Below are 144179 nucleotides of genomic sequence, written 5' to 3' on the forward strand. Positions count from 1 at the left end.
AAATTTTTCTTTTCTGCCTAGCAAAACTGAAACTGTATTTTGAATGTTTTAAAAGTATCTTAAACATTTTAATTCAGAAGAAGCAACAAAATAAGTGATATGAGAAATTTCTGTTGGCAAGTCTACTAAGCTTTGAGTTCCAACAAAAACCAGCATTTTCAAATATTTTTTCTAAGAAGTTACAGTACATGTTTATTGCATGAAAACATCCATTTATTGGATTTATCTGATTCTTCCATTTGTGGTTAGTGGTTCCTATATTCTTGATGTAACTTGCACCAGATCCTACTAAAGTATTCCCATTATTACAAAACACACAGTAGATTGAATTAAGAAAACCTATACAATCTCAACAGAGATCCAAGCTGTGACAATGCATAAACCTAATTATGACTTTCCCTTTCTTTTTAGATAGCCTGTAGCTACATTAAATAATTTGATAGACTTTGATATTTATTATAAGTGTTGAACTACAATGATGAAATTAAATACACGAGGCAATATTAGAATTAGCACATCTTTTTATCAGTTATGATGACTTTTCATGCATTAGTATTGAGGATAAGCAAGAGGGTATGGAAAAGTAGAGCATAAGTGAGAGACAGAAGAACAAGTTATGAAAATAAATGACGACTATAAAATGGGATCATACTCAAATGAATGTTTATATATATTAACTGTAAATAGCAGCTCTACTTAGAGAAATAGTTTCCACACTTGGATGGCTTAAGTACTAAATATTAATTAATATGGGAAAAAGTAAAGTCTCCATTCTTCAGTAACATGAACACTGGCAATGTAAGTGAGGTTGCAAGTTTGTAAAATGTTGTTTAAAATATAGGCACATGATTTGGAATTAACAGGTCACCACAGTCTGTGACATGCAATAACATGTTTTGATGGGTTTGCAAACTATACCTTGCTTACTATCAACTCTTTGCATCAAGTTGCAATTTTCTTGAAAGCAGCTGAATTTAGCTTCTACACTAATTCTTCTTTTGTTGGTGTTTCATGTCATGACATCATATTAATACATTCAAATAGTCAAAATGTTCAGAATAAGGTAGCACAAACTTGGTGCAGGAGTACATAGATCAGTGTGGCCAGCATTGTCAAATAGGAGATACACAGCTTAAGTATTATATAAACTACCTTTTTCCCAAAAACATTAACATAGACACCAAAATTGTAACAAGACATATCAAAAATAAGGCACATTTATTTTGATATGGTAATCTTGAAATAGAAAACTCATTTCAGAGAACACTGGTATCTAAATGAGTTTTATAAAAAATCTTGTATTCATGATAATTATGGACATTTCTCATCATGGTAATGGAATAATTGCACATATCCCAGTGTGTCAAGTAACAAAATGGGAGTTTTATTAAACGTTTCCTTTGCAAAATTACTTTGTAGGTTCAGGTTTTTCTATTTACATAACTCAGGTGAATGGTAGAAGTATTAAAATCTACCATCACTTATCACAAGTACTGCAGGCTTTCATTTCACCACAATTAATAATCCCCTTTGTGTTGAATAAACTGAAATTAATTGCAGAATAAATTGAGATTATTGTCATTTATATAAATGATTGCAAATATTTGGACATTAGCTACTACACAGGAACATTTTATTCCATTTTATTTCCAAGCTGCATCAGGACTTTCTACACTGAGTTATTAACATATAAATTCATCAAGAATCAGGAAAAGAAGGCTGTTTATAATCTAATCCCCTGTTTATGAAAATTAAAACACCAGAAACATCATTAATTAGCATTTAACCTGAGATTTAATCTGTTGAGAGGTTAACATCCATAGAAATTTCTTGTTGTATTAACTGATAATGATGTTGCTATTTTATGGGGGAAAAATCTGAACAAAGAAAAAAGTTGCTTGCAACATGGCTTTTCATTGTGTTGGTCAAAAAAAAAAAAAACTATAGAATGCATCTTTTTCTCACAGTATCCAGAAGCTGGAATAACATTAATGTGCCTCTTATTGCACATGAAACTCAGAGGAGATACAATTGCAGATTCTTTATCTGAGTATTAAAGCGGGATTTCATCTCAGTCGAATCCGGAATGTATTTATTTCCATAGAACTCATGTTTATTTCACTTATATTTTGGACATCTGGAGGTGAATGCATCAAAGATAAAGATGTGGGTGTAAGACTTTCCACTCTGAATTTGCTAAAGAGTTTATGCACCTTTATCTGGAGAAAAAAACCAAAACAAAACAAAAAAAAAAAAACAACATTTAGAAAAAACAGTAAATACCTCAAAACTGTACATCTCCTTTCAGGAATCAGAAATTCTCATGCTAAAGATTTTGAACCTTTTTAAATGCCATAGATTAAATGCTGTACAATAATTTAGATCTTTTTTAGACAGATTCACTATGTTTCAATGTAATTTAATTAGTATACACAAAATTACTAGAAATATTTGGATTTGAACTCTTCTAGTTCCCAAACAAAATTACATTTACATTTACTTCCACCCAAAAGAAAATCCAAAACCTATTTTAAAATTTTATTTAAAAATTTCTACAGATTAACAGCCATACCTTTCCCTGAGTGGTAGAACAGAGCAGACCCGTGTCTCTGTTTGAAAATCTACAATCAAATCCCTTTCTGTGAAGGATCAGAGCAGCTTCATCAGATGGTTTGGTATCTACCTACAAACAAACACTATAGAAGATTACTAACAAACTATCAGTCAGGAAGACATTTTAGGGCACCAAAAATTATCCTTATCATATAGCGGATCAAGACATTTTCACCTTAAAAATTGTTCAGTCTAGATTGAACTGTCATGTCTCTTCAAAAAATTTTTATAAAGCTAAACATAAGAGTAAGTGGCAAAGAGAAGAAACATATAATGTACTACAGAATATAAATATAAGTCACTGAATTTAAAGGTCAACAGATGCACATGTACTCATGATTTAGGACTGAAGTGTAGCTATCATACCTGTATTAAATGTTTTCCCATAAAAATTATATGGTAAAACAGGAAAAAAAGAGAAATACGTTAACTGCAATACTCAGTTTTAAATATTCAATAGCAATGTATTGAACAATCTTTCATGTAGCAAAACTGCTGTCTAACTCAGCTTAAGGTGTATAGAAAAAGGTACACTGAAATACACGCCTGAAATAAATTTTATGTTTATTTCTAAGATATTCAATGCTTTTGGGCCTCAATAGACATTAAAGAGTAACCTGCTCCTCACTGGATTTGTGCTCCCAACCCTTCTCCAGCTCCATTTCCCTCCCCTGGACATGTTCCAGCCCCTCAATATCTTTCTTGTGACTGCACACCTACACTGGAGTCACTTGTTTAATATGATGCATTACTTTGTTTCTTTATTTATTGCTGCTTTACATTCTTCAGCTCTTAATCTTATTATATATACAATAAGAGCATAAAAAAGATGGTTCTATCTAAAGCCATCCCAGTTCTTCAGGCTATTTTTCTCTTATTTATTTCTGGTTTACTTGTTCTTATACTGATGCTTATATTATATTCACAGTATAAAGTATTCACTCATATAATAAAAAAAATTATAAGTTTTGTGGGCTTAGGTTCCTCACTTAAAATAATAAAAATTTACCCAATATTATTTGGAGTTGAAATTAGATACTTTTTTAGTAAAACACTAATAGTTGTTTTCAGTTGTAACAGAAATTTTGCATAGTTTACAAATCACAAAAAATCTCAGCTTGAAATGATTTTGTGAACTATAGCTTATAACCACCTAAAAAATCAACTTTTTATGAATAGCACCAGCATTCAGCATATGAAACCAAGTTTCTGGTATTTATTAACATTGTTGGCTAAAGAAGTTCTTATCCTGTTCACTGGGGTAGCAGTACCACTTTCTACATGTAAGTAAGGTAATAACTGTGATATTTTCCTCCTCCTACGATGAAACACCTGACTTGGTTTTCATTGTCACTGATCTGACAGTGTTGCACTTAAAAGTAGATATTTTTATGTGCACAAAATAATACTGCCTGCTTAAACATCAGATTAGTGAAACATTAAAATTCATACTGAAAAAGCCTGACTTCCTATGGGGTAAATTAATGTTAGAAATGACAAGCTAGTAATGGGTATCAACACTTCCTCTAATTCACTTAAATTATCTTCTACTAATCTGCATAAAAAATGCATGTATGCATTTCAAATGATGGCATGAATATTTTTTAGAATTAAATATTATCCTTATTAAGATTCAAAAGATTCAAAACAAAAAGGTAACACACAATTAAAGATACCCTTAGTAAAACTGTTTTGGTCAGTATAAATATCTATGATTTAGCAGTCCATCTTCTACCACACACATAATAACCCTGCATAAAAAAATAAAGCTGTTCTAACACATAATCAAAGCAGGTGAAATATTAAGTTGTCACAGCCTCCATATCTACTTTAATTTACCTGTTCTTATATCATCTCTAGGAAAATTAGATTAAATACATTTTAAGGTTAATGAATGTCTGAGCAAGGATGAACTTAATTTACACCAAATACACCTTCTAAACATGACCATGCTAACTGCATGAAAACCTGCAACAATCTCCTCAATTTCCAAAAGTTACAACATTCTTAACCTTGTAAAACTTCACAGCACTGTTATTCAACAAAAAAGTCCTAAACACTGTGTTATTAAATCTCTAAAAATCTTTCTTAGAAGAGCTGCCAAAGTTTGATTTGATTTTGAACTCTGGGAATTAAAATGTGACCTTATAAGAAATCTTTTTAAAAAAATTGTTAGGCTTTCTCATAACCAGTATCCCAGGGCAATGCTGCAAAATGCAAAAATTTTGATGAAAAAGAAAAAACATTTAAACTCTTTGTAAAATTCAATTACTGTAAGCTAATGGACACACACTGAAAAGTTTAGGCAATATGGCAAATGTATGTATTTACGCTTAGTATAAAGGGACGAGTCTACTGTGTTCTAGATCTTCATTTACATAAGATAAAATATGTGTCTTCTGAAAAGCTGGAGTTCTGTTAAGGAAAAAAATCTTTAAATGTTGTAATCATAATGGACTGGACTCATTCATGCCAAGATGAGACATCTTACAACAAAACCAATATTCTTTCTGATTTCTACCTTAAATCTTAACAATTATTTTAATTTGGTACTCTCTTATCTGTAATTGTAATGGATTATGGCAAATCAACATTTTAAGCAATGGAGAGGTGCAAGTTTCTGGAAAAAAAAATTAATTGTGTCAATCAGCCAGAATAATGTCACTTATTCAAATTCTTGGAAGCAAGAGAAAGGAAGCAGAAAATGAGGAGAGATTTACAGAATTATTTGCAAGGCATAGTGCCATTTTTGCTGTAGGGGTGAACATTCTGTATCTCTAATGACAGTGCTCCTATCCTAAAACTGCTGCAAGCTCTCACTTTGAAGTGGACACATTAATGCTGCAAGCTCAAGAGGTGTAGATCAGTAATCAATGGAACATACAGCTGCGGACAGGGAAGAGATCACAGCCTCTAACAGTCCTATATCACTTGGGACAGTGGGGCCTGAACAGCCCAGATAAAAACAGAGGATTCACTTAGAAGTAGTAACATTGAATTCAAAAAGCAGACACTAAGCAAGCCTGTCTTTTCACAGTTTTCATACACTGATCCTATAAACAAGGGGATGTATTTGCACCTCAAAAAGAGAGGGATAGATGTTCATGAAGCTCTGCCCCTGAACTTGATATGTTGAAGTAAACTTGTAATGCTGAGCTTGTTGAAGTAAACAAAATATACACAGTGAAGACTGAAAAATTCACATCACTTGAAGATTTAATTTAGTATCAGTGTCTTCCTAACTTTTCAAAGGCACAAGACCCACAAAATCAAGATATTTTCGACTTTGAAATTCAAAATAAGAATCAGTCACAGCTGAAGGGGCTTACACAAGATTGAACTATTTACAAAGAAAGCAAACATTGTTTAAATTTTAAAATACAGATTAAGACAGAATGAAGATCAGATTAAACAGAATATAATCTCATGTTAATACAGACAAGCCCAGGTATCATGGAGACTCTAGAGGAAAAGGGATAAATAGTTTGTAAGTTTCTAAGTATGGCAGAATTAAAGAGGGATTGCAGTGTGGTAGCAACACTGGTGAATAGCACTGCAAAACAACATAATGTTAACATAATCACATTTTAAAAGGAGCTGAAAAACTGAAAATAATTTATAGAACAGTTGGCAGGAAAAGAATGCAAAATGAGTTTCAGTCCTTCAATTAATCAAAGGGAAAATTAAATTCTGGTGGTTACATACCTTTCTTTCCTTTGAAGGAGAAAAACACTAAGTACAGAAAAGACTTTTTATGTTTAGTATTTTGTTTGTTGGTTTGTTGTGTTTTTTTTTTTTTTTTTGGTGTTGGCTAGATATTTGGGGTTTGTTTGTTTGGTTTGGTTTTGGTTTGCTTACCAGAGAATGCTTTCACAGGAACCAATCATGAGATGCTGTTAGAATAACTAAATTAGATCTTGTAACTAAGCTTAAAAAACAATAAAATTTGGGTTTAAAACTATATTCTTTATTAAAAAAATAATCAGAACAAACTCTAATGACCTTAAATTTAATTATTCTAGTACAGAAAAGACTGAGCTATATGAATGGTTCTCTCTTAAACTTTGGGAACTCATTGAAAGGTAACCCCTCCAGAGAGAGAATCTTGAATTATGCATACTAATATGTTGTGAAAAAACACAATCTCGTCATTTCTCATTACTCAGACACGTCTCCAGTTCTTGCAAAATTAAGAAAAGCTCATAATCACACTGCAGTTTATCATATCATATAAACCTGCGCACAAAGTACTTTACAAGAATAAATTATTTTACTATATCAGTAAGCTGTATCATATGTTTGCAAAACCCAGTGGTTTGACCTTACCTTTGCTTGGATTGTCCTCAAATTGACTATATGCATGTCACAAGGCATGGATGACATCAGTGGAGAAAATGTGTTTATCAACTCTGGGACACCTGAATCTGTATTCGTTGTCATTGGAATTACAGGATGATTTAAGAAGAGAGAAGTCATATGGCTAAGAAGTGATGGAAAACTGACTGGTGCCTTCTCTTCATTCTGCAAAATAAAAAAAGAATGATTCAAGTTAACATACTCTTACGTCTAAATTTTGAAACCCATTTATTTTATACATGATTTCAATAATTACATAAAAAAATTAAATTTCTAGACTGCCCATTCAATTACTTTTGGAAAATGTTGATCATCCATTCATTTTCTTCTATTGATAGGTATACTTCCTGGGTTTTAGAAACAATAATATTTCAAAATTATGATGACACCTAATTTTACAACATTCCTTGTGTTTCTGTGTTGGGCCTTAATGTTTGAACAACACAGGCTGGAAAAAAGAAATTAGTTACTACTTTAGCAAGTTGCTCCAATTTATTAGGTATCTCTTTTTATATGGAGAGGCAGACAGCTTGTTCCACATTAGGAAAGGCAGGCCTCCTTTACCACATTATTTTCTGACCTGTATTTCTTGCCTTCTCCAACCTGTATCCCAAATCCCTCTTTCTATTTTAAATCTATTTCTCTCAAACTATTCACTGGAAGAAATAGTAGCTACCATCTTTGCCTTCGTCTTCATTGCAAAAGATTTCTTCCAGAAATTTTATTTCAATGTCATAACAACAGGAACCAAAGCTATTTTATCCCAATATTTTACAAATTCTGTACTTTCCAAAGTTTCATGTTTGCAGGGTTTTTACTTGGCTAGAGGCTGTCTTACAAACCTGACACGACCAAATCTTACATATTCACAACAACTATTTAATGCCCCAGAGAAGCCAAAGAGTGAAAACAAAATAACTTTAAAAAGGCAATTTCTATTTTAGAATGTCAGTAAAGATAAGAGTAGAAATGGAAGTGAAAAGTTCTTTTGCTCTTATTTTTCCCTTGCATACTTTATCAGATAAATCCCTGCTTGTTGGTGATATTTAGTGAAAACTTTGCAGAAAATTTATTGAAAATATGCTATCTTAAGCACTGTTACATTACATTTGCATTTTATGGAAGGTTGAAAATACAGAAATAAAAAACAAATGGGAGACACTTAAAGCAAAGGGGAAGATTATTTTTCAGCTTATAACAGAAAACCATAACAGTAATTTCTATTTTGGGGTGTCTTTTCATGTATGCATATTTATTTATATTTCTGCAGTAGCACAAAATACAGCTGACAGTGAAGAAACTGAAAATATTCCAGGCCTGAAACAAGGAAAGATGGTAATTTCTGTTTTATTCTTAGTGCTTTTCTTAATAATAAATAACACTCTGGCTTTTTGGTATCTACTAAGCATTGAGGCTTAGTATTTTTAAGAATCTATTATGACCCCCAAATGATAACAGTGGATGATTGTAAAGGATTGTTCCTCCACGTGTCTCATTGCATTTATTTCTATTGAATTCCATCTGTCATCTTATGTCATCTTTAATCAGTATTGAGTCTTCTAATCCCTCAATTTAGCCTTGATTTTTTTTTCATTGAAAAGTTCAGTATCACTGGTAGACTTCTTTGCCATGATTTTCTTCTATTCTAATTACAGTATGAGCAAGCTTGCTCTATGCACAGTTTAATATAAAAGTTTTTAATTCAAGTGCCTGAATACATGCTCTATACACAGGGAAAATGTGCAGATCCATGTTCTTTCAAGGAAGAGCTTATTTTTTCACTCCAAAAAGAAACACTGTTCCCTCTGTTGCCATAGAAGTACCAAAGTCAGTCAAAACATTTAATTGCCATTTATTTTCTCATCTTTCACCTTTTTTCCCCATGCAAAGTAAGTTGATTGCTTGCATCTGAGAACTTAAAATGAGGTCTTTTAAAATATCTTATAAATCACACATCAATCAGAAAAATAATCTATTCATCCTTTTATACTCTTTTAAACAAAATATTGCAGATAAGTACAGCCTTGAAGGACTGGCAAATGTTAGATCCAGAACTGATTCAACTTGGTTAATTTTTGCTCTCATTGTGTCTAAACGTGATATCACAGGCAGGAACATTGTCCTTATGCATTATCTACTTTGGAACTAAGCCTTAGGTGGAGAATTTATATTGAATCTTGTATTCCCACATCTGGAATGGCAGTCAATTTTGAATGATTGCACCAGCAGAAAATGTGCAGGCATTCCCTGAATCCGTGCAACAGCAATGGAAACGAAGCATACAAAAGGTGTCAAAAACTGCCAGGAAACCAAGGGAAAAGGGTTTTGCAAGCATGGTGAAGATAATGCTTTCACAGAAGACTAAGAAAGGACTCTTCAAATCTCCCCTAGGTACATCACTATCATGCAGGGGTTGGAGTATGTCTTTTCCCTGAAGTTTAGTGATCCAGAATTTAAAGAGGACTGTCTGGACAGAGAGATGAGAAGGGTTTGCACACGAACAATGTAATGGGAAGAATATTGACTCTATGCACAACTTTACCATGAGGATGGCTTTCAGCAGTACCCTGCTGATGATGCATCAGAAGATGTAGTTCCACAGTCTCCATCTAATTAAAGTATTGCTCTCTCAAGAGTGACATAATTTCCTCAATTTCCATGGCAGCATTTATCACTCAAAGTGTTAGCAGAGCTCCTCTGGCTGCCTTACAAACATTAAGTACTGGCAAGAATCTGATGAATGCCAGATGATGATATGCTGGCTTAATGAGCTCAAATCAAAGCAAATCCTGCCTTTTTAACCATATTACAGTACATCTACACACAGTTATCCAATTGAAAACTGTGCTGAAACACAACCCCTTGAATGACTGTGCAGTAAACATAAATGGAGTTTCATTTAGGGTCTTCCCTTGTTATCAAAAGTATGGTGAATAATTCTAAATTTTCAGTTTTGAGGAGACACAAACCATAATCCAATATAATATTGGAGCACAATTTGCAACAAGTTTTCAGAATAGCTTAATCTATAAAAAGAGCCTTTATATCAGAAATGATGTATTTTATTGATACTCACAGAAATAATTGAAAGGCTTGGGTTGGAAAGGAACTTAAAGGTCAACTTGTTCCAACACCTCTGCCACAGGCAGGGATGCCACCCAGCACAACAGGTTACTCAGGGTTCCATCCAACCTGGCCTTGAACACTTTCAGGGATGGGGGACAGGGATGTATCTGATTTTTAATTATGCCTATATGTTTTATGAGTTGAAGGATTCCTATAGGGGCTGGCCCAGGGGAGCCTTTTCCTGGCAGCTGGTCAAGGGAGAGAAGCTTCCATGAGTGGGCTATGAGCGATCCCTCAACAATTGCCAGTGAGGCAGACTGGGAAAAAACACCAGGGAAATCGGGCTGTGGGAGAAAGTTCAGCACATAAAAGCTGGCAATGTGACATAAGGGGACACTGGACTTCTTGGAGGGATCGGGGTTTGCTCAGAGGGTTGGCTTGACCACCCCCACTCCCCCACCTTTTCCTCCCTGTCAATGGCTTCCCTGCCCGCACCTTCTCTGCCCTGACTTTGTTGGAACTCAAAATGTCCCTCAGACATTTTTGGATGTTCCAGGCCCTGGTCAGAAGCATTTGAGACCCTGGCAGGCAGTTGGAAACAGCTGTGATTTTGGATTTGAATGATGGAACAATTTACAAACCTTGCAGGAAGAGCAAGAAGTCATAAAAGCTTAGATATTATAGTAGAAGTAGTCACAAAGTAGAGGGAAGAATTTTTGAGTGCTGTACAGGGGGGTTTTAACACCTGGACAGGGGAGTTTTTAGGTCTTGTACATGGGGGTCAGAAGTTTTAAGATGGAGGGATTTGGGCCTGCCCTGTCCTCCCTCTTTCTTTCTTCCTTACCTCCATTTTCTTGGTGATGTTGGCACTCACAGATTGGTTTAGAGTAGAAAGGCATCATTTAATATAGGTAGTAGGTATTGGGGAAAAACTATAAATGTTTAACACATAATTTACCATATAAAAGATAGCAGCAGCAGGCTGGGGGAGAGAAAAAGAAGTGAGGGGACAGAGAGGATGTCAGGGTGTGTGTGTGCCTCTGCCTGAGCTGCTGAACAAACCACAGCAGCCAGAGAAGACAATCTTTTAGATAACTTGCAATAAACAACCATGAGACAGGACGACTGAAGACTATTGAGCCTTTCTTTGGAAGCACGGGCTGGAGGAGAAACTTTTCCACCACATGGAGCCACCCCTGACCTAGGGGTGAGCTCTGGCACTGCTTCCCATTCCTGTGAACCAGCTCGGTGCTGCGGCTGCTGGGTGTCCCTGACACCGCCACTCCACCTCCTGCACTGCCCACTGCCTCTGGAAAAAGTCACTCTGCCTCCAGGACCTGGAGACTTTCCTGATAAGAGTTTAAATTAAGTAACTAAGGTCCTTAATGAGAGGGAGGAAAATGCTAGTTAGACTCTTCAGAAACTTTTTTCTGTAGAGAAGAAAGTAAAGCTGAAGGAGTTGATAATTGAACACCAATTTAGCTAATGGAGAATGAATTAACTTTTCAACACAGACAAGTAATCTAAATTTTCCCATATAAAACTAAAGAAAGGAAACTGAGGCAGACAGTTTATCAAATCACATTATCTTGACTATTTTCTCCTTCTCCAGAGTCTTCTCTGCAGTGACAACATCACCAAAAAAACCTTAATCATAACAGTAAACTCTCACTGGCATGCACACTACCTAATCTAACATGCTGAAAGGCGAATGCTGACTCAGTGTGTAAGAACAATCAAATAAAATCGGAAACAGGTATAATTAATTCTGGACCCCATCCCTGCTAAATCAAGGGATGGAGAGTAAAATAGTCTGATACCAAACCACTTGGATTATTCCTGGAAATAAAAAGTTTCTCATTCTCTTTCATGTTGTGTCAGGAAACAGTTTTTATCAACTTTCTCTTTGACAGCCTCAGAAAATCAACGGGCACCACTCTTCAAAGGCGAATGTTTCTGGACTGAAAAATCTAATCTATGGAGCAAAACCACTTTCCAGAGCATCTTTATTACCAAAGCATATGGAGAAAATATTTTCAAATATCTTAACCATAAACTAGCAAAAGACAGCAATCAAGAATGTGAGTCAAAGAATTCCAAAGACAAATGCAGGGAAAAAGAATTGTTTCTTTCTGTATAATTCAAGGACTGACAATCCATCAGCAAGTTTGATGTGATGCTGCTTCTATATGAGAAATTGATTCTGTAATATGCTACTCATAGGTAAGAAACAAACAACAGAAAACATCACTGATGATGTGAATAACAGGTTTACAACATGTGACAAAAATATGTGACAGGTAAGGGCAGATGCCTAAGCTTTAAAATTACTTACATTTTTCACCAAATGCAAACAGCCTGAGTCCTTAACTACATTGGCTCCCCATTTGTGGAAGGTGGAGTCTCTAAGCAGGAAGGAGTGAGAAATATGCACAGTGCTCTATACACACATTGCCCTAAAACTCACAACTTACAAGAGAAATTCAGGTTTTGTTTCAGACTGACACTAATCTAGCTATTAAATTAACATCAAACAGTAAATGGCTTCAACTTAAGTTACAGGCTTTGCATGCAAGACTGCCTGGCTGTTATCTCACCAAGTGAAAATCAGATGTTCTTGCTTTAAATTCATTCAAAGTTGCACAGTAATAAAAAAAGAATAATCAAAGTCTGACAAGTTATGAAAGACTTCCAGATACGAATGATTCATTCCCTTTCCTCTGAGGTTGATACCTGGAGCTAGATTTTTGCATGCCTGTAACAACTCCTAGTGATTTTCAGAAGGAAAGAAGAAATATAATGGGTCTCTCTAATATAACAAATAGCAATTAACAACCAATATGAGTTGGGTTAATTCTTCTGAGCTGAATAATTCCTTTTCAGTTTCCAAGAGTGCAAGGTTAATGTAAGCATCTGTCAAAGAAAACAATGACCAAGACCTCAAGCAGCTTTGAAAATGGCAAAAGGTATTTGCAGAGGAAATTCTGTATGGAAATCAAATAAGGTGATAGGAAGATCTCTGTGCTGTGGGATTCAGAACATCTAAGACCTCAAAGCTGCACAAAAATCTTCAGCAGAACAATCTTCAGGTAATCTCTGAAGCTAAAAATCCAAGCTTATACCAATTAAGAGTTTTAGGAAAACCTGGGTAAGTTGCACCCAGAAATAACAATCACAAATGTGAGTACTGAAAAGGCAGATATCCTGTAATCTTAAAAAGACAATAAACAAGGATACTGATGCCAGATTATTTTCTGCTATACCAGAGAATCTGGCTTTCCTGGAGTGATGGGGGACAAAAATACAGAGTATTAGAGGATTAGAACTGTTTGTATATACATTTTTATCTACACTTAAAAATCCATCAATTATCTCACAGTTTTGCACATCAAAGTTTTTTGATTTTTTTTTTTTTGTGGTTTTGTTTGTTTGTATTTTGGTGGTTTTTTTTTTTTTTTTTTTTCCAATAGGTTTTATGTTCTTTAATTGAGAACCATGGTTTGGAGTGCTTAGGTGCTTAGGATCTTTTGATAGTTTTTCAAGTGACCAGAAAAAGATGACACATGAGAGCAGAGTAAATATGATTTAATCTCTTTACCTCAGGGAATGGAAAATTTTCTATCAATTCATGTGGTCATTGTTAATCAAAATGCATTGGAAATGCATGGCTGCTGCACTAGCTGAAAGGGGTTCCTGAAGGCTGATTATATAAGAAATGAAAATTCTGAGGCACCATAAAATATCCACAAAACTTGTTGTTGGCTCAGTGACTCTAAAATCACCACATGTTTTCTGTACCAATCCTTAGTTGGCACTAAAACTGCAGATGAGAATCCTGGGATTATTGCAGGTAACCAAATCCAGGGAAATATGTATCCACAGGAGGAATTTTTCCCAGTTTGATAGAGCCAAATTTGATAATCTCCAACAAAAGGTGATTCCTTTCGTTCCAGGCTGATAGATAGAACTTGCCATGGTTCTGCTCCTCCAAGACCATGCAGGAAAAAGGCAGAGCATTATTCCTGTTAGGCATGTATGGAAACACAGGGCCATCCCCACATGTGAGCAGAGACAGCACTTTTGCCAGAGCCCACATGAGCAGAGCACTTTGGTAAGTGTAGAACAGACAACCCAAACCTGACTGTGCCCTTCAGCTGACCAGGTCTGGAGTGCAAGACCTGGATGTTCTTGGTTCACAAGAACACTCAACAACCACTGATACCTCAGTGTGGACTTGAAGCCCTTCTGATATCCAGGTATGGACCTTAGGCTTCCCAATGATTCACCAGGTCAGACTTACCTTCTTCCAGGAGCTGGCCTGTGACCTGTCAGCTTGCAGTTTGCTGTTTACAGGCACAGAGAAAATACAGGTCCTGCCAGCAACTAGAAGCCAGTTGTACTGGTCCCTCAATCCAAGTTTATATCTCTCCAATAGCTGTCGCAAACAACTCTTACTCTGTTTCCTAGTCTTACCTGAAGATGGCTAATGGCTCACATGGATTCAGAAAAGGATGGGTTGAACAGAAATCAGACGTAATAATCTAGAATGAGCTATGGTAGCAAGCACTGGACTTCATCAGAGCCTTTCATGCCCTTTTTACCCTTGCTTTTCCCACTTGTTACTCCTCAATCCTTCTCCTTCCCCTCCTGTGTCAATTCTACCAAACATCCCATAACTAGCCTCTTGTTTTGCAAAAAAAAATAATTTAAAAATCCAGAATTTTCTTTGTCTAAGGCAAAATCTTGTTGGGCTTCACACCAGGAACAATCTAATTTTCTCCCTTTCATGATCTCAGGAGCAGCCTGTGCTCCACTGTTCCACCTATCACTGTTCTTTGGTGACTGCATTTAGTACAGTTAATGTTCAATCAGGTGCCATAACAGAAATCATGTTTTATAAAGAGATCATTTGGAGAACATCTGCTCACTGGTCTATGGAAGAGTGCAGATGGTAAAGAAAGTATCTACCCACCGTGATCATAAGCACATTACCACAATTACTGAGGCTGATAAATACACAGTCATCAATATAGCTGGATGAAAATTTTCAGAAAAGCAGATAGACAGCATGTTTCCCTGGCAATAAAAGTATTTTATACTTCAGTTATAGCCTTTTCTGCCAGTTTTATATCTATTGTTCTATTTTTTCTTAGAGTGTTTCTATTATTTGATAATGGCACAGGAGGAGGGACTTAATGCCTAAATAAATACTCCCTGATAGGTTTGGAAAAGGGACATGGTGCTGGATTTTCCCAGAAGATTGCCAAGATCTTATCCTGTTCCCAATGGTGGTAGAAAACAGTGATCAGAAATTTTCTGGAGTTCAGTTTTGATTGAGGAAGTAGCTAAAAATCTGCTGCTAAGGACAGAAAGTACATAGGGATATCTGCTAAATTCCAGGCATTGGAACTTTGCTCCTCATTCAAAGTTCTTGCTACTGGTGGAAACTTGCATCTGCAAAGAAATTATTCCCAGAGAGTCATTTCATTTGAGACTATAAGAAGAAGACGCTGGACTCGTACACTTTCTCCCTACTTTAGGATGGATTCTGCTCTACAGTCAGATCTTGCAGCAGGAATCAACCCTTCCTAGAAGAGGTGATACAGAAAGGTTTAAATTTCAGACCTCAAACAGCACTAGCTCAGAGAAGCTCACAAAAGACCATAAAGAGGCCTACCCTCATCCTTTGATGAATTATATGAGCTAGAAGTGGAGAGACCAAGGTTTTTATCTATGCATAATACTGAGGTAAAAATCTTTCTAACCAGAGCCAGCAGACAGGTACACGCAAATGAAGACAGAGAAAACCAAACCAAGGAAAGTAATTCACTGTTGAGACGTACATAATCACATGAAAAAGAACACAAAAGAGACATAGTTGTATGTGCAGAGCCCAGAGGAAGGCAGTCCTCTGTACCATTTGCTCAGCCCAGGTGTCGGCTACAAGTGGCTGCTGCCCTGTTACAGGATGAGAATGTTTTGTAACCAGAACATAGGGATGGATCTTGCAGACAAAGCAGTCTTTATTTAAAAGCTTTCTGCAACACATCTTTGTCACTGTATCATGAAAAAAAATTGAAGGAAATTAAGCTGTAAGGTGTCCTGACATAAAAACAATGACAGTGCTTGCCTGAAAACAGATGGTATTTGTAGATAAATAAGAGAGACATTATTCTTGATTAGCAAACACAAAGTTCCTCCATAAGAAATACAGTATAAACTATACAGTAGTAGGAGAAATAATGAATTAAAAGTAGTGTTTTAAACAAAACTGGAAGTAACATGTACCTGAATATCTCTTCAAATGAAATACAAAATTAGTGTTCACTTTTTCCTAAATATATGTGGTAAGGCTCTAAAGAAGATGCATTGTATTTATATTATGTGAAAACAAGAGGAAAAGGTCTTTATTTTCCTTCTGTGGCAACCATAAAGCCCCAAAACCCTAAGAATTTTATACATATTTGATGAGTTCACTGTGGCACTTACAATTAAAAATTATATTAGAGTATCTGAACTTGTCACACATGGGCTTGAAAAAGCTTCTAAATAGTAATAATTAAGCCAATGTTAAGTTTCTGCTTTTTTAAAAATCAAGTTAATTATGAGTTAATTATAAGTTTCTAAGGTATGGCTACATGTAGCATAGCAATGCACAGTATAATATATATATATAAAGTGAGAAACATGCCCATGCATTATAAATAAGCACATCAATAAGGAAAAAATGCAACACAATAATCAGACAAAAATGGTTGTATCACCAACCATAAATTTTCAGAGAAAGTGAGTACTTGTAGAGATTCAGTAAGAAAAAAGAGTAGTTGTACATGGTGGAAGAAAGGGAGTTTGATTATCTCTGACATATTTTTGACTTTATTAACTGTATCATTATTCTTCTAAACAACCTCACCCAGAAGTAGCAGGCATTTGAACCACTGAATCCTCTGCTCTCTGTTCAAGTCTAGTCTATAAATCCAGTTATAGAAATTAACTAAGTCAAGACAAGTTATGAAATAGCAATCTTAAGAAGGAAGTGTTTGCCTAGCATACTATCTTTTCTCTGCTACATCTCTGATGAAATAATATATTACTACTTCTTATAAACACTGTTTCTTTCACTTCTATACTGATATAATGTGCTGGGATTCAGAAAATAAAAGTTATTAATGCTTATTTTGCCAAAACTTACAATAAATATAAAGTAGTCTGTATTTTCAAAAAGACAGAAACATTTACTGTTTTGACAAGTATTAATAAAATGTATTCAGTTTCATCCTCAGCTAAAAATTAATCCCTTCAATTTAAAAATGACATAAATTTGGTTCTTGGTTAATCTGAAGAAAGAGAAGACACTCTTAGAAGACTATTCAAAGAGATAATCAAGCCAAAAATGTTTGCAAGGAGAAAATTAACATATAAGAAGGATTAGTTGTATCTAGTAGAATAAAAAGATGTACATAGAAATTATATCAAAAATACAGTAAAAAATCTGAAGTCTGAGGAACATAGCTATCAATAAATGAGATGAGTATAACAAAGTGAAATGAGATTTGCCCAGCTCTTACTACAAACAGCTCACTTAAACAATACTGTCATTGTGAATAAACATTTAGTATCCATCTTAGGGAAGAAAAAAAAACAATAACCAAACAAAAAATATAAACATGAACCTCCCCCTCCAAGTCTCTTCATTCCCCACAAACACTAAAAAAAGCTTCAGCAAAACACATCAACCTGAAGTCTTTTTCAGAGAATATCTGAATGACTATTTATGACTCACCAGATGAGCTAGAATTCAAGAGCCAAAACTCAGGTAGTTTTAGGATTAAGAACCTATTAGAATCCAGACTGAGTATACCAATGCTTATTAAGAATTAGTAATTCCACTCTATCCACCCACTGCACATATGCAGTACCCACTGCACACTTACACTTCTGGGCATTCTGTGATTTGACCCTGCCATTAAAATTTACTGTTCAGGGTGGGGTTGGGGAAAGAAAGAAGTATTTTAGAAATAGAAATGAGAAGAAACTTTTGGTAGATACTGTGTTAACAAAAACTCTCCACAGTAATTTCACCAGTGATGCACAATTATTTAAATTCTTTTTAAAGAACTGCACATTCTTTTATGGGGAAGTTTCACAAAGAACAGCAAGCATCCTGCTCTTCAGAATTGTTTTTGAGAAAAGATAGAATGAAATGTTTTGGAACATACATTAGGAAAAGCTTGTAATGCCAAAGATGTCAAATGGTCAAAACTTTCTCCTCCAGTGGCTCCTGAAGTAAATAATAAAATAGGATTTGACAACAAAATCAAGGTCAATGTATGAGTCACACTGTAGCTGATTACATATATAAACTGCATATAATTTCATCAAAATTTTTTCTGACATGGTTATTTTTAAACTATTATAACAACTACAGTCTGAGTAACTGGGATAAAAAAAAGCATGATTGCACATCTAAGAAACAGAAATACCCTTACTTTAAAACTGAAATAGTAACATGAATCAGAGAATGTTACAAATATTCAGATAAATTTTGAAAAATAAAATTCTAGAACATTCTAAATATATGGAAGGGGAATTACAGATACAACACAGAAAGAAAATGTTTCCTTACAACATCTCGCTTGGCTTCTGGGGCTTGTGTACATTCGATCAGCACCTCTTGGACTGTGCCTACTCTCCCACAGTTACGATTCCACTTTCTGTGAAGTCCCTTCAAGACTGTATAAGAATCAATTGCTAAAGTCCTCTGCAGACATTTAAAACCCCTATAAGCTCAGCATGAAGAGTTATAAGGAAAGAAAGATGCTGGAGCACAGATTTCCAAAAGACCTCAGAAATGTTTGATTGCAATAGGTAACTGCCCCTTCTTTGAAAGATTCTCAATAACTTGTACAGAAAATTTCAAATCTGTAGGAAAGATGATTTTAACAAACAAAGGGAATTACACTGTTATTCTGCTGAGATGATACCTGACTTGTATCACAAACAAGTTGGCAAACATATCAAAGACACATGTAAATACTGTACTAACTAGAAAATCCCAGGGCTGTTTAGGCTGCCTTTACTCTGAGGTAACTTCAAAATGTTTTCCAATAGAGTGGTTTGGTCTGAAGCAGCAGCTGTTCTGAAATTGAAGTTGTGGTACAGCCCCACTCAAGGGGGAACTGTGTTACTTTGCAGAGCAATCTCAGCGTGTATGGACCAGTTTCCTTTTAGAAGGAAGCAACCAGGGAGCTCCCCGGAGGTATGGCACCAAACACCCTAACCCATCACATCCTGATTATGGTCAGAATGGATGACTAAGCTTTTATGTCTGTTCTGACACAAAAATAGACTGCATTGAGCAGGAACTGGACTGGAAGTGTTCCAGAGGTGCCTTTTAGTGAGTTGTTTTATGGTTCTACAGAAAGCACCAAGACTGCACAAAGTGTCACTACAAGCACTATGGCACTAACTGATTTGACCTGCTTCTGTTGTTTCACATTATTTTCTAATGTAAACATGGATTTCCATGTCCAAAAATTCTTACTTACCAGGTCCACATTCTAATTTAATAAAACACAAATTACCCTGGGTACTAAGGAATTTTTGGGTGGCAGTATAGATCCCTATGTAGGTTTCCTCTTGCAAAGATGGATAAACCTGTGCAATGCTTCTTGTTGTCACAGCCAGACTGCTGCTGACCTCAGGTCAGCTTGGGTAGCTGCACATCACACTGATAAATGCAGTTATTATGCAGCCTGCATTATACGTGATGAGGAACTAGAAAATCATAATGACATGTACAACCTGAAAAAAACCCCACTGTCAATCATTAAATGGTGAAAATTAGCTTTAAGCTTGATATTATCATCCTCTCACAGTGGTTAATGATAGCCATTATAAACTAGAATTAATTCCAATTTATCTGCATATTCATTAGGAGCTTAGTATACAACCTCTCATCTTTAGCTATGCAATGGTTTTAAAATACACTCAGTGCTGTCATCATGATTCTACTGCCTCAGTATGAAGATGTACTTCTGATTTTGTCCTTCTCAAAATTGATTAAAAAAAAGAGAAAATAGAAAAAGCAGAAAGAAAATTGAGGTTATTCAAAAGACTAGGATACAAAAAGGCAAACTGAGATATGCGCAAATATAAAAAACCCACTTACAACAAAATGGGTCTCAACTTCCCTAGAATCATAATGAAATCAAAAGGTTTTTATGTTTGGCATCTAAATATTTCCACTTCAATTTATTCTCTAAGAAAATTATATTTATAAGAGGCTTTCTCTTTCTACCCATTCAACATAAATTATTTGTCAACCTTTGTTTAGATTCAGTTAACATCGTTAAGAAGCAGAACTCACACTAATTAGCAGCTTTTTAAAGCTTGTTCAGTAAAAATGTAATTAAAAAAGAAAAAAGAGACTTCCACAATGGTGTCCCACTTATTTGTTGAAGTGTGAGTGAGGAAGTAGGTACTGCAGGATTTATCTGAGGAATAGTGAGAGATGGAGTCTTTACAATCAATCAGAATTTGAAAGTAAGATAACAAAACTCCCTTGGAAGTTCTATTCAGTTAGTCACTTAGTTCTACAGCTCATGGAATAATTTCTTTACTCAGTTCTTCACTGCTGCAACAGAAATTAATATTTACATCTTAATTGGCATAAAAATTCCAGACAGTGAATCCTACCACATCTGCTCCATGTCTTCTTTCCAACAGCAGTCGGAAGACATTAGCTGTAATCTTGTTATCTTGAACACCTTGTCCAAGGCCACGGTTGTCATCCTGCATGAGCCGACGATCCATGATCACTTCCAGCTGACCTGAAAGAGCAACCTAAGATTATACTAGTGTCAAGAATAGGTAAGAGTTCTAGTAAACATAAATAACCTGACCTAAAATTTAACTTATTTAAAAAAAAAACATAATATTTCTCTTGATTTTGGAAGAGTTAGGGCTGATCAATGGTGTCAGGACTGATTATAAAAACAGCTAATACCAGTGGACTGTGGCTGTTTATAACCTTCAAAAAAAATTGTCACAAGCCTTTCTGCAGAATGTCCAGCAATTTTTACTTTCAGAGTTTATATAAAAGTTCAATATGAAAAATTATTACTATTAACTACTATTTGCAACAAGGATTCTTAGCAATCAATCAACCAAGAAAAGAATCACTCCCAAGCAGGAGAGACCTTCTGTAGAGGAATTACCTTCACCTTGTACTCTGTTCTTCTGCTTCACAATTGAAGCCAGGGGGGAAAAAAAGGTATCAAAAGGAGTACAAAAACACTCACAATCACTTCTTGAATGGAAAACTTCACTTGTGGAAATAGGAAAGAACTTTTCACTGGATAAGCACCGAGCATGAAATTCTGAGTTTTTACTGAACTGCAGCACAGCCACTCAAAATAGCTCTTTAAGCATAATGTTAAATTATATATAACCTGGACAATGAAGTTCATGTTTTTTTCAAGAGTCTTATCTCCAGAAGGAAACTAGATTGGGGTATGTAATTAAGGCTGTTATGTTTTTTGCACACTCAATCTTCAAACAAGTGTACATGTTTCCTAAGTAAAACTGAAGACTGAAGTGTTTGTATCCTGAACAAGAAATTCACAATTTAAGCTTCTAGGAAAGGTAGTGCTTACTAAGACAGTCTTTTTTTATAGTTCAGTGTTCTACAAACACCCAATTTTCTCAAATACTTATTCCTCCCTTCCCTTGAGTACAGATTTTGTTTAACCAGGACAGAAGTTGGCTGACAATGGTAAGAAAAAACCTTCTATTTTGATCTAAGATACTGTTCATGTAACTTTATGCCTTTAGACACACTTATGTCTCACACACAGGCACATAGCTACCGAGGTTAGCTTGCCTAAACTGTAAGATTTTTGAATTTTCTTCCATGATCCCTTTGAGCTAACTTCAGAAAAAATGTAACGAAGCATATGATACTCAACAACCACTGAACCTCCAGCTTATTTTTTTTCTGTTTTGAAAAAGCCAACATGCTTTTCAGGGCAAAGTAGCCAATTTAGTAATTTAATGAAATATTGCTTAATGATAAAAAATCAGATTAATTCATTCTCCTTTTTTTCCTAGTGGGCACAGAGTAAATCTTTGACATGGGTGAATCTTAAATAACATAATACAGTTTGTCAAAGAGTGAAAGAGTCAAGAAATCAATGTCATGTCACATACAGGACACATCTGTTGCTCTTTTATTTAACTGGAGTAGGTGAAAAGTCTAGAATGTCCTGTGACAGATTTGAAACAAGTGCTCACAGAAGGTCAGTTTCTCCCTCATGCTTAAATGCTGGGAGCCTACCCGTTCTGAGGAGGCTGCAATCTGATTTTAAGAGTTGTCCCATGGGACACCTGATAAAACCCCACAGCCCTGGGTCTGCTCTCAGCTCTGGGCTCTCTGGGCTTTGCTCAGGCTCCCAAGACTCTGCCCCATTGCTCCCAGAGGGGGAATAAATGGATTCCCCTGCTAAACAACAGAGATGTTGTGGCCTCCCTGTAGCTACGTGCTGCTACAAACTGCAAAATGTTGAACAGTGCTAGCCTTAAATTCCCCAATGTGATGGCAGAGAGTGGGAGTGTCTGTGGATTTAGATGGCGCATTATCTTGTGATGCAGAGACTAAGAATGTTAAAGACAAATACAGAAACTATTATCAGGTAACGGAGCCTCTGCAGACTAATTTAGTCTCCAATACCCATTTAATGAGTGCTTAACAACATCAGTGGTGTCAGAGCCATTCACAGGATCAGACCAATAGAAGTTGGGTTTCCTGCAAGGGGAGGCATTTAAAATGTGGTTTGAGTCTTGTATCTGCTAGGCTTGGAACAAAAGGCTGGTATTTTCCACTGTGGTTTTATTAAAGCATCACTGTAGAGGTCAGTGTTAATTCCTTACACTAAAGTGAATTAGGTTTGCTAATACTGCCACCAATCCAGCACGGTATTCACCTTTTGTAAGAACAGAGTATTTATGACATTCTTCTTAAACGATGAAGTAGATTTTGGTACAGTTTCTGATGAACTCTTTCTCTTCTGAATATTCATTCCATTATCATCCAAAACCATATAAATTTAAAATAACAACATATATAATAGCAAGAAATTATACATCTTAAGTTATAAATTATATAATTTATTTTGCCCACTACCTCTAGCTTTATTTGAATACCTTCCCCATTCTGATAGAATGAATAACTGCTCTCTGTTTCCAGTCCTTCAGGCCATTCATCACACCCTTTTCTGCTCCAAGGAGCAAGACTGTGTCTCTCTTGGAATTCTTAATATGAATTGATTTTTCTTGTCAACATATTCATCAGCTCTGTCAAAGTAGTCCATTAAATTTGTGAGGTATAATTTTGCCTCAGAAGTATATCCACTCTTACCCAGGGTCATATTTATCCTTCATTTCACTAACAGTAATCTTCAAAAAAGCTGCTGTTGTTTTTCCTTGACAGAGAAGTTAGGCTATGCTGTATATACCTTAAGACTAATGCTGTCTATACTAAAGCAAACAAACAGAACAAAAAACATGATCGCATCCTTCTTAAGACCTCTCCTACTAGGGCTGTATGTTCTGCTATTTCATTGCTGAGTTCCACCAGAGTTCTTGGGTGAAACTTTATTGGTTCTGAAAATTTATTGCTGCTTCTGCCTTTTTTGCAATCTTTTTCCTCTGCTTCTAGTTTGAGAGAGATCTGTCATTGAAGATAACAGGATCTCATTTGGGACCAACCTCTTCTTCCTCTGTTATAGACATACTCGAAAAGTTGTCAGAGTGGGAGAAACTTATTTCCTCTCTTCAAATGTTCGTAGGTAAGTACAGTAATCTCTGAATGAACTATTTCAGAATACCATGAAGGAGAGACCTTTGTCATATCTTTCATCTTATATTTACCATTTTTCAAGCTAGCAACACCTAAAGACTGAGCTGAATGAAGTGTCAAACGAACACCAACATCTTGGATATAAGCCATGGTAGTCATAGGATAGATATTTGCTTGAAGAGGCAACTTGCTCATCGTCAGTCTAGGCTGGATCTACAATATGAACACAAAATTAAAAAACATACATTTTTTTAAGCAATTAAATTTCAAAGACATTTTCAGACATTTATCCCATGTGCTTTGGAAGAACAATCATCACAAATGTATTCACTCAACTGTATATTATTATTTAGCTTTTTTGAGATTTGTGGCTAAAATTACCACTTTGGAAACTGTAGCTTCAGTGTACTTTTAGATCAAAGAATATTAAAAAAATGTGAAAGATTCATCAAGGGAATCTACAAAAAGGGAGACTATAAAAAGGAATAATCACAGTTATAAAATGAGAGAAAAAAAATTCTCCTCTAGAGAGCAAGCAGTGAATAGATTTAAGGTAGCAGAAAAGGAATTGTTGTTTTATAATGGGAACTTATTGAAGCACTGTTGAAGTTCTTGAATGGTACATGACAAAGGAGTAGTAGTATTAAATTATTTCCATATTTAAATATTCATTGTCTCCAGCAAAATGCAGTGGTACCAGTAACTGGAAAACCAGTAGTCTTTTACTCAGGGAGTCATGGACACTGTATTTGCAAAACTATTTTTAGCAAGAAAGGAAGGTCAGGAAAAACAATTTTTCTCTCTTTTGTGTGTGCTGCACAGTTCAAGTTACGGCATAGGCCCTTTCCTCAGAATTATTACCAATAGAAAAAGTATAATATATCCAAAAATACACCATTTATTTCCAACACAGCAGTAAGCAGCTGTTCACTAGGTGTGTCCTTATACACTGTGTTATCCAATGGGTTTTAACTAAACAAACAAAACAGAGGAAAAGAAGTCATGCATATATACAAGCAACTAACTACATAACTTGTTGTATTTATAATTCTTTTCTTAAAAAGAATTTAAAGGAATACTCAATAAATTCCTTAAAAGCACACAGTTACTTCTCAGTCTAGTCTATGTCAAATTTTATAATAGGTACATTTTTAAAAAGTATTTCTCCTTTTAAATGATTAGTGCAGTTTAACATGAGAGTTTGTTTAATATAAGCTCTTTACATTTAGACAGTCAAAACCTGACACCCTAAGCTTTTACAAATAAAAGATGGTAATTACCTGATATCCATTAAGATCAGTATAGAATCTATTTTGACTGTTTATGTCAGATGAAATTCTCATTGCAAGTTCACGATTATATTCTCCTCTTATGTCCACAATATTGGAAACTTCAAGAGACTGACCTTCCAAACCTACATGAAAAAGATGCATTTAAAATCTCTAAAAGAGACTGCCACATGTGTAAGAGTGACTGTGCTCCCAGGACACAGTGATCTAGATTTTATTTTCTCTTATACCTAAGCAGATATTGGAAGACAGATCAGTTATGCAACAGATGATAGAGCAATATTTCTAATTTGGTATCAATTGAACAGACAGTCTGAAAGAGAGCAACATGTGGTAAGAACCACTGTGGGTTCTAGTAAACCAGTAGGGAACAGCACACAACTGTTAAGTGCAGTCTTTAAATAAATATGCTAGAGCAAGACCTGGACAGTCACTTCTCCTCTTCACTCTTAAGCAGCTGTCCCTATTCCCAGATGAGAATGAAGTTATTGTATTCTTGATAAAACTGTTCAACTGAGCAGGAAACTTTGAGCAGCTCCTTTAATGAAATTAGTGACAGTCTTCCTTAAAGACAGTGAATTAAGAAGTTTTAACTGATACAACCACACGCAGGGCACAAAACATTGTTGACAGGAAAAAAGTTCATATTTATTAAGGGATGGATTAGGTGTCTGAAAATTCAGACAAGCTGTACAGTGAGGTTTGTTTTTTGTTTTTTTTTTTCCCCTACAGTGCCTTGTACTGAAAATTAAATACCTTTAATAATAACCTGACCTTTTCAAACAGTTCAAGTCACAGTCTGGAGTGGAATCATACCATCATTCAGCATCACCATTTCTACCCTTTCTGCAGTCTAATGGGACTAATGATTGCAAAAAGAATTGCACCAAGCAGAACACAGATATGTATTTGTTCCCCCATCTATTTTAGAATCTAAATGCCACCTGCAGAAGTATAGCAACTGTTAAAATGTTAACATTTACCAATGGCTATTAAACTTCAGCGCTAAGTGAAAAACACTTGATTCAGCTAATTACTTCTATTTTTCCCAAACTGAGTCTGGAAAATGTGGATTTCTATGCTCCACTTTTGATGCTCCCATTAATAGATTTTCCAAATAGTTCAAGTACTTTTTCCAAATATTTAAAAGCATGAGTACATTAAGGAAGTACATTAAGCATGAGTACATTAATACAGTAATTTAGTTTAGACTGTCATTATTTTTGTACTGCCTAATTTGAGATAATACAAAAATATAACTATGAAGAAAGTAAAGTATGACAAGCTTCTCATAAAAGGATTCACAGAATCATGCTAATATCAAAAACAGATGCCAACGGCAGCAGAAGTTAAAAATCACTCAGTGGTCAATTACTGAACAGAGTTGTCAACTCAGAGTATTAAACAGATTAAACAGAATTTTAAGCCAAAAGTGGCAAAAGCTATCTTCCCCAAAATTACTGAAAATGTAGGAGTTGGGAGTGCTATCCAATAGCTGGATTAGCCACACAATCAGTCTTGCTACCCCTTGGCAAGTAGGTAGGTTACAACAGGAGATGAGGTTCTGATTTGGAATCAAAATGCATTTATACACATAGTGATTTTTTTCCACATGCTTTGTTACTGTACATATCTACTAAGTCTTCAAAATATCTTATTTTAATTGAAGTAATGCTATATAAATACTTCCCCTTGCAAAGCCAAGGAAATAGACCTCAGCAAAAAAATGATGCAAAGCTATCAGATTTTAAACCTTGAAAAAGTTTACTTAAAGAAATTTAGATAAAAACACATAAAAGAGCAAAGAGACAATATATAAAATATATTTTGCATAATTTTTCCTTGTCAAAGCTGGAAGCATGGTATAGGATTTAACGATGTATACATTACATATGTAATGGTGTAAGTATTGAAACACAGTGATGAATTTAAAAATTGTCAGAAAAACCAAAGGAAAAAGGTACACTCACATGGAAAGATAAATTTGTTTGGAATTGGCAAGCAAGTGATTTTCACTAACAATTCACTTTCTGTGAACTGTGAACTGAAATAATTCCAGCAGGCATTTAGTAGCAAATTAAAGAAAAAGGAGTACTACAGAGCAATCTATTTTAAAATAACAACATCACCCCTACAAAGGGGAAAAAAAAAAAGGCTTTTCAGGCTTTTTCCCTTGCTGAGAATTTTAGTTTACTAGAACTCACACAGGAATGTAACTTTATTTCCACATTCTTGGCAACCTGGTACCTCCTGACCTCAAAGTATCTTTTTTCATATAAGATGATTTTAACTATCTGTCACATAAAATAAAGAAACCATAGTTGTAGATATATGTTGTGTTTCCTTAGGTTCTTCAGCAATGAATGCAAACTCTTGGCTTCTGTTCCTAAGGAGTGTGAGTTTAAGTTTGATCCAGAATTACTATATAAGTTGGGAACTGAATTCTGATTAGCTTTTGGCGTATGTATAAACTCCAGCAGTGTCAAACCTCAGTGTACAAATGTCACAAAAATGAAGCATCTGAATCAATTTTAGTTCTAGATCGAAATACACTAGAACGAAAACAAAACAAAAAAACAAACAAAAAAAATCAGATGATGTCATTACTATTTTTGAAACCTAAAAGAAAGAAGGAGATGAGCAAGCAAGACTTTCAAAGTACTTATAACTTTTTTCTAGAAGTTGTTTAGGAAAAATAATTAAACATGATAAATAGGACTTTAAAAACATAAAGACAATTTTGATTCCTACAGTAAACTTGGTAATACAAAACACGTAAATTCCTTCAACTGGAAATATTAATCAATGCTCTTTTATCCCAGAATAATTCCACTAGATATAAATAATGAATAACTAAAAATGTATATTTCTCAATTACAGAAAGATACACAGGAAGCATGTTAACTCTGGTTTCTATATGAAAATAATTATATACAATCACACCATGACTTTCACCTTCTTTTACATTTTTCAAAGGCCAATTCCAATCAAGTTTGGAAGGGTAGAGAGTTTCCAAAATTACTGTTTACTTAGAATTTTCTTGGAAATCAATAGCTGAACAATATATATCTGAACTTAAAAAGAAAAGCAACTTAGGAAGAAAGCTGAAGGCAGCAAAGGAAAACTGGTATGATGTTATGTCCTAAGAGCCAAAAAATGACATTTGGTGCTGGTGCCTCTCAACAGACACAGATAACTCTGTCATGAGCTCACTCAAGAAGAAAAAGGACATACAAAGGGAGGTCATAAAATAACTAAAGCCTAAAGTTGTGAAGTAAACCAGACTTCTCTATTAAGGTCACTGATATATATTGTACTTCCATCAGTAAATGTGAAACTATGAAGGAAACTATATTCTTACATTCTCTCCAAGGTATTTCAAGTCTTTTTTCTGATTGTCAAAATATGTAGTTAGTTACAGCATTCAGATGAGTCAGTAAAGTCTGGAGGGGTATTTCCAACAAACCTATTGAGTTTACCACCTTAATGACTAGCATGATAGAGAAAAATCACAGTGCAAAGTGTAATGGGGTCAATACAACTTCAGTCTCATGAACTCTGCACTATTGCAGAGGTGCATTTAAACATTAAAAAGGCAGGTAAGATCCAAGATCATTGTGACATGAAATAGCTGCCAAGAGAGACAGAATTCCACAGCTCTTACCCTGGACTTTATATAGCCGTATGGTATGCGTCACGTGGTGAAAAAAACAAACAATTTCTGAGAAAATCACTCCATGAGCAACTCGTATGGTAGGTGGGTCTGTAAAAATATAAGGCTATAAAAAGAAAACAAAGTCAGAGTGGATATTTCAGAAGTTTTTCATAAATGTAGTGTCAATAAATTAAAGTATTTCATAAATATTAAAAGAGTGGGGTTTTTTTTAAACCACTCTAGATCTAAAACATTGGAGATTGAAATTTATTCCTAATCTGAATTCAGCAACTTCTCTTCAGAGTCTTATATTCTCTTTAGCTAAAATTAGGTTAAGTCTCATAACACATCTCACAAGTATTTTATGAGGATTAAAGGATACAAGGTCTACAGACAAGCACATGAAAGTATTGATATTGCATCTGGATTGAGATCTTTTGTTAGAAAAATTATAACTGCTAACCAGTAATTCAATAGTGCTCTTTCAAACTCTGGGGCAGGTGGTTTGACTCCCTGCATCAGTAGTGCACACTGCACAAGGAAAGCCTCTCCCTACTCTGCTGTGTAGATCAGTTTGCATATCCTTTGAAAACGGAAGAAAAAGCTTCTCCTTCATCAGAAGCAGACATAGCTGTCAGTGGAGCTCTCTGGAATGCAGGGTAGGGCTGGGAATCATTACGAAATGTCAATAAGGACAGTGGCTTACTACTCATGGCTCCCACAGATTAGGACAAACATTGCATAGTCACAATCAAACCAAGGAGAAGAAAATTATTTTTCCATGTAGTCACAGTATTTAGAGTTCTGGCTAGGCAAACAGTGACATTTAAAAAAAAAAACTGTTGATCCCACACTAAACTGTGTGCACCAGATGGAAATAAATGGATGGCTGCAAAGGTAAAAATTAAATGTTGAGTGTACAAGTCAAAAATGAAAATACAACACATGCAACTACCTCAAATAAAGACTTCACTTGCAAAAAACTCATCCCAAATGCATGAAAAACACATTATTCAGAGAGATCTAGGCAGAAAGCACTCAGAAGGTGGCTGTCTAACTTCTGTATATAGCACGGCCATAAGGACAGAGCGTGGTCTTTCTTGAAGCAATGACACCAAACATACATACATACAAAACACACTAGAGAAGGGCAAGTACAGGCAAATATCCAATATTCTTTGAGCATTTACCTTAATGTATAACAGGGAAGATTTCAAGAAGTATTGTATAAAAGAAAAAAGTGAAAGAGACTTTCAAGGGCAAAAAGCCACCTTTTCGATTCACATACTTATTCTTAGAGCTTCAGAATACTCTTTACTAAAAGCTTTGCCAGAACTACAAGAGGCAACTCTGCAGTTATCAACTACAGAAATATTCTGTACAGCAGTTTGGAAGAGAAATCGCAGGTACTTACACTTTGATAAGATTGTTTGGTTTAGGGTGAAAGGGCGTTTTCCTACAAAAAAATCTTATCCAGTTAATAAATAAAAAAACCCTCAAAATAGTGTTTTAGACTTCTTGATAGTCTACATGAAAAACTTATGGAACACTTCCACAGGATCCCATCTTGTCAATAAGACAGACAAATGTTATCTGTTATGCAAAATCCATTTACTAGGTGAGAAATACAGAAGGAATATGGTATTCAGGGGGCATATTAGATAGATGAGCTAATATGCTGTGATAAAAGAAGATCTGAAGACCAGATCTTAAGTTAAAACCTCTTATTTCCATGAAAAACTGACAATATCCATAACTGTAGACTGAATTCTCCCCTTCTGGCAGAAGAGACTTATTTGCTTTTCTATTACATATAGGCAGAGAAGACAAACTAATTTAATCAGTGACTACCTGACTTTTAGAAGTTAAAAATCCCACAAAGGAAGGACTGGATGACCAAACAAATGGTGGAGTAATCAAACCCTTCAAATTCCTCCCTGCAGGGCAGAGCAACATGAAGATACTCAAGCTAGAAAAAACAGACTGAAACAGCACCTAAAGGAACTCTCAGAAAAGGAACTGAAAAACTTGAGGTCATCAGGACAAGCCAGTGAGCTGTGGTCTAGAAGAATGTCACTTAGACAGCGGACTGCCAAATGTATTCTGTTATCACAGTAACACAGATCTTAAGGCATTGTGTAGTTTGTAAGAGTAGTTTTTGCTCCACTCTCACTGGAGGTAGCCAGCAAAATGGAGAGATGCTGGGTGAGTGGCAGGAATATAAAAGGTTGTGTACTTACTAGAAAAAAATTACCTGAAGTAATTTCAAAAATTAAAAAATATACTAAACCCAAACATTTGGAGGAACTCTTTTCCATTGAGTTTTTTAGTACAAAACATGAGTGTGATATTGACAACAGCTATCAAAATACATAGAAAGCTGAAATGAAATGGATATATCAGCTCTCAGATTATAGGATGTTGCCACAAATGTTAAGTTCACACACCTGAGCCTCCAGGCTGCACATGTAGCCAAATCAGCTCCTCTTCTGAAGATAAATGCAACTTATTTATTAAGTTATAGACTGTTCTGAACTAAACAAAAAGATGAGTTGATCCTTTTCCTGGAAAAGGAACTGTTATTTTGCAGATATTGCCTGAAACTAATCAATTTTTAAAAAATAGTAATTCATTTTGCTAGGACATGCATTGAGTTTGCAAGCCTCTAATTCAGTCACAGTGCTAGAAAAGGCACAAAAGAGGAAGGTGGCTTACAAAGGCAGATGCTACCAGGCAGTTTTGGGGATAAGACAAGTTCTTTCTGATAGAAAGAGTGGTGATATGATATACACTCAAGTTCTCACGGATGACTGATCTTCCCTGATTATTGGGCAAGCAGGGAAAATGAAGTCAAAATATGGCAGCGACAGAACAGGGGAGCCTTCAAATTCATGTTTAGTGCCTAGAAAAGCACTAATCTTAGAACTTGATTTGTTGATAGGTGCCAGGAGAAATACCAGTTCAGATCCTATGGAGATATAATTGCCCAGGTTTGCCTCACCAAAAACATTTCAATCAACCAAGCTTTCACTTTTAAACAGGAAAACATCTTTATGCATTGAATACGCAGTTATTCTAGAATCATTGTAAAGATCCTTGGTGAGATGCACAGGTCTATGAAAGGCTCCTGGTCCCGGATCTGAAATACAAATGTACTTTTGATGTGAAAGTCTAGGGCAATGTGGAAAGAACAAACAATGATAGACATTTGCAAAACGGATTTGACAAAGCCCTTATCTCAATTCAGTGTTAAGTCTGCTTTGCAAACAAGCATGGACTAAAGGACCTTCCAGCATGAAGTAATCTGTTATTACTCACACTTTAAATTGGAATAAAAACATGTTGCTTTCATACCCAATGGCTAGCCTGAAGACTTTACTTTCTAAAGAGTTAAAATAAATAGCTGCTGTAATATCTGTTCCCCTCAGCTCCAGTGGAATGAATTCCATTGTATAAGATGCAGCAGCCTAGTGAGGCAGCTTTTGTTGAGGCTGGAAATCAGAATTTTTCAGAAACAGGACAACAGTACTATGGGTCAAAGGGTTCAGAAATCATCTTTCTGTATTCCTATTTGAGAGAAATAAGACAATCTCTTTTTTGGAAAGATAGTGGGAAGGAGGCCTGGGGAGAAGCTAGCTAGGAATTATAAGGGAGACTACCTGGAACCTCATGGATCCCTATAGTATATTAAAATACTTAAAATCAAAACAGGTGCCAAAGGGTGGAAATAATTGGGTATACACCTTCACCAAAACATTTACTGGCTTGTATAGAAAATGCAGCCTGGAGGCATGAAGTATGGGCAATTAACTTTTTCCCCTTGTAGAAAACTAAAGCATTCCTAACCGTTTTAGTGTGGCCAGGAAACTTCTGATAGTGAAGCACACTGTTGGTCTGAGTGCCAATAAAACTATGCCCAGGGAAAGGTTTTCAACAATACATGAAATGTTCTGCATTGGTCTAAAATTAAAAAAAAAAAAAAAAAATCACAAGACAAAGCCTGCAGGAAAAGGTGTTTCTCAATAGCAGATTGATCCTTATTTGCCAGGTTTGAGGTTAGACTGAGCTAATATCCTGTATTTCGGCTCTAGCACTAGAGATCCTGCAAGGGAAAAAAAAAAATAATCTGTTTTCTTATATATTCTGTTGGTACATAAGTACCTATGGAAACTAGTACATACACAGAATCACAGAACCAGCTCCCTGAGGGAGAATCAAAACTTCCTAGTCTGGGTGTACCAAAAACCATCACTTGGATACTGAAAAACTTATCTGTAAAACAAAAAAATCAACTATTCACATTGATCCCACGAACATTTAGCATCTGATGCTTTGGAAAAAACTGCTTTGCTCTATTCCCTATTGATACCAATTAGGGCTAGTAAGAAGTCATCACATATTGACTTGTCTTGAATACACAAAAGAAAATACAGACATTTAACTGTTTCAAAGTTTATTGAATACCGTGAGTTTTTTCCCCACAGATCTACAAAAAAAAACCAACCAACCAAAAAAAAAAAAAAAAAACCAAGTTAGATATTCTTCACAAAATCACAGGAGTTGAAAAACATGTTTTGTCTTTATGAACAGGACACTGCTTATACTTATTGTGAGGCCCAAGAAAATCCCTTCCTTTCAAACTTTGTTATCATTGTCAATCAGGTGCACTGCGCTGCCATTTAAAAAAATTAAGATGCTGCCTTTTTCCCTGGTGCCTTGCTTTCTCTTTTAATTTTGGAGGAAAAACAAAGGCATGGTAGGGGGACTGTCCTATCTCTCTAGACCTGCAGGACGGAGACCCCACTCTGTGCCACTCTTCTGGACTTTGCACGGTTCATATTGTTCATAATTATGGTTAGACAAATGATTAAACAAGATGAAGAAAAATAATTTCTGAGTATTGCAGAACTGAAAACAACGTAACCAAAAGATTTATCAGCCATAAAATTAATCAGTTAACAAAGGCAAAGAAAACATATAACCCTACTCATACTGGAGGAAAGCAGTCCAACATAAAAAGCAATTATTCTTTGCAAATTTTGCTGTAAAACATAGGGTAAAGGAGGTAACAAAAAAATCAAAATAACAACACCTAGCCAAAAATCAAGAAAATTACCTGCCATCTATCCTGCCAATTCACACAAGGACTTAGAAAGTTAGTCAATCCACATTACACTAAGAACCCTGAACAGATGGCATTTCTTTTAAGAAAGAAAGCATTAGCTCAAACTAGTTTAGAAATTACTATAGAATTACTCTGTTATTCCCATTGGGACAATTTAATTAGTGTTATTAAAATGCAAGCCAAATGAGCCTTATGGTGAAGCAAACTATTAATGAAGGAGAATTTTCAGAAGTATAAAAATTTCATTTTTATTGTATAAAATGTTCAGAAGTTGAACAGCACTCTTTTAATGTTAACTTAAAATGTAGTTTAATTTAATTTTTCTTTTCTAATTGTGCTTTCAGACATGTGACAGACATTTTCTGTTTAAACCATACAATTTTGCTATCCCAATTTGTCCAGACTTTTATAAAGCAAATTACTTAAATGTATAGTTAAAATTACGTAACTGCTAGATTTAGTGATTATTTTGAAAAGCAAAAGATGAAATAGAATATAACATGAAATTAGTTAAAGTATGGCCACGCAACTACTGAAAGGTAAAAATTAAAAAACCTAAGTGATATTATTCAACTATTCACAGATTAAAAAAAAAAAAAAAAACCACAATAAAATGAAGGAATATGAAATGGCATTTTAAATTAATGATAAGGAAACACTGATGAACATTTCTGAAGTAAATTATGGGACTAAATACACTAAATAGTTCAAACCTGTCAAATCACAGACCTCAAAAGGTGTGCTTCTAGGAAAGACTGCTAAAAGAGAAGGAAACTGTCTTGTTTCCTTCTAGACTGATTTACACAGAGGAAGAAATAGGAAAAGAAAAAAAGAAAACAGAAAGAAAGAAAGCCAAACACCTTTCCCTCCAGCCAAAAAGTAGAATGATTACTCTTGCATATTTCCTAAAATGGTAAGCATAGAGCTCATCGTTTGCCTTATGTATGAAACTTGAGTTTTCAAAAGATAAACTCAGAAGAAATATGCTGCCAACTAGCTAGCTTCATAAATGTACATTATTTTATCTTTTGCCTTCTGAAATATTACCCTTCCAGTCCCAAAAGGGAAGCAGTAGACTCCATATGGTAATGAAGTCACTGTAAGAACACTGCCATCTCCCAGTTTCCAATTTGAAAACTACTAGGACTATGCTGTTGCTCTCCAATAATTACACAGCTAAAAATACAGATAACCCTAGAGAACTAAATCAGAACAGTTCCTTACTACTCTGTCTTTATATTCACCAATTGGGACTCAGTATCTTAATTACTATATTAAACTAAGTATGCTAATATCAACTTAAAAAGTAGCTCTGAACCAGAAGCAACACATTCAGAATTATAAAAAATAAAAATCAGAAAAGTGAAGATGTAGAAATTAATCAGTACACATTTTTATCATAGAAAGTAAAACTGAACTTATTTCATCAATAATGAATGGTGGCATCTCACTGAATTTCTGGCAAGGATTGCATTTTAATTTTTTGTGGGGGGGATTTTCACATTTTCAAATTTCTATTGTGTTGTTGCTCTGATGTAGGACTAGGAAGTATGAACTTCTGCCAACCATTTCAATAGCCCATGTCATTATGTCTAGCCATACACAGCTTTTATTTCAGTTTTGGGGATAACTAGCTTTTCCAATCTATACTTGCCAAACACTTTAAATTACTTCAAGATTAGAATTTCTTTGCAAACACAAAGTTTACCTTGGCATCTCCATCAGGTAAGAAGAGATAAGCTCCACTTTTATCTCGGTTACTGGTAGTTCCATACCAAGCAAACTCCATCTTCATTTGATGATTTTTACCATCTTCCTTGGTGTTTATTTTCTAAAAGGACAGAGATTCATGTTAGTTTTCCATAAATATTTCCATAAATATTTCCATAAATATTCCATGTTGTTTTCTTTAAATAAAAGGAGCAGGTTGTAGACACTCGAGTATCAAAAAATCTCTGAAATAGTAATTTACCTGAAATCGAATTATATTAGTAGGCAAGTCTTTCTTTTCTGAGTTGTAGTGCAGTATCTTTATTTATTTATTTTATTTCCATAAAGCAGCACAAAAAAGTAAAATATAGTGTTTTGAAATAAAATATAACATACCTCCAGTAATCCAGACATTCCAGAAAACCATAATTTCATGTATGTATTTTCTAAGATTATATTATCCACAGAATGCTGCATCTCTTTTATCTTGAAAATCTCATCTGGCATCTCCTCCCTGCTATTCCTTACATATATGTTATAGTCAGCTAAAACTGCTTCTGAACTCTCATCCTCCAGAAGCTGGTAAACTCCAATCCCAAGAGGTGGTAGATGTGCCACAAAAGACATCTGTTGGGAGCAAATAAGTAACCATTACTAAAAATAGCAAAAATATCAACTTTTTATACAGAATTTATTCCTTTTATTCAGAGTTATTCCTTTTGCTTGAATAATTTTAGGATGGCTGAGTTTTCCCATAGTCCATAAATAAATATGAAAAACTAACAAACAAAAATATCTACATGACTAATTTGCTTAACATCAAGATTACCATTATATTTATACAATAACAATTTTGAATCTTGTTAAGAATATTAATTGTGATATGCAGTTCTGAGTATATTTGCTTTTCATTGAAGATGCATGTGTACTGGATCAAGACTCACAGACTCACTTATCACAGACTCTACTTATCACTTGATTTTGAAATTTAAATTTAAAAACACATGAATTTAAATAACTAAGTATAAAGCAAGAGTCTCATTTTCAGTCTCTGGTTTTTTAGGAGCTATAATCTGCATAGAAGAGTAGTACACAAGGTACATCTCCAACACAATTTGTTTAGAATTTAAAGTCCAGAAAAGTAATTTCACTTCCTCTTCTTCATACAATAAAAATACTAATTTTTGTGCTGGTTTTGGCTGGGATTAACTTAAATGTCTTCATAATAGCATTTTTGGCACTTGGTTTCAGTATTAACCACTTTGATAACACTGTGATAAATATCTCAGCTCCAGCTAAGCAAGGCTTATGCAGTATCAGGGCCCTTTCTGCTGCTCCCCTGGGAGGAGACTGGGGATGCACAAGGAGTTGGGGGGACACAGCCAGGACAGCTGACCCCAGCTGACCAGAGGGATATTCTAGACAATGCGACATGATGCCAGCAACAAAAACTGCCAGAAGAAAAAGGATGGGGGGATGTTTGGAGTGATGGTGCTTGTTTTCCCAAGTCACTGCTCCACGTGATGAAGCCCTGCTCTGCTGGGGATGGCTGGGCACCTCCTCAGCCTTGGGACACAGTGAATGAATTCCTTGTTTTGCTTTGCTTGTGTGCACAGCTTCAGCTTTACTCACAATCTTTCTCACCAATGCCCATCCAATTTTTTCTTCCACCCTCACTGGGTCAGTGAGTGAGCAAGTGTGTGGGGTAGAGCTATTTAGCAAGGTTTACTCACAATAATTATCCCTTTGGAACACAACTCAGAGATAGTTATTGAATCAGCTTCACAGAATATTATCCTGAACCAAATTCCTACGTCAAAAGGAATCAAAACATAAGACTGAAAGGGGTCTATTGCTATTACAGTCATACACTATTACTATTTCATTTAAAAATTTATTTCATTAAAACTTTTTTCATTAAAAATTTATTTAATTAAAAATTTAATGAAATAAATTTCTGATATGTCATGTGATCATTGAAGACAGTTTTCTATAATGATGTACAACCCAAATATTCTTAGAAGTTTTGCTTCAAATAAAAAACAGGAGATGGGCTTGAAGATATCTGTCCAGCTTGAGTATTTGGAAGGGAAGAGGACATCTAAATGTAAATGCTTGAGTCATTTCATGTGCAAGACCTTCCAGCTGGAGTGCTTGAGAACATACAGACATGTTTGACTGTGTGTACAGACTGGCACTTGAAGGAAGAAGCAGCTCAATTGAGAAAGCAAGGGGAAAAGACACACATCCAGTATTTTCCAGTCACGCAGCTGAAACTGATCCTTTAAATGTAGTAAATTATATCACAAAACTTTAACAGCAAACTTTAACAGCTTACCAGTTTAGAAGAGATTAATGCAAAACATGTGTATGTTGAGTTTTTAGGGGGTTCTTCGGTGAGGTTTCTTTGGTGTTTTTTCTTATAGTGACTGAATTAATAGTATTGTCTACGGAGAACAGAATGGCCAATATGCGCAGTACACTTTCCATTTTCTTCAACTATGAAGCTACAGTAGCTATCAAAAACATATTTTAATGCTTTTAATTTAAAGTAAGGTACCTGATAAGCTTCATGTGATACTGTAGTTGCTCCATCCCAAACAGCACTAATCTGGACAGTAACAGGTTTTCCCAAAGGAGACAATAATTTAACTCTGGGTGAATTCACATTGACTGAAACCACTGAAAATCGCTCTTGCTCCGTAGGATTATGTATCAAAAGGTATCTGAAAGAAACATATTTACTAAATTATCTTTTAGCAACCAAGCTTGCCTCCTTCAGGTTTAATGTTACTGCACATAAATTTTACATACAAAGAATTAAAACAACATTAGAACAACAGGTACATACCACAACAAATAAATATACAAAACATAACTAAGAAACAATGGATATTTAACATCAGATTATTATTATTATCATTATTATTCTTATTTGCAGATCTTTTCTTAATGCTATTACTTGTCCAAGAAATTTTGAAAATTCCTTACAAAAAATACGTCTATTTCCCATTAAAATTGCTAAAGATTTGCTATTAACAGTTGCAAGCAGAATCAAGACATTTAAGGGTATTTTAAATGTATTTTTCGGGCTGAACTATCAAATTCTCATCCACAGTTGCCTCTTTTTAACACAGCTTAGAAAAAAATGAGTGAAGAATACTGGCTCTACATATATATATTCAATAAAGGAACTAGTTTCTCTCTTCTATAAATGAAATACAAAATTATTTAAATTATGATTTAGCATCATTCATTATGGCAACTATTTGCATATCTTCTTAATAGGTACATATGGAATAACTATTTTTTTCCACAGTCTTCCATTTGAGCATAGATTATGCTATTAACCAAAAGAATCAGCCCTGAGCTGAAGACTGCCTTTATTAGCCTATATAATTTTTATTATTACAGATTCATGTATTGCAAGGTATAGAAAAACATTTGTAGTATAGAAGGTATAGAACATTTGTGGTTCATACATATGTAGGACTATCATTGTACTTCTTGCCTTTTCACTGACAGGCTCAAAGAATGGAGTGCTTACAGCTGTTCCCTGACGTTTCCCTCTGTTCATGTCATCCTTTAGAAGCCTTTAACAACAAAATCTGCTCTTGCCAAAACTTCTGGTGTTTTCTTAACTATATACAGAAGAACCAATACTCTATTTTCAATGTCCTTAACACTCTCCACTGTAAAGCAGTTTACTTCTTCATGGGATCTGATCTTACATCAGTTCCCATGAGATCAATTTCTTATGAAATCACTCCTTCCACATTTCTTCTGAGCAGATTCTCCTTCTTCTCTACTCTGTGTTTTCTATGCAGATTCTTCAGGGTTTTGTCCATGGTTCTGTTTCTTTTGCTTTCACATCTTAAACCAAATTCAGTTACCCCCTTCACAGAGTAAAACAATTCACCCAGAATTATCTCCACCCACCCAACCTACAAATCTTATTCAGAATCCTGACCAGGCCACCATTTCCCCCTTATCTTCTTACTGGCTTCCTTTGTTTGCCTGTATCAAACTTAGCTAGTAAATTTCCCAGCACTTCACTGCTACCCTATTATTTCACAATCAGTATAAAATGAAAGGTCAACTCCAGCTTCTCATTAGTTGAATAAACAAAATCAGAGGCCTTTTTATATCAAGAACTTTTGGACTACTTGCCATATATCAAATGAGCATAGCATAAAAAATATTTTCTTTTTAACTCCTTAAATTCCTGTGCTGAAGTATTGTTTAAATCATGATCTTAAGGTATACCAAGGATTTTCAATGTGCATTTGTGATCACAACCAAAAATGCTTTTGGATGCTTTCTTTTGGCCTGTTTAATGCTGAAGACTCCTAGGTTACTAGATAATGTAATAGTTAACCATATTCTGGGTTAGCTTTCAGAGTCATTAAGAACTTGGGCAAGATTTTCTGAGAACCTCCCCTAGACCTGGGTAGGGCAATTTGTACTTAATGTGGAGTTGTCTTTATTCAGAGAAAGATTTTAATTTAATGTGTTTTGGTTAATCTCAATAGGTGTTTTTTGTTGGTTTGTATTGGTGTTTTGTTTTTTTTTTTTAAGACATTCATGGAATGAAAAAACCTAGCTAAACCAACCCTGCTCTCAGTCTTAATCCATTACAAATTAGGAAGAGAAAAGAAATTATACCAAATTTTTTTAAGAGCTCCTCATGTACTGTGAAAAAAGTGTTAGGAACTCTGTCAGAAACAATACAGACTGAGAGATGATTGAACAACAAAGCTCAGAATAAATCCTCATTCTCATCCATCAACAGAACACCACATCTTTTTTTCTTTATTCTTCTTATACAATTGAATTTTTCAATTCTTATGCCTCCAAGTAAAAGGAGACCTTATCCATATAATAATTTTTCAGTAATGCTACACATCTTCATGAAATTTAAATTATCTGCCAAGCAAAGAACATATTAGTGCAATAAATAGTTCCAGAAACTTTGTTCACCTTCCCATAGGTACAAACATATTTCACAACTTTAATTAGTTGCATGACAATTTCACTTATAACAAAAGACCTTATGAACTGCAGCATTATTATTATTATTATATTTCATCAGACTATTTTTAAAAAATTGCATTGGATTAAACAAATCTATTGTATCAAAATAGATACATTTTTAAGTCCTTGAATCAATGTGTTTTAAGTTCATTGTGTGTGTGTTGACTAGTAAGATAGAGGAGGCTAGCAATGACAGGGTAGATTTTCAGCACTTAAAATGCAGAAGTTTTGACGAGGTGCTAATATTTTGTTCTGACATACAATTTTAGGAGGACTGCAGTAGTTACAGAAAGCAAGATAATTCTTGTGCATTTACAAAAGCATTTACTAATGTAATTAAATCACATTACTTCTGAAGTACCATTCAACTTCCACCCTTAAATAATATAGGATGTTAAAATTGTAGATTTTATTTAAAAAAAAAAAAAGGAGCTACACCTTACTTAAGCTGTATCATTGCAAAAACTGTCAGACAAAAAGCTGTGTAAAATTGCTTAATGCACTGTGGTTGCATTACAGAGAGAAGCAACCTCATAATATTTAAAGGTTTTCTACTCCTTATCTTAAGGCAAAAACATGAATATTACTGTCTTTCAAAAAAAGCAAGCAAATATTTTCTTTTCATTATTCAGTTAACTGGTCTTTAGCAACAACACCAATAAAACTATTAAAGTTTACCTCTTTCATTCAGTTAAAGAGTGAAGGGTTACTGGTAAAATTAATATGAAAAATTATATCTGATATATTTTACATTAGAGGCACCACAATGGCCAACAATTTAATGATTTATTTTATTTATTCAAGAAATCTAAGAATCCTAAAACTATGTTAAAATAAACTGCATTGAAATAAAAAACCATGACTAAACCACTCATATGGAGACCACATATTTCACCTCTGCACTCGCAGCAGGAGTTAACTGTTCCCAGTCCATTCAAAAAAGAGAAGTTATTGTAGATTTGAACTCTTAATCCTAAATTGGATGCATCACAAATACTTAAAATTTAAGAAAAGAAAATCCTGACACCTTTTCAGACACCTTTGGAAAGATACACCTTAAATTCTTTTACCCCATACTTTTTTGAGTCTCTGAGACTAAAAACAGGTCTTTTAGTCATATAAGCATGAGCACTTTCCCTAGATAATCTACTATTAATAACCGTAATAAACTCTATTAAATGTATACATACAAGAATATTTTGACCAGTCTTTCCTGTAGTAAGAGATTTAACTCGTTATGGAATATTTTCAGCAGGAGCTGGAATGCACACCACCCCTTCCACCTCCCCTCTTCTTACTTCAAATACTTTAATTCTTAAATTAAGAAAAATATGTAAAGTGCTGTAGCTTTATTTGCAGACAAAAATATGAATAAAGATGATTTATTTAGATCTCTAACAACTTTAATCTCTGCCTCCTAAAATAAGATTTTTCTTAGAAGAGCGTCAGAATTTCAAAATATCACTCTTTTCTGTTTCTCCAATGTGTATAAACATATAGGCATATATGTTGATACACACATTTACTGGTAACACCTGCAACACAATTACCATAATTACCACTTCCTATTGAAGTTCATTCATCCTTCCTTCTCAAGGGATGCATTCAACTAAGATGAGAAACCACAATTCACTATTAGTAAATGTCAGAGCATCATCTGTGATAAGGGCTTATTCAAAAAACACCTTTCAAGGCACTTGGGATTTACAGTTCAAGACAACAGTGTTCATTGTTCATCAGAGTAACTTTATTCAAATACATCTGGAGCACCAGTTCCTTGAGGACCTCTAGCTCAGATAGATGAATTTAACTGAAATTTCTACAGTAAACCTTCTGAGACAGACTGGAGCATTTTCCATTATAAATGGATTCAGAGTCAGTTCTTTGGACTCATAAGCATAATTTTAATGCAAAGTTACATGAACAAAACTTTCAAAGTGATTAGCTTCTTTCCATCTCCTCCTACAAAGGCCAAGGTAAAAACCATCTAAGTAGTGAAAAAAAAATGTAATAAGTACACCCAAAACTGAGATAAGATACAAGACATGAAGCTAAATATCAGTGGTCTTCCAGTGAAGAACAAAAGAGAACAGATGCAAGTGAGTTCTGAAAGAAACAAGAGAGGAATAATGAAAACAGATTTAAATGCTTTATACTATAGAGAAAAGGAATTTAAGTAACTACATATGTTAAAGGTCACCAGAGAGGCTGGTGGGTTAGAAACCACAATTCAGCTACAAATGCATCCTGGCTTCTTGACTCTTGATGCACTTTGATAGACTAGGACTTTAAAATTGTAAACAAAACTGAAATTCTCTAAAAAAAAAATCCTCTTACTGGTAATAGAACCAAGAACCAAAAATGTCTCACATCTTAAAATTACAAGAAAGAATTGCTTTGAAAGGTGAGGGAAGAGTCAGTAGGAAGTAATGTTTAATTACCAAACATTGATGTATATGAGGTAGAAACAAGCTAGGTCTTAATATTTAAACTGTATAAAGCACTGCTTGCCATGGAAGCTTCCAAAAATACCATTAAAAAATCAAAACTACAAGACTTCTGATGTATGGTGGAATTTCAACAAAACCCCCCCTAAAAATTCCAAGAGATTACAATCGTTAAGAAACTGTCATGAATTGCCATTACACAGATTCATGTCTTTGGGGATGGAGGTACATGGAAGGAAAAGAATCAAGACCATCTAATTAAACCAAGCATTTATCTGTTCATTTTGTTATTTAAAAAGCTCTCTTTCCTTGTTGGAGGGGGCCATGGGGAAAAACATAGAATAAAACCTAAATTAAAAATTCCCTTTTCTGAAGACGGAAAACTCTACTGAATACTTATTCAAACTGGTAGGTGTAAAAAATAAAAAAAGTTATGTCAAGTTACTTAGCTCTTTTCAAAACTCTAATGGTCCCTCATGTAAGGGTCAAGGCCTCCTCAATCAAGGGTATGAATAACATGACATTTTAAGTACAGGTCCCCTCATACATTTTGTATGCTTTTCTGCTAAGAATTACTAAAGATGACCTATAAAATATAATTATAAAGACTATAAAATAATTGTTCTGAAAATAAATGTCATATATACAATCTTCAGGATATGATCTGTTCATAGTGCTCCTCTGGTTATACAAAAATTAGACATTTTTCAATATCTCAATCCATGTTCTGTTCTTAATATTCCTTTAGGAACAAAACTCATCAAAAGCCAACTGTGCAGGCTCATGATTGTGACACTCTCCTTGGCAGCAGATTAATGCTTTTTCCCTACAGCTCTTCTATCAGTTACTAAATTGGGCTTCAGAAGCTGTGTGTTTCACAGCATTTCAAGACATTTTTCAGTTCTATTCCAAATTCATTTTGTAAGACAACATTTTTGGACAGAATTACTCAAACCCTCATGCATGAAAGTCTTCTGACCAATGTCCTCTACATTTTTGAAAGTATTTAAGTCTGATTAATACTAATTTCAAAGAAAAATTGACTGCAGGTATTTTAAACTATCCTTATTTCCTTCCCTGTGAAATGAATATTTATTTCTCAAATGTAAAATATTCTCATGATTTCACCCAAATTATACTACTTCTACTGCATGTTATTGCAAATACTGAACTCTGTGAATCTGTGTACCTCAAACTATTATCAGTGACATCTGATCCACAACCTTCTTTCAATAGTGGGAAACTTCTTTTTAAAAAGGAAACAAAAAGTATTAAAATTAATTTAAATTAATTTGTCAATTTTTATATAAAATCCCATAGGGCCTGAAGAATTATTTAATGTATTTTGGAACAAATATGCATGGATATTTGTCCAAGTATACAAAAATATTTTTCTTCCTAGTTCATATTTCAAAAAGGAACAAAATCAGCACTACACATTAGATACATCAGAGAATCTATTCTGGGGTTTTTCCAGAAGGGGAAGTGCACTTCCAATGTTAAATCACACTAACTAATTTACAGAAGTCTGATGTTAGGGATTTAGGATATTTCTTTTAGAAACAGAATTTCTGGAGGATGAGGAGAGGGAGGGGTGTAGAGAGGCAAAGGGAAAATGCAGGATTTTCCAGTATGAGAAAGTTTCCTGACCCTTTGCATTCCCATAGAGAACAGATCTGCTGCTACCAATCTACACAACTAGTACGAGTAGTTACTGCACTCCTCAATACTCCTCACCACATGTGAAACCCACCTATCAACAGTAATAGTAATTTAAAGAAATCACCAAAAAAGACCTCCACAACCCTCTCAAACATCACTCTGTAAACATTTAATGCATAAAACAGTTACAATATCCAGCACTCAGACAATCTTTCACCAAAAGTGATACATAAGCATCCAGCTTTTACAACAGATTTGCCAAGTGACAAAATAATATTTGTCAGAGGAAAAAAACTTTTTTGTCCTGAACAGAAAAATCTGTTTTCCTGTACAACAAATTGCTGTGCTTATGCACAACAACTCTAAACAGATATTCTCTCATTAGAGCTACCAGTTCTTATACAAACATCATTCAGCCTTTTAGATCACTGGAAGGTCTTACATGTCTTAACCAAGTCCTTTTCTCTTTTATTCCACCTAGTCAAACAGAGGTCTGTGCACAAAACAGACTGTTCTATAACCTTAGGTCATGTTAGGTATTACAAAATACACTTTTTTCGCTATGATTCCCAAGAGTAAACCGAGGAGACAAAGGAAAATCTAGATATTAATAAAGCTCCCCCTGCAAGACTAGGAGGCTGCTGTAGCTTGACCTCTTAGACAAACTGAGAAATCACTAGGGAGAACTTTGAAAAATGCTACAATTGCATTTCTTGAAAAAGTCCAAATCTGATTATATTGTTCTGTAACTCAAGTACCAGTTTTTCTAATATAAAATTAAATTTTTAATTATTTTAGACATTTCCTCCAATTATGTCTTCCTATTTTCCCCTGTATGCATAATGACCATAATGACTGCAGGCATTTATAGACTTATCTTCCTTATTATCAGTCTTTTCAAACTAAACAGATGATGCTCTTTCAATATCTCTTTGGTTGCTTTCTGCTTTAGGGCTCTTGTTTTCCTATTACCACTTTCCAGCTTCTGACTCCATATTTTTGATGAAGCCTTCATCACTCTTGAGTATTTCAGCTGCATTTTACAAAGAACATTTCCACTTAAATGATCCAAGAGCAAAAGTGCTTTTGACACCATACAAGTAACTCTCTCAATTCCATCTTCTGTCATACCTTCTGCTTCACTAACATCCATTTGGTAAGTCTACATATTATTTTTCCATGTGATGTGCAATACTTCCACTGCTTGCTTCTTTGATTGTGAAATAATGTCTCCAGTTTACCAAGAGAGTTTTAAATACTAATCCTATATAGAGTCGTTGTTGTCAGTATGACATCAAGTTTTATAAACTATTTACATTATAATAATTTATATTACATCTGTTAGAATGACAGATAGAAAAGAAAGTAACTTGTGACTTTAATATCTTGCCTAAAGAAATCCTTACTTCCTTTTTGGCCTTACTTTGCACAGAAAAAATCCACCCTACTCAGATTGATACCAAAGGATATAATTTGAACAATATGTGATATCCAGCATTTACCAGCGAACATTTATCAATAAACATTTAGAAAACAGCTAGGCAACCAGCAAGTCTGTCTATTAACTGAGTGAAAGTAGCACAAAGCTAAGGTCAAAGCAACATATGAAACTTCAGTGAATTGTGCTTAAACTGCATCAACACACCTAACTATATTAAAATAGTTTCAACAGTTTCTAGAGATTAAACATACTTCTTCTGAGATACAGTAGACACTGAAGCCATTCACATTCATAACTATACAATCCCAGACATTTAATTAAATTGAGAAGTGTTTTGTTTATGATTATGACCTATCATCTCAGACACAAAATCTGGGGCAGTAGGATTATGGGTGGTTTATTAAAAATCAAGTTAAACAAACAGCTTTCTATTAAGTCAGGAAAAAGCAGGTTCTTCCCCAAGAGAAGATTCAATACCTTCCCCCAAGGGTCTTTCAATTGACTGGATAAAGTCTAAGGAGATTTATGAGTTCACCTAACAATATAAAATAAATAATGGTAACATAGTCCTCTATATCACATCCCGCTAAATGTCTCTTAAATTCATCAATACTATCACAGATTTAACATGAAAACAAAATCAGTTTACATCAAAGCAGCAAATTATAATCAAATTAAACTGTTCATTCTAGAGTAGAATATTAATCTTGAATATATATAATAAAATGTTATAATATATGAAGTGAAATAGTGGGATTTTTCCCTCCTCTTACATAAGACATCTTTTGAAGTTTATTAATAATATCCTGCATAAGAGTACTAGAATGGTAATCTTAACCTCAAATTACCAGCACACAACGTAAATTTGTGTTCTTTTCACAAGGTGTAAAAATGTGGAAACAGAACCTATTATCTAGGGATCAGCTTTTCATTATACTATTAAACTGGTGACATAAAGAAATAAAGTTGAATAAATAAGTAAATTCACAAGAATCTACTTCAGTAGATTTGCAACTAACACAATACAATGCCATAATTATAATAGCATTTGAAAAGGAATGTGTAGTTTAGATACTGAGCTATGTAAAAATTACATATTATTTCTAGGAGTAGTAATGTCTGACAGTTCTGGTTAACACACAAATAAATAAAAACAGTGGTTCTGTGCTTATAAAAAATAATCTTGGCTTGACATTTCAGAATCACTGCAGGATTACCCTTTCTAATGACAACCCCAAATCTGAACTTCAGACTCAATAATAAAGGTGAGAGAACATGCATTTCTATTAATTCTCTCCTTTATAGCTCTGAAGAGAAATCTTTATAATATCCATTGCTCATGAAAAGGCAGAATTAGGCAGACAATAGGCACATAATCCAGCTCTCCACTCTCACAGGAAACAAGACCTTTGTGTGGCTTTCTCAAGAACAAACCACGGAACACCCTCAAGAAAACAGCATTCACAAAAAAAACACAGACAACGGCACAGCAAGAACTACATATTCTGAGAACACAAAAAAAAATCAACATCAACCTAAGACAAGACTTTTAAATGTTATGTACCTACTACATATGCCAGATACACATACTTCCTATGATTTAGATGGATTGTAGTGGCACATATATCCTAATTTGGAGCACATAACTACTCTCCAATTAAGGATAAAAGGATTAAGTCCAAAGGCACTATTTTAAATTTTTCTTTTACCACAAAGTTGTGAGATGTTCAGAGGTCCAAGATGGGCTTGAAGCCCCCTGACTTTTTCAGGATCAGGAAGTACCTTCACTAAAATCCTTTCCTTGTTCCTCTTGTAGTGCAGGCTTTATAAATCTGCATTTAGAAGGGAAAAAAAATCTGGTTCAGAAGAGCAGAAAGACTTTTAAGTATTCCATATCAATTCAGTCTGTGCCTTGAGAGCCTTGGACTAACTACAATATTGCCTCAAGGTAACTCCAGTAAAAAGGCTGAAGGGGCCAGTGCCTGGAAAAAAAAGAAATAATACACAAATGTACTAATATACTGAAAATATGTATATCCTACTTCCAAAACTTCTTCAACAAGTACATGCATATGATGCAGATCTTTCAGCAGTATTCAATCATTCACTACCATATTCCCTCATAATGATTACTTTCTGTGCTTTGAAAACAAGCTCAGGGTTTTTCCTCCCCCTAGAGTATGTTTAGTTTGCCTGTTCCTTCTGCATTTCATACTTCCACTAGAGTGTTCCCAGAGGAAACCAGAAATGTATTGTGAGACCTAATTGTCATATTTTAGTTTAATGTTGTAATTTTTTATAGCTACTGTAGTATCAAACACCTTCTCTGTCTGATTGCACTGGTACTGCAAACCTCAACAAAAGATGCTGATATTCTGTTCATTGAAATGAAAGGATTAATTTGTGCAATTTAGAAAAACAGCAAAGATCCTATGAAACCCATAAACTATGAACTTACTTACTGGTTTAATTTTGCAATGGTAATTTCAAAGACAGTCAGTAGACAGAAACATTTAAAACAGATTGTCATTAGTTCATCCACAGTAAGACAGACCAAAAATTGAAAAAAGTTTCATGTATAAGAATTTTTATATGCTAAAAATTAATTTTTAAAAGTTTGAAATGTATCAACTTTTAGAATAACTTGAATTCAGAAGCATAGCATTCAAAAACTGAGTTTAAAAAAATTAAAATTAATTCCACAAAAAGCTTTGAAGTACAACTAATTGCAAATCAAAGCTGTTTTCTTCTTCTTCATAATGAAAATTTATTGTGCCTCAAAAAATGTTCCACCATGCAATTTTAAATCCCTTAAACAAAACCAGGCATTCATCTCTGAGCTTATTTGTTGTTTTGGTTTTAGACTTCATAGATAAACTTTTAAAGAGATATCAATTATCAGTGCCTGGAGTCAATTCTGAGATAAGCCTGTATGAAGTATATTTGAAAATTATTTTTAACACGAAAACTAGAAAATTTGCACAGAAAATATGGAAGCCTTGGAAAAAGTATTATGACTTTACACAAAGAGTGAGAATAAAGAGATCAAGGTGCTGTGAAACTCTTCCAGACCCCTCACTTCCTGTCCCATTAGACATAGTCAATGGAGAGTTTACTGGTAATAGTTGCACTGATAAGTTCCACCTAAAAAACAGAATGAATGCATCACACTTTTTTTGTTCAATTTGAATGAACACCACTTTTACCAGAATGATTTTTACTGAAATAGGTATTTCAAGTTCACATTTACAAACATTTCAAGATTCAGACGTCTGAGTTATCCTGAGTCAGCCAAGCATTTCATTGCCTCTGCAACAGCTCTTCCATCATGAAAACCAAGGAGAATGCTTTATAAATATCCAATCAATTTAGCCAAAATGACCTTGAGTTTACTACAAACAGAACATGTTCCTGGCGGTTACAGGTCACCTGAAATCTAGTAAATTGATCAGGCAGCTAAACACTGAGATTAACACTTTAAAGTAATTTTCAAAAAACCATTAGGCTGTATTGAACCTAAACAGCCAGAGTATTGGATACTAAAGTGCAGGCTCTTCAAATATCACCTCTAAAGTGTTTTCTAATTTTTCACCTCCTTGCACTACTGTCTGTTTAATAGAAGGGCTTAATTAAGCATTGTTTCCTAATAGAAGCAGTGAGTATTAAGGCTTGACTGAATGAGTATTTGTCCTGCTCTCCTCCCTGAAAGATACTAATACAGAAGTTTCACTTAAACACACAACATTGTGCATTTTGTGATCACTATTCCATCCAATCAAAACTTAAAAGTATTGGTTGGTTTGTTTGCTTGTTTTTTCAAGATCTGTTTTCTTCTCTGGGGAACAGGTGTGTATATTCACAATGCATGAACTGCCACAAATATTTATATGAACACATCTTAAATGTTACAGTTTTTTGTTTTCTTTAAAATTGTTTTTTTTTTCCCTTCATTGAGATTTGAAAATACCTTTTCTACCACTGTCCTTTTTTTTCCCAGCAGTTTTGGAGTATAACTAGGAATACCTATGCTTCTGAAATCATGCAAGCATAACAGGCATTTAAGATGTTTATTATTAAAATGTCAAATGCTCTTGAAGGATCCTCTCCTTGTAACTACATTAGACTAAAGTTTAGATAGATTGTACCAAAACTGGCAACACAGTTCTAAAGGGAAAAAAAAAAGGAAACAAAAAAAATCACCAAAGCAAAAGTTACCAAATAAAGAGTATTACGTTGATCTAGTCACATTCTAAGCTCACAAAGACATAGTTATGGCATGTGACTAACAAAGTTTCCTTCTCAAATTATTCTTGCTGTAGTCATCCAACCAAATACAGTACCATACACACTGCTCTCTCAAGAATTTTTGACTTTGGTACATTATTCTCTATCACACATTAAAGTTAGCAATATAGATTTAATTTTTGCATTAAAGTGCTGTGCTGAAAAAGCAGTGAATACTCTGCCAAATAATTTTTTAAAATATTATCAAGTTGAAAAATTGTAGAAGTGAATTGGGATTTTCTTTCTCAAAAAATACCATGCATTTTGGATGTAATGGTATAAACACAATTTATGCCAAAAGCTTTATTAAATACAACTTTATGCCAAAACCTGCTCAAGGATAACAAAGTAAGGATAATAGCCAAGATTATTTTGTATCCTCTATTTGAAAAAAGGAAACATTCTTTTATAAGGTGGATATCACTAAACTGCTTTGACAGATCTTTGAAGAAATAATTGATATCCTCCTATCATTAATCCCCTAGGCAACCTAAATATTTCAGCTAGTGGAAATAGTGTCTGCTAAGCTATAAAACTGGCCTGATAAGAAGGATATTATATCATATTGTTCCCCTAAGTTGACACAAGTTGTTTGTTCTTAAATTATAAGAATAGCTAGTTTAGCACAAAAAAAAATCCTAAATTGATGATTTTTAAAATTTTTTCAGTACCATAGTATCTTCAGTTCGGATAGGATAGAGTGCAGTGGAGGTCAGTATTGAAATTGCCCAGATAGGTACATGAAGGTTCAGAAGTTAAAATAAGAAGCAGGAAGAAGAGCTAAAACCTAATTGCCATTGTTAGGCCTTTTCACTAAGGTTCACCATACTGTGTCAAACAAGACCACTACAAGATCGAGACTGGTGCAGACACTCAATCCAGTCATTAGGTTGTGTAGCACGCTCCCCTGCAATGCTGTCTCCAGAAAACAGCACAGAGAAATAGCTGGGAAACCCTTCCTCTCACAGCCAGTGTCCCTTCACCTGCTGCTGACAGCCTAATCTGGATGACAGGAGAGTCAAAAACACCCCCGACCCACCAAATGCAGTGAGAGCAAGTCTTTTGTCATTCAGCAAGTATGACCTCTGGTAGACTGCTCCTGAAAACCTATTATTATACCAAATAGCAGGGCAGTAACAGAACATGAGCCAGCATCCAATTTATCAGCGCGCTCAGTGGGCTTTGTCTCCAAGACATGCAGTAATTTTAAACTTTAGAACAAGACTGAAGTAGATCCATATCCAGTTGGATATTATCTTGTGAAAGCTCCATTGTTCAGCTAAATGAAATATTTTTTTTTTAAAAGCATGCAACTTCATTTTTCAGTTAAAATTGATTTAGTGTAATTAAAGACTCCAAAATTTCAGCATTCAAAAGCCTGATCATAAGACCGTTTAGTCACCCTGAGGTCATGGAGTCAAGTTAAGACCTAAAATACCCTGTACACCCATTTCATCGAAATTAACACATTAAAAATACACTTAGGTATTAATAAAGATATAACAACAGCACTACAGAGAAGAGATGCTCAGATGAGGGCAGAAAAAATACCAGATCAGTTACAGGTGGCAGCTACTTAGAAGCAGTTTGAAAGATAATTCTCAACAACACAACAATATAGAGAAACTTCACACTAGAACATTAACAACTGAAAGATAATGCTCCTCCTGCTTTCTTTTTCTTCCATATAATAGAATTGTCCTAGCGCTCCCATACAGTCTGCCAGATCAGTTTTCACTGCTGACTACAACTTTCACGAGCAGTGAAGAGAACACTTAACTAAAAAATACCCAAAAGGAGGGATGGATGAAACAGGCAAGAGGCACACTACCAACCATGGTACTGAAGAAAGCTGATTATATTTGCAATCAGTAAAATAAGAAAAAAAAAAGTTGAAAAGCCCTTACGAGTTTCCCATCTGCAGTGTCACTGTAAAAGCACAGTTGATATGAACCACACTTATGTAAGAATAACCAAGATAGAATACAGATATTTTTTTAAATTCTGACATAAATGCGAAAATATGAAAAGCTAAATAGCAATTAAAGAAAAGTAACATCTTGCCAGTTACATTGATTTAATTTCTATGCCATATAATGACATATTAGAACACACTAGTGGAAAGAAATCTAGATATTCAATTACACACAGATTAATAATAAAGACTATTAAGAACAGAAGATAAGCAAATAACAAAGTTTTGGTGAAAATCAGTTTTTAAAATCTGCTGATGCCCCAAAACTATAAATGGAAAAAAAAAGAGTTTCCTTCTTATAAACTTTGAAGTCTGAAGTTTAAGCGTAGTAATTTTTAGATTTATTGACATGAGTTTAAGCTTCTACTGAAAATAACATTTCTCATTAAATGCTACAAGAAAATTCAGATGCAATCATAATAATCACATACTAGATTTAACCAGTAGTTATAGCATCAGCTTACATACCACTTTTCCCAATGGTAATAAAGTTAGTGGAGATTCAGACTACAACCAGAGATAGAGTTAGAAGCCTAAAGAGACTAAGCTAATTTTTATAAGCAAAAACAGTTTAACAAAGAGATACACAAATGAAAATTTTAACAAGTGAAACATGTAAAAGGTACTGTACACTTATGCATTACTTTCAAAGTGTTTCCAGAAAACCCCAGTCAATAGTCAATAATATCAATATTTAGTCAATAATATCAATATTCTCTTATAATCTTTCTTTGCGCTTTCTGTCTCATTTTTCCCCTCTTCATTCTTTTTCCCATATTTCTGATTGCAGTCTTTGGAACATGTATCATTGTACCTTATATGACTCTATGGTATCTTCACAATACCAGACAATATGAAGTTAGTAATTTTCTACTAGTACTATTTTCTTAGTAAATTAAGACCAGTTTAGAGAATAGCAGCAGTAGTCTGCCAGAATAATATTATTGTTAATGTCATATATATATATTTAATTGACAAGTCAGAGGGGGCAAAAAAGGCAAATATCTGAAAAGAATTAAGATCAAAAAGGGAAAAACTTACTTATCCTATTATGCAGAGACAAAAGTGGAACACTGTATGCAAACAAAAGGTGTATTAGGGAATGAAAAGGGCACGGGGAAAATTTCAACAGCTAAAATAGATAAGGAAAGCAAAGGCAATAAAGCTATCCTCAAATGGCAAAGAAAATACACATCATTACTTGCCTCCAACCAAGTGCTTATATACTACATATACAATCCTAGCTAAAACATTTTAGTTAAATAAATAGGCACCCGAGTTCTTGGTCATTTTGGACAAGTTTAAGATAATCTTCTAGCACCTATATAGTGCTCCAATAAGAGAAGTCCTATTAAAAAAAAAAAACACTCTATAGAGAAAAGTGTACACTAGACATGTTAGGTATATATAGTGCTGGAAGACTGAAGACAGCTTCCCCCAAAAGGTCACAAGAAATAAACTTTACTCATTTTTTCAAAGACTTTAACTATATTTTTAAACTATATTTTTAGTAGCAGTTAGTTAGCTGAATAGTTGGACACCTGCATCAATTAGGCAAGTAAGACTTATTAGTTTGCCACTAGAACTAGAGAAATCAGATACTAACATCAGAAAAAATAGAATTCACTGCTTTTTTAATTAATCTGAAATCTTCTGTTCTGTAAGCAAAAACCTTGCGTTATTTGATTTACAGAGACATTATTTGATTTACAGCAGTTCTTATACCCAGACATCTTATTCACTTTATTGGATCAGCCACTTTAAGTTAATGCTTACATTATTTCAGTTGGTATACTGAGTGTTCATGGGTATAGCAGGATGCAAATTTCAGCTGAATACCCTACAACTGCATATAAATAAAAAAATAACTCCTCTTAATATAATGGAAAGTTGGAGTTAAGAGAGAACAGTATCCTAGCTGATCTTCTACTTGATTTTTAAACACAATTCAGTATTTATAAATTGTGATTTTTAGGCCTTATAAAAACTTAACATTTTTTTCACAGAATTAATTGAGGCACATGTAATTATGCTTAATTAGAATCTTCTATTTCTTCTCTCAAGCACAATCTATTACACAATCAAGCACAATCTATTACGATGCTGTAAAAGCAGTCAAAAACAGAACACTTACTTTAGCTGTGGTATGTGAGAAATACCTATAGTTTTAACATGCTGTGTCCTCTTTCAATTAGACATAATATTAGCATAATCGCCCAGAATAATTTTTTGAATTTTCTTTATTTTTTTAAACTTTTTAGCTCTATTTTGAACAAAAATTTTAAAAAATAAATAAAAGGAAATGGCATCAAAAACTACCTACTAGGTAGAGAAAATACATATATTGCTAAAAGAATCTCAGATACTTAGTAATATGTAAATTATTTACCTTGGTTGCAATGTCAGCTTTATAACTGTCTTGCGTGGCAAAGAATCTTGAGAAGCCTGAACATCATCCTACAAGAGAACATCTTTGAATTTGCTTTTGGATACACTTCAATGGTAATAATATATGAGCTTTGTCTATTATATGCATTTTGTGGAGTACAAAGCCATATTAACAACACCAGAAACCAAATCTTATTTTAGCCCATTACTGAGGATGACAAACCAAAAAATTTAATAAACTAAATACTTCACACTGACAAAAGAAAGACATTTACTTTGACCAATTCACTGTGAAATATTTGTTTTCATTAAAGACCTTATTACATTCCATTATCAAATTATTACACCTGTGTTTTCATTTTTGCACACAAGACTTCATAATCACCAACTTCCATCAAATTTTGCAAATACTTATCACATACTTTTATTAAACTTCTCCTGATATAAATTTACTCTGAAACAATATACTTCCGTGCACTTACCACAAGGATTCACTGTGTAGTCTCCTGTGAGCTTTCACTGTTACCTCATGTTGTACAAAATGAAAAAATTTCAAAAAACATAATTTGAGGTGTGGTGTGGTACTCACCAAACCCTAAATTATGGGGCTCACTTCCACTGAGGAAAGGGAGAGACAAAACATTGCTGTCACTGTTGAGAACAGCCAAACTGCTGATTCACAGTGCATCCCAGTCAGTTCTTACAATGGTGACCATCACAGACTTTGAAATTGAAATGCAGAGTTTTCAGTTCCTCAAAATTTCCTTAAAATCATGCTTTTCAAATCCAGAAATTGTCACTTACATCTAAATTTTCTTTCTGCACTGAAAGAACTAAGACTAATGTACAGGAATATTGTAATGGCTGCAGCTTTATTTTTACAGTTTGACCCTCATCGATGATCCAACCAAACCTGGGTCATTCTGGGATCCTTAAGTGTCTTCTCTTTATCAGTGTATTGCCTTCCAAGTGGTTTTTTGTTTGTTGACTAGTGTAGAATTTGCAAAACTTAACACAAGAAGTACAAAGTATTCAGTTATCAACCACAAAAATCATGATGCTTTTTTGCACAACTAATAATTAAGAATAGAAAAAGTGGTGTCATTCCAGAGTTCTTCAATAGTGTCTTATTCCCAACCTCCTTTTTTCTGCCTCCAAGAAAGGGAACTTTTCCCTGGCTATACCTGCTACCTGCTGGAATGCTGCTGCTACAGTACTGTGCTCTGCTCTTCTAAGTGTTTTTTACTTCTTCACCCCTCAAAAACAACAGCCACTTTCAGTCTTAGAGTCTTCATCATTTGTCTTTCTCAACTCTCTTGACATTCATTCTGGATGCCCATCTCTCAGCAATTCTTGATGTCAGCTTCCATCAGCCACCAAAATACCACAATCTGTACTCCAAAATGAATGTCTTTGAACTTCCAACTTGCTCAAGGTTTGCAAAGGTGTTCTGTAAGTATCCTGAAGTTCTCCTGTTAACAGTCTACAAATCCCACATCAAAAAGCTTTTGTTGCTATATCCAGTGTATAGCAGAGATACTAGATTAATGATATAGTGCTGTAGATATTGTGTGGCATACAGACAAATCTTAATCTGCTTTAGTAATCACCTTGGTTTTTTGTTTTATATAGAAACAATAAATTAATTTAAATAAAAACTTCCCTTTTAATTTCTGCTTTCACAATGGTAATAACAGCTTATTGAGTTAGTATGCTCCTAGGCAATATACAGTTTAAACAGCAATTAGCACTTCCACAATGCAGTGGTATTAATCCAGACTGATGAAGTACAGGAACAACAAAAGTTTAGTAAAATGTAACATCGCAACATCTTCCAACATAATTCAGATCAGAAATAAAACCTTCATCCCATTATTGCCTTCAAAATATTCCTACTTTATGAAAGTGCATATTCATTTTCCAAAGAGGAGAAAAATTATATATTTGTGACACACAAGCACATAGTATAAAAATGCAGCATATATATCTATATAAATATACACATATATATTTATATAAAAGCAATAAAAAGTATAAAGAACTATTAACAAATTTTTTTATGTGCACATGTGACTGAAGAGTAGTTCAAGACATGACACAACTAAACCAGTTGAACGTATGTAATGTTTGTTATGTCAGAAGTGTGAGATAATCATATCATAAAGACTGTCCTAACCCCGCTGTGTTTATGCACAAAGAACTTAAAAGTATGTCATTTTGTCTATCTTCAGGGTAAATGCATTAAGTAGACTTTCTAAAAATTCATAGCTGTCACAAAAGAGCACTTTTGTTCAGAAAATGAAGAAACTAAGAATTCTGAAAGGCAGTAATATTAGAAGTGTTTTTCTTCAAGGTGTTCTTCACTGTAAAATAGGTTTCAAAATGATACATGAGGATCCATTGCTGACTTTATCATCCACTTCATTGAACATTCCTGTTTCAAATAATTTCAGCAAAGTAAAAAGGGCGCAAAGTACTGTCTTGATCTAATCTTGAAAACAAGGTTAAGACTTCTGTTAGGGATGGGAATTTTTTTCTCCCCACATTTCTTAAGCTCCTCTGTGAAGCAAAGCCAACTCTCAGGACTGCGTACTGTTATATATTCACTTACATATGTATGTTACTTAAGTCACCAACAAATTTATGCCCACAAGAAATTTAGAATACCTGCTTTTACTATCTAACTCACAAAGGGGAACAAAAGTCCCTTTCCTTTAGCCACATGGGCTTTCTTTCAGCATCAACTACTGATAAGTTCGCTTTTTAATTTCTAGTATCTTCAGTTAATGTGAAGAATGATAAGTAGCACATTTCTGAGAAGACATTAGGTTCAAATTTAATTCTGATGTTTCCCAGGGCTACTCAAACTAAATTCAAAAGACATAGTTCACATTTCATTTTTAGAAAAAATCAAGGGAGAGAGCTCACCATCTTCAGGAGCGGAGTTGCTGTGTCATAGTTATAAGCACTTTTGTCTTTTAGGATGAGAATATGAACAGAGTCAATTATTACTTTCTTCAAATTCATTATTGAATGGAAAAGCCTGTTAAAACATTTAAAATCATAGTTAGTTTTCAACTGGTTTTATTCAATGCTGTAACATCAAAATTTAAATACATTAAAGAACTCAAAAATATTAGTTGCAGAAAAATAAATAAAAATTTTAGCATCAATATAGCATGAAATTAAGAACAGTAGCAATCAGCGGCCAGCCTGAAAAATGCAGAAATATTCTGAATTATATTCTTGTCCTGCATACTGAAAGTGAGGTACATCTCCTGTATGCTGTGCTACCAAAGGTGTATCCTCAGAATACCAAGTACTTTTTCAAAATCCTAATCTTAGGAAGGTTTGCAATTTGTATATTTGATTTTCAGTTTCTATAGTGGAGACAAGCCTGAAACACTTGTCAGGAAGTCAAGACTGTGTTTATACAGGATTAAGAGAACAATCAGAAACACAAAAAATATAAACTATAAACTATATAAACTACCAAGATGTCCACAAATTTCTAAAGACAGAGAGATAATTTTATTGGTAAAGTGAAAAATGCCTTCATTTCATTCTCTTGTAACTAAGTGCATTGTAAATATTTATGATTTGGTGGATAAAAAATATAGAATTTAAAAATAGTTGTCATGAAATAGTTTTAAACAAGAAAGAGTATTTTAGATGCATTTAAAATAATTATCTGTTTAATGAACATGCTATAGCATCAATCTACCATCATCACTTCAATTAATCAAATTTACTAGTTCTTAACATTCCAATATGAAGTCATTTTCTGAACAAACCCATAATTAAAGCATGCACAGACATACATATATTATGCAATATTCTTCAAAAAATTCTATGAAGATGCTGACAGAATAATTTCTCAATACTGAGAAAAACCCCCCAGATGAAACAATAAACAATGACAGACAAGTTAAACAGAAGATTTTAACATGAAAGACTTCCCACTTTTAAGACAGGTAGGCTACAGAGTGTGTGGGATTTTCCAAGGAACATATGCTTAAATTAGCACATCTTTGATTATTGCTTATGACAGACAAATATAAAAAGTTCTCCTACTTACTGCAGAAAAATTCTGCTATTAATGAAATATCAGAATTTTGTTTGGACACCATCAAAATTTTGTTTGGACACCAAATTCTTACTCAGAGGGTTAAAAAATACTGCATAAATGAAGAGCATGAGTAAACAAAGCTACTTTTTGTGCAGAGCACCTCTACTCTTTCAGTGGAGTATATTTCTGTATCAAATCTGCATGTCTGAAATAAACCCTTCAGTTTTAAAAATGCAAAAGGAGATTAAGATTTAAGTTTGTGTATTTATAATGAATTACCTGGTGCCATAATCCACAACTACCCAATCTTTGGCTGTTCCTGTAATAGCATCATGATGCTGGAAGAGTCCAAGGTTCCTCCTAGCTTCTGTCAGCAATTTATAGTTATCCACAGAAGGAAATACACTCATCTTCTCAGATTTACTGGACTGTACTAAAGCCAAGGAGTAGAGAATTTCAGCTGCCCTGGAATTGTAGAGAATAATCAAGTATTTATACGGGACGAAAATGTGAAAAGCAATACACATTTGATCTAAAGAATAAATGGCAAATAATTTTGTAAGCTCTATAAACCTTGTTCTTGCACATTTAAGCCTATCTTCACACTGTAGCTTCCTGTGATGGAAAATAGACCTTTAAAATAAAACTATGACATTGCAAACTAAAATACACACTCATAAATGTGTGAGAGATATAAGGATTTGGTCTTAAAAACTCATAGCATGGTTAGAGTTCCTTACAAGAAACATATAATTCCCATTTCAACAAACAACTTATTAATCAAATATATTTGTTTTAAATAAATATACTAGTCTGTATACTATTGAATATCTATTCTGCCATTTGCACTTAAACTAAATTCTTCTAACTGCTTAACCATGTCTGTATCTGCTGAACACATTCACCTGAATGGAGAGGATTCCAATGGATTCCACAACCCTCACACTGAACAGAATGCAGAGCCTTTCTTGCCTACATCTGCTGCAAAAGCCTAGCACTAAAATATTAGCACCAGATTCTCAGTTGCTTTATGAGAATCTAAATTTATTTTACAAAAAATATCACCATAATTTCCAGTTATTATGTATATTTAACTGACAAAAATGCCTGCATAAATTCTGTGAAAGCTTCTGTTAACTTTTTTCCTATCTTCTGCTAAAATGTTGTAATTCTCTTTTGGCAAGTCTGAAAAGCGTCCGATTATTTTTCAACATTTATTAGAGGTTAACGAACATTTCTCAAGTACTTGAAGGAACAAAGATGATACAGGTTAATGGCACAAAAAGCAAAGAAAGCACAACAACATATTTTCTTGTAATGCTAACTTAGAGGCATGCAAGTCATAAATTAAAAAGAAAAGGAAAATAAGTTAACTCTTTTATTTACCCAAGCTGTCAGTGAGGGCATGTTTCAATTTTAAACTTTATAAAATTTAAAAATTAACAAATAAACCTTAGTTTTCAGACTATGCATGGTATTAATTGTTAACATGAAAAATTCCTTCAGATTAAATCTTCATCTTTATACAGCACTTTTGTAACAATTATATAAAATCTGCAACTACCATATACCAAATTAAACTGAAAGGTGCACTGAAAATGTAACAGCCTAAACTATTCTCATATTGTCAATATTTCATGGACAGGTGGAGATTTTACTCTTACCAGCTAGGTAATTACTCAGAAGCTACATACAGAATCAAGGTGTAAAAAAGGTATAAGTCCTATATTTAATTAGCAGGGCTAGATTAACCTTAATCACTGTGATTTAAATGTTGCATAGTGCAAATTCCTACTTCTATGATCCCTCCTCCTATTGCAGCTTAATTTGAAAGAAACATGAAAATATTTTAGTTGAAAAAATATAATCAGATGCTCATTCATCTAGTGAATAAACCCTGTCCAAAAGCATTTTAAAAAATTGAGTTAGCCACTAAACACTGACCTAACTTAGCTATAAAGAAAATACACAGCAAATTTTAGTCCTTAAAATAAGGTGACATTTTCTTCCCCACAACTAATTTTAATTTTCTTTTGTATTAATAGGGATGTCTCTCAGATGCAGAATTTTGCTTTTAGATCTCAATATTTTTCTAAACACTAAAGAGGTTCAATGGTCAATGATGAAAGACACTCAGAAATATAACACTGTATTAGAGAACACTTCAGCTTATAGGTAAGCATCTAATTCCTTTCCATAAAATCTGTATAAAACCTTGGTTTTCTCACATCTGCTTCAAACTACTGCAGATGACCTAATACAGTTTTCAGAAATTTTGCACTTCACTGTCATTTGTAGGATCTCTCCCTGATAGGACACTACAAGTAGATGAAAATTTGCTTCACTGATTTGTCAAGGCCTATACTAGCTTACCTTACCTAAATCCAGTTTATATTTAACCTTAAAAAAATATTTTTTCCAAGAGATTTTGAATTCTCAAGATGTAGTATTTTCTATCCATCTGTATAGTTAGAAGTATCACTGTTGCATTCACCTACTAAATTACTTCAATTTTCTTTTTGCAGATTTACGGTACTTTTCCCTGTTTACATCAGTAACTAATAAAACCAAAAATTGTGTCCCAGACTTGTCTTAAACTATGCTGCTGTTCTTTGTATCTTTTCATTACATTAAATAAATTTCTGGTCACATATTTTATCACCCTTTAAACTACTTTGATTCATTCATACATCTTAAGATTAAAAATGTCAATAACGACTCAAATCACTGTCAATCTCCATTATAAAATCCTTTCGCTTTCTTACACTTCACTACACAACCCTTCAACCTCTTTTGAAACAGGAAAAACCTTAAACACCCAACTCTTTTCTTGCTGAAATGGTTAGTTTTCATATTTGGGTTCTGAGGCTTAACACTATCTCCTGGCTATTATTTAACACTGAAGTGCTGCTTAATTCTAGTACTGCTGGAAGTTAAAATCATTCATCCTTGGTAAAGAACATACACACACATATTTACCTTCTGTTCATGGCTCCTTCTCTCAACAAATATGTATATACAGATAGATAGATGGATGGATGTTAGCTCAAACATACTATGGAAATAATTATCATGAGTTTTAGAATTAAATATGATCCTACTGTATTTCCTTTGATTTTAAAGAAATAAAAAATAAAAGATAAATCTCTACTCTTGCTGTTCTCATAGCTAATATGACCTTCACAAAGATTCTCATGGTTTCTGAAAACAAAACTGACAAAAAATATGATATTAAAATGATGAGAGCATATCTATACGTTTTTTCCTTACATGTTATTTACAGAGGATAATGAAAAACTAAAAACTTCCCAGGTACTTTTTTAAACTATACTTTAATACATAAGACCATGAACAGATTAGTGTTTCTCCAGAGATTCTTTACCTTTATCTTTTTCAGAAGTTGAAGGCAACTGAAACTTTTAAATTAAGGAATCTCTTTAATAATGTAAAGTTTTAAATACTACAAACAAATTCCAGAAAAATAACAATTAAATAACCGCACCTAAAAATCTTGAAAAAATAAACTATGATGAAGTTGAAGGAAATTAAATCCTTGATGCACTTTAAAAAACAGAAAGGAAATTAATCAAAACTGAAAAAAAAACACCAAAAAATTAACTAGATAATTCAATTTATAAGAATATTATCTGTCCTTTTCCTGTTCTCTTGTGCATCTTGACTTCTCCAGCAGTATTAAACAACGTTACTTTCACTAAAAATTAAAGATTCCTGCGATGAATCATCCACTTTACCACAGTGAAAACTGGATTCCTTGAAAGAAATAAAGCAAGTTCTGCTAGATACAGTTTCTCTTCTGACTGGTACTCGTATCTGACTCCAAAACACTAGTTTCCAAGCTTGCTTGGAAATGCCACTTTCCGCATCTCTCTTGCCAGTCCCACTACTGCAGCACCCATTACAGGAAAGAATTGCATGTAATCCTTCAGGAAGACTATACCTGAAATGTTCAGGATTTACACATTATCCATCTGCCCTATATTTCCTTCTGGAGCTCTATAACACAGTTAAATCATCTTGTGTCTGCTACAAGGGAGAACCACTTAAATACTACATTACCAAAATTCAGCAACAATTTTTTTCTTTAAAGAAGATGCAGACAATTTCCAGAAGAACAGCAGTCTTAGATCTCTTGGTACCCAATATTCCTGGCTATTTCTCAGCTTCCTCTGAGAATATTTTTACTTCTCTCTAAAAAAGTTCACAATACAGCCATAATTCCTTACTTTTTTTTTTTCACATATGTGGCTTTTGCTTTCCCTATCAAACTGCCTTTGTCTCAATTCATGACTTTTGTAGCTTTGACACTTCCAATTTTCCTCAAGATCCTGCTGGTGGGGGAGTGAGAAAGGGCCTGCTGAGGTTAAAACATGACAAATACTTACACACTTTCTCCTGTGTGCCAAGAAACACATTATGTAAGTACTGGATGGCAGGATTTACCTTATGTAGGATTCCAAGACTCTGTCCAGGCGTTTATAAAAGGGTCGTGATGTAAAGTACCCACTCCAGTAATGATGATCTCTGTCTGCATAGGTGAAGAAGTCTCCACTTAAAACAGGAAAAAGTGAATTGCTGCTCTTTTCACCCAAATTGCTTTCTTTAAGCAGAGCTTCAAAGTAATCAGATAAAGTTCCAAACTGGGCCTGAATGAAAATTAAAATTACTGTAACAAACTTCCATTTTCATTATGCAGAAAATACAAAGACAATGAATATGTTTGGTTCCATATATATTTCAGAAACTCATCGCTCTTCCAGCAGATTTATAGCAGCAAACCTATCCAAAATTTTTTAAAGTTCCCCTGCACACTTTTCAGACAAACTGGATAGCATTTCAAAACTCAATACAAGTATTTTCAAAAAAGGCATATCAATTCAGTACAAGAAAAAGATGGATCTGCTGGAGCATGTCCAGAGAAGAGTCATCAGAGAAACACCTTCCCTATGAGGAAAGGCTGAGAGGAGTGTGGCTGTTCAGCCTGGAGAGGAGAAGGCTCTGGGGAGACCTTGCTGCATTCTTTCTGTACAGACAGAGGTCTTGCAAGAAAGATCGGGACAGGCTTTTAGTTGGACCTCTTGTGCTAAAACAAAGAGGTTTTAAACTTAAAGAGGATAGATTCAGACTAGATATAAAGACAATTTTTAACACAAGGGAGGCGATACACCCAAGGTGCCCACAGAGGTTGTGGATGATCTATCTCTGGAAACATTCAAGGCAGGATTGGATGGGATTCTGGGGCAATCTTTGAAGATGTCTCTGCTCATTACAGGGCAGTTGGACGAGACAGTTTTAAAGGTCCCCTCCAAACAAAACCATTCTACAACTCACAAAATATGATTTTTTATTATTATTATTTAAATAGATATCTAAAATATAATAGCTAAATGTCAACAAACAAGTGAAGCATTTCTTATCTTAGAAGTACGTCAGTAATAAACGAGCTAAGTAACATCTCAATATTACACAAGTAGCCATCTGGGCTAAGGAAGAAATTTTTGTAATGCAACAAAAACATACTTCTCCTAATTCTGTGTTTTCAAAATTAGCTCTTTTTTGTTCCAGATCTTGCTTAACCTAAAAGATGACTGTTGATCAGAAAAAATAAAAAAAAATAAAAATCAGCATTTCCTTAAACTCTGTAAAAAGAAATTGCATTTAGAGATGTAACATGTGGGAGAAAAAAAATTAACTAATTACCTTCTGGTCATTTTTTAAAAGGCTCAGACATGGTAATAGCAGATCCTAACAGGGTAGGTCAAAAACCAGTATTCTTAATTCAGGGGAATAAAAAGCAGAAAATAAATTATTGATGTCCATATTGTTAGGATTGAGAAATGTTGTTAAAGAAGTATAGATAGCAAAATGGATTTTAAATGAAAGTTTAAAAAAAAATTAATGGGAACTGCAACAGGATAGAAGACCACATTATGTTACTCAAAATATCTTCACCATAAACTATAATGGTAGTAACAAGTAACTTTGTTTTCTATTATTTTTATGTTTAACAAGTATACAATGTAGTGTTCTATAATTTACATCAAAACCAAGTTTTAGTAAAAATCATTTTTAAAAGTGACTTGGAATATAAGGATTATCAGACTACCACTGTAACATCAAATTCACACTTTTTAATAATTTAAAAAACCCCAAACACTTTCACTTCAAAGTCATTCAGATCATCCAAGTATTTGTTAGGTGGAGACAATATAGTAACTTGCCACTTTAAATGGCAGTACAGCAGAGAAAGATAAATATTGCCCCTGAAATCCCACCATTAGTAAACTGCCTTATCAGGCACTTCTTCTAGAATACTTGGTCTTCTCCCTCACTATCATAGGTACTCACAGGTAGAAAACAAAAAACAAAGCCCATGCACCAAGAGAATATGCAGAGATGATCTCACTTCTGCATTGAATCAGAGGAGTAAAACCTTACCAGAGGAAGCATAAAGTCAGGTGAATGGAAGCAGAGGAATAAACTGGTAGATTTTTTGGCATACTAGAAGACTCAGCTTAATTTATGTATAATAGATGCAAAGGAAATCTATGAATGGGAAATGGAATTCCTCAAGAGCAAAATAGGTATGTTTTACAGTGATGTACCACACACGTTTAGAACAGAATAGTAGCTGGCAGGAGAGTCTCAATCCTAACAGACATATCCACTAGATAAACATCACTAAGAGCTGTCTGCAAGAGTAAATCTCCCTTTAGATCAGAAAGGCAGAGCAGACACTCCCTTGTGTAAGCAGTAAAATCCTAGGCATCTCAACACTTTGGAAGAAATGTGAACTCTTCCTTTATATAATCTAGATTCTTACATAGCTGAGCATGCCTTGTTACTTGCCTGTGGAGTTACATTCCACTAGGGAAAGTGCAGAAGAGTGTGAAAGAAAGAAAATGTGTCTCCGTTTAAGCTCATATTTTCAAGAATAAATTACATCAGTTTCAAACAAAATAAAAAAATCAAATGAAACCACAAAAACACAAAAAAAAAAAAAAAAGAGAGAGGTAACAAACAACTCAGAAAGAAAAAAAAAAAAAACCGAAAACAGAGAGAGGAAAACCTAAGTATCTGAACAAAATGGAAAGGAGAAATGCTCTGATGCAGTGTTCCAGCTGATCAAAATACCCTAGGTATGCAGTGGCAGACCCAGAGGATTTTTAATCTTTTTGTCTGGGTATTAAAAACCAGAAAAAGGGTCAGATATTGCCATGCAGGAGCCAAGGGTTAATGTGATTTCAGATGGGCAGACCCAGCCCAATGAAGTAGACTGCTAGAATCCTTGAGTGGGCTGAGCAGAACCTTTCAGAGGTCTAAGAACAGCACAGCTTCTTGAAGAATGACTTCAGAGATAGAGCCTTCAGTTTTTGTCCCAGAGACAAAATCATCCAGCCCAAATTAGTAAAAACTACAGAAAATATGTTGCTGCTAGTGTCCAAAGAGTAGCATACATTTTTGACAGAAGTAAAGCCAGTGATGGCAGCAAGCTCCAGCAAGCTTAAGTTTTAAAAGATGGGCTTTAGTTTTAAAAAATGTGAAGAGTACTCTCCTGGTCTGTCTCCATCCACTAAGATATAGTGCTCCTTCAGCATACATCATGTCACCCACATCCCATAGGAAACATGTAAAATCCAGTTTTCAGATAAGCTATAATCCCAAGAAATCATCTTTCTTATGCAGAATACAAGTCCAGAAGTCAGCAGAAAGTAATAACATACTACAGACTCTACTCAAAATGCACAGTTGGAAGAATCAGGGGAAGTCTCAGAAAAGATAAGGAAAAATAGATGCACACAAAACCCATATGAAAGATACCAGACCAAGGCTTAAAAAAAAAAAGCCTTAATGTGAAATCAAGCAAAAGTGCACTCCCAGGTGACACTCAAAAAACCCAAGGTTGTGGCCCCCATTTGTTACTGTCTTGCTGAAAGATGCTGAAAAGTTGTCAGAATATAGAGAACTTCTATAGTACAAGAAGTCCCTAGGGCCTTGTACTACAAGAAGTGCACATTAAAACATATGAATCTGTGTTTTAATTCTCACACATAATTGTTGATTTGAAGTAGTACCTTCTCTGATAATTGTGTTAAAATACTCAGTCATTTTGTAGCCATGTCAGTCTCATATTTTGTTGAATTCAACATGTACCAGCAATGGCATCTCTTAAGATATTTTGGTTTAAGCAGCAAAATCTTCTTGAACTTCTAATAAGAAAATACAATTATTTGACTTAACAAAGTCTATGAGTCTTAAATAACAATGCCTGAAGCCTGTGAAAACAGGCTAAGAAAACAATTAAACCTACTAGCTGTTCTCCAAATTAATCTAGTTTGAAAACTACAGTTTTCAAGCCAATATTATTAACAGCAGAGTTTTTGTTTTTCAGGGAGAGAAGCTAGTAAAGTTAAAAAAAATGTAAGCTACCAAGACACATCAATCTACTGTTACATAATATATAAAGATACACATTTGGAAAAAACCCAAACCAAACTACAATTATTTTCCCCATGAAGAATCTTAGAATATCAGGAAATACTGTTTTCCCCACAAAACAGAAAATGTGTTGTAGTTACCTTAACATGCCATTCAGGGCGAGAATTCATATAATCAAACAGCTTCTGGTAATTCTGGTACTGCTGATCCCATTCAGAGCTCTCAGTGTAGCGGAAATCATCCCCAAGTGGAGCCAACAGGACTTTTGTACGGAAGAGCTTTGACTTCTTCCTGTATTGATCCAATATAATCCAAGCCCTTGAAGAGAGGAAAAAATAAGAGCCATTCAGAAGACAGAGGGGAAAAAGGCCAGCATTTGGTGAGACAATTCTTAGATACCAAGTCGTGCATCAGGATGGCCCTAAACAAGACATACAAAACTGTTATCTCACTTTGTAACAAAAAGCTGGATGCAATTTCCCCCACTGGGACACCACATTCAACCTACTATTGTTGCAAACACCACTCTAATTAAATCCTTCAATAAGCTTATCAAGGTTCATCTCAAGCAGTAGGGCAGTCTGGATCAATTTGTGCCTGTGCCAAAACTAACCTCCAGTTCAAATTATGTTTACCTGCTTTATATTTAGATAACAATCCTAATCCTCTCCAGCCCTTATTTATAATAATAAGCAAGCTCCTTCCATCCCCTCTGGCACTTTCCTTTGATACTTAGCTTATATCTTCACGTCCTTGGCAGAAAAACTGCCCACAGATTAATCCCTGAAGAACTCCAGACTTGCAAATAAAATAAAATAAAATAAAATAAAAAAATAAAAAAAAACACCACCACAGAATGCATGAGGAAGCTTGCTGCTAAAAATCACTGTTCTCCCTTCAGCCAGATTCTTACATATCTTAGAGCCATCCCTCTTGAATCTTTGAATCCTGAAGAATTAAACCCACTGCTTTTATCCTTTTGGACTTAAAACAAAAAAAGAAACCCTAACAACTCAGAAACAAAATACTCACACATACACACAGAAAAAAAAACTGCAGAATTATACTTTGGCACCTACCTACTAATTCTAGGATGAGTAAACTACCAGTTCCACAGCAGCAATATATTAATAATCACAAGCCTGGTATCTAGGTTACTGAAAAAGTCCATTTTCAACCCTTCCCCTCCAGGTCACAATTATTATCAGTATTTTCAGATTCTAATACCCTCTAATTAAAATTCTGTAAATAATTCTCATAGGAAATACAAACCATAGTAAAATATTTAAGAAAACAGAAATACTAATCCCAAGGCTTTAAGACAAAATACCAGAAAACTCAGATTCTAATGGGTTTCTTTTTTTTTCTTCATGTCTTTTTAATAGATGATCTAGCAAAATCACCTGTCAACTGACACTCTTGAAGAATTACTATTTAAACATAATGCAGAATTTCTAGCCCAATATATTGCAACCTCTCTTTCCTTGAGCAGCATGCCAGAACTTATTTATATATCTGATTGCAGAAGTACTGCATAAACACAAGGTCTGACTCTATCCTGGACGGAAAAAGGGGCCACAATATTACCTTTAGTTAAGGATCTGCAGAGTTCTAATGAGACTAGAATTTACCCAGCTGGTGTCTTCCACCCATCTCCTGTCTATTAGTGGATTCATAGTTCAGATTGCCAATCAGTATTTTCCATTACTTTCAACAGGTTTTAAGATTTAAACACAGATGTTTCCTCACCACACATCTACCAGAACAACTGGCAGAACCCAAGACTTGGCAATGCTTCCTTCTAAAGAGCCAGTCTAACTCAAATTTTCCACATATAGGCTATGCTTGGAAACATACTTTAGTGTTGAATCTCTTGAAAAATACAGGTTACAGTTAACAGAATATTTGACTTCAGCATCTCTCTTAGAAGTCCTCCTCTGGTTTCTTTCCAAATATCCAGCAAAATTCATCAGTATTGCTGCTCTCCCTGTCTTAAAGTACTGATAACTGTGGGATTATTATGTGCTTTTAAGAGAACAGCAAGATTTTCCTGCGTTGCAAACCACTTTTAATCGTAAAAAACTGAAGGACATCAATTCAGGTATATCCTTCTAAGTTTCTCTCAAATTATTTCCTATATCATTAATTCATACAGGAGTGTGAAAGTGCCAGCAGAAAGTTCCAGACAGAGCACGTGAAGACAAAAAAGTACCTCTGGAGAAAAAAAAGATTCCATTGTGTCCATCATTTTTTTCCCCTTTATTGTTCCCCAGTTAAACAGAACTAGGTACATTTTGATACATTTATCCTACCTACCTGAGTGAAAATCTGAAAATCACAAAGGAGACAAGCCATGATAGACTGTTTTGTTTTCAGGCTTTCAGATTATTACTGAATGCTTGAGACCTTTCACAAATAAAGAAAATCTTTTCATACCACAACTTGTTTTAATGCAAAAAACCAAGTATTTCAGTAAATAAATACCAAAATATGGCTGGTTTTGACCCTTCCTATGTCAAAGAAAGAGGAGTTAGGCAATCACAAGCATGAACCATAAAATGTGACCATAAAGATAAAAAAACTAAAGGACAAAACTGGTCTTTTGAACAGTAGCTCGTGAAGAGGAAAGTCCATTCTCTACTTCTTCTCTGAAGTACATAACTTGCAGCAAAGATTCTCTCTTATTTCATGCTTGGAATGAGAGAAACAAAATGTACTTCTGCTAACAACTCACTTCCATTCAAGGGAAAAAACCAACAAAGAAAATAAATTAAAAAAAAAAAATAAAACACCAAACAAACAAAAACTACAACAACCAACAGCTGCTTTTTTTCCTAGTGTGAAAAACTTCACACTTCAGCATTCAGACATATGGATAAGAATGCAGCTGCAAATCAGGACAAGTCCAATAGTAGTCTTTATAACCTAAGCTGTTATGAAGTGTAATTAAACAAGTACACGTTTTCAATTAGGTTGCTGCTTCATTCCTTCTTACCAGGTCACAACTTAAGTGACAAGGCAATAAAAAAATCCAACTACTAGCCCAAAGTTTTCAACTCAGTATCTCTTTAATATATAAGTGAGGCCAAAATAATATTGAAATCAAACGCAACAGTCCCAGTTGAGTATTCAGGATCTGAGTTTTATTACTTTTGTTTTAGCTTTGGCATGAAAGAAGGTCAGTGAGCTACCTGGTGTCTAAATTAATCAACTTTTTTCAATCCTTGAATTTCCTTTATTTTTCTAGTCTTAAAGCAATCAGAGATAAGAGGCAGATTAATTAGAGTGCTGCAAACCTATAATCTTGGAAAACTTATGATGTAAAGATAGACTCTTCAATTCTGGAACTCATAAATCTCCTCATCATAACAACTGTGAAACATGTTATTACAGAGGTCAGATCAATAACATTTTTGTCTACAGTATTCCAGCTTTTTCAAAACAACAGACAGAGCGTGTTTTAACATTCTCCATCAAAACATTACTTCCTGTGTTTGAATGGATTTATTTGAAACTAGGCTAAAAGTGTGATTAAAAGTGTGATTAAAAGTGTGATTCGAGTGTTCCAAAAGTAAATAATCCAGGCTTCCTGGATTATTTGTGCCAGTTTTACTTTTCCCATAGGTGTCATACAGCATACTGATGTTTCACCTCCCTGTTAAGACATCAAAACTGCTTTTAACTAAAACAAGATGATGCAAAATAATAAGTTTCAGAGACCATATTGAGACAATAATCACTTCAACTTGATCATATGTTCACTACATCCCTGCTCCATTTATCACATTCTTAAGTATCCTTTGACATGTGAAAAACCATTTCTTTTACAAGATCCAATTTAGATTGTTATGCAAAGATTGCATCTAGGAAGTGCAGGGATTAAGAATAATTAAAAAACAAGACCCTTAAAAAGACGATTTCAAGCAGACTATATTTACAGCCTCTATGTTCCATGTATTTGTTATACAAGCTGTTGAGTTTTTGCAAATATTTGTCTCAGCTAATTGAGATATATAGTCAAGATTTTTCTTTTTTACAACTTTGATTTAATGACATATGAATTTTCCTTCACGTGCAATTGGCACTGGGTTTACCATAATTTCTCTACTTTTCTCATGCCACCATCATCTTTCTTTTCTCTACTTTGTTAAAACCCCCTTTTTCTTATCATCATTCCAATTGCTACCTTTAAATGCAGCAGTTATAACGCATGCTGTTTATTTTTGGTTTAATCTTCAGTAATATTTTGTAACTGAATTTTGTTTAAGTGAAGTTTTCATTATGTTTGTCAGAATTTATACTCAGGAAAAAAGTGACCCACACTTGACATGTAGACAAGCAGTGCACCATAATCACATTATCACTTTAAAACTTCAGCATAAAGGACCAAAAAGTCACCCTGCTATCCTTAATATATTTGTTACATTCTGCAATTTGCACAAATAATAAACAGCTGCCTCAGCTTTTAACTCTGGAATCCTGGTGTAGTGTGAAGCCTGAAGACAGCAACAGGACCACAGAATAAAACTATTTTCTGGAAACACCTTTGGCAATTTAACTCACTTCCTTTTCTTTTTTTTTTTCTTCCTTTACTCTCCCTCCCCAACTCCCTACCTCCACCCCCCAAAACTGAGAAGCAGTTTTGTAGAAGTGTAAATTTGATTATTAACAGTGGCAAAACTACTCAATGTTTCTGTTTGAAAAGTAAAACGGAGGTTAATAGTAATTTCCACCCTGGGCACAAAGAAACAGGAATTTTCACTTTGGGTACAAAGAAACAGGAATCAGATTAACTTACTGTTTACATTTCAGGAAACTTAGGCCACAGGATGCCAATTTTTTCAAGGATATACCACAGGAAATATTCCACTGTTTGTAGTTACAGCACACTACATTGCTCTGCTCCTGAAGTTTTCTGTTTTCAGGAGACAGATCACTGTCCACAAACTTCACAAAAAACACAGTAAACCAGTAACATGAGTCCAACCAGATGACTGTGTTCTTACTGTTGTTCAGAGATGGACTCATGTATCATGAACAGAAAATTTTCAAAAACGCCCCTTCCTTACTAAGAGTTATGTTCCCAACTAAGGAGCAAACACTAGGTTATGTAATAGGTATTGTTTACCCACAAGAAGCTTATTTTAAAAACTTGACCTGGTTTTAGCTGGGGTAGAGTCACAGCAGCCAGTATGGGGTTTGATCTGGATTTGCTCTGATGACAGGGTTGACAACAGAGAGATGATTTTGTTATTTCTGAGCAGGGCTCGCACAGAGCCAAGGCCTCTCCTGCATCTCAACCCATGAGTTTTCTCATTTTACTCTTCTGATTCTCTTCCTTATCCCACCAGGGCAGCAGTGAGCTTAGTGGAGCTGATCTGCTCAATGGGGTTGAACCACAACAGAATTAAATTCACCAACCTATGCCAGATGTCATCTTTGGCCAGCAAAATTACATTTTTTTAAGGTTATTCCCTAGAGGAGTATGTAAAAACTGTACCTGTGTTGAACATTCCCAGCGTGAATGGCTTCTGGTGGGACTCTCCAAGGGCAACTTATTCTTCCTCCAGGAAGTCGTTTGAAATCAAACTGGCAGCAGATTTTTGGATCCGGGCCACAAGTATGAGGAACGTCATAGCTATAGAAAGGCATCATATGACAAAGAATATCTGTACTGGATCCCAAATCTGGAATTAAATAGAGTAAAACTTTAAAAGAAACCCTTTCAGATTTGCCAGAAGTAAATCACTCCTTTGTTCTCAGTCCAAGGATTGTACTGGAAAGATACCACACCAAGACAATTTCTTATTTTGAATATCCATAGCTTGAGTCTATTTTTGTATGTACCTGACATGTATAAAGAGGATAAAACAAAGTTACAACCAAAATTGTAATGTTCTAATGAAGTACCAACTGATTGGGAACGATAGGAACAAATATTAGGTGTGTTTTTCTCAGATAAAACTTGTGATTTTCAGAATTTTAGAAGTAATAAAACACAATAATAATAAACATCTTTTAAACTTTGAGTGGATTAAAACAACTTAAAAAAAAACCAAATATCAAAACAAAACAAAGAAAAAAAACAAAAGTCAATCACCCTCCTGTCATGGCCTCATTAGCACAATATTTGAATTAGTTGAAATGTTCCTCCTCCTACACTTTATTTCCACATAGGAGGAAGTAAAGGAGTAGGCGGAACAAGAAAAGTAAAAACAAGTAAAGATTTTTTCACCCCTTTTACTTTTGCAAGGAATATGAGAGAATGGAAAAAAAACAAGAGAAGGTAAAAGCAAAAATAAAAGAAATAAAAGTGAAAACAAAGGAAGATCAGAGGAACAGAGGAACAATGGCAATTATATCAGTTTTACATTTAGTGCCTTTCCTAACTCACAAATATTCTCATTTCCCCTTCTATTATTGAAACGGGGCGGGGGCGGGAAGGAAAAAAAATCTCATAAATTTAAGGTAGATTAAAGGCTTTTGTTTAACAGAATTGCAAGTTTAAAATTTTCAGGTCTATACAAACTCTGCTAGTTCTTGTAAGTATTTCAACAGTACTTATTCAAGTTCTCTTCATATTTTACCTAAATTAAATTGTAAATTAACAAAATAAATTGACATAGAAGAAAGAACACATACCCCAGTTCTGTCTCCAAAAAAATTCTAGTGTCTTTTGTGTTGCAAAATGTTTTTTAACTGAATAATGAACTCTCTGAATAAGCATTCTGGAAAATCCTGTGCGCTTCAGAAGGTAGGCCATTGTTGGTGAATGCCCAAATGGATCAATTGCCCATCCAGACTTTGGTTTTACTCCTGTTGACAAAAGTAAAATGCTTTACTTTTCACTCAAGAAAGTTATTCCAATAATTCAAATGAGAGTACTAAAGATAACATTTCCAAGATGATATACCCAGTTAAGTGTTAAATCTCCTGCAGAACCCTGGAATTAAAAAACTAGAATTAAGGAGTTAAACAAACAAGCAAAATGTCTTATAAATAAAGTATTCTAAAAAAAATTTAAAACTTTAAAATAGTACTTGTCACTATGCTGTTTTAAATTTGCATCAAACATCTTAATTTGGAATCATTACATGATACACATCCTCTCACTTAAAGTCATTTACAGATATCATAATTAAAAAAGAAATTTGAAAGAAAATTAATGTGGATAGATAAATGCAATAGCTTGTTGAAATTTCACTGTTATTTAAATAATGTTAATCTTTGTTGGCTTCAGAACTTTTTTCCTTAATTTATTAGTTTGTTGATAAAGAGAATCATGTTTATTAATACTCTTTTCACTGAACTTTATACTAGTAACTAAAGAAGCTACATCTAACTCTTATTAATTCATCAGCATGGCTCCTTGGGCACTTTTTACAGTCTTTCCAAAAAAGTACAGTAAGGAATGCATTACCCTTTTGTTAGGTAATGTGTTTGTGGAAATTGCAATCTAAGAACAATGGGGAAACAGCTTTCCAAAATAATTTCAGTTAACTGGGTGAAATAATGTCAATTTATTATTAAAATCACTGCACAAATATTTTCTATATAAAAAGGTTTCTCTCCTCTTATAGAACTAAACAAAAGAACATCCCAAAGGCAGAAAAACAGTTCAGTCAATGTAACTGCAGTCAAGAATTCCTCAATTCTAACATTACTAAGGGTTTGGGTTTTTAAACTACTACTACTGCTGCTGCTACATACAATTTTTTTGTTCTGAAATCCTTACAGAAGAGACTCTAATGAACACAGAGCAGGCAGAACAGATCCAAATACATAAAAGCAGTATCAGTTTTTAAGTAGCTTTAAGAATTTTGTCATGATATTCAAAAGACAGAAAAGGCAATTAAAGACTGTTTAGACACGGGATCTAAAATTCAGCACTACTGTTAATGTTTGGTTAAGCCATTATATGCATGTCTTATACTGATCAAGACAAAATGCTATGGCAGAAAATTGTTCAAATATACTTTGTACAGGAACTTTTATCTGCAAACATGAATGGCAAATACTAGACTTGATCCAGCTTCCTGTAAGTGGTCTGATTTAATGTTTCAGGAAAGCTGAGTAAAAAGTCTCCTAAGCACCTCAGAAATGTAACAAAAAAGTATTTTCCTACTGACTTCTTGTCTTTACATAGTTAAATTTTAGATTCATGTACATACCAAGGTTCTTTTCTAGCCACTGGTGTCCTTCTATCAGCTGGTCAATTAAAGCAAAATAATGAGAAGATGCTTCATCAGGCATGACCCATCCTCCTGTTACTATTTCAAATTGTCCATCTTTTATTAACCTGAAAAATATATAAATCATATTTAGAATCTTCTATATGAAAACACTTTTAAAATCAATTTCAGTTTACCATTGCAATCACCAGCAATGTTATTCTAAAATCTAAATTGTTTTTGCTACTTTCATCACTGGGCTATATTTCTTTAATCAAACAGGGGAAAAATGAACTGTTGAACAGTGAAGTATTTCATGTCTTTGTGCAAAGTTCTACTGCATGTGCTACATTAGATTTTTTTTTTTTTTAATTGGGAAGAAAGCTGTTTCCTGCACAGACTTAAAAAAAATAAATGTACCACAGCACTGAAGGCCAACTGAGCAAGATGCTTAGACACTGCACACTTCAAGCACTGCTTGAAATATCTCCCCATCTTTGATCTCATATTCTTTTTAGAGTTTTAGAGAGCTGATAGATTGGAAGTTTATTGTATTTATAAACATTTCAGAACATCTCACTCATCAAAATGCCTTATTGAAACAGGTCACAGGATAACCCATCCTCTCTATTGTCAGTGTACATAAAGATCACACTCCCAGCACCAGGTTGTTCCCACAGTGTCAGCACTTACATTGTTCCCCAGAGTGGAAGTGTTTAATGAATTCAAGAAAAAACCCACAGTGAATTCATCAAAACTTAGTCCCATCACAGATGATACCAATAGGAGCAATGAAAATCATGCAACAAAAATAGTATCAAGGGCAGCTTCACTAGGTCTTCTTCAATCTCAAGTGCAGCTTAACCAATACCTGACTCCTCTGAAGAGAGGACACAGCTCCCTAGTGACTGTCATTTATTGTTTATTGTGTTCCAAGAGATATTTTTAATGTCAAAAAACTACACAGCTGTGCTATAATAGTCACTCACTGCAGATAATTATTTTTAATAAGTAGCTTTTTTACCTAGATCCCAAAATTCCCACTTTTACCTAACCTTTGAGTCTGTGAAGGTCTCACAGATTTAATGCATACTGCAACACAGGCATCTCAAAGAGGGGCATGAGAAGGCGGCTATCACAAGGATGGGCTAAGAACTGTCAAGTAAAAATAAGAAAAAAAAAAAAAAAAAAAAGCCAAGTAAAAATAAGAAAATAAGTCCCCACTTTATAAAAACTCCAAACTAGATCTATACTGCAAGCTTATCCAAGCAGCCTGCTTCCTTGTCTCAATGCCTAGGCAAACCTCTTACTTCTATATTCCATTTAGACTTGTGATTTTAAAAATTACTAAGAAGAGCAAGGATGTAGAGTAGTACATACTTACCCTTATCCTTAAAGGAGCTGCATGTTTATAAAAACCCTTTGTACTTAAACACAAAAGAAACTCACAAATTTTTATTCAAACAAAAATCGCATATCATTGCAACAAGGAAAAAATACCGTATTCAATAGCTAGTGTGAAAGACGTATTTATTTTATTGCTAATTCCTTAGTGTGATTTCAAATAAAGATTATAATTGCTACTCCTTTACAATTTTAATGGCACGTTCATGGTTGTGCACGGGAACTTTTGTCAATTTTTTAGGCAACTCTGTAATTTGACTCAGTAATTTGTCTCCACCTCCTTGAGTAGATTCCTATTTTGCAACTGGGAGAAAACCAAACCAATCCCAAAAACTTGGAACTGAAGCAGTTAATCCATTATTCTAGCAATTCCACATCACAAGTGAAATCTCAAGTTTACAGTATAATCAAATACACAAAATCTCAAAACAAGATACACAGAATAAAAGTTCAGTACTCAAACCTTTTAACAGCATCTTTTTTTTGGCTATCTATTCCATCCCACCATTTTGAAAAGTAGGAAATCTCAGACCATATAAATTTCCTTCGGTTGTCTTCTTGCAATTTTATAACCATGTTATTTAAAATATGCTGTGTCTGATCTCTGAAGTAATCATCAAAAGTCTTCAGCCAACCTAGGAAAAAGAAAATATAAATGAAGCTTCTTTAGAGAAGTGGCTTCTGAGCCTCTTTAGAGAACAGCCCCTGACAGAATTGGCTCCTTCTCACTCCTCAGAAAAAGCTAAGTAGAGTGTTCTTAAAAAGCTTTCTGTGTCATGGACACCTTGAAGTGCTAAATTTCCAAGGAGTTTCTTTTTACAAAAGATTACATGTTTTATTTCCTAAATGTATAAACATATGGAAATTATTAGACTTAATACTTTCTAGTTTTTCTATGCTTTACATAGTAGAAAATTTGATTAACAGAATACGTAGACTCAAACAATTGTGCTTCAGTGAGATGCAAAGGAAAAAATTTTTAACATTTTCAGACTTTACAGTCTTACATAATGTCTTTTAACTCTTCATTATACCTTGCATTAGAGAGCATATGCATCTTTCTTCACAGAACCTGTAACTATATCTGAAAAAATTAGGTCTGTCTACTTACTCTATAGTGTCACCTTCCTACTCCTACCAGCTTTTGTCAAGTATGCCCATTTTAAAATTCTGTGAAAGCTTCCACACTATGTGAAGACAGCACTCCAGATAAATATGACACTAGTAATTCCACTCTGATTTACCAATTCAGCTCTGCAGAACCGCTGCCTTTCTAACAGTGCCGGTCTGCTTACAGGATACAGGATTAGGCTGTTATGCAATGACATTTTATTGTTTCAAGGAATTTACATAAATGTAAAAACTTTTATTGCTAAAAAATAATTCTCAAATTTAGTTTAAAAATAATTTATAATTAAATTATAATTATATATCATTATATATATTCTGACTATTGACTCAAAGGATATATCATACTTTCTTTTAGGGATACAAAAACCCAAACATTCTTCTTAGATGCAGAGATACTGTTTTTAATTCACAAAAGAAGAAATAAAACTAACACTCCAGAGGAAAAGTTCTAGGTCATTCTTTTTTTCTTTTACAGATATTTTGCATCTAGAGGACCATCACTTTTGATATAAGTTTCTGTAGAGATAGACAATTGGGGTCTAATCTGTCTTAAAAGGCAAAAATGCATTTTGTCAAGGTAGTTAATATGAGGACTTAAAGCATAAAATTAAAACATACTTTCTTTAGAGGAATGGAAATAGCTTCATACGAAAAAACTGTTGACAGTAAATTACTGCTATGCAACAGTTTAAAGGATGAAAAAAATGTGATGAATAATCTGAATTTGAAATCAAATTTCTTTCTGACCTCTTCCCACTTCAGTCTGGGTTGTTTTTTTTTTTTAATAGGCACTTCCACTTAAAAAATTGAGATCACATAGCAAATTATTCTTTCTCAATTCTCATTTACTTTTCAACAAATCAAAGGAATATTTTACTGAAAAATACATTAAAAATATCCACCTGTATTAGACTACCAGTTTATAGATGCATATCAGAAATTTCTTCTGCAAGAGACAGAACACACAACTAAAGGAGGATAAATTAAAGCCATCTTATGATTTTCCTGAACAGAAATATATCATCATAATGAACTATTTAAAAATATTTTATATTGCAGCAATAAAAGCAAATTTACATTAGTCTTCTGAAACATTCTTAAAAACATTATTAAACCAGCTTAACTGAAACATTGAGTTAAATGTCAAAATAGCTGACAAAAGAATACAGTATGATGTAGGGAAAAAGTGTTCAGTATTATAATGAAATGATTGTTTTAACATACTCAGTTTATTTAGATAAGGAAGATTGTAACATGGTTAACACACTGAAGTGAATACACTCCAGAGAGTCCTAGGAAATTTTTAGGGGTATTCATAGATTTAGCTGAAAGCCAACAGAATGCCACACTTCCTGAAGTGTGCTGCTCTAAACCAAATGACTTACAGAGACTCTTCAATTATGCATGGAGACATACAATAAAAATTTTAAAAACAAATCAAAAGCTGAACAAAATAATGGTTAAATCAATGTATAATTGCTAGCTAGAGTATTATTTCACACCTCAGTCACTAATAGAACATAAGAAACTACAACTCAAGTTCATTCTTGTGCTTATCCATGAACTAAGAATTTGTTCCCAGGCTGAAAGAAAAGGTGTACCATTTTGAACAGGAAACTTTCAATACAAAGGTAGTTTACACATGGAAAAATTGCAATAGTTTAAAGCTGCAATTATCAAGACTAAATATGCTATTAACAGCAAAATAACGCTTGGTGATTTAAATGTAAATAAAGCCCTTTGTCAGCATAAATCACAAGATCACAGAATCATTGAGGTTGTAAAAGAACTCTGAAATTATCAAGTCCAACTTCTGACTAACCACCACCTTATAAATCGTATCATGACACTCAGTGCCACATGCACTTTTTCCTTTAACACCTCCAGGGATGGTGACTCCACCATTCCAATGTTTAATAACCCTGTAAACAAGAGAAAAAATTGTACTGTCTTTCATATTATTATGCTAGGCTTAACTTAATACATATTGAGGACTTTGCCAGATATTTTCATTTTCTGCCAGCCTATGTGATAACAACAGAGGGTACATATACACTGCTGAGCTGCTTTCCTTTTGATTCTCTCATGCTTGTCCTTGTTTGCAAGTGTGGAAACTTGCTATCTCCCCCCAACCTCCATGAGATTTATCACCCTTATGCAGCTGTTTCTTTAATTGATTTTCCCCCCCCTGTAATGTAAATTTACTTGGCTTGACAGCAGATCCAAGAATCACATCTGAATATCAACACAACTCATTGCTCTGCGAAGTCCTGAAACATTTTATTAACTGATTTGCCACTATTCCTGTCTACCCTTTCAAGCTCAAAATCTTTCTTGAAGCTCTATCAGCTCCTTGCACTAGGGGAAGGCACTCTGGTGTCTTAACATGGTTGACACAGATGTAGAGATAAAGGGAAACTTTCAGGACAAAATCAGAACAGAAGCTGACAAATTAGTGTTATTCAAAAAGTAACTTTATTACGCAAAAGCACATAACAATTTGATCATGACAAGGATCACAAATCCATTTCTAGAAAAAGTATTTAGGTACTGCGGGCATACACCTGCAAGACTCCTTGGGTGGTTTTTTACATTTGTATTTTTGTATTTTGGTTTAAAATAACTGATGAAATAAAAAGTAAGCTTTTCAATTGCTTACTTCCAAAAGTCACCCTCGAATGTTTAAGAGGAAATAAAATCTTCTTTCTGACAAAGTCTGTATTAATGAAGAGGCAGATCACCTCATGAATTTCTGAAATATTATGCCAATATATAGTGGATGAATGTGTTTTTGATAGAAGTTTGCATCTCTGATTCACTTTTCAGGAGATCATAATTAATTTCACTGAGTCTAAAATTCAGCCATCGGTGACACTTCTTGCAACACAAGAAACTTGAGTAATTTATTTCTCTTATGTATTAAATAAAACTGTTACATTTCAGCTAGCATTATACAGCTTTCTAGAAAATAAGAGCATTCTCTTTGCAATTATCTTAGTGCAACTTCAGTTCTTGGTCTTTAAAATGTACACCCAAGTTTGTAAAAATTATCAGTAATGGGTTTTTTTTACATTTATGCTTGATGCTTAATTAACTACTTCCTGTGAGAAGAGACAGAAGACTGTTTTGACAGCTGAGGAAGTAAAAAATTTCAAACTGTGAGGATATCCTTGCTCTTAATTACATCCAAGCCCCACAAAATGCAAGAGTAAAAGTTTTTCATAAAACAAACAAAACCACAAACAAAAGGGTAAGTAGCCATGACTTCTTACCTCTAAAAGAAGAGCTCTAAAGAACTTAAGCATAGTATGCATGTGTTTTTAATTGATCATATTCAGCCAATAACAATAAGACAAATACCAGAAATAAATCCAAAATCTAAGTTTTAACTTACATCTTAGTAAGTATGATTACACAAGAAAATAATTTGGCATTAGCTCCTTTGCAGATTCAGCATTTTAAAAAATCCCTTATTTTAAGGTAGAGAATGCACACATATTTTTTTTTTTTAATTTATAAGTACTGCATCATTCTATGATGCAAAATATAGAACTAGCATAGTTAATATTTTATGGATGTTTCTAACACTTCAGTGCTAATTTCACCAAAAAGTATCTTTTCAATGAAGATGAATGACTCATAGCCACAACTGTGAAATAAAACTCAAAAAACCCGATGGTAAGGCAATCTCAAATTAAAACTAAAAGCTGCTTAAGACTCTCTCATTTTTCTGTTTCACATAGTCAAATAAGAGAAAGAAAGTCCCCTGAAACACTCCTGTGTTAGAGCATTCATTCTGATTCAAAAGGAATTAGATAGATGATCTTCTTGTTCCTGCAAAATGTGTACCAAATAAAATAACTTAGGTATAAGAAAATACACAGAAAAAGTATGACAGTGTATTTACTTTTCCAAGAGCATACCTTAACTTGTAAAAGATCTCTGCTTAAGGTAAAACAAGAATGATTTAATTTACCTTAATTTCACAAGCATAACTAAAAATTTGAATGATTGCACACTTCACAAAAATTAAAATCTGCCCTGATCTGTGAGGTACTACCAAAATTATAATTAGACTTCTTACATTTCAAGTCTTATGCAAGATCTATTTTTGCTTTAGTACATATCAAATCTGCTGCCATCATAGCTAAGATGGAAAGGAAATTTCTACTGATCAGGAGTCAGAAGTGTTCTTTCTGTAACAGCTTTGTTGATTTGCAAAGGAACTGCACCTCTTCTGTAAACACAGAAATACTGAAAAATAACCCAGGAATAAAGCTCTAATTTCCCTCATTCAGCACGTCAAGAAAAACTTGTGAGTTCCCCATTTCTTGTATTTTGGTGGGTCGGACAACTATTTAAGCAATCTCTGTTCTGGTGAAGAAGTCACCAGAAAAACATATCCAGACTCAGCTAACAGAAAATGTACAGGAAACTCCATGGTGCAGTAACAGCATCAAGTTTTATGGTTAAGATATCTTCTATCTTAACACTGACTTAGGTCTATATAGATTTCCTCCTGAGAAATGTAGACTGTCTTAAATAACAAAAGGTGATTAATGTGAGTGGTAGTAAGGTAAAATTACCAATGTCATAGATAATTGATGGAGTGTTTAAAAGTAGTGTTTAGTTCTGACTTTTGTGCCCATATGCTTCCATGTGGGCTGAGATGCAAGAGAAAAATCTACTTCAGTCACTTCCAATTCCATTTAAGTACTGTTTATACTAGGTCTGTAACCACCACATTCAGCAGTGAGATACTGGTACACACATATTTTAGAAAGCTCACAAGTCTTAATTCTTAAATAATTTAACGACTAGTCATTACCAAAATTATTACAGATCAATAGATATTAGAGGTGTCTTTCCATCTCTCCGGTCATATCCAAACCTCATCTTTCAAGTCCATCTGTGCTGGCTGACAATCTTGCCAGCCCTGATCTGAGGTTTCCCCTTTGCATTTCAGCTGCCTCCTCCACTTCAGCCAGCCACAAAACACCACAGCTGAAGCAGGTGAGAGCCAACATAAGGGCTGTGCCAGCACAGCAGGTTATATACTCAATCTGCTCCTGATGGAACTGCCACCTATCTGTGACAGCTATAATCTCACACAACAACCAAATTTCTCTCCATGGTTTAAGACTAGGACATGCTACTGTGGTGCTCAAATCTTTATCAACTGCCAGCAACTAAAACAATCATGCCACCATTATCAAAAGTCTGAAGGATACCCACTCTCAACCCATTTCCCAAAAGGGAAACACTTATAGCTACTGCAGAGAGAAGCACAGAGACCCCAAGTTTGCAGGTCGTGGTTAAATTCACACAGAAGCAGTTAACCCAGATTTAGCATCACAAAGTGCTTCAGAGCACTGGCACATTCAGTCATCCCTCCAAAAAACAAGGTGGAATTTAAACCCACCACCTTCACTAATGATTGTGTTTCACAGATTCACAGAGTGACACGGATTGGAAGGGACCATGCAATCTCCAGCCCTACAGCATGGGCAGGGATGCCACCCCCTAGACAAAGCTGTTTCAAGTCCTTTTTCTTTGCCTTTGTGCTACACATTCTCACTAGCATACCTGGTTATATGAAAAGTTAAAGAGGAAGCAGCCTCAGATGAGAAAAGATAAAATCTAATGAGAATTTGAAGCTTCTGCAGCTGATACAGTTATAACTTTACTCATGCCATTTCTTGCTAAATATCTTTCACGTACATTGAAATTACTAGAATCTGCAGAAAAAGTACCTCATTACTTGAACAGACACTGGTGAAATTATCAGCAAGTCTCTTCACAGCTTCCCTCAGGACATTCCCCTGCAGCAACTAAGCCTCATGTGCCTGAGAAGTTACCTCAGCCTACACTGTGCACAGGGTGTTTGCTCAATTCAGTTAAAGACATTACAGGAGGGCAGATGTGACACCAGGCAACTGGCCTCTAGTGGAGTGCCAACAGTCCTGTACCAGTTAGGATAAGATCCCAACAGCTTCAGCAGAAAAAGGGAGACAGATAAACTCCACACCCCATTCCAGGAGACCCAAGAGAATGGTAAGTTCTGTATATTGCTTTAGTATTGCTTTGATTCATTATGTGCCTGTACAGAGTTGCTTCTTTCTAGGGAAGTCTTTAAGAGAACCAGAGAGGAAATAAATGGACACAGGTTCTAAGACAGTTCAATAAATAGGCAGATCTAGGTCTATACTGTGATTGTTTGCTCAGAATATTTTTATCATATCCACACTGCCATAATTTACCTGTCATAAGTGGACAGTAATATAGTAATTCCACATTCTAACATTCATTTTCTTTAAGAATGCTACATGCTTGCAAATAAAAGCCACTTATTTTCCAACTACCATACCTTCACTCAGATCCACAGTACTCATGCAACTAAATTTAGAGAGACATACAGGAGTAAAATTTAATATCACTTAAATTGTGGCTTTCTGTGACAACAACCAGTGCCACCAGCCTCCCATGGTCAGTGTACATGTACCAGGACCACAGTGTAGCAGTATAATTTGCTACTTGGTAAATTTTACCAAGAATAAAGAAATAAAATAAAAGATAAAGGAACACTTCCAAAATAAAGGAACACTTCTCCATTTTGTTTATTACACTGTAAACCCACTTGGGTGGAAATGAAATTATGTAGGTATACCTATATTTCTGAATGTAGACTTTTCATTATCCCACTATAGGTTGGGGTGTGCACAAAAAAGTGAAGAGTGAAGAAGGTGCATTTCTTTAGCATAGGCTAAAGATTAGATATCTGCCATAGTCCAAAAAATCAGAATAAGAATTCATGGTATTTAATGCAGTAATGTATAAACTGAATGTGTTAGGAGAAATCCATCACTTTTCAATTTCAACACTGAAGCTCTGCTCCAGTTAATAAATTCAGTAGACATACAACTTATATCATAACAGTTGTCATTGGAAGTCAATGGCACTTAAATCATACATCTGTTTCACTGCTTTGGTAGACTTATATATAACATATTAAATGGTATGCTTAAAAAGAACTCAAATTTTGACAGAAATGGCAATGCATTTCCTAATCCAAAAGCCTCTAGATCCTCAAATCAATTCAGTTAACATATTACCTGGATCATTATGTGAGTGAGGCACAACAAAAACTTGAAGTGGTTCATTGTCAAATTCATTTTCATTGTAAGTGATATCAAATCCTTGTTTCCAAACGCCACCATCTGGATTATCAAAAGGAAGAATGTCATAGACATCCAGCATCTAAAAAAGAAAAATTAAAGGAATATAAAACATGAATTCCCAGAAACAGTTCTGCTATTAAAAAACAAAGCTGTTTTCACCTAAAATGGATCTGCTTGTTCATTACAGAAGGAAGGATGATGTGCCAAATGAATAGAAAACCAACAAATGAGAGCAAGTTTCAAATCACACTAGGACACCAAAGACACAGCTGCCAGGAAGAGGAGAATTTGGCAGGCTCTGAACTGAGGAAACTGACATTGATTAGATAAACAGTAGGATTAAGAGCCTTAAGTCACAAAAATTATGGCAGCTCACAATGGCATTGGGCAAGAGATTATGAAAAGGATTATACAAAATAACACAGTACCCGAAACAGGGGAATGCAGGAACTGAAGGAAATAAACTGAGCAAGAAGGAATGACAGCATGAGAGAGATAGAGGCAAACATCAAAATCACAAAAAGGAACTGAAAAGATGCTATCAACAAAAATGTTGATAACTATAGCAAATTGCTATAACAAAGCCTCGTACATTTCCTGTTCCCTAGTATAGTAATTGTACAAGGGAGGACATATGTCACTTGTCAATGCAAATAAAAAGGTCACAGATAAATAAAGCAACTCTAGAATTACTCTAACAAGTTCCTATGAAACCTAGGGAGCTAACTAAGGAAACTTAGGATATAGCTTCAAAGAGAGTCTACTAATATGAGATTCAAGAAAATTGTTTTTGTAAGGCTCTGGTTTGCTTTTAAGAAGGAAAACAACATACAAACATGAATTGACATCAGACAAGCAATTCCAGACACTCTAGATTAATAACTGAACTTTAAACAGTTCCAAACCCCTGTTAGAATACAATTGTACACCTGACAAAATTTCTATAAAAACCAATTCATTTACACAAAAAAGGACTCCTACTGCAGTCATTCACTACTTTAGCACCACAAGAGTAAAACCTTCCCAGTGGTAAGGTGCTTTCTGTCCTGCTAGGAAAACTTAAAAAAACTACAGACATCTGAAACAAATATCTGACTAAAGAAATTAAGGCCTAGTTGCAATAGTTGACTTTGGCCTCCACCCAGCTGGTCTCTCATTTTTCCTCATCAACAAAACATGGGGAGAAATATAAAATATTATGGGTGAAGATAAAAACGGGGAGGTCATTTACCAATTGCCATTACAGGAAAAAGAGACCTGACTTTGGGAACATTAAATTAATCTGTTGCCAATTGAAATAGAGCTGGATAATGAGAGGTAAGTCCATAATGTTTCCTCTCTGCTGTTCTCTCTTTCTCGCATGTTTTGCCTGCTCCAGCTGAGAGCCACAAGACACAGCACGTCAGGAACTCCTCTAGCGTGGATCCCCCACAGGCTCCAGTTCCTCCTGAAAATATCCACCTACTCTGAATGAGGTCCTGTCACAGGTTTCAGGGAAACACTGTGGTCTTCCCAACCTGCTCCAGTGTCTAGAATGCCTCCTCTGCTTCCTGCATCAAGGACCATGGTGTTCACAGGATGGCTTCTCCCCTGTTTTCAGCCTTTAGACTGTGTCAGGCAGCATTTTACCCTTTCTTAAAACCCATTCTGCCAGAGGAACTGACATGCTTTGCTGATGGAGGCTGTACCCCATGGTGGGTCTGGAGCTGTGTCTGGCACAGGGCAGGACTGGCCTCTCCTCACAGATACTGGAGACCCTCACTGCCAACACCTGGACATCTGCACCCAGAGCATTCCACCCTCATCTCTGTGAAGCACTTACTTAAGAACAGTCAATAAATCAATCACATATTGTTTACAAACTTCATTTACATAAACAAAAAATCCCCAACATTTCCCATATTAAATCACAGTGACATAAAAATCCTAAGAAAGGGAATTTTTTACACACATCCACATACAAGGTGAATCTTCACTCCTTGCCCTTTCACCTCATAAGAACAACAAAAGAATCCCTACAGTTATTTCGCTCTGGCAATGCTCGGTCCAAATTTGGCCATACCACTCCTTATCTCTTAATCCTCAAGACACAGATTCTGGTCCTTAAAGGAAAAACAGTGGGTTGACCTTGGATGGGCTGGAATCTGACAGCCAGAAAAGGTCAATCCACCACAGGCCCTTAGCTTAAGGTATGAAGGAAACAAGGTAATGTAAGAAGGGAATACAACACAGCAATCCTGCATCTAGCAGAGCCTGAGCTGGGCCTGCAATGTGCACTAGATATCTATAGCCTCAGACAGATTCCATGTACACCAGGCACCCGTGGCCTGTGTGAGATGATCTTGTCACATCACTTGTCCCTCATGATTGCTTCACATCACTTGTCCCTCATGATTGCTTCAATATTTGGACAATATTGATTAGTGGAAAACACAGGTGCAATACTTGAAGATTCTGTACTGTCAGTCTGAAGGGCCCAAATAAGGTTTATGCTGAAGTTGGCTAGCTTAATAGCATATATTCTAAATACACTATTAGGCTGATTTATATATTAGAGAAATAATAAATAATACATATTTTATACAATACATAATACGGATTATATTTTATTATTTCATATTTTCAAAATACTGTATTTTCTAAAACCTGAGTTTGAAGAACTGTATTTTTTCTCTACAATACAATGTTCTGAAGAAAATGTAAGTGCATGCTTTGTAAATTTGCCACTTAACAATGAATGGCCTTAATACTGACAAACTCTTCGGACATTCCAACCATGAAAATATTATTTGGTTAAAAAGTAGTAATTCATGGAATTCTACACATTCCTATGAGTTTTTTCTTATGGATGTAGCTTGAATTTGACAAGCAATTTTATGTACTCTTCAAGATACTAATTTTTACAGTCATAACATTCTTTTTTTTTTTTTGTTTTTTTGGTTTTTTGTTTTTTGTTTTTTTTTTGTTACTGACATCCACAACTTTACAGCTATTCCAAACCAAGCTGATATGACTATGAGAGACAGAAACTGCAATTCAGGAAATAGGTCTTAGAGTCCCTGACCAACCATCTAGAGATGTTTGCTGCCTTACAAAGGCCTGAATCCTGGGTATTGTAGAGAACTGCTGAAGCTTGTCTAACTCAATGGCTACAAGGAAGTACCCTTGTTGTACTTCCATGTGGGTATCACTGATGCTACCAGAGGCAGCACAGACTGCATCAAAACTGACTGCAGAATTCTGTAGGTAATCAAGGTCACAGATGGGGCTCCCTTCTATGCACCAGTGAGGGGGATAAGAGTGTGAGAGGAGGACAGTGTTAGTACAGATCAATAATTGTTCTCAGAGTTGGTGCTGGGGGTTCTCTGACCCTGTTTTCAGATCTGTGCCTGTTTGGGAGGGATGAGATCCAGCTGAGGGCAGCAGAGGTACCTTTGCCAGGAAGATAGCTGAACTATTAAGGAGCTTCTGGCTAAAAATAAAAGGGGAAGGAGAGAATCAACAGCAGCCCTTTGAGGGAGTAGTGGTCAGGAATGATGTCATATTTTTAAAAAGAATGTAAGAAATCAGTAAAACTGGGTCACCTCCAACATTTGTAGACAAGCAAGGAAGTACAAACAAGGCACAATCACACAGAAATTGCCAAAATCCTTTCTGGGAAATTAGCATGCTGGGGTGCCTCTCTAAGGCCTTCTGGCCTTTATCAGAGACAATGTGGCCAGGAATCAGATTGTCTCTTCTTGAAACAGGACCAGCTCAAGGAATACCTAACGCAATGAGACATATCTAAGTCCATGGGCCCTGGTGGGATGCACCCATGAGGGCTGGCTGTTGTCACTACAAGGCCACATTTAAAAAGCTTTGAATGACCATGGTGATTGGAAGTGCCCAAAGACTGGAGGAAAGCAACCTCACTCCTGTCTTCAAGAATGGCAAGAAGGAGCATCCAGGAAATCAAAGGCAGAGAGTGCAGAGAATGTGGAGCCAGTCTCTTTCCAATGGTGCCCAGAGACAGGATCAGAGGTGATGGGCACACACTGAAGGTTCCTCCTAAATACCAGGAAAAGCTTTTTCCTTGTGAGGGTGACCCAGCAGTGGCACAGGTTGCCCTGTCAGGATGTGCAATCACCATCCTTAGAGATAATGAAAAGTCACCTGGACATGATCCACAACACCTGACTCTTGATAGCCCAGCCTGAGCAGGGCTGGACCAGACAACACCCAGAGTTCCCTGGCAACCTCAACCATTCAGATTCAGAGGTTAATTAGAAGCAGTTTAAAAAAATGAAAAAACTGAAAAACTTCCACTGAAATCAGCTAAAGCCAGATCAGGCTGAAATCCCTACACTTATGAAAAGAAATCTAAAAGACAGAAGTTAAATCCTTTTGCTCTTTCCTACAACACCATCCTCAGTAGGAATTGTGCAAAGGATTAATTACAAATTGCATCATCACTTGAACAAGTTACATGATTACAAGTGAGGAATAAATTCCAAGCCAGTCAGTAAAAGGCAAAAGAGATTAAAGAAAGTATTTCACAGAGATATTTTAGATTCACATATAAGTATAAAATACTGATAAAGAAATAGAGGACTTTTTATAAACAGTAGACAGTAGAAATTCAAAAAGGATGCTGTCTGTCTTCATTGCGACTGCTTCAGAAGACAGCCATGTTGCTACAAGACTTTTATTAAAACATTGGGAAGGTAATCAGTTATCTTTTTTCTATATGGGCATACTCTTTCTCTATACTGAAGGACTCAAATTGCTGAAATTATATAAATCTCATGAAAACATTATAACATCTTAACAGTGAATACTAAACCACTGCTCAAAAGAAATAAAAGCTCATATTGTGCCTCTTCAAGTGACCTTTTCAAAGAGTGATTCATGTTTCATTTTCAAAAAGAGTAACATTACTAAGCCTGATGTTAGATGCTTCAGTAGTTGAAATGGACAAGAGGAGAAAACACCTCACTGTATTATTTAAAAGACTCTCCAGCTCAGCATAATGACTATTGAGAATTCCATCTTCTCTGAGCAAAAATGCCAGATACTTCTTGAACTACTACACTGAAAAAGCATCAGATTATATCCATATTTAATCCAGTCATCTTCATTTCTGTGGTTTTATTACCTGTCTCTATGATTTATCTTTTGGGAAAAAGTACACACTAGTCTTTTACCTGACTTAAATTATAGCATTCTCAAGTCAGCCTTCTTTTCAGTTTCCAGTTCTGTTACAGTTTTCTACCTACTTACAAACAGCACAAGTAGCAAAACAATTTCTTAATTTATAATTCCTCCATGAAAAAAGCATCCTTCAGCTGTCCCATTTGAGAATTTTTTGCTCTCATGTTGTTAACAACTTGGTTTTTCTATTTTACAAAATCACGTGTCTTTGAGTAGCAGATCTAGCAATATTTCTCACTGTAGCATCACAAGGTTTTTTAATACATATTTGAATACCTTCTTACAATGGTTTCTCCATTATGGGATATTATAATCAACTTTCATGATTTATTCAGTGAAAAGTCTTTTGCCTTCATTCTGTATAGTTTTTGGTTTTTGTTTTTTTTTATCCCAACATTTAATCTCACCTATATTGGCTCTTGCTACTTTCTAGTCTCTCATACACCCACCTGACAAACATGGGAGAAGTAATGTAAAAATCTATGGGTTTAAGTTAATGTTTACAAACAGCAGCAATTAACACATTTCTTTCAAAAAGTGTTCAAAATAATTATTGGAAATGTCTCAAATAAATTGAGCATGAAGAATACATCAGTGTTGGCAAAGTATTAAATAGCAAAACTGGTTTTAGTTTTACTATTTAGATCAGTGATTTAGATCAATTTGTTAATGTGGTGCTAGAGGAATTCTACTAAAGTCAAGGTCTTAGATTCCATAACTGAAATGCAGTTCAAACTCACAGGATGGGAAATTAACTGTGTACAGAAGCACTATTAAAATGACTTAATGATGGTTGTGAATAACCTGCTGAGCAGAGGGTGCCATGGAATGACACAGAGAACATTTAAGCCCTCCTCCCTGCACATGGAAGAAAGGAAAGTGTGAGCAGGGGAACAGAATGTTTGCTTCTTATGTACATACAAATGTACATAAAAGTAAAGAAAATCATCCAAAATCAGTTTAGCTACAACAGATTCCCATTAGATTTGTAGTAGGTAGTTGGTTGATATAGCTATATCCTGCAAGTGTGAAGCAAAAACAAAGAGCAGTTTTAGAAAATGTTTTACCTTCCATTCATAACATGCCCAATAATGTAAGACAACATATTTTATCTCAAAATTAATTTACCTGAACTTATTTTTAATGCACAGAAAAAAAAAAAAAGTACATCACCTAACATGGCAACAGATTGTACAGTGAATAAGCTGTAACCACTGGTACAGATGTTTCACTTCTCCGCACAGAAATCTGAATGCATATCAGACACACAAAGTGGTGTTCAGATATTGCCTTTAAAAAATCTGTTTTCTCTATAAAAAACATTAAGGTAGTGCCTGTCCCTGAAGAGTCCAAAGGCATTAAGCATGATACATCAGAGGCTGCAATTGTTCTAATTATTGTATTTATTTAACTGAAGTCCATTGTCTTTCTCCTGAAATAAAAATACTTCAAATTCTGAAATGAGAAAGCTGGACTTCAAATTTAATCTTTGCTTTAGAGTACTATGAATATTTATAATACTCCCACAAGACTCACAAAAACAGTACAGATCACAAACTTCACAGAGTATTCTCAGTGCTCCTGAATCACTCCATTAAAACTGAATATATAAGAGTCTGTGAACTCACAAGCATCACCAGAAAGCAAAATAAATTCAGCTTGAAGTGTTTGACTTTAAAAACTTCAACCTCCGCAGTTTATGCCAACCAGTCAACATGGTATATGTTCCTCCTTTCTGATCAAAGTGCCTATACAAACTGGAGACACACAGGAATGCTGAAATACAGAAATGACATTCAAAAGGACCCAAGATTTTTTTGAAATTACTAATTCTTGAACATTCTTTACCTCCCCATCAAGCTTCATCTACACATATGCCACTTTTTAAATCAAGTCTACCCACAATTTCCAGGTTATTTTTCATCAGTTTTAGAAGAATTTGGGGAAATCAAAGAGATTCTCAAATAAATTGTTTCCAAAGAACTGGTGGGGAAATAATCACCATGGGGATTTACTTATTTTTCCAAAAAAACTTCTAAACTTTCTCAAATGTTGGCTTTTCATAATCATTATTAAATTTCCAGAGAACTTTTAAAAAAGATATAAAGGAACAGTTTCATTTCATCTGTTAAACACAGCAGTCACTTTAGCAATTCTATTATCCCTTAGTACCACGATTTTAGCAGCAACTTGACATTTTCAGAATTAAACACATACTAACAGCTAAAGGCATACTGCTTACCTGTACACCTGAACTGTGACTTCCACTTTTTGAAGCAAACAAACAATCCTCAGAATCAACTGCAAGCAAAACTGAAGCAGAAGGGAACAGCTCAGAAACAGATCCTTGACCGAAGTTTACAGCCTCTGGATTTTTTTGTCCATCCTTTACTGATTCACTCAGATTGATCACAGAATCTCGTATGTTTGAAATAATCTCATTATTTTCTGCCAACAGACGTTCTAAATGATCTATTTTTTCTTGCAATATTGAAAGCTGGCCCTAGGGCAGAAGAAAAAAAAAAAAGTTAAGTTTAATTATTTCTCAGGAAAATTCTTGACAGACCCAAAAAACCCCAATGACAACAAAAAAAAGAAAATTCACAATAGTATGTGATCACAAAGAAAATTCAAATATATCTTTATTTTACATTTTACATAAAGACAAACTAATAAGGAATTGATGCAACACACAGAAGTTCCTCTCTCCAGTACAAGAAAAAATAGCAAAAGATACATTTTTCCTCTGTGAACTTGAATTCACAGCACAAGATTTAATCAGTGATACAAAGATATTCTCAAAGTTTTAGTGTCAAGCAGCAATTATATCTAATTCAACTTTTTTCACCTCTTTCATTTCCAAAAATCCGATCTTTTCATTTATCAGAACATCAAACAGAAAGCAATTTTTTACAAGTCAGTCACATTGTGATGGGATTAAGAGGATATTGTAAACATTTCAGGTTTTTCCCATACATACAAAATATAAATACCATCTTTCTGATTTTCAGCATAAGTTGGAGAGAAATTAACAAAAGAACTTAATGGGCGTAAGAGATCCCTTAACAGCCTGATACAGGAAAAATCTGTATAATTGAACTATTACAATCATCAAGAAAATACTGTAAAAGAGAGATCAAGTTTATGGCATTTTCAATCAGAAGGTCATCTTCAATTGCCAAACAACAGAATTTTCTAGACATTGTAGGGAGTTCCACAAAAGGAAGGCTGTAGAACAGCACCAGCATGAATTGAAAGAAGTCAAGGCATCTTCCAGAGCAACTTGGAAGGAAGAGACAGATCCCACAAAGCAATTTAATAGTATCTAATCACTGTATTCTTGGAATGCAGGAGGAAGCACAGCCAATCAAGGCACCCCAAAATGCTACCACCCTCTCATGTACTAGCCACTCCTTCCAAATTATTTGAGGGATCCTTTTTTTCAGGCATGAAGGTGCTAGCTTTTACAGATTCAAAAAGGCCAGATTATTTAATATGACCTTAGGGATATCTATCATTGTTTACAGAAATTTATTTCCTCAGAATTATTTTAACGTAACGAGAAGTGACAAGAGAACCAAAAAAAAAAAAAACAGCCTCTTTCTATTATTAAAGTTGAATTCAGATCTGAAAAGATACAACACATGATTAGATATTTTTGCAAGCAGCCATCATAACAGCAAAACCTGCTTCAGTTTCAGGCATCTACATTTTCCCATTACATTCAACACAAATACCATTGATTCAGTAGACAGCTACTCTGTGACTTATGATTTTAATGACTTTTTCCCAGCACCACTGCCTTATTTTCTTAGGGCTGTAGTATAATATTAGAAACAACATCTGTACATGACACATTTTTCACTTTCAACAGCAATATACTTGAAATATTTGTCTTTTTCTTTTCAGCAACAGTGGTTTGCAAAGGATTAGGTCTCCTTTCTAAATTGATGTGTACATTCTTTCAAATTCTCTTGGCTTTGCAAAGTCCTCAGGAATGAAAAAAAAAAAATAAAACAAAATCCTTACCAAGATTTACCAATCATGTTTTTGGATTCTAAACTGTTATTACTATAATTCTACCTTTATGGAAGTTCTTCATAATTTTCAGACAATATGTTTTAGTATTTCTTTAATGCTATTGGCTTGTCTCTGCAATTTATGGGCTATGAAAAGCACTGATCCACTGCTTGTTATTTCTGTTTCTTAGATTAATACATCCTGAAAACAGTAACAGGTTTTAAAATGCAACACAGGCAGACAGCTACTGTTTCCAAAAAAGACAGGGATATATTTTGATGACAGAACCAGATTAAGCTAAATGAGATGTAGGAGCTACATCCTAAAATCCCAACAGTTTAAAGATAAATTCTAGAAATTTATAAAATTGATGAACTGAAAACAAGAAGAAATTGATAAGCAGATGATACTAGAATAAAGAAAAAAAAAAAATAAGCAGACTGTAGTCCCATGCCACCTGGTGGCACAAAAGAAACAATCAGACTAAAATCTTTCAAAAGCTATGTTAAAGATAATGCACATATTTCTACGTAAAATTAGTGTTTTCCCTTGAAATACCTGTAATGTTTTGAAAGTAAGAAGGGCTTCTCTATATGAAGCCTAACAGCCTATTATGTCACTCAAGTCTAAAAATAACATATATAAAATACTTGATAGGGGCTTTACAGGCTGCCCACCAGAGGCTCTGATCTTTAGATTCCTAGGAAGCTACAGTACAGCTGCCATCCATACAAATAATCCCCAGCTTCACTGCATATTACTACAGTTCAGAGTTATCAAGTATGCAAGCAGCTAAAGCACTGCTCACACCTATCCCACCACTATTGACACTGTCTCTACAACTGTAAAATCAGACAACTATTTAAAATTTTTATTCTCATTCATTCATGCTGTAGAAATGTTTTACACCTTCTTCCACAAAAAGAGTTTCACATTGCTTAGCAATAGCCTGTGAACTACCTGGTCACAGAATACACCACCAATCTGGTTTATATCATCTAGCCAATTATATGCTCTTCCAGGACAACAATAGACACAGTGGGGGAAAAAAAATAAATACATAAAAACATCATAAAATACATGTTTGAGTGATCCTTCCACCAGCATAAAATGCCAGTCTTTAGAAGACAGATATGAACTTCCTACAAATTTGGAGGTCATGTCATATCTCATATCTTTAAGATATACCTTTCTTTTAACTTATTATACGTTAAACCTTGAAAAATCTAAAACAATTCTACCAGTTTACTGTTTATTATGTGACAAAATATTTTCCATTGTAGACTAAGTTTTCTGCCTACAAATAGCAATTTGTTACCAGATGACCTTCAAACATCAATAGCTTCATCTGTTGCTACACATGCCCATCAACAATTTGTAAGCTCCAAGATTTCAGCCTACCTAGGACACTTTCAGAAACTTTCAGAAGTCTGTTAAAGTAAGTTACTTTAACTTTGGAGGTAGGTCTTCTGTTATTTGGAGAAAGAAAGCCTTATGAAGACCTCCCACTGTGCAACCTAACAGAGGGCATAAATGTAGAAAAGTCTGCTTTCTTTTCTGGAGACTGTGAGATACAGCATGCCTCTCTTCTAAAGCTTTTAAACATGCTATTGGCCAACTCAACTTGAATGCAAAACATGAAATAAAAAGCTACGGTTAAGAACATGTAACCAAGACCTCATGCAATACCCAAGTTAAAACTGCAACAAATCAAATTTTTGAGATCATTAAAATGTTTTTGCTTTTTGTTGTGGAATGCTAGATCCATGGGAATTAACTTTAAGAAACAAGTGTCTTAGACTAGAAATGGATCCCAGCCTTCATTCAGTATGAAAATAATTCACATCAGGAATCCATTCTCAAGGTGAAAATTTCACATGGATCCCCATTATGCAAAAGCTAGGTCTATTTTCATTGTACATTCACCTTTTCTTCTTACTCATTTTCAATAGGTAGTGCCTGTTCAATAAAATTATTTTAAAATATGAGCTGAATATAGAAAACACTGCAAACTCTTCAAAACAATTAATTTAACAGATGAAAATAAATTCAGTTTCAACATTTTTAAAGGAAGGTAACTGACTTCAAACATCAAGGCCAAACAGTACCAAACTGAATTTGCTCTAAAGCAGTTTTATCTTATTAATTTCTAGTAATAGACATTGTCTTACCAGAAAAACAGATTAGAAGCGTGTTACAGGGGACAGTAAATAGATCTAATGAAAAGACAAAACACAGAGATCCTTGCTGCTACTAAAAACATACTTCAACAGCATTCTTTTAAATTAAAATTTCCATTTTTGCACACATTTGAGGGTTAGCAGAGAGATTTTTTTTTTAATCTGAGCAGAGATGTACTAATTTTACATTAACCAATTCTGCCTGAAATGTTGGGTTCTGCATGGCCTTGTAGATACTGAATAACAAAACTTTAGTAGGTACACAAGTCATAAATGTTAGCAGAACTATTCCTGACTTCACAACATCAAGTCTTCTCAGAAGAGAAGTAACCTTGACCCAAGACTTTGAGAAATGCCTAACTGCACCAAAAATTGGAGATACACAAAGTATATCCTAATACAATTGAACAACACTAAAGGATGTTCTGTTAATCTACATACTTGTTTTAACATAAGGAAACTAAAAGCAATGTGGATAATTTGGCCTACATAACCAGTTAAAAAGTTTGTAATAACTTTGGTGTAAGTTTCTTTCTTTCATTTCCCTCTGTCTTTATATATTGACATAGGTGTAAATATTTTTTTTTTTTTTAAAGGAATAAAGCCAATCCCTGTTACTTCACAGCATAGGAAGCACTTCTACAAGAAGTGCAAAGTGCCAATAAATCTACCAAAATAGCTACAGCTGCTTTGGTAGGAGAATGGCATCACATGAGCAGCACACCTGTTCACCACCCCTTTGATTACACAGGGTTGGACTTAACCAACATAATTTTCTCAATTTTCTTGCCTTCTGTGAAGATAATATAGATCCACACACCTTCCTCCCATTTGGAATAAGAAGTGTCCACACCTGTTAGCTGCCTGAGAAACCTGCCACTATCAACACATGAATCATCTGCATAAACAGCTCATGTTTCAGTCACTCCAAACCCCTCAGCAGTTTTCATGCCCCAAATCCTCCTGAGCAGTCTGCTTTCCCACTGCCCTCTGCTTGTCCTTCTCTGTTTGCTCCTGACACGAGTCTGGTTTGCAGTAAGGACTCTCCAGAAAGGAGCACAGTGACACCCAACACATGGAGGGAAGCCCAGTAACACAGTGATAGTCCAACATGTTTCATTCTGAGGAAGTAGAGAATGTTCAATTTCTCCTATCTAAACGCTGTACATTGCAGAAAAGATGCTAGTTGGAATTTTCATTTTCTGAGTGAATGCACACTCCTTCTCTAAATGCAGTGGCTTTCAACAGACCAATAGTAATCACTTCATCAGGAAAAAGACATCTAGCTCAAATAATTGAAGAGGGAGTAGGACAGGGCCACAGATGAGATCTCATAGAAACAGGTAGGCAGAGAAGAAATCCAGATTAGAGACTTCTGATGTTATGTCAGCTGGAATATGGTTATTTGCATCCAGACTCAGCCAGCAACCACTGAGTGCTGGGTTCAAAACAAGCCAGAACCCATTCCCTTTCTCACCCACATGAAGAAAAAGGCGACCACAAAGGATCTGTCAGTGTCCTGCATTAGAGGCTCTGGTGTACCAAAGAACTGTGGTGTATAAAGTGGAGCACCACAATGGACAGAGCTCTCCAAAAGATGTGTAATTTGAGGTCATTGCCTATACACATTCACTACAAGCTGGAGTCAGTCTCATTTTCTGGCTGCACTGAGTGGCAGTCATCATAACAGTTTTCTGCACCAGTCTTGCCAGATACTATATCCAGGTACATCTCTAGAAATCATGAGCTATCTTTCCCAAAATCTTGATATAAACTCTGATGAGATGCCAGCTTATCAAGATGGTAACAGCAGGAGGCATTCTTTGTTCACTATCAGAGCACTGTGCAGTGAACAGAACATACTAAATATGCAATTAAATGTTAACCTCCTGCACAGAAAAAACAAGCAGGTATAAGTTAAAAATGCAACCCAATGTACCATCAAAGCTTAATATTAGAGTACACTGTTTCAGCATGTATTCTCTTTGCAAGGCGGGATACAGAACAAAAAACAAGCATACAATGTATCAGTTAAAGGACAAATCAAGGTTTGAAGGCTTTGCTGATCCGTGCAGAGGGCTTATGTGCATTTGTGACAATAAAAAGAATATAAGAAACCTTGTTAGTAATTTTCTACCCTTAAAGTACTCATCTAAGAAAGCTCACTTTACAGAGGCACTGGAAGTCTTCCGAATTGAATAACTACGGAAGTCTGTTCAAATGAGAAAGTTCTGATCCAGAGATTCAACAGTCTGACAAACAGATTTTAATTAGTTGATAGACTTTCACATTTTGCTTTATCATCAGAGGCAGCAAAAACAAGAATGTTCAAAGTACTATTACACTGGACTTTTCTTTCATGCCATGTACAGAGACAAATATAAGACATGCTGTTAGGGACTACTTTTGACACCATCATCAAGGACATGAAGGCAAGGAAAAAGAAATCCAGAAATACCCAGTTTAAAGTCAATTAAACCGAAAAACATTCACTACTACTCTCACTGACACATTTTGTGGTCATCTCCTTGCTGATTCTCCTCCGTACCCTATGCTGAATCTTTATTTAAATGTCTAACAGTACCAAAGTGAAGCACAACTCATCTGCCATTAAGAGTAGGAACTTTAATAATGGTTAGTTTCATTCAAACAAGTAAAAACTTAGACCAAGAAAAGCTTAAGTAAGAACAAACTAGAAAACCTCTCTCTTTTGTTTATACAATTAAGTTAGGCAATGCCTCTAGGCAGCAGAAGGATGTGCTCAGTTATAGCTAAGGGTTACTGTTTTGTAAACTATGTATTCTGTAAAATACATTTTGCACCAGATTTAAAGACTATAATTGAAGAAGGCTAATAGCTTCTGCTTGACTGCTGCTTAGCCAGAACTTTACACACAATGTGCAAGCAACAAAAACAAACACACTGTGAACATTAGGAAAAAAAAAAAATTGTTAGTGACCTGTAATTATGTTCACAAAGGTGGCTGCTCCTCCTTTGCAAAGTACAAGAAACTCAGCAGAAGTAATCCTAGATTTTCAATATTTGCACTCAAGATCATTTCCATGACATTCAAAGGCTTTTAGATTGTGAAGTTACTAAGTGTTTTTAATAGGAATTTTTTGTTTTTAAATAAGTCAACATGTTTCAAAACCAGAAAAATTGATTCCTTCTGCAGATTGCTTCATTCAACTCAATCTCCTCTGATGAAAAACTCATACAAGTGCTAGTAAAAGTCACTGTGCCCACAGTTTTTCAGTGCTCAGAGGTCAAAAAATGAGTACTTCAAAATGCACAACCTTAATTACCACCATTCATATTTTAGACAAACATTTCCTAAAATACCTGACCAGGCTGCTTCCAATACTTGTACAAACAAATGTCCTGTTCCTTGTTGTATAACAAAGGCCAGAAAGCTCCCAAATGAGTTCATGAAAACACACTAGTTACTCAGATCATGCAGATTCAAAACACATGTGTTCATACTGCACTTGACTAATTGATTTCAGGTGCTTTACTATGGCAAGGTAAGCAGCAAAGCTGTAGCTGGAAAAGGTGTGTATCTGTGGGGCATGGCACCTACCAAGCCCGCAGCCCAGTGGGGACTCAGAGCTGACAGAAGGCAGAGCTGCCTTACAGCAGGCAAGGAGCTACTTCAGCAAAGCTCACCACACAACTCAGAGAAATCTGGTGTTTCTGCCTTGTATTTGGATCATAATTTCCTGCCACTACTGCTCTGCCCTATTTTGGCCAAGTGGTACTGCTGTCAAATTATTGGCTCAGATGAAATAATAATATCCCATACAGAAACAACCACCACTTGTGATATTTATGCTGGAGTATCTGATGTATTGTGTAGATGCCTTGAAAGCAAGAATCGAACAAGAACCTTTAGCAGTATCAACTGACAGGGAATTTAATAAATTGCTGGAAGGACACAGGAACCAAAAAAAAAAAAAAAAAAAACAACAAAAAAACAAAAACTCAATCCAACTACTTATAGAGGAACTGTACTCAATCATCTCTCTTTGATGCAGTGCAGTTGGTAGGTTCATAAAAGCAGTTAACACACATGAGATGACAGCATGCTTCAAACAATGGTGGTCAAAGAAAGAGGTGGGGAAAAAACACAGGAGATCTTAATCAAGTTACAGTTGTTTAGGAAAAAGAAAATGGTAAGCATGGTAGTTGCTGTATGTTTCTGCTTTGCCTTTTAAGAAAGTTAAAAGAAAAGAATAAAGGCAAAATGAAGCATTCCTTGGTGCTGGTGCATTTACCTACCAAAATTATAGCAGTCTTCACTTTCAAAAATGTATTTCCAGAAACAATATTTAACACAGTGCAGAGATATTGTCCTATAAAAGTTAAACCAAACCATGTGAAAAAGTATTTAGAGGGAAAAGCTCAAGTTCAAAGCATTACCTGTCAGGCAGTGACAGAGGATGATTCAATGTGATGTTGTTTCCCCCTTGCTTAGCCATAACATTCACTCAAAATTAACTTTCATCATAAGACTACATAACAAGCATATATTTCTGATGCAAGACACTATTACAAACAAACCCTCCACCTTTTCTTTTTTCAGGTGGACTTTTAGTGTGTGCCATGCATGCTTTGGTGAGACTCTAGAATCAAAATAAGCAGCCCACTATTTTATTCTACTGTATGAATCCAAAATCCAGAATATCTTCATATGGATTTGTCAGTATTTGTTATTCATCTTTATATAATAACACAAGTTCTAAAAGGTAAGCTGCTTATGGATGTCTTCTCAGACTTGATTTGAATGTAGCTTTCACTAAGTAGTTATCAATTTAGCCCACACCTCATACATGACACTTGCTGTGCAGGCAATGTCATAGAACTAAATACCACTTTGAAATTTCCTCAACTCTGCAGTCACACAAGATTTCCAAGAGAATATTGTAGTATGGCTACCAAAAGCAATACATCCAACCGTTTTTCCACCATATTAAATTAGAAGAATCTTACACAATGATCTGTACAGACAACTGCTACAATAATAACCTAAAAATGCACCTGTCTCCCTGCACCTTGAGCTTATCTCTGCACAATATTGTAACATGCTTTCTAGCCTTGAGACAAGACACTAGGGCTCATCATATTCTGATATGTGACCCAAGACAGGAACATCCCATGGCAAGGAACAGGTTTAGATAATGATTGTGATACAGCCCTCACCAGAATAATATACACCTGACAAACATGCAGGATCCACAAAGATACCTGCAGGAATTGCAGAAGAGTGGTCTATAAGCCTTGATCTACATGTATTATAGGTACCTATTTTTCCTCAAATTAACAGTGGTTTCCATTCTATGGCAACATAGAGATCTTCTGCTATTAAGATTTAAATGCACCACCAATGACAAGGCTATAAATCACTTTCACTAAGGTTTCATTATAGCTGCCTTGATGCCACCCTAGCATAGACAGGCATGGCAAAAACTAACCGTGAAACTGACTACTGGTGCCAGCTTTTGCAGCACAAACACCAAAAAAGACACAGAGTTACTGCTGTGTCCTAAGCCCGGTTTTCTTTAGTACCACAGCAAAAAGCATTTAAATACTGGGTCAAAGACAACATAAAGCCATCTGTCAATGAATATTTATCCATCTTGGGAGCTCTTGCCCAAAAATTATTTCTGCAAGACATTTTTGTTTGTGTCCTGAACTCTCAAACTAAGTAAGTAAGCAAGTTCTGTGAGGACATTCTCTTGACCCCATAGGCCTACACTGAGAAGCCTAAAAGAGGACTAAGTCTAAGTTCTAATAACTTATTTTACTACTGGCACTAGTTACAATGACATTTTAGGTGAATGCAGCTCAACAGGCACTACCAGCTGAAAAATACCATCTCTTGGTCTGGTAGAATTCAAACAGAATACTTAGATAGCAAATGCTTATAAGCTAAACAAGGGACTGCTTCCAGAAGTACCCACTTCTGTGAGATAATTGTAAGCCACATAGGTCAGAAAGAACAAACTAATCAACGTGCAACTTCCGGGACATGAAAGGTGACGTGTGCTGTTACTAGAGCTGCACAGAGAAACAGCAAAGCACGTTGCCAAATCAGAGAGGTATGAAGTGAATCAAACCAATAACATATGAAAGAAAATAACAAATCTAGACACTTTTTTCTAAGCTAAAAAATTCTGACCCTTGTCATCAGAAAAGAAAACGCATTCTTAAATCGACAGTCTGCTGCCATAGTTTTTTTCAACCAAAAACAGCCTAAAGGTTTTACATCTGTGGCTAGTTTCACTTAGAGCACTTTGAGCTCTAGCAACACTGCACTAACACAAACAACTTTTTGTCAGCTGAGGTAGTAGTATTAAAGTGTTTCTTTCATATGTTTCTAGAGGCTTTTATTCCACTCTTTATCTTTTGCATTTATTTCAAACTGATGTTATAAAACTCTGAAAGCATTTACTAGGTGTCAGAGGTAACAGTTGTAACACACAGTTGTGACAAAGTGAAACATTTGAATTTCATCTGTAACTTCCTCAAAAGACAAAGCAGTAAGAAAGGCAAAGGTAACTGTTTTACCCAAAGGAAGGACCAGTGAAAGGAAGAAGTTTCTCCAGTGAGAATCAGAAGCTTCAAAGAAATCTAGGCATGGAAAAGACAAAAAGAGTAAACACTGAAAGACTGTTCTAGAAGATCAAGGGGAGGGAGGAGGATGAAAGGAGAAACATTTGTCTCTAGCTGACTGCATCACCTGGAAGTAATAGGCCTGGAAATAGATTAAGATACCAAACCCATGGTCACAAGAGGTAAGGCCATGTTACACCCCTGACCAGGATTACACTGCAGGACAAGAACAGACTACTGCAAGACACTGACAATGGAAAAGAAAACACATGGAATAGATCTTCCTTGCTCACTCAAGTATTTCAACCCAAAATCTAACACTAAAAATAAAACAACACCCATGGATGAGCTTTCCTGTTCCTTACTTTAATACATACCTGTATTAAACCCAGTTGGCAGAACAATGGTACATTAAGTGATTTCCTCACATAAGATACTGTCCATATCTCCAAAGCAGCACTTGTACTTAGCTGTTACAAGAGTGGCATGTGGCATTACCCTCCTGCTGGAGTCACACATTGAACAGACACAGCTGCTGTAACCAGCCTTGTCTTGTTCCTCTTTTCTTCCTCTTGTTCTCTTCCTTCCTGCAAAAACTGAAGGCTGAGCCCTGAACCCTAACTTGAGGAATAAAGGCAGAACAGATCTGCTCTCTTTCTTTACATTTAAGTCGAGGCCCTTGTCTTTACTATTTACTAAAAAACTACATCAATTACTACTTTTGCATTGAATGAAACAAGAGTTTCTAACAGAGAGATAATTGTTACTTTTTAACTAAGTTTTTAGAGTTCTTTTATTCACTTGAAGTCTCACTCCAGTATTAAAATATACTTCCTTTCTGTTTGTTTCCAATAAAAATAAAAATAAGTACGTACAAGCATAAATAGGTTATAACTTTGTATTCTATGTTGTGGGGCTTTGCTAGGTCTTTTGTCTCTAAGAACACACAGCTGTGTATAGCCAGCAGTATTGTGCCGTTCTGCACAGCAAACCGCGTCCTCTCTGAAATTCATGTTTCTTCGCACAGGCAAACATTCCTTATTAGAACACAACCACGACACACAGCTTTCAAACTTCTCTGCCACGCAGTGAACACAGGAAAGTGAAGAACTGGAGTACCGCGTCCGTGAGGAGCAGTCGGGTCAGCCACCTACGGCTCCAAAGCACGGCTCAGCGGAAAGGAAAGCAGCCACCAAGTCAGCATTTCTCTAAATCTACCTGTTGTTGACACGGCTGAGGTCCCGAGCTGCCAGCTCTCCCCGCGCACGGCCCGCACCCCGCTCCGCCACCCGCGGAGCCGCCGCAGCGGCGGCGCGGCCCCGGTCCCGTCCCGAGCCGCCGGGCGAGCCCCGGACCCGCGCCCGGCCGTGCCCGTGCCCTGCCCGCTCCCCCGCGGTCCGCAGGCGGCCCCGCCGCCCCGGCAGCGGCACGGCGGCACGGCCGCTCTCCCCTCCACCTCCGCCCCGCTCACCTTGGGGAAGGTGCCCTCCCGCCGGGGGCTCTTCGGGTGGTCGAAGTGGCCGCGGTCCAGCATCAGGTACAGGGAGAAGATCACCACGCAGAAGACCGCACTACCGAATACCGTGAACTGCCGGCTCAGCTTCATTTCCGCGGCTGCCGGGCCGGCGCCGCCGCGCTGCTCCCGCCGCGGCCGGCGCCTCGCCGCCCCAAAATCGGAGGCGAAAGTTCTGCCGCCGCGGCGGGGCTCGCAGGCGCTGCCGCCGCCGGAGCTGGGCGGCCCAAATCCTCCTCCGGAGAAGTGCGAGAAGTTGCCCCCCGCCCGCCTCGCCGGGGCCGAGAGCCGTGTCGAGACCCCGCCGGCGGGACTGAGAGGAGAGCCGAGTTTCCGGGAGCGGATCGAGTTCACGGGCAGGAAAGCGCCCAGCGGGGAAGTGGCGGCGAGCGGCACCGCCGGGCCGACCAAGCGGCGCCGCTCCTCGCTCCCTTCCTCCTCCTCCTCCTCCTCCTCCTGCGGCCGCCTCAGCAGCCGCTCCGCTCCCCCGCGACGCCGGAGTCTGGCACCTCCTTCCCCGGCCGGAGCGCTGCTGCCGCCGCCGGAGCTCCCGGGGCCGCGGCGCAAAGCTCCGCGCCGAGCGAGCCCCCGCCCGTCCGCCGCCGCCGGCCCCGCTGCCGCCGGAGCGCCGCGTCACGGCCGCGGCTCCGCCCCCCGGCCGCGCCGCCCCGGCGCTCCCCACCCGCGGCGAGCCGCGGCCGCCGCCCCTCCGCTCTCCGCGAGCAGGGGCAGCCCCGCGGCTCGGCTCGGCCCGGCTCGGCTCGGCCCGGCACGGCTCGGCCCGGCTCGGCTCGGCTCGGCTCGGCTCGGCTCGGCTCGGCCCGGCCCGGCTCGGCTCGGCTCGGCTCGGCTCGGCTCGGCTCGGCCCGGCTCGGCCCGGCTCGGCGCGGCTCGGCTCGGCCCGGCCCGGCCCGGCTCGGCCCGGCCCGGCCCGGCTCGGCCCGGCCCGGCTCGGCTCGGCCCGGCTCGGCCCGGCCCGGCTCGGCTCGGCGGGAGCTGCCCCGCGGCCCCTCGGAGGCGCCGCGCACCGATGTCCCCGCTGCTGCCGCCGCCGCCCCGTCGGCGGTCGGCGTGTGGCAGCCTCCGCCGTGGAAGCGAGGGGGCTGGAGGAGGAAGCGGGAGGGAGGGATGCCTGGGGACTCCGCCGTTATGCCCGCGCCTCGCGGCGGCAGGGCGCTGCAGGAGAGGGAGTGCGGGGCGTGGGGAGACCTGCGGTGTCGAACGACTCCGGCATCCGCGTGGTTCGGCAGAGCCCTGTCCCCTCTTCTGTGGGATCCCTGTTGCCCCCCAGCGCAGTTAGGCATGCTTGTGAGCCGCTGTGAAGCTCCAGATTGGGTAAGGGTTTTCTAGTATGAAGAAGTAGAATATGCCGCTCTGCTTTCATGCAAAGTAGCGCATGTTCCCAGCTGAAATGGCCGGTTAATGGAAGGCCATTCAGGTTGTGCCCTCTGTCTTGTAGCTTCTAGCTCCTAATTTTTACAGATTTAATCTGCTCGGTTTGAAAACGTTCATCCCTAGTGTCTGCATCTACATATTTCGAGGAACTACTTAAGATGGATTTGCTGCCATTGAGAATTAGGCACATCCTGGGAACTTGTTCTACCATTATGTGTGCTTCTTTATAAATGACTGCCATTGAGACATATGCCTATGCCTTAAAGTCAAGATCTATGTATAAGCATCACTATTTATTTTGCCAAGAATATCATCCCCTTTCCTACCCTGCCTGTTCCCAATAGTTAAAACTGTAATAGTACACAAAAAAAAATTGGCTAATATGTTTAAGAAGCTTGTATCATTGCTAAGTTTTACCATGTTTAGAGTTTTTTCTAATATCTTAGAGAACATACTTCAAAGTTTGGTTATTCATGTTTTTCCATTTCTCCCACTAGACAAAATGTTGAAGTGTTGGATTCCATCTTTGAAGAGCAGTAAGGACTGCTGCAGTCACTGGGTATGGATGTTGAGAGCTACTGTAGTTGCTGAGGGAAGCTCAGTCCATCCATTTCTTACTGTTGGCCAGGGCCAACAAGGGATTCTCAGAGCCTAGAGAGGGATGGCAGGTCAGTAAGAAAGTTCCTGAAAGGCAGAACAAAGGAATTCCAGCCTGTAAGTTAGCTTCTGGTGGCGGAGAGGGCAACTTAAACATCTCTGTGTACACAAGTGTGTTGTGCTATTGGAATGCATTGCACTCTTCCTGGGGATGGATGAGGAGCCAACCAAAGACTTTTAGGTCAGGATTAAAGGGAGGGCAGGGGCAGGTGACACTACAAAGGGGTTCTGCAACAGGCTACCTGACCAGGAAGACCAAGGAGATGAGTCCCTCAGCGGACAGAGAGGAGGGACTCCTCATGTTCACAAGCCCTGGTCCTCACAGGGGGCTTCAGCCAACCCAACATCTGTTGGAGGAACAACACAGCAGAGCACAGGCAATCCAGGAGGTACCTGGAATGCCTTGGTGAATACTTCCTTCTCCAAGTCATAGAGGAGCCAGTGAGGAGAGATGTTATGCTGGACATTATTCTCACCAACAAGGAGAGGACTAGTGGGGAATGTGAAGCTCAAGGCCTGCAATGACCATGAAATGGTGGAGTCCGAGATGCTTCAGGCCATGAGGAGGGAGCACACCACGTCCACCACCATGAACTTCAGGATAACTGACTTTGCCTCTTCGGGGGTCTGCTTTATCTTTGGATAAAGCCCAGGAGAGGTGCATGGGGAAGCTGGTTAATAGTCAGGGACTATTAACCTCTTCCAAGCAATGCATCCTGACAGAAGGGAAGTCAGGCAAGCCCACAGGAGACCTGCATGGATGAACAAGGGGTTTCTGGAAACTCAGATAATAAAAGGAAGCCTATAGAGGGTGAAGTAAAAATGGGTATTCTGGGAGAAATACAGAGACCTAGTCTGAGTACCCAGGGGTTAGCTAGGGAAGATAAGGCACTGTTAGCATTAAACTTAACCAGGGACAAAAGGGCAAAAATAAAAGCTTCTATAGGTACATCAGTGGAAAATAAAGAATAGGAAAAATGTGGGGCCTCTCCAGAAGAATATAGGAGATTACCTGGGACATGGAGAAAGGTACTTCATGAGTTTTTTGCCTCAGTCTTTATTGGCAAGTGACTCCAGCCTCTCTGCCCTAGTCATAGAAGACAAAGGCAGGGATATGTAAAATGAAGAACCATCCAGAGAAGATCAGATTCAAGAACATCTAAGGAAACTGGATGTGCACAATTCCATGGGTTCTGATGAGATGCATCCCCAGGACCTGAGGGAGCTGGTGGAGAAAGAGGTTAAGCCACTGTATTTGAGAAGTCGTGATGGTCAGGTGGACTTCCCATGACTGGAAAATAGGAAATATTAATCTCATTTTTAAAAGGAGAAATAAGGAAGACTCAGGGAACTACAGGCCAGTGAGTGTCACCTCAGCATCCAACAAGATCACAGCACAGACCTATCTCAAAACTATGATAAGGTACATAGAAAATGAGGAGATGACTGACAGCCAACATGTCTTCACTAAGAGTAGCTCTGGGAAGAAGGACTTGGGATGTTGGTGGATGAGAAGCTTGTCATAACCCAGCAATGTGAACTTGCTGCCCAGAAAGTCAAACATGAAAGAGTAGTCAGTAGTTCTGAGGAGGTGATTCTTCCCCTGTGCTCAGCTGTCATGAGACCTCACCTGGAGCACTCAGTGCTAGGACAGCCAGGATAAGAACATGGACCTCATGGAGCTGCCAAGGGACGGCCACAAAGGGCTGGAGATCTCACCTGTTAAGTCAGGCTGAGAGAGCTGGGGCTGTTCTGCCTGGAGAAGGTTCCAGGGAGACCTTAGAGCACCTTCTAGTACCTAAAGTAGGGTGACAAGAGAGCTGGAGAGGGACTATTCACAAGGTCACATGAAGATAGGACAAAGGAGCATATCTTTAGGCTGACAGAGTGTACCACATAGTTGTCAGGTGGCTAAGAGAACAAATGTCATATCCACAGACCTTTTGAACACTTCCAGACAGGCAATTCCACCTCTTCCCTGGGCAGCCTATTTCAATGCCTGACTGCCCTTTCAGGGAAGTAATTATCCTTTATGTACAATCTAAACCTCTGGCACAATTGATGCTGCTTTTTCTTGTCCTGTCACTTGCCAGGGAGAAGACACTGGCTGCCATCTGGCCACAACCTCCTTACAGGGAGTTGTGAAGGGTAATAAGGTCCCTCCTGAGCCTCCTTTTTCACCAGGCTGAACAGCCCCCGATGCCTCAGCTGCTCCTTATCAGACTTGTGCTCCAGACCCTTCATCAGTTCCATTGCCCTTGTGCTGGATCCTTTCTGTCCTAGTTTGCTTTTTTCACCAATGCTAAGCATATGTATTCTTAGGAATCTGATTTGATACAAATGGAAGCAGGGAGAGACAATTTTTAGTTTCATTTTCTTAAGGAATCTAGCTTGTCTGAGCATACACTCCTTTTTTGTTTTCTGCTTCAATAATTTTTCAAGTTCTGGATTCAATAACCTACATTTGACAAAGAAATAATATTAAAAGCACTTAATGTTGATGCTTCCTCAATGTCAGATCAATCATTTTTATTTAAATATAAATGAAAAATCAATGGTTTAAATGGTTTAGCAGTGCCTCATTGCCTACTATTAGTATCATGCTGCAATACTTGCCAGTCTTTGCATTTATTGAAGGTGTAAGGCTCCAGACTTCAAAAATCAATCCACTTTCTAAGCAGTCAGGTCATTCTTCTCTAAAGTATTAGGAAGTAGTGAAGGAAAAGAAGACATTGCTTGAATTTACTTGCTTGTTTTTTGTATATAACTTAATGTTAAATGCTCATGGCTTAAGAATTAGACTGCATTGACCTAATGTAGATTTTAAAACATTCTGATGTATATTGATCTTGAAACACTATACAATAGAGCATCAGGCAATTAGCAAAGTCTCTTGCATTTTCAGAACCGAAGTGCTGCAGCAATTTGATTTTTATAAGGTGCTTGTACATATATATATATAGATGTACCTATACATGTATAATCTTTTGCATGCAGAACTTGTATCCAGGTGCATGTAGAGTGCATTGTTTTAAATGTATGTTTAGTTAATATCTTTGTTTAACAATACATTATTTAGAAAGAGAAAAGTGGTGTGGGACTTCTCTTTTAAAATATGAATGCTGAAATTACATGTCTGCAGAAAGTTAACACGGAAGCTGACAATCAATTACAATTAATCATTGTATTAATCTATTATAGTTGCACTAAACTACAAAAACATAGAATAAAACAGTGCAGAATGCATGTCTGTGAAGATTCACAAATCTCTCCTTCAAACCCTTTTGTGTTTCTACAAACAGTGCTAACCATACTTACCAGTCCATTCAGAACTGTATCATCCCCCTCACCAAGGGGTGACACCTTTTCCAAGCTTTCTCATGAACCATATGTCCTAACCTGTGTAAAGGACGTTTTCCTTGAGTGCTGAATTAATTTTTTCTAATGGATGGCCAGCTTGCCCACCACTGTAGAAAAGCCCTTTTCTATTGGAAAACTTTGAATTGAACAGTTCTGCCTAAATCTTGGATGGGTTGAAGCATGTGGATTCCAAGGGGCAGAGAGCTCCACAGCTTTTGTTAATTTACTGAGCATGGCACGACAAAAATCAAAAAGTTACCTTAAAAGATCTTAGAAGTAAGATGTAACAAGCCACATATTGTTAAGTCTGGCTAAATGTGTGTTATGAAAGCTTCCTGAAGTTATTACAGACTAATAATATGCCATTCTATAACAAAGAATGCTCAAATCAAAATGTTAAATACCAAAAAGCAAAAAAAAAAATTATTGAACAAGGCTGTTTATTCATGATGAATCTCGTCATTATGCAATGTATCAATGTATTTTTACAAAGCGAAAGAATGCTTTCTTTCTTTGCTGAACTACTGGATATGTAGTTTCTATTTGTACACTCAGTCATGTCTTTAACTATTTGGCCATTCCCTAAGAAAATGAGAATAAATACACAAGAAAAAAATGAACAAAGGAACTGCTATACATGTATTTTATTCTCAAAATAAATGCTGGTTCAGCACAAAACAGAGATGAAGCACAGACAGAGAAGCTCCTGTAAACAGCGCAGCGCTGGCTCTAAGAGTAAAGCATAGGCTGAGCTAAGGAAAGAAATTCTGAATATTTTGGAGGAGAGGGTTCTTTCAGAGTCATTCCATTCTTAAGAAATACAGTCATCACTGCTGTTATGTAATACTAGATTTGCGCCTCCAAACAGGTAGAGTCAGTTTCCTGCACCTCTAAGAATCTCAAAAGTTTTAAATTCCATCTCTAGAAAGCATAGCAGAAGGGAAGTATTTAATTAAAGATAGAGAAGAATGCATTATTCTAATTATTCTCCAAATTATCCACAACTGGTAAACCATTCTGGGAATTTCAAATATTTAAATGCAGGTATAGTCTAAGGAAAATAAAGTGACAACAAATGGTTGGTATAGATTTCTGTTTAACTACATCAAATAAAAGAGTAATGTCTCAGATATGTAATATAAAGTTAGATAGAAATATCAGTTTAGTTTTCTAATTAATTAATATTAATTAATATTAAAAAGAAAAAAGTAACAAAAATCCTCACCAGGGCAGCAAACTTTTAAAAAAAGTCAGTTGCAAGTATAAAATTACTAGTATCTACTTCAGAAAGTCTATTTTGTCTTTGTAAGCCTAGTAAGAGAAGTGTCAACCAAACTTAGCTTATGTTTCACTGTGATATATTTTTTTAAAATACAGGCTTGAACATCTGTCTTATCCTCTAAAGCATAAAAAATTGACCAAATATCAGTCACCTACATTAATGCAAAAATTAAATATATTAGAGACGTTTTGGTCTTTTTCAGGATTTACCTTTAAAAAAAAATCTAATTATTATGGAAGGTCATTACTGCTCTTATGCATGTTTTCAATACACAAGTTTGATACTGTGTGCTCAAAGGAAGTAGCCAGACATATCCACAATTCTCTCTCACATTGTGCAGCAATGGCCAAAGCAGCTGGGATGGTCCAGAACTACATTTGACAGTGAATATTTTACCATGTTTGGAAATGATGCCTTGTGACTATATGGCAATGTGCACTTTCGTGACCCACCTTAAAAGAAAATACCTGTTCATTTCTACAGTAGTCTTAGATCTTTATTTGAAGAGATAATTCACTGTAACTTCAAATGCAAACAACTCTAATAATATGGTAGATATTTCTAATGTTTAGTATATAAACTAATTGAATCACAGCATATGTACAAACATACTTTTCCTGGAATAATGTTGACAATATGGAACAAAATTTGTATATGTCTGTTGTTGCTTCCTGCCTATTGAAAATAAAGCTTCAAATTGCAGAAGAAAAAGTATGGTGTATTTTCAGATTATATTCTCATTCTTATTTTTTCCTTTGATTACTTTCCAATTCAACTGAAAATTATATTGTGAAAAGAATATTACACGTCAACTTTTTGAGAAATACCTTTTTCTCTTTGTCAATTCAGTTGACTATAAGAAAAGAAGTTATGAAAAATAATCATTAATGTTTGAGGTCTGTACAAGACAAACAAAAAAATTCTGTAGGCAGCCCAACTATAAAGAAATTATATTATCAGAAGTAAAAGACACACAAAAATGGGAAAACCCCTCAAACATCATGGCAGATTGTACTCGCTGTTTTGCTTCTGATCAATCTAATCCTTCTTGTCTTCCTAAGTTACCCTACTAATTCCTAAAATATCTAGCTTTTATGGTGCCCTCACATGTATCTCACAAACATGCTAAAGATTAATTCTGACTAAACTACTAACAATATTACACTAAGCAAAGTGATAGACAGCACATCCCCACCTTCTCCAAGCCCCCCATATAAGGGAGTTGCTTTCCACACCCTGTGGCTGCTGCTCTGGGCTGTTTGGGGTTGAAGGAGGTGTTGGCAGCCTTAATGCTGCTTAGCTGGCTGAGATTTCAGTGGAAACTTCTGCAGTAAATGTGTGCATCTTTGTGGGCACTAAAAGTAGTAAATACCTGAACAGTAATATAGAAAAATAATAAACTTTATCAAGATGAGGATAGTGTAATAAAGTATAAAACAGAAAGAATGCCTATTACTGTGTCGAGTACCTTGCAACTTTCCACCAGCCTGTTTTTGAGTTTAAACTGATTTGTCATATATCCAACTCTGGAGGCAGGGAGATAGATGGCTTGCTAAAGGCTACTGGGCAGCAGTGCCCCGGTGCAAGGTCTCTGGAGAATGCTGATGTGTTACCTTGCAAAGGAACAAAACCCCCCAACCAACAACTTTACAATCTGGAACATGCAACAAGCTTGTATGACCCATGCAGAATAATGATCTGCATTTTAGGGAGGCACAACACTTGGTTGCATTACTCCACTATTTCATATTACAATTAGAAAGAAAAACAAAGATTCCAGTATTATTTATGCAGTTCTGCTGAAGATAGCCCCATAATTCCTGTGGGAGTTGCATGAAGGAGGAATTTTGTCACATGGTGTCCTACAGTTACAGCAAAAAGGAAAGGAGAAAGAGCAGATGTTCTGCTGACAGCAGAACAAGTAAGACATTGTTTCCTATAATTTTGATACTTCTTCTTTGATTTCAAGTAATTTAATAAACTAGAAGCACCATCTTTCACAGTGGTGGGCATTTATTAACCTATATTTCCATCGGGAAAAGGTATTTTAATAATGTTAAGCAAACTGTGAAACTTCTCCAACAGAAGGGCATGAATTAGATGTCTGTCTTCTACCTGGTTACCCATTTTTATTAATTCTGCAAGACCACAGTTTATTTATCATTCTTTTTCTCTAACATGTGATCGATATTTGCTAGTTGTTTTAAAAGTTATAGAAGAGACAGGACATATGAGCATTCTTAGTACTGAATTTTCTTTTTCCTCATTAAATAAGGAATGATGCTGAGATTTTTGAGAAAATATTGACCTTTGTCATGTAAAGTTTTATTAAGTGTAGTGTCCTTCACCACCACAGCAGATAATACTGGAAGAAAATACTCATAGAAATGTGTGCTATCAGGTATCACAAGTATCCTCAGCTCAAGTGGTCCTCAGATTATTATGAAATGGCATTAAGCAGGAATCACTAAGTAGTTATAATAACATCCTGACATTGTATCTTTGCTTTTCTTTTGGTGATGCCTTTCCCCAGTCAGTGATCTACTGGGTCCTTAGCCCTTTCATCTCTTTCCTTCTTTTGTGAGGAAAAAGGCATCAACAAAGGGGAGGAAATTATCTCCTATTCTCTTCTCTGCTGGAGAGAATGGTGAGAAGACTGACTTCTACAGCTTTTTTCGTCACAGCACGAAAATTCATCACAAGCAATCCCAATCCCATGCTTGTCAAGATGACCGTGTTTGCTCCATTGCCAGGTTACCCAGGCACTAAACTCCATGTGGTAGCAATAAGGAATACAGGTGTCTGACCTGTGCACAGAAATTCACATTGTATTGTTTTTTTCTTTTATTTATAAGAAATGGGTATCATTTGCCTGCTCATTGTTGTCATCACAGAAGGAAGCCATTAAAGTCTTTTCATTGCAGTAACATGCCGCATCTTTGACTTCAAAAGTATTAGGACCAAGGTCTTCCTTTCGGAAAGGAAGCCAGTTTTTAGGTTTCTGTATTGATTTTGTGTTTCATAGCTTTCTTTATTTGATTGCTAGAAACTACCAGCAGAAACATTGAAGCTTTAAGAGACAGAGAAAATGGACATGAAAAATCTTGTTCTTAAAGTAGTGCATCAACTGGAAAGGAGCAGATGAGAATGACTATATAGATCTGGTAGACCAGGACCTCTGAAAAAGGTGGGACTACTGAATGACAGAGTTTTAAAATGATCAGGCATGGGCTCGGAACATTGTAATGAAGAAAAGTAAATTATGAGACATTTTTATGATGATCTTGATGAGTGCTTTAGAGACATGAGGCTCCTACATGAGAAATGCTTATATATTAAAAGTCTTGAAGGCCCTGTTCTATGAACTGACAAATGAGACTTCAGATCAGACAGATGCTAGAAAATTCTAGGTGGTATAGGGTAACCACTAGTAAGTGGTTCATGCCTGCTTTGCTTTCAGGAAACATTTAAACCTTTTGCTGCCTTTCAGGTGAAGCTTTATTTTGATTCTTATAAAGTGGATAAGAAATAATTTAATTATATACCAATAGCGAGAGAAGGTACCCTCAACCACTTCTGCAATATTTCAAGATTGAATGAGAATACTTTCTGAGGTATTGTGGGGGTTTGTGATAGAATTGCAGATTAAGATAATATTCACACTTCTGCATTTGAACTGTAGAGCAAAAACACCAAGACTGATTTATGGTGTTCTGTAGTTTTCTGCTTCCAGTTTCAGCAAAATTGTGCATATTATGAACTGTGGCTACTGCCTTCTATTTCATGTGTAGCTTATTGATGTCATATAAAACCATCTCTTTGCCACTGACGATATTCTTTGATGTCATGAAACTGAACACATAACTTGATGAAAATATATGGTAATTTTCTAGATGATAATAATATAAATAATTAATGTATTCTTTTTCTTTTTAGCAGGTTTTATATGATGTAAATTACACAACAAACTATTCACTTATTAATGTGAGTATTTTATAGTAATAGAATTAGTGATAATTCTAGAATTAATTTTGGGTTTAAATAAAAATTCTTATTAAGATTTGAAGTAGACTTAAACTGTTACTGCAGTTACACAAACACTAATCTTAAGGGTAAACATTTGAAAACTGCTCTGAAGTTACTAAATCAAATGGCAATTTTTTCTGCTTTAGGAAACTATACAAGATCTGTTACTGTCATTTACTTAATAGTATAGCAGTAGTCCTCTGTGGAGGAAAGAGGGCAGTCGTGGCAATTGCTGAACATTTTTGATATTTAGGACGACGGAGAGCAGTGATTCTGGACTTCAAACCAGACCTAGAAGGAAGAACCTTGCTTTTTATTTTCATCAGAAAAGATTTATTAGGGGGTACTGCCTCAAAACAGTTTCTGAGATGAGAAAGGAAGCTTTATTCCACAACTGATTTCAGTGTTCAGATGAAGCAGCAAATTTCTGGCTAGATAATATGTTTCTCAACAGAATAATTATCTTTCCCTGTGTTTTAAGACAGCCTGCTTTTTTGTGTGTGTTTTGCTTCTGTTGCTGCTAATTCTTATCAATATGCTAACTGATATTCAAGGATTAGCCATTCCACCTTCACATAATTTCAAAAGAATGATAATTGGGATTTACTGAATCAACCCACACAGAGTGGGAATTCAAGCCTTTAATGGTACAGTTTAAATGTACTTTATTTGTCACTAACGCTAACAGAACCAGTCTTATATTTGCATGGTTCCTGAATTCACATCACCTGCCTCATGCTGCAGCATTTGAGGTCATGACGTTTCACAGTCAGTGTAATCAGGCAACCAATGAAGCTGGTACCTAAAGAAATAAAAAATAATCCATACTGAGCCAGCTGAGTTTCTGAATCCAACTGTCCCTTTTATTCCAGAAATGTGCTGGCAGAAGCAAGAGAGCATAAGTTTGTATTGGTTTAAGATGAAAGTTAAAACAATGCCTTTTTGTTGTAAAGCAGTTCAGGTGGCAACTAAATGTACATTTACTTACAGTTTTAACCCAGGGATGCAGTGATATGAATTTCACACATATTTGGGTTGTGTGTAAGAATCAAACATGCAATACTGAAATTCATTTCCAGTTCCTATATTTGTGGGACAAATGAAAAGCCACCAATAATTCTTTGAATGCATCCTGCCTCTACAGAGCTTTTGGGACAACTCCAGGTCCAAAGAAGAAAGCAATGTGAAATTTGGACTCAAACTGTCATAATGGATAAACATAGCATTATCTTTTCTGGAGCTGTATTATTTCTTTGAAAGAAATACAGTATATTGGAAAGCGTCCACAATAAATTAAAGGAAGCTGAGTAATGGACAACAGAATTGTTCTCATCACTCAGGATTGTTTTACTGATGCAGATTATAGATCATCTGTCTAAGAATCCAAAAGGTATATAATTTAATGAAACTGACTGAAATTAGATAATCCATTTTAAAACAACTTGAATTGTTAGCAAAAATAGAGGAAAAGAATGTGTACTTCAATAGCTAAGAACTATTGACAATTAGAAAGCTATACACTCAAATACAGGTTAGAACAGCTCTGCCTTTACTTTCCTTAATGTTGATAATGGCAAATGTAGCAAAAGGGGATAACAGTGAATACAAAAACAGAGCCTAAACAGATGAGTAGATTATCAATAAATTTTAAAAGAATTAATCTATTGTTACTCTGTGCAGAGCTTTTCTGGACCTATTTTTGATCAGGAAGACTGTATTTCATAGTTATATTGCATTTCTGTAGTGAGTTATTTTAAACGTGTAATCTTGCAACTTGTCTGTGATTAAAACAAAGCAAAACCAAGTATTTGCTCATCATGGTTGGGGCATTTGCTCAAAGCCTTAGCAGAATTAAAGACTATTGAATCCAAATTATATTTCCTACTGTTTACCATTGATCTGATCATTACTACAAAGATTTATCAATAGCACTTGGCTTCTTTTATCACAATCTGTCTGTATGCATAAAATTGTTCATGTAATTCTCATTCATTTGCACACAGATATAAACCTGTTCCTCAAAAAAAAAAAAAAAAAAAAAGCTCTGTTAGTATATTTGCATTTATGCAATGCCTAAGCAGACAGAGAATGATACCACAGTTTAAACAGTTCTTCCATAGCAAGCCAACAATACAGCTCTTCCAGCAGAAGAAACTTTACAATGTTTTAATTCTTCTTCATGGAGCAAAGCACAGTGGAAAGCCTGGCTGTCAAATCCCAGCATATCTTTCTGAGAATGTTGCCTACTCTGCCTCACATTTGTGCTCTTAAATGCTGAGGGAAAAGTCTTCTAGTTCTTTAAAACACTGATATTTTATACACATATTGTATCAGCAAGAGTGTGGATGTTTTGTTGGAATGGGAGGTGGGGAAGCCCAGAGGTACAGGAGAACAAGGTCTATGCCAACTAAGCAGAAATTAAAGTGCTATGTTTACCAGGATTACAGAGCATAAACATAAGTCTGAATACTTCTATTCAGATCTTCTTTTTTAGCTATTCTTCACTAACATGTTAAACTGGAAACCTGTTACCTTCCTGATAGCAATGATGGGAAGCGATCTGATCTGAATTAAGAGAGGTCCTTAAAATGGTACCTGTGGGAGAAAATGTTAAAGTTGTTCATGCAAATGATGTTGAGAGCAAGAACTAAATCTTGGAAATATGTCTGGATATAGTAAGAAAAGGAATTTGAGTAGATGTAATGCAGAAGTGGCTTCTTCATGAATATAGACAACTTATTTTCTCTAAAACCCTTTCTGTGCCTTCTTCTCAAGATGATAGCCGCTTGTACTTTTTTGTTGAAACTTGGCATTTATTTTCCTTATAACCTGGTGCTTTATAGCAGTCAAAAAATGCAGAGATGCATTTTTGCAGAGCTATTTGCTAAGTATGTATGTTATGTTACACTGTAAAACTGCGTAGGAAAGACTGATTTTTAGCACTCAAAGAGATTTTGCATCCTTCATTTCAAAAGACTTACATATCAAGAGTGAACTATTGATCAAAATATCAGCAGGCTTGCAGCACAGCAGCCATTTGACAATACAGAAAAAGAAATGATGTCTGTCCATGTAATGTAAATCTCTTTGTCAGGCTTCCAGTCTTTCTAGAGGTATACCTATAATCTCACTCTGGCAGAAAATAATAAGAACTCCTATGAATAAACTTACTGTCATCTCAATTTTGGACCATTGCATTCAATGGTCCATGCAGTCGCTCTGCATGGACCATTGAATGTCAGATAGCAGTCTGGCAGAAGCCAGACTCCTACATCTTCATAACCTGCACAAGAAATAAAGGCTAGCCTTCAAGCCTAAACAACTGATGGGAGCCTAAACTTGTTCTACTGCTGCTTTGTCACTCGACTGCCTTTGCACCAGTAGCACAAAGCAGCAGCCCTGTCCTGGGGTCCTGCTGCCCAGTAATGACTGCTGCACTCCTCATCCTCCTGCTTTTTTCATGTCTTCCACACAAGCTCTCTCAGGACCTGCCTTGAAGTAGTGGGCTGGTAGGATTACTGGCAGCTAACCTGTGTGCTAGACATGCCTTTCATTGGGCTTTGATGTCTTGGTTTTTTTTGATAATTACTTAGTCCTTACTTCCAGTCTTTTCATTAGCCTAGTCAGAGCAATTCCTGTGATAACCCACTTTTTAAGTAATATTTTCTAGACAAATCTACTTAAAAAAAAGAAAAAAGTAATTTTTTTGTACAAAGACACACAGAGATATTGAAATTTTCCAAAGCAATTATTTATTTTCACATTGCGTGATTTCATGTTCTGTAAACCACAATTTTAAATCTTACTGTGGCCACTTAGCAACATATTGCCATATCTCAGGTTGCTCAAAGTCAGCAGGCAAATGGAAATCTCACTATCAGCCTTGGAGCCAGAATGTCCTCTGGGTCCTACAAATGTTATGAAATGCAGTCCTGCCACAATATCATGATGGATATTTTCAGTAATAATGACTGTCCTAGGCATAAGGCATTTTTAGCCTGCCTTCTGTCTCTCAAAGGTGCACGCCACAATCTGCACTGAGTCAGGTGATAGCCCCTGAAAATGCTGATTTTACTCTTGATGCTGTCATTCTGCAAGAGAAAAGCCTTTAAATATATATTAGATAGTTCCACCAATATAATGAATATAGCATTCATGTTACTAGCAGCAAGTCATATTAAGAAAGAAAAACGGCACTAAAAAGAGTAAAACCAGACAGATTTCTTGGAATTTCTCCCAAGAGCTCTGGCAGATTTTGTGGTGCTGTGCTATACAATATGCCAAGTCTAAAATACAGAGAAAAGACAATCTACAGGATACTGCTTCACATACTCTCCTATGAGGTATAAGAATGCCTTCACCCAAAGCCATCTTTTCCTATAGTATTTTTCTATTTGTTCTGATTACACCTTATTGGAAGATCTGTACTGGCTTCACTGTGTCTGCTGATAAAAAATCCTAGACAGTAGACAAGCATTTCTTAGAGTGAAATAGATGTGTATGATCCAAGCAGCAATGGAAAATTATCATTTTATATTCTTTCCATTTTTCATCAGCATTAAAAATCAGCTGACAGAAGGCAAAAAATGAAACTGATAGGTTATTGATAATTTTCCTTAATTTTTTCATTTGCTTTGCAATATTCATTCTGGGAGCAAGACAGATAAATCACACTGATTTAAGCTCTGATGAGCTTAAACAGTTGGTGAGTTTGCCTTGATCAAAATCCTTCTGTTAAAAGAAATCTAATTTATCTACTTATGTTATTTCAGTGTTTAAGGAAGCCAATATAGATGTATGTGTTAGCGTAACTGCCTTTCTATAAGGTTGGTGCATTGAATCAGCAAAAGTGTAATTTGAGGAAATTGATATAGTAAGCAAGAATGTGCTATTTTTTAAGGTTTGAAGAGGCCAGAGAAATAGATGAGTGTATCACATTTATGTTCAGAGACAAACAACAATCTGCTACACCTGCGCCTTCACTGTAACAGAACTTTTCAGTATTGATATTAAACTCTCGTACTTCTGAATTTTGAAAACTAAGCTGTGCTTCCAAAGGTCAGCAGAAATGTCACTGTCCTGCAATTCAGACCTTTGGATGTAAACAGATGCTCTAATTTTATAACATAATAAATAATATCTTAGCATACTGCATTGACCTGTGTTACTTTTGAACATTTTCTAGCTCATGCTTAATGATTTTATTTTATCTCGATCATGTTTTTTCTTTTTTATTTAGTCATATAGTACCATTTACCAAGAGAGTAGATAATAAAGACCCATTCAGTACTGTCCAAGTAAGCTGGATTTTCACAGACAGATGTCAGAGATACAACCCTCCATCAGATCTCATAAATCTGAAGTAAATAAACAGGTATTTCACTAGCTGATACACTAACACAGAAATCTGCAAGTTGCCTCCTGTTTTATTCTTGTTGACGTAATGAAAAGAGTGGAAAGAAGGAAGGATTTAGCTGAAATTTTCTTTAAACTAGATTCTTGCTGACAGTTGTTGTACTGTTGTTTATGATGAATACATTTTATCCACACTGAATTCATTATGGGTAACAAAAAATATATAGATAGAGTTAATTTTTAACTATTAATTTAAAATTTTGATGGATTATGTTTTTGTCCTTTTTATGACTGACCATATCATCAGGTATTCGTAGAATAAACTCTCATTTTTTTAAATCTATGACATAATTTATTAATCTAAACACTCATGATTTTGAAAAAAATTGTAAACATCAAGCTGGATATTAAAGGTTTAAATTTCTTTAATTTTACTAGAGTAAACTTTTTGTACACACCATCATGGGCAGTGCTGACTGTAGTAGTTTGGTCAGCTTAAGTCACTCAGACCATTTCCAGGCTCCTTTTCATCAGTCATAGGAGGAAGTGATCAGCTGCCCACTCATGCAACTCTCCTATAGAAATTATCATGAAAAAGGACAATATAATATATTCTTTCCCCCCGCCCCCCAACCCCATCTTAGAAGTCAGTTCTGTCAAATATAGCTTCATGATCTCAGTTTGTTTTTTTTTTTTTCCAGAGTCTGGTTCAAAATCCAAAGAGGTTCATGGAAACTTTTCAGAGGAACTTTTTTTTAGACATTTATTCTATTTATTCTATTCTAGTAGATTCTATTCTATTCTATTTGTTGCCTAATTCTCTTCTCTCTTTAGCTATGCCTTATTTTAGCACTAAACAAGACATGAGTTATGTAGGCCAAGACAGACATCTATCATGCATATTTCAATTCTGGTTAGGCCTATTCTTTCCTAATAGGAAAGAGAAGTATTGTCTAAAGTGTGTGGAAGAATGATGGAGCAGTGCTTATTGGGCACCATGAGATACATAAAATTAGCATAAATCCAATTAGGACTACATAAATTCTGATGCTTAACACTTTCTTTTCTTTATCAGCAGCATATCCTAGTTTCTGGGGGCTACAGCAAAAGCAATAGTTGTTATACCTATAGCTGTCATAACTGCTACAATACCATGTAATATGTTGAAGACAGCAAAATACAATTAAACCTTTCTTAAATGCTAACCTTACAAAAGCAACAGTATATCCTGGCAATCAATAAAAAATTGATTAGACATAAGATCCATGTCTCTCAAGTTTTCAACTTCCTCTTCAGTTGACGGAAAGAGAGTCATCAGGAAGGAAGGTTATTTGGAGGGGCAGAAACTGATTTTCATCTCTTCTCTGGAGGTCAGGTGCTTCTCCATCCAGAACCCTGTGCTCAGATTTAGCTTTTGTTTTATTCAAGATTCACACTTGATTTCTTTCCCCTTTTATGTAGAGCTCTCATTCCAAAACCGTGTCTTAAAATAGCCCTAGTTAATTCACTCTGTATTTTCTTAAGTGTATTAGCAATCTAAATTTTGTCAAAATAACATGCTGTTCTAAGGCCTTTAAAATATTAGTCTTCAATTTATTCACAGTGTTCTTTTATATCCCTTGATACCATTCCTTATCAAATTGGATTTATCTTGCCTTTTTCCCCTGGACATGTCCAGTATTTTTAGGAACATTTCCCAAAAGCTGGATTCTGTAGTATGTGGCATTAAACTTCTATTATTTTTTCTGGCATAGATTTGGCATATTTCTCTTGGCATATTTCACTTTCTAAATGATTCACTGGCATAACTGAGCAACTTCCAGGGAACATTTCCTTTCAGTATTCCATCTGAGAGCATATCATTTCGGCATTTTTTACTGTCTTCACATTCCTTCTGTGATTTCACACCATGCAGGCTGTGCTTTAACACCTCAGGGCTTATAGTCCACTCCAAAGCAGTCATTTTCTCCAAGACAGGTATTGTTATATGCCATATATTCTGTGGTTAAAAGCTGTAGACCACAGACCAACATGTGAAGATAGTCCTTTTTATCCCTGAGAAATTAGACCAGGATCAAGGTTATTCAGCTCTAAGTCCTCCTTTTTACCAAGAAGTTTCCAGTTAAGTGGAAGTGGTGGAGTTTCAGAGCATGTGTAGACCCAAAAAATAAAAAAAGAAACCCCAGATAGCTTAAGTCTAGGTCTAGGATCTGAACTGAGTATCCATCACAAATCAGCATAAATATCTGCTCTAAGTATCTGCTCTAAGCTCTGCTAAACTGGACCTTGCAGAGTCTCCCAAATGACAAGCAACACCTGTAAATCAAGGGATTGCAGTTTAGGAGTCTTTTCTCCAACTCCAAGGTACCATCTTTCAATGAGATCCCAGCAGCAATGGAAGGAGGCTGCTGCTGTTGTTGCCAATACCACAAGACTCAGAGCTGAATTCCAGTCCATGGGCTCCCCCAGATCAAAGAAAAGTGGGTCTTCAGAAGGGATATTCTGAGAGATTTTCTTCTCACTGTCACCCACAGCAACTGGAGCAGCCAAAAGCGCCAGCTGCTGCAAGATAGCTCCTAAACTGAGCTAGACCACACCTAACACCACACCTCACCTAGCACAATTTACATGTCTACCCAATAAGACTGACCATGACAAGCCATTCAGGTGGCTGTGTGTGCCTCCATTCTCTATGATCCTCTTCTCCAGCCCCTCTCAAACAGATGACACAGGAGCACTCCTGGAGAGTGACACTGGATATTTCATCCATAGCACAAGGTTCGTCTCTTGCACACATCTCTGAAAGTGACTCAGGCCTGACAGGTGAAAAAAGAATCAGAAGTATTGTCTGTTTTACATGGTGTGTAGAAATGTATCCAGTGCAGCAGTTTTTTCCCTCTGTAACCCCTTTTAACTATTCACAATGGTTTTCTAGCTCAAGCTCAAGGCCACCACCTACAAACCAACATCTTTCTCAGTCTCCCTCTCTTCACCTCAAAACTGCTTCCCCAACCTCTGCCTCATGTTCCAGACAGCCCTGTCAGGTGGGCTGAATGGTGCAAAATCGTCAGCAATGACACAAGTCTATTTGTTCTGAAAACCATGCTCGACTTTGCAGCCATCCCCTAACAGCCCCATTTAGATGTTTGGGTCAAAGAATGGCCAGCAGATGAGCACAGGAAGGCTCCCCCAGTTCCAGCCACCCTTTCCCTGCTCCCTTTGCCTCGTTGCCTCCCTCCCTGCAGCACTGGTAGCAGCCTGCCCACATCAGGCACACATCAATCAAAAAGCATGGCCCAGAATAGTTCCTGTGCTGGAAATTGCTCAGATAGTCTGGATCATCCCATCCTCACCGTGACCTTATAGGGTCAGTGCTGCTGCATGTTCCTGAGGGGTGTGATAAAACTGGGCCTATTCCATCAAGTGTTGCAAGTGTAAGAAGACCAGGATCATTGTGCAGCAGCTTCTGGCTGTTCAGTATTGAAGTTTTATAATTTTTAATTTTACTTTTACACAAGTTTTTATGCCTTTTTATTTTATTTAATGGTTTATATTAGCATATATTTTGCTTGACAATTTATTTATGTAATAAAACAAAATAAACATGTCAAATATTTAGTTAAATACTATTAATTCAAATTTTTCAAAAATAAATGTTCAAATTAAATAAAATACAATTAAAATGTCATCTTTATTTAAAATGTTATGGTAAAAAAAGTTTAAATTTCACAATACAAAAGAAGCATAAAAATGAAAATTAGTAAAATGAGTTATCACAAAATTAACATCCCCTTGAATTAAACATTTTGTTTCACCAGCCAGATACATTATTGTTTTCAAGTTCTAGAAGTATATCTGTGAATTTTTAAAATTTATTTTTATTTTATTATTTTTTTCTAAGAAAGTGGCACCAAATATTCCATTTGAATTCTTTGAGTTCTATACTAAACCTCACAAAAAGGTTTCAGAAAAGTATATGATTTTTTCTTTTTGCTAGTTTAAAAGGTCTTTGAATTTCAAAATGTATCCTTCTTCCCTCCTTTTAATATTTCTGATGAATCTGTAAAGATGTTTCTCAACATCTTTCTCTCAAATTCCTTGAATATAAAGGAAGGTGCCAATGCATTAAGGTTTGTTCAACAGTCATATCTCAATGCATTCTGTACTGGAGCCTCTTGTAGATCCATTCTATACAAGTTTGCCTGTTCATCTTATTTTTCCAGACAATTCATCAGGCCCACAAGCAGATATACAAAATCTCTGATAGGTCACCATGGAGTAAGTCTGGAGGTCTTAGTTAAATTTTGAATTCAGGCAAAATCTAAAATTATAAAAGAACACTTCACCTGGATTTACATTATTCTAAACCCCTCCCACAGCATATCTGTGTTCTAGACTCATATGCTCATTCAATAAATATCAGTGTGCATGGTGAAGATAATGAAGCTGAAATGTGTTCTGAAAAATGTATCCAGATGGAAAAAAAGCGCTTTTGCAAACACTTACCCTTTCAACTCTCCCCCATTGTTTCTTTCTCTCTATGTCTGTCACTTGTACAAGTTCATCCATCATCTACACTGGCCCCATGGATCATCTTGAGTTGTCCCCTATGGGCTGGGGGATGTTTCCTTCCAGGACAGGTCCACCCCAGGGCATCAGGCACCTCCCTGCTGCAGACTTCCACTGTTTCAGGCACTCTGGCAGGGCTATAAATATTACTCTCTTTTCTGAGGATGAGAAGCAATTTCCCCGGATTTTCCTCACTGAGTAGAAGAGTTAAAAGCCTGTGTGTTCCTTTCCTGTAGAGTTACAGCCAATTCCCTTAGAGATGGTGTGCTGGGTCAATTGTTTTTCAGGATCAGGTCAAAGAGTGCTCTGGCACTGTGCACATTCACCTAAGGCTGCTCACCTCCTCTCTGCAGTCCAGCATCACAAACCTGGCAGATAAAATGGGACAGAGCTTTCTTACCTGCCCCTATCATTAACTTTTGAAGCAGGAAAATGCACAAATTAAATCTCCTTGACATTCTGAGCATGCTTCTCGCATAGTATCGGTCAGGATCTGGGACTTTCTTGATCTTTATATAATAGGTCTTATGTTGTCAATACTATTCATTATTTTTTACACCAGGGAGGGAGAGAGCAACAGATGGAAGTAAACTATTTTGATGCTGGCCAAAAAAATGGAAATTGCCATGGAATGAAGGGTGCAGCAGTCAGTCTGACCATATAACTGTAAAGATACACATAGAAAACACAAAGATAACAAATAAAAACTCTTGGGATTTTTTCTTCTGTTAAAAAAAGATTAATTTGGTTTTGCTCCTATATTTCTCAATAAAATAATTAATTTCCTATCCTGGCTATTTTTAATACATTTCACTGTATTTAAATAAACCAAAATATCCTAGAATGTCTTCCATTAACACCAGAAAAAGATAAAAGGTTTCATTTTAGTTTCTTCAATTAATTAAAATACGGTGGGGCTGAATTTCAAAAGAAATAATTACAGCTAATATTTTTAAGTGTTGGCCTGCTAATTAACTAAAAGTAGAACAACTTGAATGCATTATTTTAATGCAACTAAACTTATATTTGTTTAAATTCCTGCCAGTCTTCCATTTAATTTAAATAGCATTGATTGATATAGAACATTCCTTTTATTGAAATTATACAAGCTAGACAATATTAAAATATTTTTTTATGTGAGCAGCTAGGAGAAATGAAGGACAGACTACACATTTCTTTCACAGATGAAAAGAAATGGATCAAATGTTTTGTTTTACTTGACAATTTAAATACAGCTTGCAAACCGCCCAGCAGTAGTACTAATACTTGACTCGTCTGTACTAGAAAGTGTGAATTTTTTAATTGGGAAGTGCAGCATTGTGGTGTATTCTCTGGTGCTGTGCTACACCCATCTTTTTGGTGCACAGGGAAGCTGGAGGAGGGGCTGGGAGTACAGTTGTACTCTGTGCCTGGGGCAGTGGGATGGGTTTGCACAGGCAGCAGCATCTCCCACTCCTGGCTGCAGGCTTTCTTCTCCACACCCCACCTGCTGCCAGCTCCATCACTCCACAGCTCCTGCCATGCCAGCTCGACTACCTAAACTCAGCAAAACAAGTGAACACTTTGCTACTGAGCTGGTGAGCTGAGGCATTCTGGGCATTTCTGAGGCCAGAGCCTGAACAAGGGAGGGAAATCCTGTGGCTGGGAAAACGGACATGGGATGTAAGGGCAGAAGGACACAGAGGAAGGGAGGGATTCTTTAAACTCTCTTGCCTTTGCTATGGACACAGACATGCTGCCTGAATAGCAGCTGCATTTCCTTATGTTTGTTAAATAAACGAGCTGTCCTCAGACCTTCTGTGTCATGAAAAGTCACACATATAAATAAAGTGCTCTTTAATAGGTCATTTGTAGTTGGTGCAGGTGCATATGTTCTGAACAGCAAAGTGAGACCTGGTTCATGTCTAGGATTCCTAGACTAGAGCTGCTATATAAATAGCAACCATTGCCAGGCACAGTCGATTTTACTGACAAACATACAGATTGTAGAATCAGGAGTGGCACAGCCAATCTGATGGGGAAACTGGAAATATCCCTTCCTATTGTTAGATCAAGCTACTTAATCATCTTTGCAGGATCAAGATCTTCTTGCTCATTTGAGAGCAAGCCAATCTCTTGGTACTGCTGGAGGAAATCACAGAGTTTCAAATGAATCTGTAGACTGGTTTAAGGGGTAAAAGAAAACACAATGGGTAACTAAGATCTTAGACCTGATGCTTTCTGTTAATACATCATTTTCAGTCTCATTTGTGAGTAAGTGATTTTGACTCCTGTTCCTCATTTTTTTTCAGAAGAACTGAAGAGACTTAAAAGTAAGCATGTAAAATTGCAAAGGTACAGTCTTAATTACTGTCTAACACAATTAAATTATATGTTTGCACCAAATTCTGAAGCTTGTATGATTTTAGCCCAAAGAAACAATGTTTCTAGTGCCCCATTTCATTATCTTACAATTTTTCCTGCTAAACTGAATGAACTACTTTGTCAGCCTCCAAGCCTTATCCAATCCAATAATTTTCAAATGGTTCTCTTCTCTTCTATTTACCAGTCCAGTCCAATTTAGCATTATCAGCAAATTTATGTACGTTTGAAATTACATACTCCCTTTCAAGGGCATTCATGTCCACAAAGAAACCTGCAATAAAAGAATATTAATGAGACAGAATGGAAGCAATTAAATTAACTCACAGTTGAAATGTACCTTGTGCCTCCTGTGAAACAGAAGCACTATACAGTACTTTATAGAGCTGCTCAGGTGGCACCTTGTGGTGATTAATTAAAAAAGGCATATGGTACATTTCAGTCTTGTTTGTGATTTTCCTTCCTTTTATTGCATTCTTTCATGACTTTTAGCCTAGCTTTAGTAATTCAATAATAATTTAATGTTCTTTCCTGGCTGGTTTTCAAGCAAGAATGCCTGTGGAATCTCTTCCTGTGTGCATACCATTGGGAGAACCTGATTATGTAACTCTTGTCCAATGGCAACAAAAACTTCAATTTCAAAAAAACCTACTCTATCAACCTACTCAACGCATTTCTTTTCTTGTTTCTGCATGGTAGACATGAAAGGGAAAAGGAGTGGAAACTGGCCAAGCTGCAGGGAGAAACAATCAATACAAAAGGACTTTCAGGTAGATAAATGTTATTAAAGATAGCTATTTTTCACCTAATCCAGTGTGTCACCATGTTCAGAAAGCATCTTGAATAATGGATCCCAGCATGAACCATGTTTCTATGGAAAAATAAGGTTTCTATGCAGTGGACAGAAGATCAGAGAAACAGATGCAATGTTTCATTCCTGAAATGACTGGCCTGTTTGGGCTGTGTCTTACTTATTTTAAGTTATTTAGAAAAAAAATAAGTGATTACATGTGGAAAATTTTTCACTGAAAATAAACATGCCTTCTCTTAAAAGCAGCCCTTACAGAGTTTCTTTCAGAACAAATGCCAAAAAAAGAAACCAAATAAAAAAAAACACCAAAAAAAAAAAAAAAAAGCCATGCATTCAAATGTTCACCTCTTAATTCATTACATTTACTTGTTTCTCATGCTGTGAAAATGAACTTCTAAATATACTACCTCATTCTCCGTGGCCTCCAGCAGCTCTCTTCACTTCTGCACCCATCTGCAGGTTGGGAAACCCTTCCCCATCCTCAGCAAGCTCAGGCTCCTTCCTGCCCACCAAAGATGCTGCCAGGCACTCGAGGGGTGCCCGGCACAGTTCTGTGCCTGCAGGCAGCCTCAGGGCCTCTCTCCAGAGACAACATGCACCCCTCTTTTCTTCTGCACCATGCCTTTAATTCAAATTTTTCTGAGGATTATGCTGTTCTGAAGAATGAAATCAAATGTTTTTGTGAAATAGGGATATTTTTTCCCTAATTCAGCAAATTAAAGAGTTCAAGCATAACAGTGAGACACTTTTTTTTTTCCCCCTTCAGGAATTCATAATGAATTTTCATCAATAAATCATAGTACTATAAAGCCTTCTAATTGTTTTTCTTTGGTTTTCCCTAACATTAAAAACACAGTGAACACAAATTCCATGTGGTTGCTCCACAGGGGGGAAAAAAAAAACAGTGAGAAAGATGATTTGGCTTTATTTTCCTTTCTTTCTGAAGGGTGCACAAAAGAGACAATATCAGCCTTTAAGTTCAGGAGATACAGAACACCATGAATTAGCTGATCAAGCATACAGAAATAATAATATTATTTATATCAATCAATGTGTGCATAAAATATAGCACTTCTTCCTAAGTGGTCCTTAGATAATTCTAAAGAATAAATACTAGAAAATAGAAGCAATTACCTGGCAACTTGTAGTCAGAAACCATGTAGAGCTTTATGATGGCAAACGTATTTTTTATATTTTCTCTGAAATACAAAACTATCTTAATTTGTTTTTTCCTAAGCATTATAGCTATCTTTTCGGGAAATAAACACACATTTTTTTTAAATATTATTTTTATAGTTTTCCCATATTTACAAAATTTAAAAAATTCAATTGCTTTATAAGAAATAAATGAACAAATGCAAGGATTGTCAGATTTTTCTTTTTACACTTTTGTTACTAAAATTAAGCTAATGCTTGTATGGAGTCCAATATTTTTAAATTCAAATGACCTTACATCCCAGCACATTTTTAAGATTGCATTTACGATGTTTCTCTTACTGCGCAGAAGGAACATGAAAGGTAGTAAGGGACTTAATATGTTTATGATCCTCTTCAAAAATATGGTTCATTATTATTAGCACTGCGTAACACAGTTCTCAGAAATTTGAGAGTTATCTGTCTTAGTTTCTTACACTTTCTCCTGTCATGCACTTAAAAATATTAATATTTTAATTCAATAACTCTTGCTTTAAGATAGTCACTAAGTAGATGTGCAATAAACATTAACCTCTGCAACAATTTTCCTCTATACTCTCCAGTTACTCAAATTATTCCCATTGATTTTTTAAATTATTCAGCTTGTTCTTATATGCAGTAATTTGTTGAATCAATTTAGGTTTAATTTTCTATTACAGCCCCATAAATCTTCCCTGTGCTGCTATGCCTTAGTGATATTGACTCTGTGCAAACAATTCAGGGGCTTCAGACATTTTTCAACATTCATCGTATTAAGCATGTTTAAAATTTTCCCCTCAGATCCTTATTTCTGAGAACTGAAATATAGGCAGTAACCTATTTGGAATTCAGAATATTTCTTTCATTTCAAATATTGATGCAAGTGATTTAGGCACCTAGAAAAAGTGAGAGAAAATTAAACTCATTGTTCTCAGTATATCACATGCCATCGTTCTCTTGTTTCTGTACCAAATTTCCTCTGCCTTACTAGAAAAAGTGAGAAAGATATTTTAAACAATCCTTCTAATTGTTGAATACAGTTCATCATTCATCTTGATGGATTACAACAATAAAGAAGAGACTACTTTGATCCCAAAGCACAATCTCATCTCTGATCCCTTTAATTTCAGGCAGTTTGCTCTTCCCTGGAAAGTCCACATATTTTTCATTTGGTTGGATAATGCTGGCCTATGCAAAGCTTTGTGAGGTCAGAAGTAGCATTCTTCACAGGCTAATAGAGTCATAAGGACTCCAAATTTGTGTATTCTGACTGTTGACAGCTGTATTCTGTAGGCGTTTGCATCAGAAAGTCATTTCCATATGTTATAGATAAGTAATGGGATGATTGGCTCTTGCAATTAAGGGATGAATATTATGTGTACATTGAGAGAAGTTTTATTGATGTATAATTATGTTATTGTTGTCTGGACACCCTCCGTTATCCCCATATCCCCTTTCACCCCCCACATGTTTGCCAAGAGACAGCCTTGGTAGTCAGGACATGCAGGAGGAGGGGATGTACCTGTGCCCCTTGCATGGAGCATTTGGGAGGAGGGAAGGTTTGTAACTAGGGGGGTGTGGAGTGACAACCCCTGACCTCCAGCAGGTTGTGAGAAAGCCTCCACCAACAAACAGCAAAGAGGAGTTGACTGACAGACTTTGGGAGGTGCCAGGGTTGCCTAATGCAGCCCCCCCTGCCAGGGGCATGAAAGCCAGAGCAGTGATTTTGTGAGAGAGCTCCTGGCTGCTGGGTCACCAGCTCCCAGCACACGCTGTCCTTTTTCCTTATTCAGACTCGGTTGTATTTTGTTAAGGTTTTTTTATAAACCTTCGAAATTTTTAAAAGTGAGTGTTGTTTCTCACTCATACATCATTGTTACATGGAGAGACAGCTGTGGGAATGCCTACAGTTTGACCAAAGGACTGTGCATACACAAAAAGCAGATTGTGCTGCCCAAATCATTTTGTCTGAGAACACCATGGGCTGGGTAGTCAGTGGAATCCATCCTACAGTTTACAATAGTGAGCACCTTCTTTTTTCACCAAGCCTGAGCCCTGGCTCCTGTAAAGTGTGTAAAGTGAGAAAACAGGAGTGCATTTATTCTGACCAAAGCTGAGTCTTCTCGGCTATAGCTTGCCAAGCATCTGAACCTTTAATTTTCTTTTTTTTTTTTTAAGTTCTTACTTTTCTGCTATTGCTTCCTTTCAAGAGCATGGAATTCCAGCAATCTTAAAAAGTAGTTTTGTGTGAATTCTCATCAAAAAATTGTGATCTTCTGCATAGTTAAATGTTACTTCTGAGTTCACATACAAGCAAAAACTTAATCAGCAGTTTTGATGGCTCAAGAAAGATAAGACTTCTTCCTAATTTTGTCTTGAGTTTGACTGCTGGGTAAAGACAAGCACTGACTGAAGCCCATAAAGAATTCATAAGCATATTAAAAGAAGATAGTTATAAGCTTCCTTTTTGGTTCTTCTCTTTCTAATTGAGAATTCAAAATTCTCCAAATGTCATGTAAACAGTAGGAGAGTGATCTCCATATACTGTACTTCCCTGAGCTATACTTCCCAAATTTATGTCTACAGGCACTCAAAAGTCCTATCTATGTGAAGATAAGGGTAGGGCTGTGGAGATGAAACAGTCTGGTTTTATGTATTTAATTACATTTCTAAAACCAAGAAATATTTAGATCAAACCACAAGTACATCTAAGTGTTAAGAATTTTTCCAATTATTTTTTGAAGAAAAAGTGAAGATTTTTTGTTCTACACAGTACTGTGTTGAAGTAGGTCGACACTGGATTAAGGAGGACTTCCAAGTGTTCATTCTGTCTCCATGAAAATTGAGCATATATCCTGACTTGTAGTTTCCTACCCATTACATGTGTGCAGTCCCACTTTCTTGTTTTATGACAGATTGCTTCCTTTAAGTGCTTGTGGTGCCAGAACTTCATTGTCCCTCTGAACATCGATTCATTGAGAGACCCTCAGTGTTTTGTGAGGTGTGGCTTGTCTTTACAAACTTGGGTTGACTCGTCCTCAATGTCTTGACTGAGCACAATCCGTGTGCCAACTAATTTTTATATTCTTTAATTTTATTCTAATTTTATTCTTTATTTGGATTCCAGTTTTATTCTTTATTCTTTAAACTCTTCATTCCTTCTATTTTTTGGATTTTGGTATGTCATCACCTGTCCTGTTTAGGTATGTAGACTTTCTTATGGGATTCCTGAAAGGGTTTTTTTGGGGAGAAGAAGTGGTAAATGTTTGCTCTGTGCTGCTGTTAGGGTGACTATCAAGTTTGTGTCACTTACAGATATTTTTGTTTCTATCATCTCTTTAAAAACCTCATTTTCATGCAAATTTGAGATGAGATAAAGCATTTTGCCTTTGTAGATCCTGCAAAAAAATGCCAAGTGCCAGTACTCTGCGTTATGCCAGGAACTCTGTTCAGCAAATATAATGAACAAATACTTGCTTCAGGACCAGCTGAGGTGTTTCTTCTCCTGCTGACACTCCCTAACTTCTCCTCAAAGCAGGCATTTTTAGCATCTGAGGGTTTAGTCCCAGCTTGCTGGTAGGACATCTGTTCAGGCTACAGAGGGTAATTGCTCTCTCCCATCACCGTTGTGCTTCCTCGCCTCTGTGCTGGCATTCAGGATGTCAGTCGCCGGCCAGGCTGTTTGTCCAGGTCTCATTTCCACGCCGGGGACTTTGCCCAGAGCTGTGATTGTTGCCGTGCCACTGGCTGCAAGGCTGATAGCCTGGGCACAGCTTCACAGGGCTGCCCGGGTATTTTCACAGAGCAGCTCATTGTTAGAGGTACCATCTCTGAGAACAAAACCTGATAAAGAGGAGAGCCTACAGCACTGAGCAGGAGTGACTTTTCTAATCAGCCTGCCAAGCAGGGGCTGTGCCTCTGTCCCTGCAGTGCTCCCATTGAACCTGTGCTCTTCACACTGTTATTTTTAAAAGCACATCTGGTGGGTCTTCCTCTCGTGTGCTGGTTTTGTTTTAGTAGTTTCATATGACTTCTGCAAGACTAAATACGTGTATGCAAATTTGTGTTAGCTCAAGAACTAACCACATGTTCAAAAATTCTTAAGGGCCTCATAATGACTGATTATAGAAAATAAAAAGGGTGAAAATAAGGCTAAACTAAAAATACTTAATGGCTGATGCAAAAGAAGTATGAAATAATTTCTCTGACTCAGTTTAATATTACTGTAATGATTGGGAAGGGGGCACTAAAATAAAGCTACCCGGAAACTTGAATGAGAGCTTAATTTTGTTCCCTATATCTACTATATTTTCAAGAGTGAACAAAGTTCATTAACAAAAATATCTGATTAAAAGTATCCATTAAATATAGAGTTTGTATGGCTAGATTCAGATACAGAAATAGATATACAGATAAACATACAGATAGGTATCATAAAGAATAAGATGTACTAATTTAGTTTCATAAAAATTGACTTAGAAAAACATTAATTTCCTTTGCTATTACTAATTAGATGCCATAGCCATAATTACAATCCATGTACACAAATGTGTTCATATTTATACCTCAAATCAGGTCCAAGGAGGGTAAATTAGTCAAGGAACTAAAAAATATTGTTTATAACACTATCTTTACTGAGAACCCGATACTTTGTTTCTGCTAGAAAAACACACATGGGCCTTGATTTTTTTCTAAATTGTATGAGAGGAGCTACACATTTTATAGCTACATTTTTAACTAGACACACAAAAATTTGTGTCCTTAGGAAACAGTCTTGATTTGATTTTGAATGACTGTACATTAATAATTTTATTTATTTAAAATAAAATTAAGAATTTTATAATTGCTTTTATTCCTTTAAAGCATGATTTATATTGCTTTAAATTATGAGGTATTCAGATATTTGTAATTCCATAAATTAAAACAAAAGCATTTGGGCCTAAGATGGTTGCTATAGGAAAAAACAACAAAAACCAAAAAATTTAGTGATAAAATGTAATTTAAAAATAAATTTCCACTCAAATTTGAGAGAAAACCATTGAACTACATTATCTCTATTCAAAACCTGTTGCCTTTAATCCATTAAATAACTCCAGAAAACTGAAAAAGTGAAAGCGAACAAAGTAAAAAAAATCCTAAAATATAACCTGAAAAATTTGTGTACATTGGCTTATCCTCTGTCTTTACAGAAGGAATATATTTCTTGTAACTTTTTTATGATTACATAAAATCTGTTACATTTCAATACAAAGCAATCATCTACTTTTCAGTTTTTATTTTTAATGCATTATTGACACTTAGGACAGAAATAACATAATCATCATGTGAAATTACATACAGAATCACAGAATATTTTGAGTTGGAAGGGACCCACAAGGATCACTGGATCCTATTTTTAAGTAAATGGCCTTTACAGGGATTGAACCACAATCTTACTGTTAGCAGCAGGCCCTGACAAATCAGATTCAAAAATTTACTATTTTTTTGCAAATAATAAAATCATATATATCATTATTTTGCAGTTGAGATTATAATCATCATTGCTGTATTGCTCAATTGCAAGAACGTCTCATAAAACGAGAACACTTATTCTTCCGTTTGTCCAGTTAGCTACCCATTCTGTAATTAAAAATTAAATTAAAGTAATGTTATGGATAACTGGAGGTAGACAGGGTCTGTTGCATAGCAAATGGCAAACAATCAAATGTTTAATGTATTGGCAGTGATTATCCACAGCTAAGAGTTCTGTATAGCTGAAACTTCTTGAGAGTCAGATACCAAAGGGACATGGTACAGTGAAGAATTAAGCGCATAATGAAAATACCAACAAGTCCTCTGGGCACTGAAAGGAGAAGGTAAATAGAAACAAGTGCTTCTTTGATGCATTTTGTAGCCAAATTAATGAAATGTACATGGCTTTATGTGGATCTGATGACAATTTGTGTGGGTGGTATATTGTTAATATAAGTGGAGTTTAAAATTTAAATCTGTACTTGTCTTCCTTTATAGTTTGTAACCTCTAATTCAAGAGAAGAAATTAAACACGAAATATACAAGAGGATCAGTAACACAGAATTTGCATCAAGATCTTGAGCATGTTAAAGAACGTTTAAAAATATAATCCTTTATTTTTTCTACAGAGAAGTTCTGTAAGCATATCTATAAATAAATATATTTTTAAATCCACCTGTCAGGTAGATGTAATCAGGTGTCAAGTAAAGAGGCTGTGGAAAATGTAGGGTGGACTTCAAAATGAGAGGAAGGATAGGATTAATTGCTCTCACTGCTCATTACATGGTAAACAGATACAGGTTAAAGCAGCAGTGCTTTACTTCTGCAGTTACACAGCAACCATTGCAAACTATTTCATGTGAAGTAAAAGTTGTGGGTTAACACCACACCTTACCTGCAGTGAAGACTTTTAATGGGTCTCTAGCTCAGAGAAAAATAGCTAAGGGCAAAGTGCCGAAAAAGCACACAGTCAATAATGGTGTATAATACCACTTCACTCTGAGAGATTAAATGTATACGGCATGTGTAGTTACTTAATCAATGCAGGGGAAGAGCAGCCATCTGAGAAAAGTCATCTTAGATCAAATAATTTTCACTTTCCTGTGAAATGGGACATTGAAGAAGCTCTTACCCTACACTCCCATGCTGAAGGCATTTCAGAGAGGGCTCCCCCAGATTAGCACTCGACTGGCTGCCCCACAGCTATTGCATTGCCAGAGCTGCCAGCCTGGGCTGCTCTTTCTCACCTTGAAGAAAGTGCTTTCCAGCAACCATGAGCCAGAGCATGTGGGGATGAACAGGACATCCAATTCCAAAGTGCACATCTGGCTCAAACCAAAATGCTCGTGCAGGGGCATCCACCCTGTCTGAACTGCAGAGGGAATGTGCAGGACTGGACATGTGAGAGACCCGGCTCTCTAGCTCCTGAGCTCTTCTGGGAACTGCCACACCTCCAAACAGCTCCACTTAACCAGATCCTGGGCTACTTGCAACACTTCCCTTCATAGTTATTCCCTGGGAAAACACCTTTTTAGCCACAGATCTGAGCAATTCCTGGTACCTGAAATGCATCCAGCTGCATATAGCTATGGTTGCTGATTTTCACAGGGGCTGGTGGCCACCACACTGAGTGTCTGGACAAATATAATGCCTATTTTAAAAATCTGCATTTTGGTTTACTCTATTCACATTCTTCTATAAGTTGCTAGCCACTGCATGTAGAATGGAAGTCAGGACAACATGTTTAGCCTGGGGGAAGGCCAAGACCTAGCTCACTAACTGTAATGACAAGCACGTCCAAGGTGAATTTGGTTCTGACAAATACAATCATAAAGTGTTTTGATGGGATCTGATCATCTTGCAAGTGGGAAAATTCAGTGGACTGCTTCCAGCAGTAAAGAAAATTAATCTTTGAATTTTTCACAGAGTAGGATGAAATATTTTGTGAATATCTGCAATACCAACCGACAGCCTACCCTTCTTTTAAAGAGTTGGATTAAGCTGTCAGCTAAAACATAAGTCATGTTAAAAGACAGTAAGAAGTTTGACTGAAATGAACAACAAAGGCAATGAGAATGAAGAGCAAGAAATGATGACATTTCATCATTACTCTGTGTCTTTTCAGCTGTTGACCAAAGTAACAGACAGAATAAGAGCAGGACTTGATAGCACATCTGAGTTACCCCACACTTCTGACCTTGTCCTTATTCTGTTTAAGAGTTCACTTCTGAGATTAGGAGTTATCTTTGATCTGTTTCTAGCAGAGGAGACAAAACTTTTGCTTTTCTTACCACACTTGTAATGGCAGAAGGAAAGATGCAGGATAGAGGAGTTAAGTCACTCTAATCATAATTTAAATCAACAATCAGGAAATATTGCTGTAATGAACTTTATTATCTTGTTGTTCATTAATGCTTTTTAGTTAATTTCACAATGGAAGGTTATTTCTCATTAGCTGGTAAACCCATTTTACAGTTTTTTATGGGCAATATAGAATTTATACACCCACTATAGAATGGGTTATTCCTACTGGAAAGATCTGTAATATATAGTTAAGAAATCATAGAATTCCACACAAATTTTATCTGCATTTAATTGTTCTTGGGTTTTTTCCTACAAAAACATTTTCTTTGTTTCTGTCTCTATATGTAGAAATTATATTAATATAGAAAATGAGATGTGGCTTAAAAACGAAAAATCAGTATTTTAATTTTTTTATGTAGAACTGATGTAATGAGAATAATATATGGCATAGAGTTAGTGAGCTGAAGGATTCCATATTCTCATAAAGTGTTTGGAAACAAGCAAGTCTTACATTTTTACATTTCCATCATGTAGGTAAGGAAAGTGGAAAGAAAAAGTTATTTCTGCTTTTAAAATTCAGTGTAGGTTTTGTAATTGAGGAACTATTCTTTGGGCTGAACTATATGAATAAATTGAAATTAAAAAGCTATTTATTGAACATCCTCAGAGGATGCTAATGCTAGGCAGAAGAATGTGGGTCCCTATGCATAGTATCTGTCTCTTAGTTTAGGTAGAATGGAAAGAATTTTTACCTTGAGTCTTGTTTGACTTTGGGGCTAATTTCAGAAAGAGCGTTCTGTCTCACGCTTTCCTGTTTAAACCACTCTTTGTCAAAACCTACAAACAGATTTAAGTGTATTGAAAACTGTTTACAGCATAGATGTCACTTTTCCCACTATTCTGAAAATATAGAGATAGCCTTATTGATGTTACATAGAATGACAGCTGATGGCATCAGGAATGTTAAATTGTAAAGCAGAATATGTTCTCCATCTTGCTCCTTAGCTATAATGTTGTGTAGCTACCTGAAAAGCCTCCAAGATGGTGACACTGCAGGATGATTTCCTGTTCCCATATGTTTTACTTTAATAAGAGCTGTAGGCCACCTGGTTTAACTAGTTAATTTTAGAGACAACCAGGGAATATACAGCTGTTGCTAGAGCTTACTGAAAGGTGCATTAAAGTGACTTATGTATTTTAAAGCCATAATAAATGAAGTAGCAAAGAAAATTATTCAGGGAGTTGACCAGTGGCCTAGATTCTAAGTTGTACTACTGTCTTTGTGCAAGTTATAGCTTTGGTAAAGCATTTCTGCAGCTGATTCCGATTTTTTTTTTATTATTATTTTAAATGCATAGTGATTTGACTACTTTGCTACAATATTAATTTAGTGTGTTGTCATACAGTCCAAAGATCAGAAGAAAATTCAGTAGCCAGTCTCCATGGCCAGCTTCCAAACTACTGTTTGGAACTCTCTTATCCATGGGAACAGCTGATGCAATACCAGTTTTCCATTGCAAGGTCAGTTCTACTTTCATCTGAAAGAATTTGAAAGCTGACCTGGTCATCTGCAAATATCTTCTTGAGCCACTCTTTCTCTGAAGAGCAAAAAGATAGATTTGAAGGCTTTAGTTTGACAATGATGAGAAAGTAATCAGGAAAAGTCAATATAGTTTCACCAAGGGAAAATCAAGCTTGATCAGCCTTAGTGCTCTCTACAATGAAATGATTGACTAAGGGGATGAGGATAAAGTGCTGCCTGTGAAAAAGCTTGAAATTAATAAGGTTTTGATTCTTCTTTCCACTGAATTTTGATTTGGAATTTGAGATAGGCAGGACAAACACACTATTAGGTGGACTGAAAAGCAACTGGACAACCGGAACCAAAGGCAAGTAATCAATAACTTCACACCTGGCTGGAATAGCTATCTAGCCAGGAGTCAGCACTGACACAGTACTGGCACAATATTTATTCAATAGCTTCCTCACTGACCTGGTGACAAGACAGAGCCCATCAGCAGCAAATTGGGAACAATACTAAATCAGAGGGAGTGATGGCACCTCCAACATCAGAGCCTCAATCCAGAAGGACCCTGGGAAATTTAAGCATTGGACCAATGTGGATTGATTCCACCACAAGAAGGGCAAAGATTGCACCTGGGACAGAAAAAGTCCCTTCCATCAGCCAAAACTGGGAACGAGCTGACAGCACCATCCATGGTGGGGAGGACCTGGGTGTTACAGCAGAGTATGAACCAACTGTGTGCCTCAATCACAAATGCAGAAAAAGTAGCCACACCCTGAAGAGCCTGATTTAGAAGGTGAATTCATCTTCTTCCATGTAGCTGAGCCTGTGTCTAGAGTACAGTGTGCAGTTTTTGGCCTGCTGTTCAAGATGGATATTGAGGAACTGGAAGGAATCCATGGGGGTTATCAAGACAGCTAATGATATGTGACGCAGGGGGAGCAGTATAGAGAAATGGGAATGGTCAGTCTAACAAAGAGGAGGTTGACAAGTACTTTAATTCTTTCCTATAACTAGAACAGCTGTTTCAAAGTGACAGAATGAATTTCCTCTCCATAGAAACAGAAGGAAAAACAAGGCGCAGCAGCCATAAATTTCCAGCTGAAAGTTCAGGCTGGATGTAAAGAACAACATTTTCAGGAGAGCAGTACAGTCCTAAAAGGGTTATTGGAATCCAGAGGGACTGTGGAAAGTCCATCCTCAAATTAAAACTTAGCTGAACAAAGTAAGAGTTGGCCCATTCTTGTATTCCAGTAGTCCTTCTTAAGTAGCAGAAATTCCTTCCAACTAATATTTCTGTGAGTCGGTGATTCCCTCAAATTCTGTTTTCTGCACCAGGTTAATTTAAGGATGAGCATGGATAAAATCCTGTCCATTTGGTTTTTGTTCTTTTTATGTACCAGGCTGGTGGGGACTGTAATGGTTTTCAGGGTTTCTTTTTTTTTTTTCCCCATGACATTTTTTAAACCAAAAATCTGAACTGATTGAAGAAGAGCGAACTGGAATTACCAGGCCAGTTACTATAGTTAATATCAGAGGATTAAGAATTGCATAGCTTCAAGGGAAAAAAAAATGGTGCAATCTAAAAAAAAAAAAAAAGGAAATATAAAAAAATAAAAGAAAACAACCGTTTGTAATCCTGGACACAAGATGTTTATCTGAAAAAACTAATGCATACTTGATAATATGCTTATAAAATATAGTTAGATGGAGGGGTAGGTAGCTTCACACACAAAACCTTGGCTGCAGTGATAGGAAGAAGGATGTGTATTTGTAGACAGCTAAAGTAATTTAGAATTGATTTGAAATTCATGGCTTTAGACACTGTATGGATGAGGAATTTAGTCACAGTGGATTGATGACATTGTGACACTTGAAAGACACTGAGTTTCTTTATTCAAAATTCGGATAAAAGAATTACTTCTCCTTCTGAAAAGAAAACAGTATCTTAGTATATAGGGCTTATTTATTGACAAAAAAGACAATCCCAGCAACTAATATGTTTTTCCAAAGTATTTTATGGTGTGTAAAAGATTTTAATACAAACGATTAAAATCATAATGTATAATACTAAGAAAAAAGTAAGACACCACACACTCTTCAGAGCTCTACACGACAAAATACATAACTGTTATTCCAGTAAGCCCTGTTTCAGATCACAGAAAATCGACAAAGAAAACCCTATGAAGAGAAAACTGCAGTAGATGCTAAGAAAAGGAAAGCTCTCCATTTCTAATTCTGACCTTATTAATCAGCTGTTCACTGGAGCTGCACAGTGCACTGGTATTCATACATAACGTAAAATGGGGAAATCATTCTCAGCAGACATTGCACAAGGAATGCTGGACTATTTTAAAACTTCATTAATGAGAATCAAGGACTTTCAAATCCCCTTGCAGAGTTTCCACTCTCCTTTGTCTAATTGTGCTGGTTGGGAGCACAGTGCTCTTCTTTCCTCAGCAATTGTTTTGCAAAGAGATGAGTAAATCCAGCTGAAGCAGCTCTGAATTTGGACACTTCTCACTGGTGCTTCCTCTTGAATTGAGTGGACAAGTGACAGGATTTGTGCTTTAGCTTGAGTAGCATTTGTAACAGTGAAGCTGGAAGAATATAAGAGCATTAGGAGATACTCTCTATTAGCAATATTCTGAGGAACAGAGCTGGACAGATTCATGGATTTTTATTTCAAAGGACTATCTGCCTTAGCATAAAATCATAAAATGTGTTGTATGCTACTTTTACATGGGGAAAAGATAATTACCTTCATCAGTCACAGAGCTCAAGATTGACTTTTAGCAGAAAGAGAAAAAAAAAATGTCTTTTTATGTAGTGATAACCACATGGTTATCATGGGAAACCACACGGTCACATGGGAAATGTGATTGGGAATACCTGGGGAGAATCACAGCCAGAGGAATTTGGGCAGTAGTGTCCAGGGGTGAGCTGCAGTTGATGTAGGTTCAGGTTGCAGAAAGTTTCTCATGGTCTCATTGTGTTTTTCTAGATATGACTAAGTTATAAATATAAAGATGCGCTCCCACCTAGAAACTTAACTACCACCCCCTTTGTATGGATATTGGTTTTCTGAGTTTGTGTAAGATCGTGATAGGCAACAAAAGCCTCTTAGGTCTCTTTAGTGGGCTCTTTCTTATGTGACTGTTTGCCTGTGCTGTATTCAGGGAAAGGAGATTTTAGGTACATTGAGTATAAAAGATAAAATCAAAGAAATACCTGATTTGCATAATAAATTTCCATTCTGGAGCAACATTTAAAGAAAATAAAACAAATTAAGTATACTAAAAGACAAATGTGTGCTAAACAAATATTTAAAAGTCAATAAAGTAGATGTTTAAAATACTAGTTAATGATTTTCTAATCATAGTGGATCTCAGTGTTAATATTCTTCCCTGATATATACCTCTCCTCTAAAGGAAAACAAAACCACCAATTAAATTGCATACACTTCAGAGGATTTCTCATATTCAATCTGTTCATGCCATATTTGTTGCCCAACCAGTTTGACATCTCTGTTATAAATTATGTCATTTTGAGCACCTGCCTATCAGTATTTAGTGTTTAGTTTTCACTTTCCCTAGACTGTTGCCTACTCACAAAACTATTATTTAATAGTTAGTATTCTAAACATAGATGCTATGACAGTGTTGATTAGGCCATAGTAAAAACAACAGCAAGTAACAATGTATTTTGTAGATACAGCAGATTTAAAAACATGTTAATTTATCTCTCAGGACCGTAAGTCCTAAAGAAAAAATCCTGAAGGAATTTCCCAGGCTCTCAGTGAGTGGACTGTGAGCCACACTCATAAGATTTGGGATTTGGAAACCACTTCCAATCATTTATTTATGTAAGCTACCAGCAAGGGCAATATGAAGGAATGAGTTCATGGTATATCAGTTGCAAGATTTCTCAGGCCAAAGCAGTAGCAAATAATATTCAGTTTTGTCCCTTTCTGTTGTGAGGCTCACATGAACAAAAGCAATGTGCACTCTTGACCACTAAAATTGGTATTTTGTTCTGACAAATTCCTTGCTAAGCTAAGCTAATTTTCAGAGTTATTTGCATTGCAGTTGAAATATTAACTCTGAATCTCTTGTCACAATATCCATATTGTAAGAAAAGACCATTCTGGGACCAAAGACTGCATGAAAGTGTTCAGGATTTTCTAAAGCATGTTGCTGTCAGTCAGCTAATGTTTTTCTTTGATAAGGAAGCTCTAAATTGTATGAACTATACTTGTGATCTCTGCAATTATTTTTCTGTCATCGTCCAAGAGTGAAGCAAAGATTGAGGCATGGAGTCACCAGTCACATTGTCTGATTCAGGCTGCATTTTAAATTATATATAAGTTAAAGAAATTTTGTTGGCAATTTTACAATCCATTTCACTGCTTCTTCAGGTTTTTTTCCTCTTAACAGTGTCAGGGATGGACCATGATTGCATGTACTTTGACTCAACCACAATGACAGGCTTTTTTCTGGTTAGTCATAGGATTGAGTTAAAAACTACAGCTCAAATATCCATTACTGTTTCCAAGATTGGCAAGAACTAGGTATTTCAATGCAAAAGAGCTTTATATTAAGTTAATGTAAGATAAATTACCTCTTTGAAGGTAAGTTACCTCTTTTCATCCTAATGTGTCATGGTCAAATACTAGTTTAAATCTCAAAGAAAGAAAGTTTTTAATCTTGCCAATATTTTTAGCAACAGTTTCACAACTAGACATGAGTAGCAATGTTCTACATTTCTGTGTATTGTTCACATCTTACAGCAATGAGATGTTCCCTAGCTACTTTGTGTTCTCACAGCACTGTGCAGCACAGCATCATTTTAGCAGTGCTGCTGACATACCTGTAAAGCCATTTTCAGGCGTGTTTCAATGTGTGTTTACAAGATCACACTGCATAGATACACACACCAGGATTATCTTCATGAGGCATTCTGTTTTGTGTTATCTACTGAGTCGTACTTTGCAAGTTCACATTTACCATCTTATAATGA

The 144179-nt window shown here is 35.9% G+C and overlaps 1 protein-coding gene and 1 long non-coding RNA gene across 3 annotated transcripts; one reads left to right on the top strand and one right to left on the bottom strand.

Annotated features, from left to right (window-relative positions):
* Positions 1–1566: 1566 nt before the first annotated feature.
* MAN2A1 (mannosidase alpha class 2A member 1) lies at positions 1567–105419 on the bottom strand. 2 transcript variants are annotated; one of them, XM_021524782.3, is made up of 22 exons: positions 104790–105419; positions 92749–93009; positions 85248–85392; positions 77468–77639; positions 75601–75728; positions 74072–74245; positions 72930–73116; positions 67570–67747; positions 63434–63636; positions 59252–59437; positions 57832–57946; positions 54905–54972; positions 38233–38398; positions 36069–36299; positions 35671–35793; positions 28847–28961; positions 25174–25307; positions 23965–24106; positions 20734–20867; positions 6940–7134; positions 2573–2683; positions 1567–2219 (listed from the first exon to the last, which is right to left on the bottom strand). In XM_021524782.3, exons 1-22 carry the CDS (start codon positions 104922–104924, stop codon positions 2067–2069), a joined length of 3456 nt encoding a protein of 1151 aa, XP_021380457.1. In that variant the 5' UTR covers positions 104925–105419; the 3' UTR covers positions 1567–2066. The 2 variants fall into 2 exon arrangements, with proteins under 2 accessions (XP_021380457.1, XP_085423625.1); XM_085567499.1 differs by lacking the exon at positions 1567–2219 and having other exon boundaries at positions 2574–2696; positions 104790–105415.
* Positions 105420–106006: 587 nt separating this feature from the next.
* On the top strand, positions 106007–109972 carry LOC146763610 (uncharacterized). The gene is made up of 2 exons (XR_014951253.1): positions 106007–106166; positions 106724–109972. It is a non-coding gene; the product is annotated as an uncharacterized LOC146763610 (long non-coding RNA).
* The last annotated feature ends 34207 nt before the right edge of the window (positions 109973–144179 follow it).

This window comes from Lonchura striata, chromosome Z (genome assembly GCF_050655825.1).
Source record: "Lonchura striata isolate lonStrDom1 chromosome Z, ASM5065582v1, whole genome shotgun sequence".
In the NCBI taxonomy this organism is placed as follows: domain Eukaryota; kingdom Metazoa; phylum Chordata; class Aves; order Passeriformes; family Estrildidae; genus Lonchura; species Lonchura striata.

Bases quoted from the DNA above. Each gene is read 5' to 3' on its own strand.
- MAN2A1 (XM_021524782.3), bottom strand. From the start codon at position 104,924: ATGAAGCTGAGCCGGCAGTTCACGGTATTCGGTAGTGCGGTCTTCTGC. The intron at 85,393-92,748 runs GTAAGCAGTATG...TTTCTTTTTTAG, and splicing joins GTCACAGTTCAGGTGTACAG to ATGCTGGATGTCTATGACAT. The intron at 24,107-25,173 runs GTAATTACCATC...TTCATATTGTAG, and splicing joins CTGATCTTAATGGATATCAG to ATCCAGCCTAGACTGACGAT.